Genomic DNA, 125,886 nt, shown 5'->3' with positions numbered 1-125,886 from the left:
GGGACCCGGCTGCTTACCGTGGCCTGATCAGGCTGAGCATCTTCATTTCCCCTTCGAATTTCCCCGTCACTCTCTGCAAAGTGCTGTAAAGGAGCACGGCCCAGGTGACCCAATCTTGCTGATGCCTTCATCTCTATTAGTTTGTGCAGAGATGTTTTCCCTGACAGGAAAAGGACCGAAGCTGCCTCTCCCTGCGTCACTTTATGTCACGGTGTCATTTATTCTCCAATTCAGTGAGGACAGATCCGTGCAGGAACCATCACCGGTGCCAAACTGAAGATACAGCCAACGCAGGAGGGACCTGAGGTTCACCAGGAAGTCAGCTGGGAGATCATGAGTCATGTTTACACGTTCCCCAGATGTCCTGGGTGCTGGCATTACGCAGGTCTGTGAAGTTCCGCGGGTGAGAGTAACAGCACAGAGGACATTCCCGTTCCCCTCAGCACCTGTGAGTTTACCTTCAGCTTCAGATGAACACAGTATCTTATACACAACAGGCTCCTCCCTCCAGTGGCTGGATCTCTGAAAAAAGACTAAAATCCATTCAAATGCAATAATAAAAAAAATGTAGTGTCATCATTCAAACAGAAAAGGACGCATATTAAAAATACAAGGCGGGGCCGGCACTGTGGTGCAGTGGGCTAAGCCGCAGCCTGCAGGGCCAGCATCCCATATGGGTGCCAGTTCTAGACCTAGCTGCTCCACTTCTGATCCAGCTCCCTACTGATGTGCCTGGGAAAACTCCAGAAGATGGCCCAAGTCCTTGGGCCCCGCACCCATGCAGGAGACGTGGAAGAAGATCCTGGCTCCTGGCTTCGGATCAGTTTAGCTCCAGTTGTTGTGGCCATTTGAGGAGTGAACCAGCGGATGGAAGATCTCTCTCTCTCTCTCTCTTTCTCTCTCTCTTTCTCTCTGCCTCTCTGTAACTCTTTCAAATAAGTAAATCTTTTTTTTTTTAAATATTCCTTCTTGCATGAAGAAGTCTATATTAAATCCTTCAACTGATTGGATATGGCCCACCCCAAATCATAAAGGCTAATGTGCTTTACTCAAAGACCATTGATTTCAACGTTAATCTTATCCGAAAAATGCCTTTGCAGAAGCAGCCAAAATATTATCTGGCCAATTACAAAATCAACATGAAGGGAGCAGGCAGCAAGCCCTCTCCCTGTAGTTTCCAGGTTAACGGAGTTCAGAGGGAGATGATCAGTCTACACGTGCACAGCCGCTGTACCTGGGAAAGCCTGCAGAACACAGTGGATGGACACGCGTGCAGAGCTGGGAATCAATTCCAAGGCCGAAGCCTGCTGCTACCATCAAGCAGAATCCTATTCCGTCCCCAAATGTTATTGAGCTGACAACAGGAGACAGTGTGATGTGGGCTTAATAAAAGCTGGGTTGGAAGGCAAAGTGAATCTTACATTTGCCTGAATTCGGCTTTACTGCTACATAAACAAAAAGAACTACGCCGTAAAAGCTCCAGGCAATTCAGAGAAATGTTACTGGAAAAGTAATCAAGAAGAGTAAAAATCCTGTAATGCATGGTAGGACAGAAAGATACATGTCTTTTAAATTTAGGTAATAGTTGTTTAATTAGCCTGATTGTATTTATTTTCTTTTTCAAAGAAAATCTTTTTTTTAATATTTTTCATTTATTCATTTGAGAGGTAGAGTTACAGAGAGAGGGAGAGACAGAGAAAGGGCTTCCATCTGCTGGTTCACTCCCCAGATGGCCGCAATGACTGGAGCTGAACTGATCCAAAGCCAGGAGCCAGGAGCTTCTTCCGGGTCTCCCACATGGGTGCAGGGGCCCAAGGAGTTGGGCCATCTTCTACTGCTTTCCCAGGCCATAGCAGAGAGCTGGATCAGAAGTGGAGCAGCCAGGATTCAAACAGGTGTCCATATGAGATGCCAGCGCCAGCCCCTCAAGAAAAATCTAAAGACTACACAACACTATAGCCTATAATTGTATTTTTATTTTTTAAAGATTTATTTATTTACTTGAAAGTCAGAATTATACAGAGAGCAAAGGAGAGGCAGAGAGAGAGAGAGAGAGAGAGAAAGGTCTTCCATCCGCTGGTTCACTCCCCAGTTGGCCACAATGGCCGGAGCCACGCTGATCTGAAGCCAGGAGCCAGGAGCTTCTTCCAGGTCTCCCACGTGGGTGCAGGGGCCCAAGGACTTGGGCCATCTTCCTCTGCTTTCCCTAGCAGTGAGCTGGATTGGAAGTGGAGCAGCCGGGACTAGAACCGGCGTCCATATGGGATGCCGGCACTTCAGGCTAGGGCGTTAACCCGCTACGCCACAGCGTCGGCCCCTAGCCTATAATTTTAATATCTAATAAAAATTAAATCGCTTTATCAGAGGGCGGCTACATTTCCCTCACATGTTTAGTCTATTATTAGCAATACCAGGTTACTTTACGCCTATTAATATTTTATTGAATAATATAAGTTATTTTGAATAGCTACCATATTTTCACGTTAACGTCAGGACACATTTTAGTACCTATTACAGGATTTTTCGTTATCTCCCAGCTCCGGGTTCCACGGCCAGCGCTACCGGCGCTCCTGCGCCTGCGCACTCCCAGTCCCCGGGGCGCCGGGTGGGCAGTCCTTGCGCGGCCGTTTTACGCCTCTGGACTACATTTCCCAAAGGCCACTGAGGCCAGGCCAATTTAGCTTGGACTACATTTCCCAGAGGCCACCGGGGACAACTAGGACCCCGGATCCCACTGCCGGTTTTTCGTTACTGTAGCCGGGCAGCGAACTTAGGCTAAGGCAGTGCTTGTTCTCTGGGGAAGGGCTTTGCGGACTCCGACCAACCCCACGGGGTAACCAGGACTGGAGTGAAGAAGACAACAATAATGGGAGGAACTGGGGGACCTCTGCGGACGTGGGCCGGCGCGGGACCCGGACCCCAACAGGCGGCGAGCGCGAGGGCAGGGAGGCTCCGTGGGCTCTGGCGGGGTCTCAGGCGCGGGGGTCGTTGCGTGCGCTCGTGCGCGTGCCCGCGAGGACTGGGTGCCCCTGCGTCCGTTAGCTGTGGAGGTGCCGCCGTGACCTAGGCCTCGGGCTCGGCTTCCAGCCGCCGCGCGGGTCCGCACCGGGCAGTGGGCCCGCGCCAGGGCGGTTACCAAGCCTTCCGGTGATGTTCTCCCGCAGGAGACGCAGAACTACGATTGCACGAGTTCTCTGTCGTGTGTGTGTGTGTTTATCCAGTCACTCCTGTATTTGAGAGAGCGAGGGAGACAGACAGGTCCCCCTTCCGCGGGCGCGCTCCCCAGATGCCCTCAACGGCCAGGTGTGGGCCAGGCCGGAGCCTGGAGCCCGCGCTGCCTCCCAGGGGTGCGCCAGCAGGGAGCCGGTCTGGGTGGCCTCGGGCTGCGGGATGCGGTGTCCCGGCACCGTGCTGACCGCAGCTGACCTTTCTGAGCCAGAGGGGTCTTCAAGGGACCTCCCCCGCGGAGACTGCGCCTCCTGCCAGGCTGGGAGCTTGGGGAAGCAGCGCCCGGCTCCCTTTCTCTCCCGTTGGTTCTGGATGTGAGGCTGTGCTGGGAATGGCCGTGCGCACGATCAGAGCTCAAGACCGTGCAGCTGGCTAGGTCAGGGACGCTCACGTGATGGACTGGTGGGCGGGGAATAGGGTTAGTCCTGAGAAGGGGTACCCGTGTGAGCCCGAGATGTGCACAGTTACGGGCAGTGGTAGTCAAGAAGTGTTTAAGTTCTTTAGGAATCCCATCTAAATATGAGATTTTCTAAGATATTTTGCAAGGTTCTTGTGGGCAATATTTTGGTTATTTAGTGAAGGAGAACAGGGGTTTGGCAAGTTTGTGAGCATCTTTTCTGTAGGCAAGATTCCGTCCACTTTGCATTCATTCTCTTAGTCTTATAACCACCACTTAGCCAGAGTTATGTCTTCCAGAGAAGACTCTTGTTAGTGAATGAGCCTAATTATATTGATAAAGTACAATTAATGGATGTGCATATGAAATTTCTGAAGGCAGAGTTCATACAGACTTGTGAAAAAAATGAGTAACCTGAAGATAGAATAGTTATTTAGGGATGCATTCTCTCCCTCTTTCTTGCTAGCTTGTGACTAGGGTTCTGTTTTGTGTCTAGAATAGATTCACACTAACCACTTATGTTAGGAAGCAAAAGACTCTTAATTCTTAGTTTAAAAAGGAGGCTGTGGACTTCATACCATGCGCATGTGTGCTCCAGGAAGAGAAGAGCACGCCCTGAGCCTCCTGTAGTCTGAAAAAGACCCTCGAGGCTGGCGTGGCTCAGCAGGCTAGGCCACCACTTGCGATGCTGACGTCCTGTGTTGGAGTACCTGCTGCACCTGCAAAAGTAGCAGAAGATGGTCCGAGTGCTTGGGCCCCTGCCATCTGTATGGGAGACCCGGATGGATGGAATTCCTGGTTCCTGGCTTTGGTCTGGCTCAGACCTGGCTGTTGCCACCATTTGAAGAGTGAACCAATAGGTGGAAGATCTCTTTCTCTCTCTGCTTCTCCCTCTCCCTCTCTCTCTCCTTCTGACATTCTGCCTTTCAAATAAATAAATCATTGAAAAATTTTATTATCTCTTAAGGATTATAGCAGTGTTATGTAAAAGCTGTTAGTGCAGGTAAAAGGACTTCTAAAGACCTGTTGTACAAATTACTTTCCCAGTGACAAACTTTGATATTTCCAGCCATCATATCAGAGTGGGGCCTCTTTAGTGTGGGAGAAATTCAAGTGTCAATTCAAGTGTCAGTCTTTTCTGCTTTTTTTTAAGAATGATTTTTTTAAAAATTATTTATTTGAAAGGCAGAGTTAGAGAGAGGCAGAGAGAGAGAAAAAAAAAGGTCTTCCATCCACTGGTTCACTCCCCAAATGGCTGCAATGGCTGGAGCGGAGCCGATCCAAAGCCAGGAGCTTCTTTGGGGTCTCTGTGGGTGCAGGGGCCCAAGCACAGGGCCATCTTCCACTGCTTTCCCAGGCCATCGCAGAGAGCTGGATCGGAAGTGGAGCAGCTGGACTCAAACTGGCACCTTATACAAGATGCTGGCACTGCAGGAGGCGACTTTACCCACTACACCACAGTGTCAGCCCTGTAGAACGATATTCTTAAGGCTGCTTTCTAAATTTTGTGCTTAAAATTATAATAAAGCATGCCAGAGAGATGTGTCCACAAAGAATAGAAGCAACGTTCTTCTTTTGTAAAAATGAAATAAAGGGCATGTAATGTTCTTCATATAATAACTTCAATAATAACAGCTAGCTCATGTTATACAATTCTTCTATTAAGTGTTTTCTGTGGGTTTTCTTACTCTTCAAGAGAACCATATGTAGTGACTGGTGTTCTTAACCCTGTATTAGTGATGAGAAAATTGAGCCTGAGCGAGTTCTTCTATTTTCTCCACTTGTCCTGTCTTGGCTGACCTCACCCTCTCCTGGCACCATGAAAAAAGTTCTGGCTTGGGTGATATGAACTGTTTTTCAACATCCAGAGTGTGAGGGTGGAACGAGGAGAATCTGTCAAGGAGAGCCATGGAGCCCAGTGTCAGACGTAGATCAGCCTCCTCCAGGGGGACCTGGCCGGAACCCTGCAGGCGTCAGCCTCCTCCAGAGGGGCCTGGCAGGAACACTGCAGGCGTCAGCCTCCTCCAGAGGGGCCTGGCCGGAACACTGCAGGCGTTTGCAATTCTGCCTCCAGGAAGAGGTCTGCCCTGCGTGCAGCTGTGAGCAGCTGGGTTCCGTGGGCTTCGACCCCCCCACTCTTCCCAGATTTTGTCTGCAGGTGGTCGTAGCCTGTAAGGAGGCTGACAGGGAGGGACAAGGAGGTTTATTGGCTTTCGTCATCTGTGGACATCGAAGCCTCCTTTTCTTCTCCCAGCTTGGGTTTCCCAGAGTCTGATAGAACTCCAACAGAGACGGATTGGTTCTCACGTTCCTAAAGGCATGGCTCACGTAAGTCGGTGTTTCTCCTTGAAATGCTGGGATTTGTAGGTTACATAAGTATTTTTCATGAATTAGCCTGAAGTGTTCTGCCTAAGACGGCACCATCTAATCACCTACCTCTTGAATTCCTCCTGTTTGGAGGAATGATGCCAAGTACCTGTTTCCTCCTTATGAGACTGTTTTTTTCTAACTGGCGTTCATGCATTCATTGAGTAAATTACAGAGCAGGTACGATGCGGGATGTCTTGCCGGGGGGCTACCATAGGGCAGTGAAGGAGTGAAATGTCCTAGAAAATTGTTTAAGCTCCCCGGGCAGTCTGTGGCTGGGGAGTTAAGAGCCATGGGCTTCATCTGATGGCTTCATTGGACCACACGTCAGACGATTTGGAATTCCCCAGGGACCTGATAAGATGACTGATCACCTTGTTAATAAGATGAGATCTCATGTCAAAGTGCCAGTTTGCGTTCCAGCTGTTCTGCTTCTGATCTAGCTCCCTGCTGATGTGCCTGGGAAAGCAGTGGATCATAGTCCAAGTTTTTGGGCCCTGCCCCCTACATGGGAGACCCTGGATGGAGTTCCAAGTTCCAGGCTTTGGCCATTGTAGCCATCTGGGGAGTGAATCAGGGAATGAATGCTTTCTCTCTTTCCTCTCTCTATTACTGTGCCTTTCAAATAAATAAATAATCTTAAAAAAAAAAAAAAGCAGGGGCACCAGTTTGAGTCCCCACTAATCCATGTCCGATCCAGCTCTCTGCTATGGCCTGGGAAAGCAGTAGAAGATGGCCCAAGTCCTTGGGCCCCTGCACCCATGTGAAAGACCTGGCTCCTGGCTTCGGATTGGCGCAGCTCCAGCTGTTTCAGCCAACTGGGGAGTGAACCAGCGGATGGAAGACCTCTCTCTCTCTGCCTCTCCTCTCTCTGTGTAACTCTGACTTTCATATAAATAAATAAATAAATCTTTTTTAAAAAAAGCAGGAAGAAGTGTTGAGAAAGGGATACCAAATAACAATGTGAAAGTATTTTCTTAGATTGACAGAATTAGACCAAGCTGAGACATTTGGTTCAGTGTATATTTACAAAGATGAAATAATTCGCCAACTCGTACTCCCATTCTTAAGATGACTTTTAGGCCAGTTATGGAACTCCATCAGATTCCCAGCTCGGTGGCAGAGACCCAATGACTTGGGCCATCACCTGCTGCCTCCCACAGTGTACGTTAGCAAGAAGCTAGAATTGGAAGTGGAGCTGGTACTAGAACTCAGGTGTTCTGATACAGGGTGTAGACATTGCAAAGTGGTGTCTTACCGCTTCGCCAAATATCCATCCCAATTTTTTTACCCACTTTGTTGAGCTATGACTGACATACAAAAAGCTGTACATATTTAATTAATATAATTTGAAGAGTTTAGGAACCCATGAATCTGATATTTTCCTTCCTTTTTGGCACAAGATATCTGAACTTTACCTGTACCTTCTCTGTCTCACTCTAGACATTGTTTCAAGGATTCCCTCATTCATATTAGTGGATTGACAATGATTGCCCTTTAGTATCCTGATTTAACTTATTTTTGTCCAATGATTTTGTTTGTTGCTTGTTATCAGCCAATTCCTTCTGTATATCAATGGGTTATAGTTTTGTGCTGATTGACATGGGTTGGGCCCACTCTTGAAGAATGTATTAATGTGTACTGCTTGTAACAAACTGTGCTTGTAATAAACTATCATAGACTTAGTAGCTTAAAACCACCCTCAATTGTAGTTCTATAGAGTAGAAGTCCAGTGCAGCATAGCCAAGTCAAGATATCAACTACAGCTGGCATTGTGGCGTACATGTTGAGCTGCTGCTTGTTATACAAGCATCCCATATTGGAGCTTAAAGTCCCAGCTGCTCACTTCTGATTCAATTCCATTAATGTGCATAGGAAGGCAGCAGAGAGTGGCCCAATTGCTTGGGACCCTGCTACCCATGTGGGAAACCCAGCTGGAGTCACTAGCTCCTGTCTTTGGCCTGGCCCAGACCTGGCTGTAGCAGCCATTTAGGGAGTGAACCAGTGGATAGAAGATCTGTGTTCCTCCCCTTCTGCCTGTCACTCTGCCTTTCAAATAAGTTAATTAAGTAAATATGTGGAGAAAAAACTGATATCAACCATAGCTGCTGTTCTTTGGGGCTCAGGGTCCTCTTCCGAGCTCACCGGTTACTGGCAGAATTTATCTCTGTCTGGCAGGAGCCATCCTTCTCATGCTGTGACTATCCTGACTTCCCTTCTGCTAAATCTCTCTGACTTCTTGCACCCCCAGCAAGGAAAAAGCTCTGCTTTGAGGGCCCATCTGGAGTGATCTAGTCCCTATCATAAATCAACTGATAAGTATTTCTTTGCCATGTGATACAACATATTCACTGGCTTAGCAAGTGGGCAAAGGGCATGAGAGCCAAAATAATGTCTAGTACAGGGAGTTTGGGAGAAATAAATGAAGAATATATTGCTATTTATATACTGAAAGCCAGTGGGAAAGCAAAGAAATGAAGTAATAGGAACAGAAAATAAATGAATGTTCTTAGACAAAGCCAGCAGCTTACAACATTCTTGGTGCAATGACATTTTACCTTAAACATGTATAGGGTGAGAAAGATCTGGTCTGCAAAGAACCCATGCCAAAGGCTTTCTGGGAAATGACACCACCTACACAAAAGATGAGAAAGCTTGTGATACATTCTAGGTGTTGAAAGGGGAAGTGATGTGAATAGGAACCAAGATAAATGTGGCTTGGCATGAGGCCTTATAGGTAAGCAAGGACCACATTATTTATGAAAAGTTAGATGGATTTTAATTTAAGTACAAAGAGAAATGTGGAGGAGGGGATGAAGGGATGAAATACAGGTTACACAAGTGAGAATTTCATCTGTGTCAGAAGCATTTGTTACAGATGTTAAAAATTTGATGCACAGGTAGACCTGTAGACTAATGGAACAGAATAGAAACCCCAGACATGAATCCACGTATCTGTATCTACAACAAACTCATCTTTGGCAAACTAGCTAAAATCATTCCCTGTATAAAGGATAGTCTCTTCAATAAGTGGTGTTGGGAAAACTGGATTTCCACACGCAGAAGTTTGAAACAAGATCCCTACCTTAAACCACATACAAAATTCAACTCAATGGATCCAGGATCTAAACTTAAGACCTGAAACCATTAAATTACTAGAGGAAGACGTAGGTGAACTGCTCTAAGACATTGGCCTAGGCAAAGACTTCTTGGATAAGACTCCAGAAACACAGGCTGTGAAAACAGAAATTGACAAATGGGATTGCATCAAGCTAAAAAGCTTCTGCACAGCAAAGGAAACAAATAACAAAGTGAAGAGGCAACTGACAGAATGGGAGAAAATATTTGCAAACTATGCATTCAATAAAGGATTAAAAACATACAGATGACATAAGGAGCTCAAGAAGCTCAACAACAAAACAACCTGCTAAGAAATGGGCAAAGGATATGAGCAGGCATTTTTCAAAGGATAAAATGCAGATAGCAACAGACAAGTGACAAAATGCTCAGGATCTCTAGCCATCTAGGAAATGCAAATCAAAACCACAATGAAGTTTCACCTCACCCCAGTTAGAATGTCTTACATAGAGAAATTAACAAACAATAAGTGATGGTGAGGATGTAGAGAAAAAGGTACCCTAATACATTGATGGGAATGCCAGTTGAACAGTATGGAGATTCCTCAGAAAATAAAAATAAATCTTCCATATGACCCAGCTATTTCATTCTTTGGAATATATCCAAAAGAAATGAAATCAGCATATGAAAGAATTGCCTGCACTCTTGTGTTAATAGCAGTTCAACTCACAATAGCTAACATTTGGAATCAACCTAGATGTCCATCAGCTGATGGGCAGACATATCCACCCATACACACACACACGCACACACACACACATATACCTATATACCAAATGTATATATCCATGATGAAATATTACTTAGTATTAAAAAAATGAAATATATCTACAACAGAATGAATACAACTGGAAATCAGTGTGCTCAGTGAAATAAGCCAAACCCAAAAGATAAATATCACAGATTTTTTTCTTGTTTGTGATAGTTAATATAATAGTATAAAAATTATGTGGATGTCATATAATTTGGCAATAAGTTATAAATATTGTTTCACTTAATCATACCATGTGAATGACAATATACTCTTCTTTCCCACATTAAAAGAAAGATAGGACTCTTAGGGGTGCTAGTAATGTTTTGTTCTTGGGTGTTGGCTAGGAGTGTGATCAGAGAACAAAGAACTCATCTGTAAACTTACATGCATTTCTTGGTATGTTTATTATATTTCAGTAAAATGCTTTTTTAAAAAAAATAGATGCACAGAAACATTCATTCGCTGTGTATTCTGGTTCAGGGGGTCTGGGGGGTGCTTGAATGTCAATGTTTTAATTAGCTCTTCAAATAAAGTGACACCTGTTTCACTAATAACCAGCCTTAGTTCATATAAACTCTCATTAATCTCTTCATTCCTCCTTTTTTGACTATCACAACTATATTTTAGTATTATGGTATTTTGTCTTTTTTCTTCCATAGGAATCTATTTTTTCTACATAGGAAATCAAAACAATTTTTAATTTGCTTTCAGATTTGCAATTGAAATGTGAGATAACCAATTATGATGAAATGTCCACTTATAAAAAATGTACATCTTTTGCTGTACATCAGAGTATTCTTAACAGAGAGAGACCATTTGGATACAGGGATGTGGGAAGACTTTTTGTCAAGGCTCAGCATTTGTTCAACATGGCAGAACACATACCCAGGAAAAACAGGAAGAATGTGGGAGGGACTTCAGTAGTGACCATCAATGTGTTATACATCAGAAGTTGTATCTGGGTGAGAAACCATGTAAATGGAAGGCATGTGGGAAGGGCTTTAGTGCTTCTTCATATCTTGTTCAACATCAGAGAACTCACACTGTTAAGAAAAGTATGAATGTAAAGAATGTGGGAAGGCCTCTAGTCAAGGCTCAGCCTGTGTTAAACATGGGAGAAGGCATGCTGGTGAGTAACCACATGAACATAAGGGATGTTGGAAGGCCTTTCTCAGCAGCCATCAACGTATTGTACATCAAGAGTACTCATACTGGTAAGAAGCCACCTGTGTGTAGAAAATGTGAAAAAGCTTTGTAGTAGCTCATACTTTGTTCAACACCAAAGGATCCATATTGGTGAGAAACCCTATGAAGGTAAGAAATGTGGGAAAGCTCTTATAGCCTATGGGAGACTTATTCAGCATCAGAATACTGTGAAAACAGTTTGGATGTAAGGAATGCTCAAAGGCCTTTAGTACCTTTTCATATGGTGTTCAACATGAGAGAATTGACTCTGGTGAGAAGCCCTGTGAGTGTGAGGGATGTGGAAAGGCCTTTTCTGTGTCTGGACAACTTACTTACCAAAGTATCCATACTGGTGAGAAGCCATGTGAAGAGAATGTGGAAAAGCTTTTTGTAGTAGCTCATACCCTGTTCAACACCAAAGGATCCATAATGGTGAGAAACCCTGTGAATGTGAGGAATGTGGGAAAGCCATTAGCTGCTCTCCATACCTTGTTCAATACAAAAGACTTCGTACTGGTGAGAAACCCTATGAGGGTACGGAATGTGGCAAGGCCTTCAGCACTGGTGCATAGCTTGTTCAGCATCTGAGAATTCACACTGGAGAGAAACCATATGCAGGTGAGGAATGTGGAAAGACTTTCAGTCGTGGGAATGTGGAGTCTTTCATGTGCGGCTCATTGTTCAGCATCTGAGAACTCATGCTGGCAAGAAAAACTCAAAATGCAAAGATTGTTGGTAGATTTCCAGAAGATATTTTCATTTTTCTGATACAGATGCCCCTTGACTTGCAGTGGGATTCTGTCAGTATAAACCCATCTTGTGTTGAAAATGTCAGACATTGAAAATGCACTTAATACAACACACATAACCTGCTGAATATCATAACTTAGCCTAGTCTGTCTGAAGCATATTCAGAATATTTATAGTAGGCTACACCTGGGAAAAGTTATCTAACACAAAGTCCATTTTATAATAAAATATTGAATATCTCATGTAATTTACCGAAAAGATTAAAGTTTACAGTGCGGTTTCTACTGAATGCATATCAGTTCACACAATCATAAAGCCAAAGAATCAACACTCAAACTATTGTAAGTCAGGGCCTGTCTGAATTAGAGAATTTATAATGTAATTCAGAAAAAAAGGCTTCATTTGTCATTCTTGTGTTTAAAGTATTAGAATAATCATACCAGTGAACTTTTTGGGAAAGATAATAAACATTATTTAATGTTCACAAGGTTGAAAGCATGAAATTTTATACTTAGATATCAACAGGGGACCAGCATAGTTAACAAACAGGAGAGCCAGTGTGCTTACCACTATGGGGTATTGTTTTCTTTCTTTTTTTTTTTGATAGGCAGAGTGGACAGTGAGAGAGAGAGAGACAGAGAGAAAGGTCTTCCTTTGCCGTTGGTTCACCCTCCAATGGCCGCCGGGGCCGGCGCACTGCGCTGATCCGATGGCAGGAGCCAGGTACTTATCCTGGTCTCCCATGGGGTGCAGGGCCCAAGCACTTGGGCCATCCTCCACTGCACTTCCTGGCCACAGCAGAGAGCTGGCCTGGAAGAGGGGCAACCGGGACAGAATCCAGCGCCCTGACCGGGACTAGAACCCAGTGTGCCGGCCCCGCAAGGCGGAGAATTAGCCTAGTGAGCTGCAGCGCCAGCCAGGATATTGTTTTCAAAATGATGATTAATAGAACTTGCATTCTTTGCTCAGTAATCTTAGTTTCATTATTTTTTCCTACCTGTTAGCGAAACTTTGATCGTAAAACCCTACAGACGTAGTTAGTCTAGCAATGCCTCCATTCGTCCAGTTTAGAATTGTAGGTGAATCTTTCTGATAAAATTTTGTAGAAGGAAAGGAACAGGAGAGGATATTCGTGTGGAAATTACCTCTTAAACTGAATCAAGTTTTTGAAAGATACTCACTTTTAAAGTGTGTGAAAATGTCAACAGCCTGTGATCTACACTGTCCGAAGTTAAAAAGAAATTGGAAGTCAGTAATACAGTAGCAAAGCCAACTACTCCTTTAAACATTCCTTTCTTGACTTTTTTGCTATAAACATTTCAACAGAGGAAAGTGGAAAGGAGAGCAAAATTGCCACCGTCTTTGATAACATTTTACCTGATTCATTTTTATCTGCGTAGCTTTATGAAGAGAGATGTCGCCCTCTGCTCTTGAAAGGACACCAGTCTCCTTGTGGGGATTCTACCCTCACGACTTCATCTAAACCTAATTATCCCCCAAATGTCTCTCCTTCAAATGGCATCACGTTGAGGATTGGGGCTTCAGCGTATGCATCTGGAGGAGACATACTCAGTCTGTAACGTTCTTCCTTCAATAGCATTCTTCCCAAAATTAGCCAAGACTTTCTGGAGAAATTACTACTTCCAGGAATGGACAGAGGTGATTACAGGTGATTGTGGAACAGCTTGGGACAGAGAGCAATGATTCTTTTAAAAAATTAGGATCTTTTCAAAGACACAAAATAGCCAGAGATTCCCATGGGCATGGGTTGTGATGGTCTGAGTATGAAATGCAGGGTCTTAGTCCACCCGTACAGGATGGACTGGGTCGGAGGAAAGGTAAGTGCGCCGCTCGCCTGTTCCCCAGCCTCCTGATCCCAGAGACAATCAGACCCAGCGGGGAGCCAAGTCAAGCAGGGATTCGTTTGTTTCATGCATAACAGAGCCTTTTATAGCACAAAACTGCAGCGTCATTGGGGCAGGGCTACGGACCAACCAATCACTTAAACGGTCATTTTATGGGGCGATTTCTATAGAACCAGCCATATGTCTATACACTTGTTACTAGTTTTGTTACCTCCCCTGATGTTGCATGGCCAATTAGCTTTAGTGGTAAACAACTTTGGATTTCATCCACCTTACTTCCTCTGGGCACCATCTTTGAATTGCTTCATGTAACTAATTTCCCCACATGAAAATTGTGAGTTTTAGTACAGGGCTCAGAAAACTACAATATAGATTTTAAAAAAAGACAAGAGCAGACCAGTCAAGAGAAAATCATAGCAATATTTTGTTTGGGATATTCAAGGAATTTTACTTGTTGTCTTTCCAAAGAACCAAAGATAACATGTGCTTGCAAGAGTGATGAGAAAGCCAAAACTTTAGCCAAAAAAAAAAAAAAAAAGGCGAATAGCTAAAAAAACACCTGGTGAAGTCTTACCTTCACCACAACTGTGCTTCTGCTCATCCCAAGAATGAATAGACATTAAAAATCAGTTTAATACACGGTCTCTTAGCTGACCTCAACAGGATAAAGCTAGAAAAAAAAAAAAAAAGAACAGGCCGGCGCTGCGGCTTACTAGGCTAATCCTCTGCTTGCAGCGCCAGCACCCTAGGCTCTAGTCCTGGTTGAGGTGCCAGGTTCTAGTCCCGGTTGCTCCTCTTCCAGTCCAGCTCTCTGCTGTGGCCCAGGAAGGCAGTGGAGGGTGGCCCAAGTTCTTGGACCCCTGCACCTGCATGGGAGACCAGGAGGAAGCACCTGGCTCCTGGTTTCGGATCAGCGCAGCACTGGCTGTAGCGGCCATTTGGGGAGTGAAGCAACAGAAGGAAGACCTTTCTCTCTGTCTCTCTCTAACTCTGCCTGTCAAAAAAAAAAAAAGAGCAAAGGGAAAACTCATAACTTTGTAAAAATTAAATAACATAATCAATATATCAAAGAAAAACATCACTAAAGAAGCCATAAAATAGAGGTAAAATGAAAATACAACCTACCAAAATGTATGGGATGTGGTCAAAGCAGTCCTAAAAGGCAATTTTACAGCTATCAAGCTTGTATTAAGCAAGAAGACCTCAGATCAGAAATCTCACTCTGGGGCTGTTTGACATGGCAGTTAGGATCATGCTTGGGGCACCCACATCCCATTTTTGTGCACCTGGGTTGGGTTCCAGCCCCTCTCCTGATTCAACAGTCTGCTAATGCATAGCCCAGGACTTGGGGACCTGCCCTCCACGTGGGAGGCCTGGAAGGAGCTCCCAGCTCCCAGCTCTGACCTGACTCAGCTCTGCTTGTTGCGGGTATTTGGGGAATAAATCAGCAGACGGGCACTCTTGCTCTTTTTCTCTTTTTCAAATAATTTTTTAAAAAGTTGTATCTAACTTTACAACTTAAAGAACTAGTAAAAGAAAAACAAACTGAAACCCAAAACTAGGGCAGGCATTTAGCTTGGCAGCTAAGATACCATTTGGGCTGCCTGCATCCCATACTGGAGTACCTGATCTGCGTCTCAGTTCCACTTCTGATCCGGCTTCCTGCTAATGCACACCCTGGGAGGCAGCCAGGGATAGTTCAAGTAGTTGAGTCCCTGATATTCACGAGAGAGACATGGATTGAGCTCCCAAATGTTGGTGTTAGCCTGACCCAGGCCTGGCTGTTGCAGTCATTTGAGGAGTGAACAAGTAGATTGAAAATCTCTATCTCTTTTTCAAATAAAATTTTAAAAAAGCCAAAGCTAGTAGGAGGAAGGGAGGAATAAAGACATTAGAGATACCTAGAGAACAGAAAAACAACATAGAGTCAGCAAAACCAAAGTCAGTGGTTCAAAAAGATGAACAACGCCTGTGCCGCGGCTCACTAGGCTAATCCTCCACCTTGCAGCGCCTGCACAGCGGGTTCTAGTCCCGGTCGGGGCGCCGGATTCTGTCCCGGTTGCCCCTCTGCCAGGCCAGCTCTCTGCTGTGGCCAGGGAGTGCAGTGGAGGATGGCCCAAGTGCTTGGGCCCTGCACCCCATGGGAGACCAGGAGAAGTACCTGGCTCCTGCCATCGGATCAGCGCGGTGCGCCAGCCGCAGCGTGCCGGCCCCGGCGGCCATTGGAGGGTGAACCAACGGCAAAAGGAAAACCTTTCTCTCTGTCTTTCTCTCTCACTGTCCACTCTGCCTTTCAAAAAAAAAAAAAAAAAAAGATGAACAACTATAACTAAACTTTAGCTATTTTTACCAAGGAAAAAGAGAGAAAAACAAATTACTAAAACAATTAGAAACAAGAGCAGGGACTATTACTGATTTTACAGAAATAAAAACCATTACAAGAGGGGCCAGCATTGTGTTGTAGCAGGTAAAGTCACTGCACCTAGGAAAAGCAGCAGAAGTCGGAGCAACGGCTGAAGGCCTTCCCACATTCACTGCCCCCAAAAGGGCTGTTCGGGGAGAGTTTCCCACAATCATTGCCCTGGGAAGGCCTTTCTCCAGCGTGAACTCTCCGGTGTTTAATCAGGCTGGGGTTGCCGGCAAAGGGTTTCCCAGGAGACTCACACTCACAGCATCCATCGGGTTTTACTCTGTTATGAACACTCTGGTGTTGAATGAGATGAGTGGCATGGCTAAAACTATTCCACATCTCTGCGCGCGCGTAAGATCTTTCGTCTGATTCTCTGATGCCCAGCAGGTGTGAATCTGCGCCCAGAATCACGGCGCTCGTTTTGCCCTGTGCAGTGTGCAAATCTCCCCCGGCTTCAGTGCTCTTGTCCACACCGGGCGTGAAAGTCTCCCGTGGCCCCCAAGGCCTTCCCACCCTCCCCACCCTCCCTAGGTGTGCAAAGCTTCTCTGATGTGTTCTCTCTGTAGGTTCCCACCGGCCAGGCCTCGTCTCCTCCCTTCCAAGGGCTTGCTCACCTGCTGCTGCACCTGCTGCTGTGGCAGTTTTACACTGAACTCAGATCTGCTCCCAGATGCTTCAACACACACACGGTTTGTGCCCGGGATATGAGGCCTGATGTGCAGCCAAGTGTGAAATGTCTTTCACACACACGTCACAGGGGTAGGTTTCCTGGGTGGACACAGCTGCGTTGGGATTCCTGTCCTGTGACACTCCTTCTACAGAGACACTTGGCTGAGAAGGTAACTCCTCACCCTCTGATCCACAGTGACGACCTGAAAGCAGAGAAATGCCGGCCAAGTTCACGTAAACTCTGATAACAGCAAACGGCCCCATCGCATGTGCCCACCTGACCCAGGGATGACTTCACGGGATTGTTGGAAACATACGAAACCTTGGGTAATGGTAAGGAATGGTCCACATGGCAGTGCTGGCCTGGCTGGATCACAAACTGGGAAAGCCCAAGAACACAAGGATGGGGTTCAGTGCTGGGTGGTGAGACAGGATCTCCAGCTCATGTCCCTACCGAGACCTTTAAGCGGGGACTTGCCTACAGCAGGAGTGTCCAGACCCATGAAAATCTTGTTGCAGCCGAGCTCTATACCAGAACTTCTAGGCAACGTGTGCGTCTGATGACACCTGCAGCGTAGGCCGCCGTGGGCAAGTGCCACAGCAGAAGCTGTGGAGTCGGCCTGAGGCCACGAGGGTGGAGCACGGGCAGAGATGACCATGGGCAAGGCGTCACGGTGAGAGGGGCACACTTGGCGTTCTCTGGGTGGTCCTGAGCAGGAAGCTGGCGGTAATGAATCACAAGACTCCCACCTTTGTCGGGACAGAAAATGCAGCGACTATCTCAGGTGACGACTACAACTTTCACACGGTCACACACCCTTGCACCATTGGGCTCTTTTGTTTTATTTTATTTCATCTTCTTCAAAAATCAATGCAATTTATTTTTAATTTCTAATTGACAACATCACGTGAAGGGATCATGTACAACATGGTTTTGCAATACGTGCGGGTTGTGGAATGGCTAAAGCGATCTAGTTCATATATGTCTTATCTCACATAGTTACGGTCTTTGTGGTCAGAACACCTACAATCTACTTTCTTGACATGCTCCAAGAACACAGTGTGCTGTTGTTATCTATGGAAAACAGAGTTCTTCAAGTCCTTCACCTGCCTAACTGAAATTCTGGAGCCTTTGATCAGCACTTCCTCTCTCCGCCCGCTTCCCACCGCGGCCCCTGCACCTGCCCGGCCACCGTTCTGCACCCTGCCCCTGCCCGGCCAGCGTTTGCAGATTCCACCTGTTGTGGACGACAGCCCTTTATCAAATGTATTTTGCAAATATTTCTTTACGCTCTGAGGCTTGACTTCTTATCCTGTTGACGGTGTCTTTGGCAAAGTGGAAGTTTTTCATTTTAATGGAGTCCAATTTAGTAATCGTTTCTTTCTTGGATCATGCCTTTGTGTTAACTGGTAAAAAGTCCTAGCCAAACCCAAGGCCATCTAGATTTTTTTCTGTGCTATCTTCTGGGAGTTTTATAGATTTGCATTTTACATTTAGGTTTATAATGCACTGAGATAGTATTTTTTAAAAGATTTACTTATTTATTTGAGAGGCAGAGTTACAGACAGAGAGAGGGAGAAAGAGAAAGAGTGCGCATGAGCGATCTTCCATCCACTGGTTCACTCCCCAAATGGCTGAAATAGCTGAAGATGGGCTGACCTGAAGCCAGGAGCCAGGCGCTTCTTCTGGCTCTCCCACGTGGGTGCAGGGGCCCAAGCACTCGGGCCATCCTGTGCTGCTTTCCCAAGTCATTAACAGGGAGCTGGATGGGAAGAGGAGCAGCCAGGACACAAACCCGTGCCTATACGGTATGCTGGTGCTGCAGGCGGGTGGAGGCTTAACCTACTAAGCCACAGCGCCAGGCCCTCAGCTAATTTTTGTGAAGAGTGTAAGGTCTGTGTCCAGAGTATTTTGGTATTTTTTGTCCAGTAACTCCATCATTTCTTGAAAAGATGCTGCTTTTTCCATCAACCTGCCTTTGCTCATTTGTCAAAAATTAGTTGACTGCGGACGCATCCATGAAGGATCAGAGTGTTCTTGTCACTGGGTACAGGGCCGTCTAAGGATGGCAGATTCTCACCATGCACAGCTTCACTCTCCCTGATTCTAGCCACTCTTAGAAAACACTCTGCTATGTTCTGTTTCAAGGCTAAGTCCTTGGCTTCCCCTCTCCCCCATGCAAGCAGCTGGGGCCGAGCAAGCCAGTCAGAGAGAGGCTCATCTCTGCACCTGCAGCCTCTCCCGAGGGCCCAGCTGCAACGCCGTGGCAAGCTCGGCGCCTGGCTGAGCAGTCTGGGACTGTATCAGAGCCACCCGCAGATGCGCTGTCCTGCCGCATCTTCCGGGAAACCAGCCCCCTTCTCTGCACCGCTAACCCAGACGTCCTCAGCAAGCAGGCGGTCGGTCCTGCTTCAGGCTGCTGATCTGCTGTGGTCCTCGTCTATTAACAGATTAAACTGCCTCGCTCCTTCACCCCCAGACCTTGCCCTCGTTATTTTTTTTTCAGATTTATTTATTTTTATTTGAAAATCAGTTACAGAGAGGCAGAGGGGGAGGGGTGATTTTCCATTCACTGGTTCACTCCCCAAATGGCCAGGTCACCACCATGCACTCTTGAGTTTGTCCTTGAGTTAGGGGAGGAAGAGGAGTGGCAGAGTTAAGGTTTTGAACCACAGTGGAAAATAATGTGAGGACGAGGAAGCAGAGGACTCCCAGGAGAGGCAAGGTGAGAGGACAAGAAGTAGCGTTTCTCCTAGGAGAGAGGTTTAGACAGCGCGGGGGACGACCTTGAACCCAGCCTGCCGCTGCCTCCACAGCTCTCCAGCAAGGAACTTCAGGGTCAGCCCCTGGAGTGGGACTGGGACGGCTGTGGGCACTCTGGCCCCGCTGCATTTCTGAGACCGGAAGTCTGAAGGTGTCTCCGCTCGTGAAGGGATGGGGCAGGAAAAGGAAGAGTTTGCGAGCCCCAGGATAAGGGTGGAGCCAAAGGCATCCCGGAAATGAATTCCACCGCAGGGGAAGTGAAGGAGTAACCTCTGCTGAGTCAGCCTGTCCGGTGCTTCCTGCTGCAGTTGAGAAACGACCCACCATCCTGCCTGTAGTGAGCCGCTCCGACGCCTTTGAGAAAGATGGGAAAATACTCCTCATCTCCAGGGACTGGGGATTGATGCAGCAATGGATCGGTACAAATAAACCTACTAAAGCAATGTGTGTGTGTCGGGGACAGGAGGCAGAAGCTGGCCAAGATGCCTGGAGCCCTTGGTGGAGTGCCTGGGCGCCACGCCCTCCTCTGACTCCTGTGGCTCCAGCTTCCCATCAACGCAGAACTGGAAGGCAGCAGTGACGACTCAAGTGGCGGTGTTCCTGCCACCCGTGTGAGAGGCCTGAATTGAATTCCTGGCTCCCAGCTTCAGCCCCAGACTAGCCGCAGCCATTGTCGGCATCTGAGAAGTGAATCAGCAGATGGGTGGTATCTGTCCATCTATCCATCATCTACCAATCTATCCATCTATCTACCTATCTATCCATCTACCTATCTATCCATCTATCTACCTATCATCTATCCAAGGCCCCTTTTGTCGGAGACCACACATTGCCTCCAGTTTTGAAGAGCGTTGTGCCGGTTGAGGGAGAAGCATCTTCGAAATCACTGCTTCCCAAATGCGTCCCGTGCCCATCTCCCTTGACCCCAAAGTGTGTCAGGAATGGGAACAAATCTGTCCCAAGCATGAGGACTTTCAGTGACCTGGGGGGCCGTGAGAGGCCAGGGAAGCTTGGGTGACTTCCCAGAGCCGTCAGAGAGAGCACGGATGGGTGGGTGAGGGAAGCGGCTGGGGCTTCACAGGTTAGTCCTTTGCCCGAGTGTTAATACCTAAACTGGAAATGAAATCCCCGCCCTGTAGACTGAAAGACAGGGAAGCATAACCAAGAAAAGCTATGTTGGGTATTGCGGGGTTTGAGACGCATGAAAAGGGTTTTGAAAGGATGAATTGTATGGTGAATTATCTAACCCCCCATGGTGATCGTTTGTGTACCCCGTAGAATATAGTGGGTAGCAGGAGGTGAATCCCGGAGTTGGGAAAGCAGGCACAGGAAGTCATTGGTGCTCCTGTAGTTATTGTTTTTAATTCCTTCCAAGCCAGACACATGAGACCAGACCTCATCCCACTCCCTGGGATGCCCACATGCCGTGTCATAATGCCTGGTTCAAGTGCTGGCTACTCCACTTCTGATTTAGCTCCCTACTGATGCACCTGGATGCAGCAGATCATGTGGGAGACCTGGCTGGAGTCCCAAGACCCTAGCTTCAGACTGGCCCAGACCCAGCTGTTGTGGGCCTTTAGGGAGTGAACCAGTGGATAGAAGATCTCTCTCTCCCTTTCAAATAAAATAAATCGTTTTTTTTAAAGTGGACATTCTTTGGGGATGATGCTGTGGAAGATGGCTCAAGTCCTTGGGCCCCTGCACCCAGGTGGGAGACCAGGAAGAAGCTCCTGGCTCCTGGCTTTGGACTGGCCCAGCCCCAGCCTTCACGGCCATTTGAGGATTGAACCAGTAGATGAAGACCTCTCTCTCTCTGTTTCTCTGTCTCTCTCTCTCTCCCTATTTCTATAACTCCGCCTTTCAAATAATTACGTAAATCTTAAACTAACTAAACAGATGTTGTCACCTTCAGAGCCGTCACTGTTAAAGCTGTCTGTTCCATTCTGGCTCATGCCTCAATTTTTGGTTTCAAGGTGAGGGGACACAGCTCAGTCCCAGTTGCCATCCATAGATCGGATTATTTTTGCACATCCATGGCACAGCTGGTCAGTCACTATCTAGCCGAAACCAGCTCAGGCCAGCTTGGTGGTGAAACCTCTGAAAACAACTTAAACAGTGGTTTACAGGTGGGCATTTTGCATAGCAATCAAGACACCCAGCTCCACTTCTGATTCCAGCCAATTCCAACTTCCCGCTAATGAACTCTGTGAGACAGCAGGGCCTGGTGAGCAGCTGGGTCTGCTCCACCCCCTTGAACGACCCAGGTCAGTTTCAGGCTCCTGGCTTGGCCCAGCCCTTGCATCTGGGGGGTAAGCCAGCCAACACATGGAAGATTTCGCTTTCTGTCTATCCCGGTCTCTCTGTCTTTCAAAATAAAATGAAAATAAATTAAAAAAAATTAATGTGAGATTTTATTTAAAAAGACAATTGCAGGGGCTGGCGCTGTGGCATAGCAGGTAAAGCCGCTGCCTGCAGTGCTGGCATCCCATACGGGTGCCAGTTCAAGTCCTGGCTGCTCCTCTTTCGATCTAGCTCTCTGCTGTGGCCTGAGAAAACGGTAGAAAATGACCCAAGTCCTTGGGCCCCTGCACCCACGTGGAGACCTGGAAGGAGCTCCTGGATCCTGGCTTTCAACCAGCCCAGCTCTGGCCGTTGTGGCTAGTTAGGGAGTGAACCAGTGGATGGAAGACTTCTCTCTTTCTGCCTCTGCCTCTCTGTAACTCTGCCTTTCAAATAAATAAATAAATAATTTTTAAAAGATTTTATTTATTTATTTGAGAGGTAGAGTTACAGACAGTGAGAGGGAGAGACAGAGAGAAAGGTCTTCCTTCTGTTGGTTCACTCCCCAAATGGCTGTTATGGCCAGCTGGGCTGGTTGAAAGCCAGGAGCCAGGAGCTTCTTCCAGGTCTCCACGTGGGTGCAGGGGCCCAAGCACTTGGGCCATCTTCTACTGCTTTCCCAGGCCACAGCAGAGAGCTGGATTGGAAGAGGAGCGGCCGAGACTAGAACTGGTGCCCATATGGGATGCCGGTGCCATAGGCAGAGGATTAACCCACTGTGCCACGGTGCCGGCCCCTAAATAAATCTTAAAAAAAAAAAAAGGCAATTTCAGTAGACAGGACATTCAAGTCATAAGATCTAGAAGCATCTGAAAAGGCTGGGGGTGGGGTGGAAGGCATTTCTCTTCCCGAGAGGAATAAATAAGGCCAGAAAGAACTGCTTTCGGGGTGGGGTGAGCAGGTGCGATCATCTGCACAGGAAGTGTTTCTCTTTGCAGTCCACTGCTCCTCAGAAGGGGACGTTGCCAAGGCTGTTCTGCATTCTGTATTGCTGAAGCTCAAGGATGCATTCAAGTTCAAGGGCCTGGAGGGAGGAGAGAAGCCTGAATAAACTTTGGTCAAATCATGTTAGCTCATTTTTTGGGGTTATATTCTTTTCTGTTAATTTGTAGATTCATATCATTATTTGTATTTCATTTATGGGTGGTTTATTTTGTGAGACCTTTGATATATGGGGAAAATATTCATAATACTACTAAGCATTAATTTCTTAATTAATTGTAATTTCCCACCAAATGTTGAAACTGTTGATTGTTTTCCCCTCATTGTTGGGGATGAAAGGTTTGACTGTAGGACTCCAAAAGCGGTGTCCTCTTGTGACGACCCCAGAAACACAGACTCCAGACCAGACGATGCAATAGAACAGGATGTAATTTTATTTCATTTGCGCAAATGGGCTCCCTACTGCTGCAAGCAGCAAGCAAGTGAGAGGAGCCCCGAGCAGCTATCTCACACAGCTTTTAAAGGGCAAAACCACAAAATTAACATATTATAGGCTGGCGTAAGTTCATTGGATAATTTTCAGTAGCGGGCCTTGCAGCTTTCTTTGTTAACCTTGAGCAAGCGTAGGGAAGGGGCTTATCTACAAGGCAGGTGTTCTGTGTATCTCTGGTTAGTAGCTGACTGCTTTCTCTGTGAACTGGTTTACTCCCCATTTCCCAAGGCCATCTCTGGAACAGTTTGTCTCAGGAGCCCCATTTTTTTTATGGTGGCTCTTGGCTCCTTTCATTCCCCCATTTTCTCTTTGAACTAATTTTAATCCTAAAATTGTGTGCCGTTAATGAGGGGTTTTAATACGGTCACTGGTGGCCAGGGCTTGATACTGTTGTGTGAGGACTAATGCCAATGATCAGCAAGCCAGGCCTTAGCATGTGGGCCCATGGCCAGCCATGGGTCTCCACATTTTTTTCTTTTTTTTTTATTAAATTGAGAATGGCCTCTGTCTTGGGTTGCCCTCAGTCATCTCTGTCCTTACCCGTCATTGGTAACTCTGGCAGCTTGGCCTAGAGCCCTGTCTTAGGTTGGTACAGGATGCTGAGCGTCTTACCCGTCTTTGAGTACCATTCCAGCCCAACATTAGGTGAGAGATGAAACATACAGCCAAATATTAATTATTTTGATTACAAAGGAGGCTTGGTACAAAGTTTTAAATGATGAATCTCAGTCCATTTATACTATAGGGAAGTCAGCATAAAATGCAGAACACACGGAAGACATCCCATACAAAGTGGGAAAAGCGGTAGCAGTCCAGCCAACATTAATAACCAATGAATTCATTGAAACCCTTCAAATGAATAGTGGGTTAGTAATAAACATATGTTGTATTTTACTCTTAAGTTTATCAATAACAGACTCTATATATGGCACATTGTTAGTAATGTTAAAGCAATATCCCCCAGGTACAGGTTTACAACTTATATGATTTTTTTAACAGCGAGTAATTGTTAGCTGCATGGCTTAAAAGCACTCCTGAGTGAACTTGATTTAATTCTTTGGCTATATTGGATAGCACAGTAGCAGTAAGATTGATTGCTTTGGTCACCAAACATGTAAGCCTTTATAGTCCATGATTATTTCCAAAAGCCAGTCCAGGAACACTTACTACTGATGCAGCCATGGCAAGGGCAGTGTCCTCTCCTATTAGGATGACGTTGTTATTGTAGTCTTTAAGTAAAGCACGCCACTGACGTGCTCTATCCGCTGCTGTAAATACAGATGTTAGCATCAGGGCCACACGGCCCAGGGAGCAATTGCAGAAAGGCATGTTGGTTACATGGAAAAACCCATCCCTTAGGAGCCCTTGTCCCATACCAGTACTGGATCAGGTCCATTCCATTGATTGGTGATAGGATCCCTTTATTTCACCACTGCTCTTTTTACAGCTGTTTTTAAGCAGTTAGAATTTAACAGAGACATCAAGAGAACATAATAGATTACTTTAACTCATTGCTTTAACAGAGGATCAGATTTTGATTTTATGTTAAAGAAAATAACCAAAGATTTTTTTTTGTAACATTTTGTGACTTTTTCACACCTTCTGTAACTTGCTCAAACTTTTCTCTTCTCCCCCCCCCTTTTTTATTCCAGTATAAACCAGCCATTAAGATAAACAATTTTTATAAATTATATTTTTTTTATTTAAAAGTATTTTTTTTAACTTTTTTTATTAAGAACACGCTTTTATGTTTGTGACCTTTTACATCAAAATGATGGTATCTGGGACTGTAGCAGTCAATGGGAGAGTAATTTTGTTTAATTTCCTGTAATCCACAGTCATTTTTCAGGTTTCATCTGATTTTTTAACATGTCAAATTAGATAATTCCTTTTAGTGATTATGGGAATTATCACTCCAGCACTAAGATAATTTTTTTATTGTTTTAAATTTTTTTTTTATGTCCACCTGGAATTTTGTATTGTTTACACTGAATAACCTTAGTTGGCCCTGGCAGCAGTACAGGAGCTTGATATAATTTTTTTACCACTACCTAGCAGTTTGACTCTAAAGGGCAGTATTTTTTTTTTAATTTATATTTATTCTGTACTTATTTTTTTTAATTGCTTACACATGTATCAGTATGCAGATAACAAAATCCATTTTCACCTCCCCAAAGCCTATAGTTCATCCCCCTTTTCCACCGGCACTGATAGCAAAACCTCAATAACTTGTGGAGGCTGTGCACTCCGTAACTTGCCATCCCAATTTTCACTCGATTCTGAGCAGAGAGCCCATTCCTTTACCAAAGAGGCGAACTGAAGGTCTTTTCAGCCAGGAACATCACAGGTTACGCATGCAACTTCAGTTTTTTTTTTAAAGAAAGGCATTGCTTTGCATACTTGCAGATCCTGCCAACTACGCCAATTTGTGACAGTAAATTACTTTTTAGCTGTCTGCTGTGCACAGACTTAGTTACTTTTAATCTGCAAGAAATACGCTGCAAGCCTTGTAGTGCACACTAAAATTATTTAGAGGAAAGATGGTAAAGGAGCATAGATGAACAGAATGTTGCAATAAACATGGCTCCATTGCTTTAATGGTACTATGGCAAGATGGTCCACTGATCCCTGTAGGGAGGGCCTGAGGCTGGCCCCGCTTCCAGTTTCCTGAACTCTGTTTTTTAATGAATTACCTTCTTTATCAGTTTTGGAGTGACATTTATTGGCCCAATGCCTTCCCCTTTAGCACTGGAAGCAAATCCCAGGAAGAGCCTTATTTTGATTTTTGACTTCTGGACAATTTTTGTACATGTCCCTGTTGCCCACATTTATAGCACCCTCATTTATCAGGCATAGCCCTCCTTGATGATTTTTGTAATGACATACCAAGCAGAGCGTCAGGTCCTGAATGTCCTGTTATTAATATATTTTGTTAATTTTTCATTAAAGGGACTGTCACAGAACACCTCAATCACAGTAGCCAATTGATCATGTAATCATTACGGGCACATTTAACATTCAGCTTGACTGCGTGTTCCCCCAGGATGAAACAGCAGCAACAGAGGCTTGCTCCGGCTCCCCCCTAAAGCCTCCAAGGACAAGGGTGGCTCATTGCCAAGATTTTAGGCAAGCAGTGCGTCCCATCTCGGGTCTTGGCCAGAGAGCCGAGACATGAAGCATGCCCACCTGTTTATCAGAAAACATTCCTTTATCCTCCTCCCCGGGAACTGGCCAGGCTCCCAAGGAGCAGGAGAAGGTCATTCAGCAGCAAAGTTTCTTGGTTACCAGAGCCAAATCTAGGTACAAGCCTCTCCATCCCAAAAATTTGTCCTTACATTTGGCCCTAGGGTTGCATTGAGAGGTAGACATAATTAACACATCATAAGAATACAATACACATTTTTTATACAAGTATACATCTATCAATCAAACACAACAATAAAAACAGATGGGGGAGACAGTAAGAGATAAAGGACAACAAAAACAGTGACACACAGAACACAAATCACAAGCCGCGCAGCAACAGACCGAGACAAAACCAAAACCAGAATTTCAGAAGGGAGCGGCCGTTTGGCCAGGCTCTCCCTTTGAAGAAGGGAAACGCTCTCTTTCCCTCCTTCCCAGACCACCACTGGAGCGTCCTCCAGGGTTGGACCAGGGGCCTCGCGACACGTCTGTCTCCCCTTTGGTCCAGTCAGCACTGAGCCTGTACAGGCACCCCAGGACGGATTCCACGTCGTCCTGGCAGACAAGGACAAACAGTACAAACCACAGTTACAATAATACACAAGTAAGCAAACTTACCTCCGTCTGGCCGATGGAGTGTGGGAGTCTGGGGTCCCCCAAATCCCGGACGAGCCCCCAACTGTAGGACCCCAAAAGCGGTGTCCTCTTGTGACGACCCCAGAAACACAGACTCCGGACCAGACGATGCAATAGAACAGGAGGTAATTTTATTTCATTTGTACAAATGGGCCCTCTACTGCTGCAAGCAGCAAGCAAGCGAGAGGAGCCCCGAGCAGCTATCTCACACAGCTTTTAAAGGGCAAAACCACAAAATTAACATATTATAGGCTGGTGTAAGTTCATTGGATAATTTTCAGTAGCGGGCCTTGTATGGCAGTCTAAAAGTGGTAATGTTGGTGGAAAAGTACTAGGTCAAAGGGATATATTAGGGGAGGGGGTTTCTAGGAGAGAGGAATAGGTTGCTACGTGCCTTGCAGCTTTCTTTCTTAACCTTGAGCAAGCATAGGGAAGGGGCTTATCTACAAGGCAGGTGTTCTGTGTATCTATGGTTAGTAGCTGACTGCTTTCTCTGTGAACCGGTTTACTCCCCATTTCCCAAGGCCGTCTCTGGAACGGTTTGTCTCAGGAGCCCCATTTTTTTATGGTGGCTCTTGGCTCCTTTCAGTACCTGTAACCTTCTCCCCCCTGCCCCAACTCTGATGCTAATGGGCAGATTTTTTGTTTGTTTTTTAAAAGACCTTGCACCATTGTTCTGGACATTTGGTGCAGCAGTTAAGACACAGCTTGGTATGCTGGTAGCCCATATCAGAGTGCCTGGATTTGAGTCCTGGCTCCACTTTGAATTCCAGCTTCCTGCTCACCTACACCATGGGAGGGAGTAAGTGATAGCCCAAATATTTGGATCCCTGTCACCCACACAGGAGACCCAAATTGAGTTTGGGGCTCCTGGCTTCAGCCTGGCCCAGCCCTGGCTGTTGCAGACATTTGGGGAATGGATCAATGGCCAGGAGATCTCTGTCTCTCTGCCTTTCAAATAAACAAATGTAAATAAAAATTTTAAACTTTACCACATAAAAAGGTAGAAAGAGAACAAGGTTGTGAGAAAAAGGAAGACAGAGTATGGTGCTGCCATATCATCCCCATTGGGTGTCTGGGCCACTTTGGAGCAGAGTAGCTGGGGTTCAGGCTCTGTGGTCTGTAGGAACCCCCAGAAGAGCCCAGGGAAGAGTTGGCCACGGTAAGTGGAAAAAGAAAGCAATGACTGATTACGATGACTTTGCATTTTGGGTCTGGACTTGCCACTCCTTTCCTGATGCGAAGACACCTAAAGCTTAAGAAACACACTGGGGGCAGGCCCTTGGTGCAGTGGTTAAGCCGCTGCAGCCACATCCTATATTAGAATACCTGAGTCCAGGTTCCAGCTCCTCCTCCAATCCCAGCTTCCTGCTGATGCCCACCTAGAAGACAGCAGATGATGGCTCGAGTGGCTGGGCCCTGGCCGCTACATGGGAAACCTGAATTGAGCTCCCCGCTCCTGGTCCAGCCCTAGCTATTGCAGACTTTAGAGTAGTCAACAAGCAGATGGAAGATCTCTATATGTCTGTCTCTGTCTCTCTGCCTTTCAAACAAAACATGAAATGTTTAAAAAATTTAATAAAAATCTAAAAAATGAGGATTCTTTCAGTCATCTACTCACTAGAAATGAAGAACAGTTCAAGAGGTATGATCTATTGATTGTGGATCAAACTCTTGAACTCATGTAGCATACTGGATATGTTTGTAAATAAACTCATGAGATAAATGCTTTAAAAATTTTTCTCAATTCATTTTTGTAAGATAGTTAAATTTCGGCTCTAAAATGTGACAAAGATAACACAAACATTGTAACTTCCCTTAATATTGCAGGTGGTGAAATTCCAAATAAAATGCTGCCAAGTAAAACCCAAGACAAATTAAAAAAAAAAAAAAAGAAGTTGAGCCATGGCCAATAAGGCAGTAAGGCTTCCTCAGGAATGCAGGAAGGTTTAATAGTGCCCAATCACAAATATTGCCAGTTAAACAGCTCTGCAAGCAACCAAAAGAAGTTACTGGAGCTGCCACGAACATGCTGGCTCTTCCAGGGATCATGGGATGAACAGAAGATATTGGAAAATTGTTTTAAAGATTGATTGATTGATTTGAAAGGCAGAAGGAGAGACAGAGAGAGAAAGAGAGAGAGAGATCTTCTATTCGCTTGTTCACTCCCCAAATGGTCTGGCTGGGCCAGGCAGAAGCCAGGAACCAAGAACTTCTTCCAGGTCTCCCACGTGAGTGCAGGGACCCAAGCATTTGGCCATCTTCCACTGCTTCCCCAGGCACATTAGCAGGGATCTGGCTCGGAAGTGGAGCAGCTGAGACTCAGGGCCGTATGGGAGAGATGCCAGCGTTGCAGGAGGCGGCTTTACCTGTTAGGCCACGATGCTGGCCCTGCTCATAGGAACTGAAAGGCTCTGCCGTGGTGGGAATGGTCTTTTGAATCTTCAGGGGGCCAGGGTGGAAAGAGTTCTGTTCTCTCCAGTGAGTTACTCCTTCAGTAAAGCCCATGATAATGAGACGGTTGACACCGGCAGTGATTACAGTTGAAGCTGGAACTCTGCACTGCCTAGTAAATTCAGCATACACTTAACTGTTTATAAAACACTGCCATTGACTTCTGTAAACAAGAGATCATAATAATTCACTCAAATTGGCCAGCTCCGCAGCTCACTAGGCTAATCCTCTGCCTGCGGCGCCGGCACACCGGGGCCGGCCTCTACCAGCTACTCTTGCACTGAAAAGCACTTGAACAGATATTTCTCTATTATCTCAGGTATTTACTCTGTCCTCTCATGTTTTTTCCTATTCTTTCTAGCACTACCCCTATATGTGAGAATATAGTCTGGAATAATTGAACAAAAACCACGTTATTTTTATCTTTAAAAGGTTGTTTTTAACAAAATAGGTTAAATTTTAATGTTTAACATTTGCAATGTCTTGTTTAAAAAAGATTTATTTATGGCTGGCGCCGCGGCTCACTAGGCTAATCCTCCGCCTTGCGGCGCCGGCACACCGGGTTCTAGTCCCGGTCGGGGTGCCGGATTCTTTCCCGGTTGCCCCTCTTCCAGGCCAGCTCTCTGCTGTGGCCAGGGAGTGCAGTGGAGGATGGCCCAGGTGCTTGGGCCCTGCACCCCATGGGAGACCAGGAAAAGCACCTGGTTCCTGGCTCCTGCCATCCAATCAGTGCGGTGCACTGGCCGCAGCGCGCCAGCCGTGGCGACCATTGGAGGGTGAACCAACGGCAAAGGAAGACCTTTCTCTCTGTCTCTCTCTCTCACTGTCCACTCTGCCTGTCAAAAAAAATAATAATAATTTAAAAAAGGATTTATTTATTTATTTGAAAGTCGGAGTTACACAGAGAAGAAGCAGAGGCAGGAAGAGAGAGAGGTCTTCCATCCGCTGGTTCACTCCCCAGTTGGCCGCAACAGCCAGAGCTGTGCCGATCTGAAGCCAGGAGCCAAGAGCTTCTTACTAGTCTCCCATGCGGGTGCAGGGGCCCAAGGGCTTGGACCATCTTCTGCTTTCCCAGGCCACAGCAGAGGTGCTGGTTCCAGTCCCGGCTGCTCCACTTCCAATCCAGCTCTCTGCATGTTTCCATGTGGGAAACCCGGAGGAAGCTCCTATCTCCTGGCTTTGGATTGGAATAGCTCCATCTGTTGCGGCCAGTTGGGGAGTAAACCAGCAGATGGAAGACTTCTCGCTCTTTCTCTCTCTCTCTCTCCTTATCTTTCTAGATAACTCTTTCAAATAAATAAATAAATCTTTAAAAGAGAGAGAGAGAGAGAGAGCGAGCTGGATTGGAACCAGTGCCCATATGGGAGGCCAGCACTGCAGGCAGCGGGTTTACTCAATATGCCACAGTGCCAGCCCCTACAGTGTCTTTATCTAGAGTAATTATCCAGGCCGGCACCGAGGCTCACTAGGCTAATCCTCTGCCTGCGGCGCCGGCACACCGGTTTCTAGTCCTGGTCAGGGCACCGGATTCTGTCCCAGTTGCTCCTCTTCCAGGCCAGCTCTCTGCTGTGGCCCGGGAGTGCAGTGGAGGATGGCCCAGGTGCTTGGGCCCTGCACCCCATGGGAGACCAGGAGAAGCACCTGGCTCCTGCCTTCAGATCAGCGCAGTGCACCAGCTGCAGCAGCCACTGGGGGGTGAACGAACAGCAAAGGAAGACGTTTCTCTCTCTCTCTCTCTCTGTCCACTCTGCCTGTCAAAGAAAAAAAAATAGAGTAATTACCCAGACTTACTTCCTATAATTAATTGACTTTGACACTTATCATCAGGACTTCTACCATGCACTGCTGATTCAAAATTCTTGAATCTGATTAATTTTTAGAAGTCTATAGTATTTCTTTACTGTTGGTTATTTTGTCTATAGTATTTTGAGCAGGACAATCTTCAGAGCCCATGATCAAGAAAATTCTTTCTGTGACTGTCACATATTTTTTTTTGTTTTGCTTTTTACATATTTATTTATTTATTTGAAAGGCGTAGTTACAGAGAGGCAGAGAGAGAAAGAGACAGAGAGAGAGAGAGAGAGGTCTCTTCCAACCACTGATTCACTCCCTAGATGGCTGCAACAGGCAGAGCTGAGCCAATCTGAAGCAAGGAACCAGGAGCTTCTTCTGTGCCTTCCACACGGGTGCAGGGGCCCAAGGACTTGGGCCATCTTCTACTGCTTTCCCAGGCCATAGCAGAGAGCTAGATCATAAGAGGAGCAGCTGGGTAGAACTGGTGCCCATATGGGACACCAGTGCCTCAGGCCAGGGTGTTAACCATGGGCCACTGCGCTGGCCCCAATAATTCCTTTTTAAACACAGGAAGCTGGGGCCGGTGCTGTGGCTGTGGTATAGTGAGATAAAGCCTCCACCTGCAGTGCTGGCATCCCATATGGGAGCCAGCTTGAGTCCCGGCTGCTCCACTTCCCATCCAGCTCTCTGCTATGGCCTGGGAAGGCAGTAGAAGATGGCCCAAGTCCTTGGAGCCAACACACTGTGCTCCTGCATCAGAGGCTGGGGGAGCTCTCTGGAGGGTCTAGGCAGAGCAGCACCGCCCCTGGCTGACCCCACACGCGGGCCTGTAGAGCTGCAGCCCTCGGGGGCCGGAAGGGCTCAGGACAGCTCAGTCTGGGGAGATGTCTCTCTCCCGCTTCCGCTTGCCGGTGCTGATGGAGGCACGGGGCATTTCAAACCACCCAGGGAGCCCTGAGAACTCTGACATAATGAGTTCATGAGGACTTCTCCCACTCAGCAGGCCCCATCTAAACACAGGTGAGGTTCAGTTCCTGATGCATACTTTCAATTTTGTTCCTTCAAGGCTCAAGTTCAGAAAAAACACTCCATTGCTGTGCTTATGTCAGTTTGCAGGTCATACTTCTGCTTGTTATGTGAGTTTCCCAAGGCAACGAAAAGGTCGATCATCTTATCTCCTGCAACATGGCTGCCATCAGACACCTAGAACAAGCCCCTATTCTACACCAAAAACTTCATATGGCAGAAAGCAACACAAAATCACTTTTCCCGGAGCTAACAATGAGCCAATGCAAACACCTAGTGCACTCTTGCAAGAATTGTGCCCCCTCGCCCCGTCAGGCCCACTGCTACAAGCAGGAGTCAACCCGCGAGGACTTGCTCCTTAGAAGCTCTGGCAAGTGGACGTCACCCACATTAACTCCTTTGGTCAACTTATGTTTGTCCATGTGGTGGGAGATACGTATTCAAAGGCTGTATTTGCAGCAGCCCAATCCGGAGAAAAGGCTAGAAATGTGATAAAGGCGGTTAAGTCAGCCCTGCTGGTCCTCGGTGTCCCCTGGACAATAAAGCCTGATAATGGGCCAGCATATACACCACAGGAATTTAATTCCTTCCTGAGGTCCTGGAACATACAGTCTGCCACAGGTATCCCATACAAGCCACAGGGGCAGGCAATCATTGAAAGAACTCATAGGACGATTAAAGATCTCTTACAAGGACAGAAAAACAACCGTATGTCCCCAGACCCACAGCTTGCTTTGACTGAGGTCCTTTTCACTATCAAGTTTCTTCCTTTTGATTCCAAGGGGTCAGCCCAGTTTATAAACACTGGGGATCCTTTCCATCCCAGACCCCGGCCCCTATGGTTAGGTGGAAATACCCCTGACAGGAGAATGGAAGGGGCCACACCCTCTCTAACCAAAGGTCGAGGATATGCTTGTGTCTTTCCAGAGAATGCAGCACAGCCCATTTGGGTACCAGCCAGAAACATCCAGCCTGCAACTGACAGCCAACCAGAACCAGCTGAACAAGACTGAGAGTCAGCCTTGTTAGCAGACGCACCTGCCCTATCATCCTACCCTGGGAAACTGCCCATAGCCACATCCAGTAATGCTTCATACCCCACTAGCTCTAGTCAGCCACTCAAATGGCCCACAGCCTGTGTGTGGTCACACAATTCCTGGTTATCATTCTTCCTCATTCCTACCCCATCTGAGCAAGCACACCAGTGGTCTCCTGTGTTGAGCACTGTTTAGTCAACGACAGGTAAGATCCCCTGGGGGACAACCTAAGACAGGCACAGCCGCGTACAGAGACCACATGGACACAGGGTCAACAATGGTATGGCCAAAAATCATGCCTCCCATTGCTCAAAAATAAATGAAAGGGGGAAATGTGGTGGAATGAGAAGGCCATGTCAAGATGGCCGCTGGCAAGCGAGCGTCAGTTATTCAGGAATGGCTTTGAATCCCACCTGGCAGTGGAGCCTGCCTGGCAACAGGCTGTGATTGGATGGCTTCCAATACTGCCTGACAACAGGCTGTGATTGGTTAGGGTATAAACCACCCCATGACCGGATTGGCTGTCTTGGCTATATAAGCTGTTGTACTAACTGAAATAAACGAGTCTGCGGGCTGCTTGCCTCAAGCCCACTTTCACCGACTCCCGGCGTCTGTGTGGTGACTCCATGCCTCTAGCCGCCACCAGGCTCCTCCTCTCAGAAACAACTCCACTGCAATATTGTTGAGAAATCAACGGCAACAGTGCACATGTGGAAGAAGCTGGACTCAGGGGCCGAGGCAGGGGATGGACCCCGGGTGGTCCAGGAGGGGATGCACGTGTCCCAGTGGTGTCTTCCCCACGTTGCCTGCCCTGGGGTTGTCATCAGGGACAGGGCCCAGTCCTCCTCCAGCCCCATCTCACTCGGGCTCCTGCTGGGGGATGCTGTCTGCCATGAGACCCTCACTAGAAGCTGATGCCGTGCCACGCTCTCGGGCTGGTCAAGCCACAGGCAAAGTGAACTTCTTTCATTTTCTAAGCAACGCGGCTTCAGGTATTTTGCTATTGCCACACAGAGTGGCCAGGACTCCCCTCCAACTTCAGCGAAATGCCCTCCAATGTCCCTGAAGGGTTTCTGAGAAAGCCTCTTCCCGAAGCATCAGGGGTTCCCCATTCCGGATTTTAGTTGAGGTCTCCCTAAACCAGCTCTGGCTTCCTGTGCCCCCTAAACCCCCAGGTTTGAGTCCTCTGTTAGGGGTGGCTGGGGGTACAGGCAGAGGCCAGCTCAGCAGCACTGCTCATGGCACCTGGGAGTCCGGCAGGACTTCGAGTCCCTCAGGTCAACCTTTAGAGACATCGCGGGGCCTCATCTGTGTCCTGGGAGACAGGAGCCGGGCAGGAGCTGGGAAATGCTGAGTCTGCGAATTCACCGCCAGTCCTTACAGGGCTCTGGAGCCGCCCCTGCGTTTCAGGTGAGCCGTGGCCCGCGTGCCTGGCTGAGAGCTGTGGCTACACGGCCACAGAGATCACCTCTGACAGTGGTGCTTGTGGGAGAGCAAGGTGACCTGCGTGCTAGGGCCCTTCCCGCCCACAGCACATGAGCTCAGCACACAGACCAGGCCCCTCCTGCGCGCTGCGGCAGCCCTTCCTGGAGAACCTCTCTGAGTCCCAGGGCCAAGGGCTCTGCTCCCGTGGTGTTCACACACAGGCACAGCCGAGAGCAAGTCCCTCTCACCTCCACCGAGAATCCATGCGATTCTATCAAATGTGCCTCCTGCCTACACTACCAACACCTGGTCAGTTGGGCAGTAGACGTACTCTGGCCACTGGTCGCCTCCCAGCCCACAGTGCACATCCTCTCCCACGTGGGAGAGCCATGTGGGGTCAAGCCAGGGATGCTGCAGCCACGGCCGCCCAGGTCTAGGGGAGAGCACAGAGGTGACACAGGCCCTCCAACCACAGCTGTTCCTATTGTGCTGATCTGTCCCAGAGGTCACGGGCACTCACGGCTGCTGCTCTCCCACCCTGGCCCAGTCCCCACAGGGCACAGCTGAATCTCAGGCATTGTCTGCAGGGTCCTGAGCGGGTCTCTGCCTGGGGCTGGGGGCTGTGGAACCACCCATCTCCCCAGGAACACGGGGAAGCTTGCTGTCGCTGGGCGCCGGGGTCACAAACTGGAGCAAACTCCTTTCCATGGAACAATTTAATACAGGCTCAGCACCACCTGAGGGTGGCGGTGGGGGAGGGGGCGGGGAGGAGAGTACAGTGGCTCCTGGCACGGCTGTTGTCTTCCAGTGTCAGGGTGTCCTGGCCCCAGGAAGAGCCTGGGCGGTGGGGGCTCAACCAAGTGCATAGGATGCCGTGAAGACACACGGAAGGCTGCTGCCCAGCCTGGGCAGGACAGATGCTGGACTCGGCCTCTCTTCTAGGAGGCACCCATCATCCAGGTGCCCCGTTGAATAAGAGGTAAGGAGGCCTCTGGCCAGGGAGGGCACGTGGGCCTGGTGTCCCAGCCCAGGGCTGGCTCTGGCTGGCTCCAGCCCGTGACTCTCCCCAGAGTGCGTGGGGCTGCCATGCCAGTAGTGGGGAGTCTTCAGCCGTGGCCCCCAGGCAGGGACAGCCTGCATGGGCCCTGGTTCCGGGGACTCTGAGGCCCGTGGAGGAGCCCACATCCACAGGCCCTCCCGGCTGCCAGCGTCGGAGGAGTCGTCCTCCCTGTGCTCTGGCCCGCTCAGGTTAGGGAGACTGGCGCACTGGCACAGGCCTCCCCACCTCGAGCACTTTGGAGACTCCGTGGGGCTGGCAGAACCTGGAGACTCTGCGGTCCCCACAGGGGAGCCCAGGCCGAGGGGCTCTGGGCTGCCTTCCCAGCTCTCCTCCTCCTCCATGCCTTCCCTCTCGGCGATGCGGAGGCCAAAGCTTTCTGGAGGACGGATCATCACTGCACGAGTAGCGGGACCCCTGGTCTGCTCCCACACTGCCACTGTGTCCTGAATGGTGATTTTGGCCTTCGGAGCAGTGGGGGCAGGAACGTGCATCTGGGGGACGCGTGCCTGCCCCAGGGGCCTGCTGCACTGTTCGATGGACTTGGCTGGAAGAAGAAGAGACGCGGTTTGCTTCTCCACAGCCCCCGTCTGGCCTGCAGGGTGCCTGCCCCGACCTCATCCTGGGGTCCCCATCACCACGTGTGACGCTGAGGACTCTTCCAGGCTGCTGGCCCCAGACGGGAGGGTGTGTGCAGCCTGGGCAAGGGGAGCCCTGGGACACCACCGGCTCCTCCTGCACAGCCATCACAGGGTGGATGGCCCTGAACTCCTTGCCTCACTCTCATCTCTGGGGACTAAAGCACCAACTCAGGACCCCGTCCCGTCCCCCACCTGACCTGCTGCGCCCTAACAGTGCATTGGCTGAATTTCCCGCATCTGAGTCCCTCCTACATGGCTGGAAAGGAACTGAGCCTAAGATGATGGGGTGAGAGCTGGGGCTGTGGGGCAGACATGGAGTCTGGTTCAGGCCCTTGGGGACAGGGAATGCAGTTTCTAAAGAGGTGGCAGGGGTGCCCTGTGTCCTCTGCCCCTGGGCCACTGTCTCTTTCCTGGTGAGACTGGGCTGTCACCGCTACTGTCCCATGAGCACCCAAGGAGGCAGCATCTGGAGGCACAGTGGGGCCTCCCCAGTGCCTGGACAGCCTGCACCTGGGCCCTCACTTAGAGCCTCTAGAGCTGGGACAAGCCCATCTCTGCTCTGCATGGGGACCCAGGCGCTCAGGTCCATGATGGCAGCAGCAGCAGGGGACGAGCACGGGGACCCCTCCCCACTAGAGCCCAGAAGCCAGCGATGCTCCGGGTCCCGCTGCCTTCTGTTGGCCCGAGGCTAGGGCTGCAGAGCCCACACTCTTGTGTTCTGCAGCAGGGGCCCCCAGCGCCTGCCTCTGTGCCCAGCCCTGCTCGCAGGAGTGCACTTGGCCCCCACAACTGGGCTCAGGGCACCTGGGCCTTCCAGGGGTTCTCAGATGGCTGAAGGGGATCCAGTGCCGGCAGGCTTTACATCACTGCACAGGGTCTCCCACAGCCCCACCTCCCTCTAGCCCTGCCCACATGCAGGTGGGAGCCCCGCCCACCCCTGTCTTGGAGGGTCCTGTGTGCAGACAGCTGTGGTCATCGGGCCAGGAGCCTGTGTGGGGTCAGGCAGGGCCACTTCTCATCTTGCTGGAGTGGGGGTCCAGCTGTGCTCCAGGCTCCTGGGGGCACTGAGCCAGGGCACCTGCTCCAGACCTGGGCAGGGTAGCTCAAGGCGGGTCCTCCAATCCACTCCAGAGTGGGGGTCAGCCAAGGAGCCAGAGCCACAAATGTCCTGAGGACAGCTCCACGGCCCGGCCCCAGAGTGGTGGGGGGAGAGCCGGCACCCACAGGAGGATTCTGGGAAGCTGCCCGAGGCCCCGCCAGGCCATGCTGACAGAGCTTCAGAAAGCAGAACTTCTGAGTCGGGAGGACAAGGAGGACCAGGAAGAGGTGAGGCCCTGGGCGGGGATGTCAGGGCCTGGCACTCCCACTACTGACTCCCCCAAGGGAGCATGGGACGGGGCCGTGTGCTGGACTCACCTTCGGGAGGCAGGAGGCACTGGAGCTTCCCCAGCTCACGCATGGAGGCCCGCAGCTGCCTGATGACCGCGTCCTCGCTCAGAGACCAGGCCTGCTTCAGGGTCACCTGCAGGAACTCCCGGAGGTGGTCCCGGGGCATCTTCAGCAGGCGCTCTAGACATGGGGGTGGGTGTCAGGCTGGGAGGGGCCCTAGGGATGGCGCAGCCACCATGGCTGCTCCAAGCCCTGTCCCAGCACCAGACATGGGCTGCAGACACCCTTGGACACCCTTGGGTGTCACGCCAACCACTAGAGGGACTGCTCAGGGGCCAATTTCCAGTGCGATGACCCTGGCCACTTCTCCTTGTGGTCTGTGGGGGCCTGGGATTGGGGATGCAACAGGGGGATTCTCAGTGCCCTCCTGAAGGGAACCCAGGCCTCCCAAACCCCCTCATCCCTCCCTCAAGCCCTGCTCCCGAGGGACAGGCAGGGGACCCCCAGATCCTCCATCCCCAGCACCCGGGCCTCTGTGGGCCCTGAGGACTCACTTTGATGGATCTTGAGGGCCGTGTATGCCATGGCCGGGAGCACGTGCTCGCCCTCCAGGATGTATATATCCCATATTCTCAGAGCCAGGGGGAACGGCACCTGCGGACAGAGGCATTGGAGGACCCGCCCGTCAGGGCCTCAGCAGGGCCCACAGGGGTGGGTGTGCAGTGTCACTCCCCTAGGACAGAGGGAGACTCCAGGAGGCTGATCACACAAGAAGGCCAGAGCTCCTCCTGGGAGGGGAGGGGAGGCCATGCCTCATGGCCACATCCCTGCCCACTCAGCGAACCAGACCCACAGAGGATGACCATGTCCTGTCCTGGACCCTGGGGGTCTGCACACTTTGGAAGCCACACTGGAGATGCCAGACACCCCAGGGACCTGGGGAGGGGTCAGCCCTTGGGCTGTGCTGCCACCAGCCTCTGCCTCGGGGGGTCTATGGATCTCCTGCCTCTCACTGTAGGGCTCTGGCCTTTGCCAGGCTCTCAGGATGGGTCCTGGTGGAACCTGTCCCCTCCTTGCTGGCTCTGAGGCTCAGCCTCAGCTTGGACCACCCTTAGCAGGGCTGGACAGGGCCTGCCTGGTCTGCACAGCAGGCTCCCTCCTGTGTCTGCTGGGGCTGGGGGAGCTCAGAGTCACAGGCCACCAGCACCAGAGAACCAGGCACTGGGGCAGGAGCTTCCCTGGGCAAGGGGTCCCCGGGGCACTTACCCCATCCAGGAAGCACTGGATGTACCAGTGGGTGGTGGAGTCCTCCAGGCACACACCCTCCTTCTCCTAAGAAGAGGCAGAGGCAGAGGGGGCTCAGGGCCCAGGGCCCAGGGCCCAGGCCTGACTCCCTCTAATCTGAGCCCTGGGGCAGAGCCCCTGGGTGCAGGAAGCCCAGCAGCAGGGGCATCCCCCCTCCCAGCCATGCAGGTTCCTGAAGGGACACAGGTCCCTCCTTCCACTCTGCTCTGGGGACAGCGTCTCCCTTCAATCTACGCCAACTCTGGGGGACCAAGTGCTGGACAACAAACCAACACCCAAGCTGCCGCGGACCCCAGTAACCAAGGAAAGTTTTTGTGAGGTCATGGCCTCCCCTGGCTCAGGAAGCAGTCCCATGAGCCCAGAGCCCCCAAGAGGAGAAAGGAGATGCTTAACTTACCAGGTGTTTCTCCAGGGAGGGGAGCACGCGATGCACAATGAGCCCCAGGTGTTGCTGGAATCGCTCCAGTTTGGGGGTGTTCGGTTTGTAGAAACCTGAGTAGAATCAGCCACACCCCCACGTGAGAGCCTCCTCCTAGGAAGGCTGGAGAGCCCCAGGCCTGGGGGGGGGGTGCTTCTGAGCACTGAGGGTCAGGGGAGGCTGGACCATGGGCAGGTGGGGATGAACGTGGCCAGGGCAGAGGATCTGCTTAGGAGGTGGGTGCAGGTGGGTGACTGTGTGCAGCCCAGGCCTGGCTGCCCCCTGGAGCCCGCTGGGGTGGGTGCAGTCAGACTGGGTGCCTCCTGACCATTCCAAGACTCAGGAGCGAGGAGGGGGTGACCCTACAGGGGATGCTGCCTTCCACAAGTTCCCTGGGTGTGGCTCTGTGCTTGAGAGTTGTGTACAGATGTGTGAGGCAGAAGAGCCAGAATCGACCTGAGTCACTGGACAAGGACAGGACCCCTTGTTCTGAAGGTTCCCACACCCAGGATGGCCATGGCCAAGCTGCAGGGACTTTGGGTGGTGGTAAAAGAAGGGGGCTGCCTCAGTCTGGGAGGCCTCTGCCAGCCCTGGCTTCTAGGGAGCCCCCCCACACACACACTGTGACACTGTCCCGCACATTCAGGAGCCAGTGAGGGCCGTGCACGGACTTGCATGCACTGGGCCCCACACGCCATCCACCTACCGTGCATCGCGTGCTTCCTGCTTTCCATGAGCTGCACCAGGGCCCAGAAAGAGTCCTCCTCGGGCATATACATGAGCAACAGCGCCACCACATGGCTCAGACCCTGGCTGTAGCCCACCTCCTGCAAGATCCCAGAATACCTTTAGGAGACCTCCCCTGGCAAGAATGATATCCTAGGATGGCCCACCTCTCAGGGAGATCAGGGTCACCCACTGAAGGGTCCAGGAAGATTTAGGCACAGGGAGCCCCTGTGCCTGAATCCTGCCACTTGGTGTCAGCTGCCCAAGAATTGGAGCCCAGAGAAGTTCTCCAAGTTCCTGGAGGGAATCCTGCAGGGCCTGAGCTTAGGCAACACAGGGGGAGAGCTCAAGTATGGACACCTGTTACCCCCAAGATGTCAGCATGGGCCAGGTTGCTGTGGGAATCCAGATCCATGCCCATGGAAGCTTCTGGACCCCTGAGCTCTGCAGGTGAGCCGGTGGCCCTTTCTCACATGAGGAAGAAGTAAGCCAGGAAGTGCTACCAGGACCGGAACAGGAGGAGTGCCTCTGGCATGGGTGCAGGCCTGGGCTTCCTGAGTGCCAGGCCCCCTGGGAACCAGGGCACCAGGCAGGGTTGGCCAGTGGCAGGTCAGGGGGGTGGGGATGTCCAGGCCTTGCTGGGTCACCCATGGAGCCCTGCGCCTGCTCCACTCATGGGAAATTCTGAGTGGGTGGTTGTGGCAGTGGCGCTGTACAGAGTGGGATTCAGGCCCATGGGTCCAACCACAGGGCTGGTGGGTGTAATGGCATCAGTGGGACCCAGAGCAAAGTCGTACACCTGATCTGCCCTGCCTTCGCCCCCCGCCCCACTGCGTGGAATGCTAGCCCTGGGAGGGGCTTCCCAACACGGCCAAGCTCCTGGGGTCTGGAGACCAGCCCAGGAGAAGGCTGCCTTTCTCCTCCCAGAACTTGAGGTTGGGTCCAAGAGGCTCAGAGCCTGGCCTCTACCGCTCTTCCTCAGATCTGTGGATGAGCGAGGCCCCCTCAACCCAGGCTGGGATCTCTGTGACCAGGGGTGCCCTGCAGGGACTGCCGGGATAGCACCTGCGCTATGATCCCAGAATACTCACGGGATTGTAGACGGAATAGGCCATCAGTATGTGGAATAAGGCCTGTTGGCTGGAAGAGAGAGGACAGAGGCCGTGTGTCTTGTGCTGCCGAGGCTCTCAGTGCAGCTCTGCCTAACAGAGCCTGACAGCCACACGCAGGGCCCGTGACACTCTGCTCATGCGCAGTGACGTCGTCAGGGCACCTGCGTGTTGTCCACCATGTGGGTGAGCGCCGCCTGCAGGGACACGCACACCTCCCAGGGCGCAGTCACGTGCACTTTCATTTCCCAGGTGGGTGTTCAGGGCACAGGTGAGCGTCCCACTGTGGGAGTGCAGTCCCGTGGGTCCAAGCTGTGCAGAGTCAGCCTCCCATGCACGTTCAGCCTTGTAGGGAGCAGCACCCGGCGTCCTCAGTGGTTTTAGTTCCCCCCTCCCACAGCTGTGCGCTGGTGCCCCTTTGTGGTGTAGGGAATAAGTGTGTGTTCATGCGCTGAGGAGGTGAATTGTGTGTGCTTTCATGAAGGGTCCCCCCGATCCTGTGTTCCCGGGGTACTAGGGGGCTGCCCACTGCTTCCTTGTGACTGAGTTGAAGGGCTCCTTGAATATTCTGGAAACAACACCTTTATTAGTTAGATTGCTACTATTGTCTCCCCTGGTGTTTCTTTTCATTTCAGTCTCTCCACAGTGTCTTGGGAAAGTTTGTGTACTATAGAAAAGGCAAGTTTGTTTTCTGTGCTCAATGAACTGTTTTAGGCTTGCACCCAATCTTCCCTAGGGACCCCATGTGCCCCAGGACCCTTGCTCCTCCCACCCGCGGGTCCTCCCCAGCCCAGAGGCCTCACTTCATTCCGTAACGTTCCCGGAACATGAGGTGGTTTCTGAAAGTCCATGCGATGGCGGAGTCGATGTGATGGAAGTGAGTGGCGCCCAGCCTGGCCAGCTCTTTCATCTCCTGCAGGGCAGGGACAAGGGGGAGGGGCAGCCTCAAGAACTGCACAAGCCCCATTGCCACACAAGGACCTCAAGTCCATGTCAGCTCTTCTGGCTGACATGGAGTTCCCTGCAAGCGCTCATTCCTTTCTGGGTCCCACCTTGAGGGAGGGTCATGGGCTCCCTACTTGCCTCAGTGCCCACGTAACCCTGACGGTCAGCAGCAGACAGGGGCTCTGAAAGGTCCCTGTGCACTCCCCCTGCCTGCCTCAGCTCTCAGCACAGACACGGTCTGCCCCCAGCCAGGCTTCTGAGCCTCCTAGCTGAAATCTCAGGCCCTGCCCTCCAGGAGTCAGCCACAGCCTAACCACTGCCCCATGCTGCCCCCTGCTGGAGGGGCCCATCTCCATCTTGACATTGCAAGCCACCCTTGGCTTGGAGCTGAGCCTGGGCAATGACTGTCTCCAGGCCCAGCTCCCAGGGCCAGCCCCAGACTGCAGACTTGGGGGAGGCAGGGTGGGAAACACAGCTGGGCCCTGCTCCCTGATGGCAGCCAGGGGCCATGAGAGCCAGCTGCAGTTGACTGCCCTCTGCTCACACCAGTCCTCACTCCCTCCTTTCCCAGAAGCATTGAGAGCTGTCTGACCATTGGAGCGGCCTCTCCAGGCAAGGGCAATGCCAGGGGCTGCAAGTCCATGTGAAGGCAGGGCCAGCTGTGGGCAGGCCTAGGTGAGGGCCGGCCAGCTGCGGGCAGGACATGTTAGCACAGAGCCTGTGGGGCTCCCTACCTCACACCATTGTGATCTCATCCTGGGAGACCCCCGCCCATCAGGGACCAGCAAGTCCTCTCTTCTGGCCGTATGCCAAGCTGCCCAGGTGAGCTCAGCAGAGAGCAGGTTAAAGCCTCTGGCACAAAACACACCTGTCCAGTCCCAGCTGGGTCTGAGGAGACGTGGAGGAGGCACTGACTAGGATCTAGGGAGAGGAAGGCAGGATGGGGAGGAGGCTCCCGAGGGCTCAGTGAGGGACGGTCCTCCACGGAGACTCAGGCTCCTGAGCAGGCCCGAGCAGGCCGGGCCCCCTTGGGCTGAGTGCAGAGCCGTACCGCGTATTTGCCCGCGTTCTGGGCCTTCCTCTTGTCCACCTCCAGCATCACGGCCCACACCTTCCCACGCACCTGGGCAGGGATGCCTTTGTAGATTCTGCGCTGAAACTACAGGAGAGAGGAGGCTCTGGTGAGTGGTGAACGTGGCCACTCGTGGAGGCAGCGCAGGGTGAGACAGCAGAGGGAGATGCCAGGGGCTCCCTGTGTATTGGCAGAGGGAGGATCTGCCCAGAGGGGGGCCTTATGACCCACAGTGACTGGAGGGCCAAGGGCTCAGGGGCACCGGCTCTGCCGTGTACGGACTGCCCCCTACAGGGCTCCTGGAACCACGCCTGCCCTGCATCCGGGATTGTCTTCAGCAGTGACTTCAGATTTTCTACCAGGACAGTGTCCTCTGTGTATGGGGAAGGTGTGCCCATGACCTGTGTCTCTAGGGACTGGACAGTTGCCCCTGGGCATCTGAGAGGCAGGCGGTGCCTGGCACAGGAATGGGCACTGCTCAAACCCCAATTCAGCTCTCAGTGTTCCCGAGGGGCCCTCATCGCCACGGTACCTTGTCACTGCCGCGGTATTTACTATGGTTCTTGATCATCTTTATCCACTTCTGGATCCTTCTTACCTCCTGTTTACGCTGGAAAACGAGACAGGATGGCGTGAGCCCAGCTTGGGGCTCTGAGAGGGGCCCTCGGATGCAGCTCAGGAGCTCTGTGGGTGCTCAAATGGAAGGAGCCAGAAAAGGCACAGACCGTGAGCCCCAGATCTTCTGTCTGGGGGAGCATCGGTGGCCTGGCCTCTGACCCGAGCTGCCCCGCCTTCAAGGAAGAGCCCCTGAGCTCCAGCCAGGTCACTCCCAACCATGCCAATGAGTCAGGGCGGCCGACAGCAGACGCCCCTGAGCTGCGGCTCACTTCTGGGACAGGTGAGTGTGGTAAGATGTCAGCAGGTGCCGTGTAAGTACCGCATCGCGGGACCTTATGGCGCTCCCACTCACCACTGCCGAGCCCCACGTGCCCCTCCGCCCAGCTCTGCTTCCAGATGACTGGCCCATGGCCAAGGACTTGTCCTTACCTTTGCCCCCGGGGTGCTGTCTTGGGGCAACTTCTGCTCACTGGAAAGCAAGGGAGGCGGAGAGGTGAGGACAGGACCACAACAAGCACCACGACCTCCCTAGTGGGCCAGGGAAGGACCAGCTTCATCCTCTCAGCCCAGGGGACTGAGATGGGGAGGGAGGGGCTGGTGACCATGAGCACAGGGAGCCTAGGGCCAGGCAGGGGCCCTTGCTGCCAGTGGGGGGCTCCAGGCCTGTCAGAGGTCCACCTTCGTGGGTGTGTGGCAGCCCCCCACAGCGGTTGTGGGGTGGCTGTCCTGAGCAGGGCCAGGCTGCCCAGGGCTGAGGCAGCTATATCCCCACATCAGCTCTGCCCAGGACGTCACCCTGGAACTGACCGAGTCTGGGTGACCTGCCTGAGAGATGCTCAGTGCTGTGAGTGTGCACCTGGGGCTCGAGGCACCTGGGACCCCCACACCCCTCAGGGTCCCCCACTGCCCACCCTCCCCCCGTGCCCTGGCCTCCTGAGGTCATGCGCCCCACCTCACGCCCTCCTCTGTCAGCCCAGACCCTGACCATCTCTCCACCACTCTGCTCCTACTTATTCTCCAGGTTCTGGCACAACATGGAGGCAGAAGCCCTTATCCCCGTGCTAAGGTGGGCTGCTGAGTCATGCCAGAGATGGCCCGAGATGGCTCCATCCCTCCAGGTTACCGGAGCCCACCCTCCAGCAACGGGGCCTCTCTCCCCGACATCTGTGGGAACAGCCTCCACGTCCGACTCCTGCCCCCAAATGCTGACCAGTGCCTGCCTGTGACCACAGCTGAGCTCAAGGTCGGGACCCGGGGACAGGTGTGCCGCCTCATGTTGGGGTTTCTGACCCCAGTCCCGCCCTGGGGTGAGCTGGGGTGCGGAGGACTCACTGCAGGAACCCAAGCCTGTCTGGGACGAGGCAGCCGCCCTCATCGTCCTCTTCTTCGGGCACCAACAGTGCCGCTCCTCGGCATCCCTGCAGCCGAGAGGGACCCGGATGAGAAGTCACTGGGGGAGCTGTCCACCTGCCCCCTCCCCCGTGTCCCCAGGGAGGCTGGGTCTGGCTCTCACAGGCACAGTCCTTGAGGCAGGGCCCCACCTCCTCCCCCAGCACCCTGGCCGGTACCTGCTCATATTGTCTGATGAGCGCTGCTCGCTCCTGGGCCCTCCGGGACCTCAGGGCATTCATATCCAATCTGTAAGACACACACGCACATGAGAGCCAGCACCGGGGAGCCCACAGGAATGCTGCCCTGAGGGCTGTCCCCCTGGTCAGAGGGGGGACAGCCACACAGCCAGGCAGGCGGGCACCTGGTGTCTGGGTCCCTGGAGGATGACTGTGCAGAGCACAGGGACTAGGGACGGTTGGGGAAGGACAGCCCCCACCTTGCCTCCCCTGCCCTTGGAAAGGAAGCTCCTCCCCCAGGCTGGCATCCATGTGTCCTCCAGGGAGCCCAAGTCTACGGGGCTCCCTGGCCTGCTACCAGCTCCCGCATCTCTGGGGCTCTCAGAGCCGGCCTCCCTGCCCACCTGATACCAGCTGACCCGACACCTAGTCTTGAACCCATGTCCAGACAGGGACTCACACCCAGGCCCATTCAACACTGGTGACCAGCAGAGCGGGAAGAATGAGAAAACTGTATACACGCTCTGCACACAGGGGCAGCACTCAGAGCTCCACCACATCACTCATGGAATCCAGTGTGGGAGACCAGGGCCACCCCCTGGCAGGACCTTCCCCACACCACAGCTCATGCAGAGAGCAAGTCCCACTCACCTCCATCGCGAATCCATGTGATTCTCTGAAATGCGCCTGCTGCCTACACTACCAACTGGTCAGTTGGGCAGTAGACGCACTACTGGCCTCTGGTCGCCTCCCAGCCCAGAGTGCGCATCTCAGTGACTATGACATCACAGAAGCCTGCCAGCCAATCCCTAGTGGCTCTGCTGTGGCAGGGCTCAGGGTCCTCAGGCCTGGCTTCATTAAAGGTCACCAGAAGTGGGGCCTGTGTTCTCCCCAGGGCCCAGGTGAAGAGGGCAGGGCTCTGGCAGAACTACCCCGGAACCAGGGGTGCCAGGGCCCTCTGCCACCTGCCGTAACGGTCTCAAGTCCCAGGCAACCGGCACCTCCCGCCAATCCTTTCTGCCTCTGCTATTGTATTACAGCCCAACTGTGAAGGCCTCTTTCTTTGAACACAAGGTCGCATAGGGAGCCCCACATAGACCTGTCCCCACACTCGGGGCTGCCCCTGCCATGACCTGAACTGAGACTCCCAGGGTGCAGCCTCCTGTCCTACCACAGGCCCCACCCCAGCACTGCCACCCTCTGCTGCCCCTCCTGCTCTGTTCCAGCCCTTCTTCCCTGGAGTTGTAGGAGGTGGACACAGGGGTCCTCTGGGATGGAGGCAGGGGAGCGTCCCGCTGAGCACCTCAAGCCAGCGTGGCCCAGCCTGTCCAGAGCGGGAACCAGGGCCCTGTCCTGGACACGGGCCAGGGCTTCAGGCACAGAGCACTGAGAACTCCTGGGCACCAGCACCTGAGCCGCATGCTGGTAACACCGGGCTGCTGCTGACCATAAGGACAGGGACAGCACCCTTCAGGCTGCAGGCAGGAGTAGCCACAGGCCCGCGGCTCCCCGGGGTGCTGATCGCAAGGTTGCTCCCCCTGGGAAAGTGGCTCAGCCCTCCCCCAGCACCTCCTTGGTCCTGGGCCCCACACTGCCCCTAAGCTGCCACCTTATGGCCACAGTCGGTTCTTTTCCCTTCAAGGGCACACTGCTCTGCCTCTCTGCCCACTTCCCTTGCCCTGGCATGGAGACCACAGGGTGCAGGGCCCTGGTCACCCACACACCTGCTGGCCTCCTCTGCGGAGTGTGAATGAGTGCACCGCTGTGTCGTGTCCAGCGATGCTGTCCAGCAACACTTGGGTTTTAACTGATTCTTATATTCCCCCCCCCAACTCAGCTTCTCAGCTTTAAATTGCATTGTAAACTCTTTGGAAGACTCACAAAGTGCTGTAAAATAACACAGCGAGTGCTGAATGGGGACCACTCAGCTTCAGCAGTCAGATGTTCCTAATTGGGTGGAAGACGCCCATTCGTTTTCCTTTCTCTGCCTGAGTTCAAACTCCAGATGCCTAGGCTTAGTGTTCTCCACATTGCATTTTCCTTCACTGGGGGGGAGGTTTTTTCCCCAGAGTCCATGTGCAGGGAGCATGGGTGCATGGGCCCCAAACCAGCTCCTGCATGGATGGGCGCTGGCCTCCTGGGGTGGCTTAGGGTGCACAGGGGTGAGTTCCTATTGTTGTTGCTACAAATGTTTCCTTATCATCAAGGTGTTGTTACATATGTTTAATTCGTGGATCTTGGGGTGTGGTTGCTTCCATCCACTGTTCCCCTCAGCATAGGCCTGCAGTGGCCAGTGGCTGAGGCCTTAAAATAAATAAATCTTTAAACAATAAAAATTAAAGTTCAAAATAAAAGCAAGTTCCTCTACTTCTCTCCCTCTTTCTCTCTACATCTTTGACTCTACCCGCCGCTCCCTGCACCCCCATGGGATGTTGGCCACCATGTTGGATGCAGCACGAAGGCCCTCCAGAGCCGTGAGCCAATCAGCTCGTGTGGCTTGGACATCGCCCCAGTCTGTGGGATTCTGTCACAGCAGCAGAGAGCGGACCGAGACACCTGGTGTCGCCTGTGTCCTCACTGCACATAGATTTGCATCTGTCAGACGGAGTGTGGTGGGACACAGCCCCAGGGTCCCACAAGTGGGGTAATGAGGGGGTCTCTGCTCCCCAAGCCCTCCCATCCCCTGGGCTCCCTTTCACTCCTGCAGAGGCAGGGGTCCCCCATTGCTCCTCTGTGGAGGGAGCTCAGTGAGCACAAAGAGCAGGTCTCCCCTGGGGTAAGTGCTTTAGACAGAGTTTGTGGCACCAAGAGGGCTGTGGGACCTTTAAGAGGTGGGCAGAGTAGGAGGTTGCTAGGTGAGATGGGGTGGGGCCCTGGGAAGGCATGAGTGCTGGGCTCCCAGAATCAGGGCTGGGCCAGCCAAAGGCAGGAAATGCATCTGGGTCTCCCTCCCTCCTGGGTGATGGAACCCCAGTACTTGGACCACCACCTGCAGGTGCCACCTGAACCCCCGAGTGTGCATTAGCGGGGAGCTGGAATGGCAGCCAAGGAGCTGGGAGTAGAACCAGGCCCTCTGACTGGGGATGTGGGCGCCCCAATCCGGGACTTCACCGCTGCCTGGAGCGCCCACCCCGACCTCTTCTCTCTGTGAAGCCAGCCCAGGTACAAGTGTGGGAGAAACAGGAAAAGAATCAGCCCACCCTGCCCCCCTCCAGCAAGCCACCGGTGACAGGAGCGGCTGCTATCTGGGCCTCCCAGCAGCTCCTTGGTCACCAGGATGACACAGATGTTCCTCCCGAGACAGCCCTGTGCCGAGTGCCCTCAGTGAGTTGTGACAGATCAGGGGGCAGGTAGCAGATCCAGGCCCAGAGGGCACAGACAGGAATGTGGGGGGCCTGAGACAGGCGGCAGCATCATGACCACAGGGCTGAGCCACCGCAGACACCCAGACCCTGGGCCCACTGTGCGGGAGACCCCATGCGGGGTGTGTTTGCGGGGTCACAGCTGCGTCCACAGTTGGGGGTTGGCACTGGGACCAGCTGAGGCACGAGAGAGGATTTCTGGATCATGGCCAGGGGCGTTCATGCCCCCTGACCTTTAGGTCCTTCTGTCTGGTCAGGGACCCCTTCCCACCCCTTATGTCCCTTGGGCCTGGAGGTGGGAGGTCTCATATCCATCTATAGGTGGGCACCACTGCTACCGTGCATGGCCTCACACTGAGCAGCCGAGCAGGTCTCCCTGCAGAGGGCGGGGCAGCAGAGTGGCTGCGGCTGTGCAGTTGGGCACGCGCCCCGGCTCTGAGCCGCAGTGTGCTCACGGTGACGCTGGGACTCTCCCTGCCGCTCTGAAGGAGGCTAGCTGGCTATGCCTGGTCAGTGACGCGTGTGTCCTGCGGATCTCGGCCATGGCGACGGAGACCACACACCCCCCCGCCCCGCCCCACACTGCACCCCTGCAGGAACAACACGGACAGCCCTGGATCCAGCCACCACTGGCAGTCACGGCAGCCGGCCCCGCTGCACCGCCCGCCTCCCACACCCTTGCCCGGTGTCTGGTCCAGCACTGAGCAGACTCTGTGCAATGTGGGCTTTTATTGTTGCCTCCTCCTTTGAGAGGCCGCCAGTGCGCGGGGCTGCACCTGCTGAGAACGTAGGCCCAGGGTGGCCCTGGGTCTTCTGGCTGGGAGGGCTCCCTTAACAAAGAGGATCTGAGAAGATTTTACTCTGCAAAGAGAAGTTGGGACACCTGGTGAGGCCGGGGACCATAGACACCTGCAGGGCGCAGGCACAGGGCACTTCCTGGGGAGGAGCTGCAGCCTGGCACTGGATCTGGGCAGCTGAAGTCAGATCCTCTCCTACACCCTGGGTGCCTGAGAAGCTCTCCTAAAAATCCTTCCATTGATGAGGAATGAGGGGGAGGTTCTCTGTGGGGGGTGCAGGCGAGGCTGGGACAGGCAGGGGCTACACAGAAGGCCTGGCAAGGTGGCAGTGGCACCGGGGGCCTCCAGGAATGCACAGACCCCAGTCCGCTGGCCCCTTCTGTCTCTGGCACACTTGCAGCCTAGCAGTGCCCATCCCTGCCTGTGCTCCACCTGCAGTCAGGGTTTGGTCTGCTTTTTCCCCAGCTGTCGCCAGGCCCGGGAGGACAGGAAGGGCTGTTGGAGGTCTAATTCCAGGCTCCGGAGCCCCAGATGGCCGTTTGGGGTCCAGGGAGAAGGAAACATGAGGTCTGGGGGTGGAGGAGGGCACCTGAGGGGTCAGGGTGAGTTAGTGAGATTTGAAGGCAGACAGCACCCAGTGGTCACCGCTTGGAGAAGATTCGGGCTCGGGCGCTGGAGAGGCTGTGGCCAGGGAGGCCAGAGCTGAGATTTTACAGAGGCAGGGCTGCCGTGGGGACAGCGGTCCTGGAGGGTCTTGGGCCTGCCTGGGGGAGCTGAACAGCCATGGAGCCCAGGGCTCCGGGTCCACACAGTCTCCCTCCCTGTACTTGCCCGCACCGTGGGGGGGGGGCGGCCCCCAACTCTGCGTCCTCATCTGGAGGTTCTTCCCACAGAGTCCCAGGCTGGGCTGTGGTGGGCACGAGCAGTGCCCCCTCCCCAGGGCCCCGGAAGGAGCCGGTGTTGGGCCAGGCCCAGCTGGACTCACCACGGCACTGATCGCGTGCCCCTTCTCCTCTGCTGTCAGTTGCCCATCTCGCACTGCTTCAGCGCAAGGGCTGCACTAGCGGGTCACTTTGGTAATTTTGCACATAGGAAATATACGCATCGGAGGGTCCTGACAGAAATTCATAAACAGCTGTCTGCACAGCCGGCAGATGTCACAATCTGAAGAGAAATGGAAGGCATGGGTCACGGCAGGTGCGTCCCTTCACCCGCCCTGGGAGCCAGCACTGCCCTGGAAAGCTGGCCCCTGCCCCCAGAGCACCCCCAGCCCAGGCGTCCGTGGCTGGCACCCACTGGCAAGAGAGAACAGGAGCCAGGCAGCGCTGAGCAGCACCAGGCAAGCAGCAGGCTTCATGGTGCAGGGACAGCCGCTGCCATCGCGGGGCCCTTTATACCTGCTCCGTGTCCCCAGTGGGGCAGGAGGGGCCTGTCCTCCCGGGAGTGGGGGGCTCCACGCCCAACCCAGGCCACAGCTTGCATGACCTGCAGTTGCAGAGGGCGCACGTGTGTGTGTGTTGATAGTGACCAAGTCCAGCCCTGGATTAACACAGGGCTTAGCTCCTTCTCCCTCTCTCTTCCCGGGGACCTGACCATGGGCCCATGCCTGGGTGCAGGGAAGGCGCAGAACCAGTGGAAACCCTGCCTGGGCAAGGGGAGAAAGCACCACACAGGGCCTCTGGAGCCCTGGGCCAGCTCAGCCTCTCGCACCTTGGCTGGGACCCTGATGACTGGCTGCTGTGACTATGGGATCTGCAGGACACCCAGTGCCAGTGTGGCGGGCAGGCTGGAGCACAGCTCCTCTGCTTCTCTCTTGCACTCACGGCCCTGAAGGCTAGGGGACACGGGGTAGACCAGTTGTCTCTAAACACCTACTTGGCATTTGACCACATTCTGCTCTTTGGGGCTCGAGGGCCCTGGCTGGGCTGGGAGAGACACCCAGGTCCTTGTCTTCCCATGGGGAGAACAGAACCAGGACACACAGAGAAGTGCAGCCTTGTCAAAAGGCAGGGGTCGTGCACGACTTCTCCATCTCTTCCCGCACCTGCGCTCCCCGAAAGACGCCCCAGGGGAGCCCAGCTCCCTTCTGTCCCTGGCTTCCCCGCACACACCCTCTCCCACCCTGCTGCCTCTGCCACCTCCTGCCCAGTCTCCCTCCCTCCATGGCCTCCTTCCATTTTTTTTTTTTTTAGATTTATTTGAAAGCCACAGTTACAGAGAAGCATTGACAGAGTCAGAGAGCAAGAGGTCTTCCACCCGCTGGTTCACTCCCCAGATGGCCACAACAGCCGGAGCTGCGTCGATCCGAAGCCAGGAGCTTCTTCAGGGTCTCCCATGTGGGTGCAGGGGCCCAAGGACCTGGGCCATCTTCTACTGCTCTCCCAGGCCATAGCAGAGAGCTAGATCAGAAGAGGAATGCCTGGGACTGGAACCACCACCCATATGGTGAGGGAAGTCTTGCAGCTGCAAGTTCACCTCCCCCACACAGGGGAGCACAGCTGGGGCTGGCCGGAAGCTGGCCAGGAAGCAGCAGTGGGACAGGACTCTAGGCGTTCTGACCTGTGATGCCCACATCCTAAGCAGCAGTGGAACCCGCTGTGCCCCAGCACCTGCCCTGCACGTGAGTTCTTGCTGTGGCAGGACTGGGCTGGTAGAGGGAAGCTTGTGCTAAGGCGAGTTCTGCTTCCTTGGCTTGCTCTGCTCTCGTCCACCTGCACACGCTTGCCTTCTGCTGTCCACTGTGGCCAGGAGCAGCAAGAGGGCCTGGTGGGGAGCGCTGATGTGCTTGGGGCTCCCCAGGGTGCAGCCCAGCAGGAGCTGGGAGCCCAGTAGGAGCGACAGCCAGGCTCAGCCCCAGTGCACACTCACCCCTGCGCGCTCGGGCTCGCCCTCCCGTCTTCAGTTCTCCATGCTTTCCCTCCCTTGTGGAGGGACGGGAGCTCCAGGAACATGAGGGCTGTCAGAGGAGCTGAGGGCGTGGCCTGCTTCTCCGAAGTCTCTAAACAAGGACACGTTCACATGGGTAGGAGAGGACTTCAGTAAGTTCATGGATATTAGCATTTAAAGTGCACGGGCCAGGGTGGTGCTAACTTGCAATGATGGCATCCCATAGTGGAGAGCTGGTTTGAGTCCCAGCTGCTCAGCTTCGGATCCAGCTCTCTGCCAACAGGCCTGGGAAAGCAGTGGAAGACGGCCCCAATATGTGGGCCGCTGCTCCCGCATGGGAGTCACAGTTGGAATTCTGGTTCCTGACCTTCGCTTGGCATAGAACTGGACCTCAAGGACTTCTGGGGAATCAACCAGTAGATGAAGGATTTGTCTCTCTTTCACTGTCACTCTACATTTTGAATACATAAATAATTCCATTTTTTAAAGATTTATTTATTTATTTGAAAGTCAGAGTTACACAGAGAGAGGAGAGGCAGAGACAGAGAGAGAGGTCTTCCATCTGCTCGTTCACTCCCCAGATGGCCACAACCGCCAGAGCTGTGCCGATCCAAAGCCAGGAGCCAGGAGTTTCTTCTGTGCCTGCAGGGTCCTGAGCGGGTCTCTGCCTGAGGATGGGGGCTGTGGAACCACCCATCTCCCCAGGAACACGGGGAAGCTTGCTGCCGCTGGGCACCGGGGTCACAAACTGGAGCAAACTCCTTTCCATGGAACAATTTAATACAGGCTCAGCACCACCTGAGGGTGGCGGTGGGGGAGGGGGGCGGGGAGGAGAGTACAGTGGCTCCTGGCACGGCTGTTGTCTTCCAGTGTCAGGGTGTCCTGGCCCCAGGAAGAGCCTGGGCGGTGGGGGCTCAACCAAGTGCATAGGATGCCGTGAAGACACACGGAAGGCTGCTGCCCAGCCTGGGCAGGACAGATGCTGGACTCGGCCTCTCTTCTAGGAGGCACCCATCATCCAGGTGTCCTGTGGAATAGGAGGTAAGGAGGCCTCTGGCCAGGGAGGGCACGCGGGTCTGGTCTCCCAGCCCAGGGCTGGCTCTGGCCGGCTCCAGCCCGTGACTGTCCCCAGAGTGCGTGGGGCTGCCATGCCAGTAGGGGGAAGTCTTCAGCCGTGGCCCCCAGGCGGGGACAGCCTGCATGGGCCCTGGTTCCGGGGGCTCCGAGGCCCGTGGAGGAGCCCACATCCACAGGCCCTCCTGGCTGCCAGCGTCGGAGAAGTCGTCCTCCCTGTGCTCTGGCCCGCTCAGGTTAGGGAGACTGGCGCACTGGCACAGGCCTCCCCACCTCGAGTACTCTGGAGACTCCGTGGGGCTGGCAGAACCTGGAGACTGTGGTCCCCACAGGGAAGCCCAGGCCGAGGGGCTCTGGGCTGCCTTCCCAGCTCTCCTCCTCCTCCAGGCCTTCCCTCTCGGCGATGCAGAGGCCAAAGCTTTCTGGAGGACGATCATCACTGCACGGGTAGCGGGACCCCTGGTCTGCTCCCACACTGCCACTGTGTCCTGAATGGTGATTTTGGCCTTCGGAGCAGTGGGGGCAGGAACGTGCATCTGGGGGACGCGTGCCTGCCCCAGGGGCCTGCTGCACCATTTTATAGCCTTGGCTGCAAGAAGAGACACGGTTTGTTTACCACAGCCCCCGTCTGGCCTGCTCGGTGCTTGCCCCGACCTCATCCTGGGGTCCCCATCACCACGTGTGACGCTGAGGACTCTTCCAGGCTGCTGGCCCCAGACGGGAGGGTGTGTGCAGCCCGGGCAAGGGGAGCCCTGGGACACCACCGGCTCCTCCTGCACAGCCCCACAGGGTGGATGGCCCTGAACTCCCCACCTCACTCTCATCTCTGGGGACCCAGGCACCAACTCAGGACCCCGTCACCTCCCCCACCTGACCTCCTGCGCCCTAACAGTGCATTCGCTGAGTTACCCACATCTGAGTCCCTCCTACATGGCTGGAAAGGAACTGAGCCTAAGATGATGGGGGTGAGAGCTGGGGCTGTGGGGCAGACATGGAGATCGGTTTAGGCCCTTGGGAACAGGGAATGCAGTTTCTAAAGAGGTGGCAGGGGTGCCCTGTGTCCTCTGCCCCTGGGCCACTGTCTCTTTCCTGGTGAGACTGGGCTGTCACTGCTACTGTCCTACGAGCACCCAGGGGAGGCAGCACCTGGAGGCACAGTGGGGCCTCCCCAGTGCCTGGACAGCCTGCAACTGGGCCCCCACTTAGAGCCTCAGAGCTGGGACAAACCCATCTCTGCTCTGCATGGGGACCCAGGCGCTCAGGTCCTTGATGGCAGCTGCAGCAGGGGACGAGCACAGGGACCCCTCCCCACCGGAGCCCAGAGGCCAGCGATGCTCCGGGTCCCGCTGACTTCTGTTGGCCCGAGGCTAGAGCTGCGGAGCCCACACTCAGTTGCCCTTGAGTTCTGCCACAGGGGCCCCCAGCGCCTGCCTCTGTGCCCAACCCTGCTCACAGGAGTGCACTCGGCCCCCACAACTGGGCTCAGGGCACCTGGGCCTTCCGGGGGTTCTCAGATGGCTAAAGGGGATCCAGTGCTGGCTGGTTTCCCCTTCACTGCACAGGGTCTCCCACAGCCCCACCTCCCTCTAGCCCTGCCCACATCCAGGTGGGAACCCACCCACCTGTCCTAGGAGGGTCCTGTGTGCAGACAGCTGTGGTCATCGGGCCAGGATGTCTTGGGTGTCACGCCAAGCACTGGAGGGACTGCTCAGGGGCCAATTTCCAGTGCGATGACCCTGGCCACTTCTCCTTGTGGTCTGTGGGGGCCTGGGATTGGGGATGCAACAGGGGGATTCTCAGTGCCCTCCTGAAGGGAACCCAGGCATCCCAAACCCCCTCATGCCTCCCTCAAGTCCTGCTCACGAGGGACAGGCAGGGGGACCCCCAGCTCCGCCGTCCCAGCACCCGGGCCTCTGTGGGCCCTGAGGACTCACTGTGATGGATCTTGAGGGCCGTGTATGCCATGGCCGGGAGCACGTGCTCGCCCTCCAGGATGTAGATGTCCCGCATCCTCAGAGCCAGGGGGAACGGCACCTGGGGACAGAGGCATTGGAGGACCCGCCGTCAGGGCCTCAGCAGGGCCCACAGGGGTGGGTGTGCAGTGTCACTACAGGGGACAGGGGGAGACTGCAGGAGCAGTGACCCAGGATATTGAGGATCTCTGTCTCTCTGCCTTTCAAAGAAATAGAAAGATCAATAGGGGCCTGTGCTCTGTACAGTAGGCTAAGCCTCCACCTGCCACACCGGCATCCTGTATGGGGCCAGTTTGCATCCCAGCTGCTCCTCTTCCAAGCCAGCTCTCTGCTTATGGCCTTGGGAAGCAGTGGGAGATAGCCCAGGTGCTTGGGCCCCTGCACCCCTGTGAGAGAGCTGGAAGAAGCTCCTGGCTTCTGACTTCTGATCAGCTCAGCTCCTGCCACTGCAACCATTTGGGGAGTGAACCAGCAGAGGAAGACCTTTCTCTACGTCTTTCTCTGTCTATAACTCTACCTCTCAAATAAATAAAATATTTTTATTGAAGGACGGGGTGGAGCCAAGATGGTGGAATAGTGAGGGCACGCACCGATAGTCCAGGAAAATTTAGTTTAATAAAAGTGGAGTTATGGTAGCCTCAGAAAAAGGATCAGGAAAAAACTGCAGAGGAAACTCTTCCGGATCTAGTGGCTGTGACTCGGAGGACCTACTGGGAGAACAAGGTCGCCCACCGCGCGGAAGCCGAGCTGCGGGAGCTGCATGGTCTGCGCGCCAGTGCAGGAAGGGGAGTGGATGTCACACAGACACCAGCAGGGAGAGCAGGGACGCCCAGGGCTCCGAGTCCACACATCGGTGCTGGAAGGGGAGGTGAGCTCAGTAACCTGAGACATTGGCGGGGAAATGGCGGTCAGAATCTAGAGGGGAGCGGGAAAGTTCACCAGACTGACTACAGGAAAGAAGGAAAAAAGGTGGGGGGGTACTGGTACAGAGGAGTTTCTCTCTCTGCCAACCTTGCAAAGGCAAGCAAGAGACAAAGAGCAGGCCTTCACTCTGGATTTAGATAACAACTAGGGAGAGCTAAGGAACTGAGTCACTACAATTCAGTAGCCTAGGCAACCCAGTGGGAGTCCAGAGGAGAAACAGAGCCTGCACAGACTCTTTGGGTAGAAGCCAGAGATCGGAAGCTAAATACCATCAATTCTGCACAGCAGTGCGGTGCGGTATTACTTACCTCCTAAATAAATAAATAAATAAAAAGGAGAGATTTACCACGCATAACCTGAGGGTGTCACCTTTGCACACCCGTAACCCAGAAGAACCAAGCAGAGCTATCAGGCCACACCCATCTCAAGCCTCCAAGGCTCCTCCAACAGCAGGCAGTCCACTTAACACAGACATAGTATTAAAAAACACACACACACACACACAGTGACGAAACAAGAATTAACTATGCCAAGCAACAAACACAGAAATCGAGGGAACAAGATCAACGATGACACTATGATGCCTCCAAATAAACAAAACACCCCAAGCCAAGATTATGAAGATGATGAGATAGAAGAAATGCAAGATATGGATTTCAAAAAATTTATGATAAGAACATTTAGAAGTTTTCACAACACAACATATCAAAACTTATGGGATACAGCAAAAGCAGTATTGAGAGGCAAGTTAATAGCAATAGGTGCCTATATCAAGAAATTGGAAAGGTACCAAATAAATGAGCTTTCAGCACATCTCAAGGACCTAGAAAAACTGCAGCAAACCAAACCCAAATCTAGTAGGAGAATGAAATAATTAAAATCAGAGAAGAAATTAACAGGATTGAATCCAAAAAAACATTACAAAAAATCAGCCAAGCGAGAAGCTGGTTTTTTGAAAAAATAAACATAATGGACACCCCATTGGCCCAACTAACTAAAAAAAGAAGAGAAAAGACCCAAATCAATAAAATCAGAGATGAAAAAGGAAACGTAACAACAGACACCACAGAAATAAAAAGAATCATCAGAAATTACTACAAGGACCTGTATGCCAGCAAACAGGAAAATCTATCAGAAATGGATAGATTCCTGGACACATGCAATCTACCAAAATTGAACCATGAAGACATAGAAAACCTAAATAGACCGATAACTGAAACAGAAATCGAAACAGTAATAAAGGCCCTCCCAACAAAGAAAAGCCCAGGACCAGATGGATTCACTGCTGAATTCTACCAGACATTTAAAGAAGAACTAATCCCATTTCTTCTCAAACTATTCAGAACAATTGAAAAAGATGGAATCCTCCCAAATTCTTTCTATGAAGCCAGCATCACCTTAATCCCTAAGCCAGAGAAAGATGCAGCACTAAAAGAAAATTATAGACCAATATCCCTGATGAACATAGACGCAAAAATCCTCAATAAATTTCACACCAATAGAATACAACAACACATCAGAAAAATCATCCACCCAGACCAAGTGGGATTTATCCCTGGTATGCAGGGATGGTTCAACATTCGCAAATCAACCAATGTGATTCACCACATTAACAGACTGCAAAAGAAAAACCATATGATTATCTCAATTGATGCAGAGAAAGCATTCGATAAAATTCAACACCCTTTCATGATGAAAACTCTAAGCAAATTGGGTATAGAAGGAACATTCCTCAATATAATCAAAGCAATTCATGAAAAACCCATGGCCAGCATCCTATTGAATGGGGGAAAAGTTGGAAGCATTTCCACTGAGATCTGGCACCAGGCAGGGATGACCACTCTCACCACTGCTATTTAACATAGTTCTGGGAGTTTTAGCCAGAGCCATCAGACAAGAAAAAGAAATTAAAGGAATACAAATTGAGAAGGAAGAAGTCAAACTATCCCTCTTTGCAGACAATATGATTCTTTACTTAGGGGATCCAAAGAACTCTACTAAGAGACTATTGGAACTCATAGAGGAGTTTGGCAAAGTGGCAGGATATAAAATCAATGCACAAAAATCAACAGCCTTTGTATACACAAGCAATGCCATGGCTGAGAAAGAACTGCTAAGATCAATCCCATTCACAATAGCTACAAAAACAATCAAATACCTTGGAATAAACTTAACCAAGGACGTTAAAGATCTCTACGATGAGAATTACAAAGTCTTAAAGAAAGAAATAGAAGAGGATACCAAAAAATGGAACAATCTTCCATGCTCATGGATTGCGAGAATCAACATCATCAAAATGTCCATTCTCCCAAAAGCAATTTATAGATTCAATGCAATTCCAATCAGGATACCAAAGACATTCTTCTCAGATCTAGAAAAAATGATGCTGAAATTCATATGGAGGCAAAAGAGACCTCGAATAGCTAAAGCAATCTTGTACAACAAAAACAAAGCTGGAGGCATCACAATACCAGATTTCAGGACACACTACAGGGCAGTTGTAATCAAAACAGCATGGTACTGGTACAGAAATAGATGGATAGACCAATGGAACAGAATAGAAACACCAGAAATCAACCCAAACATCTACAGCCAACTTATATTTGATCAAGGATCTAAAACCAATTCCTGGAGCAAGGACAGTCTATTCACTAAATGGTGCTGGGAAAACTGGATTTCCACGTGCAGAAGCATGAAGCAAGACCCCTACCTTACACCTTACACAAAAATCCACTCAACATGGATTAAAGACCTAAATCTACGACCTGACACCATCAAGTTATTAGAGAACATTGGAGAAACCCTTCAAGATATTGGCACAAGCAAAGAGTTTCTGGAAAAGACCCGGGAGGCACAGACAGTCAAAGCCAAAATCAACTACTGGGATTGCATCAAATTGAGAAGTTTCTGTACTGCAAAAGAAACAGGAGAGTGAAGAGACAACCGACAGAATGGGATAAAATATTTGCAAACTATGCAACAGATAAAGGTTAATAACCAGAATCTACAAAGAGATCAAGAAACTCCACAACAACAAAACCAACAACCCACTTAAGAGATGGGCCAAGGACCTCAATAGACATTTTTCAAAAGAGGAAATCCAAATGGCCAACAGGCACATGAAAAAATGTTCAAGATCACTAGCAATCAGGGAAATGCAAATCAAAACCACAATGAGGTTTCACCTCACCCCGGTTAGAATGGCTCACATACAGAAATCTACCAACAACAGATGCTGGCGAGGATGTGGGGAAAAAGGGACACTAACCCACTATTGGTGGGAATCCAAACTGGTCAAGCCACTATGGAAGTCAGTCTGGAGATTCCTCAGAAACCTGAAGATAACCCTACTGTTCGACCCAGCCATCCCACTCCTTGGAATTTACCCAAAGGAATTTAAATTGGCAAACACAAAAGCAGTCTGCACCCTAATGTTTATTGCAGCACAATTCACAATAGCCAAGACCTGGAACCAACCTAAATGCCCATCAACGGTAGACTGGATAAAGAAATTATGGGATATGTACTCTTTAGAATACTATACCGCAGTAAGAAACAATGAAATCCAGTCATTTGCAACAAAATGGAGGAATCTGGAACACATCATGCTGAGTGAAATAAGCCAGTCCCAAAGGGACAAATATCATATGTTCTCCCTGATCAGTGACAACTGACTGAACACCAAAAAGGAAACCTGTTGAAGTGAAATGAACACTATGAGAAATGGTGACTTGATCAGCATAGCCCCGACTGTTAATGAACAACTTAATACATTATCCCTCTTAGTATTTTTTTTGTCTGTTCTACTTAATATGACTGGTTTAATTCTGTAATTAATACACAGTTATTCTTAAGTGTTGAAATTTAACTGAAATGTGATCCCTGTTAAACATAAGAGTGGGAATAAGAGAGGGAAGAGATGTACAATTTGGGACATGCTCAAGCTGACTTGCCCCTAATGGTAGAATTAGAAACATACCAGGGGATTCCAATTCAATCCCATCAAGGTGGCATATACCAATGCCATCTCACTAGTCCAAGTGATCAATTTCAGTTCACAATTGATCATAATGAAAGGACTAAGAGTCAAAGGGATCACATAACAAGTCTAGTACCTGCTAATACTAACCAATAGAATAAATAAAGGGGAGAGTGATCCAACATGGGAAGCGAGATACTCAGCAGACTCATAGAATGGCAGATGTCCTAAACAGCACTCTGGCCTCAGAATCAGCCCTAAAGGCATTCGGATCTGGCTGAAAAGCCCACGAGAGTATTTCAGGCATGGAAAGCCAAGACACTCTGGCAAAAAAAAACAAAAACAAAAACCCTAAATGAAAGATCTCTATGAGTGAGATCCCAGTGGAAAGAACAGGTCTTCAAAGAAGGAGGTACCTTTCTCTGAAGGGAGGAGAGAACCTCCACTTTGACTATGACCTTGTCTAAACAAGATAGGAGTTGGAGAACTCAAAAGGCTTCCATAGCCTTGGAAACTCATGACTGCAGCATAGGGAGATTACTGATGCCATAAACAGGAGTGTCAATTTGTAAAGTCAACAACAGGAGTCACTGTGCACTTACTCCTCATGTAGGATATCTCTGTCCTTAATGTGCTGTACAGTGAGATTTAATGCTATAACGAGTACTCACACAGTATATTTCACTTTGTGTTTCTATGGGGGTGCAAACTGTTGAAAGCTTTACTTAATGTATACTAAACTGATCTTCTGTAAAAAAAAGAAAAAAAGAAATTATCAATTCCCAACTTGACTCTCACTGGGATGAAACATGACAATAGGTCTGATCTGATTTCATCATCATTTAAAAAATCATCTATTATTTTTTACTTTATGTTTCTGTGTGAGAGCAAACTGTTGAAATCTTTACTTAATGTATGCTAAACTGATCTTCTGTACATAAAGAGGATCAAAAATGAATCTTGATGTGAATGGAAGGGGAGAGGGAGTGGGAAAGGGGAGGGCTGTGGGTGGGAGGGACATTATGGGGGGAAGCCATTGTAATCCATAAGCTGTACTTTGGAAATTTATATTCATTAAATAAAAGTTAAAAATAAATAAAATATTTTTATTTTATTTTTTTTGACAAGCAGAGTAGGAGAGAGAGAGAGAGAGAGAGAGAGAGAGAGAGAGAGAGAGAGAAAGGTCTTCCTTTTTCCGTTGGTTCACCCCCCAAGGGGCTGCCAGGGCCAGCACGTTGCAGCCGGCGCACTGTTCCAATCCGAAGCCAGGAGCCAGGTGCCTCCTCCTGTTCTGCCATGCAGGTGCAGGGGCCAAGCACCTGGGCCATCCTGCACTGCACTCCCAGGCCACAGCAGAGAGCTGGTCTGGAAGAGGAGCAACTGGGACAGAATCCGGCGCCCTGACTGGGACTAGAACCCAGGGTGCCGCCGCTGCAGGCAGAGGATTAGCCTAGTGAGCCACAGGGCTGGCCAATAAAACCTTTTTAAAAAAAGATAAATAAAGGACTAGTGCTGTGGTTCAACGGGTTAGGGCCTAGGCCTGTGGTGCCAGCATCCCGCATCCCATGTGGGTGCTAGTTCGGATCTTGGCTGCTCCACTTCCAATCCAGCTCTATGCAATGACCTGGGAAGGCACTGGAGAATGGCCCGGGTCCTTGGGCCCCTGTGCCCATGTGGGAGGCCCAGGGAAGGTTCCTGGCTCCTGGCTTCAGGTCAACTCAGCTCTGGCCATTTCAGCTGGTTGGGCAGTGGACCAGTAGATGAAAGACTTCTCTCTCTCTCTGTCTCTCCTTCTCTCTCTGACTTTCAAATAGATAAATAAATCTTTTTAAAAAAAGATAATTAAAGTTTTAAAACTGTATAAGGAATGATGGAAAAAGTGAACCTCACCGTAGCAAATTCAGAATGTCTTGATAGGGCCTGGCGCTGTGGTGTTGCAGGTAAAGCTGCTGCCTGCAGTGCTGGCATGGCATACAGGTGCCAGTTCTAGTCCCAGCTGCCCCACTTCCGATCCAGCTCTCTGCTATGGCCTGGGAAAGCAGAAAATGGCCCAAGTCCCTGGGCTCCTGCACCTGTGTGTGAAACCCAGAGGAAGCTCCTGGCTCCTGGCTTTGGATCGGCGTAGCTCCAGCCGTCGCAGCCAGTTGGGGAGTGAACCAGTGGATGGCAGACCTCTCTCTCTCTGCCAACACGCACAGCCTCAGTCTGATCATGAGAACATCAGGCCAAGTCAAACTGAACGTTCCTCTGCAGCATAACTGACCAGGACTCTTCAGAAGCGTCCAGGCCATGAAGGAAGACTGAAGAACTGTCCCAGACTCTGGGAGACTAACCAGACAGGACACTGGAGGCAAGCTGGAGGCCTGGCTCACACCCTGGACCAGAAAAAGGAAACCAGTGGGAACATTGCAACACTCCAGTGAGGGCCAAGGACACTTTAGTTAGTACACTATCTTGCTTTGTAAACCACACACAGGGCTCTTTCTGCATGACCAATCAAGCACACGATGCACACAACAGAGAGCATAGCTCTGGCCCTGCTCCGGGTGGGGATAAAGACCCCAGCTACTTCCTGTGACACACCTCTCTCCACACTGCTGCCTGCACCAACACAAACTCACATCCCAGGGCCCCAGTGAGGTGACCTGTGCTCACCACCTGGCACTGCCTGCTGCAACATCAGTTACCTGTGACAAATCAAAACACAAGCTCCCTGGGGCAGCGATTCTGAGATCACTGCGTCTCCACAGGCTGGCACAGAGAGGGATCAGTACATGTCGGCTAAGCCAACAGTGTAGGGGCAGCTGTGGGGAAGCGGCTGCTATGGTCCTCACTCTGCCCACTAGAGCACCCATTCGCCACCTCCCATTTGATCTCTATCAACTTAACCTTTCTACATCTCGCCTATGCTTTGGAAAGAAAATCATAGGACAAGGTATAGGCAGTAGAAAATCAGGAGAAACCAAAATTTAGAAGGAATAAAAATAAAATAAAAAGTCAAGATCAGAATAAAATATTTTACATTTCTCTTGTTTGGATCTATCACATATGCTACCACCATACTTCAAGAGTTATTTTAGTTTTTTAAATGTTTATTCATTTTTATTTATTTGAAAGGCAGAGCATCAGAGAGGGCAAGAGAGAGAGAGAAATCTTCTATCTACTGGTTCACTCTCCAAATGTCTTCAACAACTGGGCCTGGACCATGCCGAAACCAGGAGCCCGGAACTCCACTCAGGTCACCCTCACAGGTGGCAGGTACTCAGGATTCGATCTACCATTTGCTGTCTCCTAGGGCACTAGCAGGAAGCTGTCCTGGAAGTGGGCAGCCAGGACTTACATCAGGTACTCCAGTATGGAACCAAAGGTGCCCCAAGCAGTGGCTTAATCGGCTGTATCACAAGATCCATTCCTTCCGAGAGTTGTTTTAAAGATCAAATGGGGGGTGGCGTGCTGTTGTGCAGTGGGTTAAAGCCCAGCCTGCAGTGCTGGCATCCCATATGGGTACTGGTTCGTGTCCTGGCTGCTCCTCTTCTGATCCAGTTCTATGCTATGGCCTGGGAAAGCAGTAGAGGATGGCCCAAGTCCTTGGGTCCCTGCACCTGCGTGGAAGACCTGGAAGAAACTCTTGTCTCCTGGCTTTGGATCAGCTCAGCTCTGGCCACTGCGGATTTTTGGCGAGTGAACTAATGGAAGGAATGGAGTTGCTCTCTCGCTGACTATCTACTTCTAACTCTTACAAAAAAAAAAAACAAACAAACAAACAAAAAAAGATCAAATGAGGAAGTATATAGAGAATATTTACCCCACAGCCTAGACATAATCAATGTTCAAAAGTAGTAGTTATTTTTATTTTTACTAAGAAAGGTAGTATCTACACTACATCTAGATAATTACAGGGGGCAGGTGTTACGGGGTACCAGGTGGAGCCACCGTCTGTCTGTGAAGCCTCCATCCCATTATGGGCACCGGTTCATTTCCAGGCCGCTCTACTTCCAATCCAGCTCCCTGCTGATGGCCTAGGAAAAGCAGCAGAATGTAGCCCAAGTGCTTGGGCCACTGCTACCACCATGGGAGACCCAGATGGAGCTCCCAGATTCCACCTGGTCCAGAACCAGCCATTGTGGCCATCTGGGAAGTAAGCCAGCAGATAGAAGATATTTCTCTCTCTCTCGCTAACTCTGACTTTCAAATAAAAAAATTACAAGGATAAAGTACAATATAGCAGTTCTAAAACTATTCACATAAAAAATACTTAATGAGCTTTTCTTTTTTAAAAAATATTAGATTTCTAATAAGATAAAGTCAAATAACTGAAGAGAAATATCAATCTAAAATAACAGGTAAATCAGTCTCTCTCCACACACACACAATAAACACTAAAGAGATACCCAACTTTGCAAGTGAAAAAATGCAAGTTAAAACAAGAGATCATGTTCACCCAGCAAACAAGCAGAAATTAAAAAGCCTAGTAACAGGGCCGGTGCTGTGGTGCAGCAGGTAAAGCCACTGCCTGCAGTGCTGGCATCACATATGTGTGTCAGTTCAAGTCCCGGCTGCTCCTCTTCTGATCCAGCTCTCTGCTATGGTCTGGGAAAGCAGTAGAAGATGGCCCAAGTCCTTGGGCCCCTGCACCCATGTGGGAAGACCTGGGGAAGTTCCTGGCTCCTGGCTTCGGATCGGCACAGCTCTGGCCATTGCAGCCAACTGGGGAGTGAACCAGCGGATGGAAGACCTCTTTCTCTCTGCCTCTCCTCTGTGTAACTCCTTCAAGTAGATAAATAAAATCTTTTTTTTTAAAAAAAAAGCCTATTAATGAGGTTGTATAGGAAAAGAAACCCCAATAATGATAGTATAAATTGCTATAATCTTTCTGGAGGGAAATCTGACAAATCTGTCAAAAACTGTAATACACATTAAGAAAACTATTCTTAATAACATGTGAGTGCAAAGGCATCACCTGCCAAAGATGACGATGAAAACCCAGTAAGAAAAGTTCCTCTTGGGGCCGGCACCATGGCGTGGCTGGTTAAGCTGCTGCCTGCAACGCCAGCATCCCAAATGGGTGCCCGTTTAAGTCCTGGCTGCTCCACTTCCAATCCAGTTAATGCTCCTGGGAAAGCAGTGGAAGATGGACCAAATCCTTGGGCCCTGCCACCCGTTTGGGAAACTAGATGGAGGTCCAGGCTCCGGGCTTCAGCCTGGCTCAGTCTCAACCATCACAGCCATCTAAGGAGGAAACCAGCAAATGGAAGATCTCTCCCCCTTTCTTTTCAACTCTTCAAGAAAAATCCTTGGAAATTAAAAAAAAAAAACGAACTTACTCTTAAGTCCTCCACCTACCCCAGGGGTATCCTGAGGGTGGAAAAGACCCCAGTAGTCCTGGAAAGGGGGTCAGTAGGAAGGGGGTGAGAAGGACAGGAAACGGGTTGCCCAAGGGGTAGCTGGGGAGCACAAGCTGCTGCCCAAACCACACCTGGATGGCCTGCAGCTGGCTGCTCTGCGAGAGGAACAGCACAGGGGCTGCTCAGCGGGTCTCCTCACTGCAGAGCAGAAGTGCACAAGCACAGAGCAGGATGCCAGAGAGAAGCCGAGCAGGACACACGGACCCAAGCAGAGACAAGCTGGCTTACTGGAGCATACTACTCTGAGGCTGGTCCCAAGAGTGATGCACTCACCTCCCAAGGGAACTGTGGTGATGGGCATGGTGGGGCGTGGAGCACGAGGTCTCCAAAGGGGCCACAGAGCAGAGGTAACTTCCGAGTTCAGGGCGCACAGTGCACCAGTACCAGCTTATGCAAATAGAGACAGGACTGGGCTGCTCCCTATACAGCCTTTCTTCTGTTAACACCACAGTCTGGGAAGTGAGAGACAGAGGAGCTCCAGGTGAGAGTGGCTGCCCCACAGACTACAGAAACAGAAATCCAGCCCTCAGTAGTGCTCCTTAAAGAGCAGAGATCACAGGCACACCGTGCAGAATACAGCCTGGTGCAGGGGCCCACTCTAGGGAAACATCACACAGTAACCACACACCAGGAGGAAGGAGCCGTGACAGGGATGTAAGTTACGTGGATATACCCACATTCTTATGGGAACACACAGCACAAAATGGCTTGAAAATCTAGCTGGCTGTCAAGAAGAAACTGGTTAAATCCAATAACCATATCGGTCATAGTCACCCATGAAAAAGACTCAAAGTGGTTAGGAGAGGGATATGGATTGGCAAAGAACCTCCACAGCTACTCCTAAGTTAATTCTGCAAACAAGACAGCCTGTTCTCTTCCTAAGAAAGTCCATGCCCACAGAGGTGTCTAACCTCACGGACAGAGGGTAGGTGCCAGGCTCACAGGGGTGTGTAAGTGCACTAACAGAGGGCAGGATCCACGATCACATGGGTATGTAAGTGCACCAACGGAGGGTGAGAAGGTCACAGCCTGCACAGCCCACAGAGGCCTCCAGGAGGAAAGACGTAGGACAGAGGCAGGCATGTGGTCAACTTTTTTTTAATGCTCCAGCAGTTTTATTTCATGAAAGCTTTTCTTTAGAATTACTCTACTACTTTTTTTTTTTTTTGACAGGCAGAGTGGACAGTGAGAGAGAGAGAGAGAGAGAAAGGTCTTCCTTTGCCATTGGTTCACCCTCCAATGGCCACTGCGGCCGGCGCACTGCGCTGATTCGAAGGCAGGAGCCAGGTGCTTTTCCTGGTCTCCCATGGGGTGCAGGGCCCAAGCACTTGGGCCATCCTCCACTGCACTCCCTGGCCACAGCAGAGAGCTGGCCTGGAAGAGGGGCAACCGGGACAGAATCCAGGGCACAAACCGGGACTAGAACCCGGTGTCCCAGCGACACAAGGCGGATGATTAGCCTATTGAGCCACGGCGCCGGCCTCTACTACTTTTTATAAGTTGTTTTTTTAAGTCAAAAGACACAGAGCTCAGGCCCTGGGGTGGGTGCTTGAGAATTCTACTCACAGCTAGTTTGACCAGCACCAACTCAGAGGCTGCCTCCTGCAGAACTCAGACCTTCAAAACCTGTTCGCGGGTAACTGATGGCACATAAATGCAGACATGAACTGAAGGCGTTTACTCATGATTCCTGTGACTTCAGAACCTGTACTTACACAATCTCGGCGCTGTCTTCACAGAAGTCAATGTGCAATGTAACAGGCTTCATGCAGTACAACCGGAACTTTTTTGCTCTGTAGGGAAGCTGCATAAATGATTCCACTGCAACTCGGATGCTGACAAATGAAGCAGAGAGAGTTCCATTATAAAACACACAACACAGAACAGACTCCTTTATAGTTCACCTAGGTCAGTAACATGCTTGCCGTAAAACAAAGTAAAGGACATCCCTTTCTGATTCTAACACAGCCTCCAACAGATGCTTGGAGACATCTGGCCAAGGGGACAAAACTGCTTCTTGGAGGGTGGAAAAAAATCTTTCTGTAAAAGCAGAGAGATCCTACATAGTGATTCAGTGTATCTGTGGCATCAAAATTTCATGGCACAGGGGCAGGAATTCAGGGAGAGTGTATCTGGTGAGGCTCCTCAGGTTAAGACACACTGTGCAGCTGGCACTGTGGTGCAGGTGAAGGCGCCACCCACGGCGCCAGTGTCCTTGCGAGTGCCAGCTTGGGCCCAGATCCACTGCCGATCCAGCTCCTTGCTAATGCGCCTGGGACATCAGTGAAGACAATTCAAGTACTTGGGTCCCTGTGCCCACATGGGAAACTCAGATAGAGTTCTGGGTTCCTGGTTTCAGCTTGGCTGTTGTGGGAATTTGCAGAAGTAAACCAAAGGATGAAAGATACACTTCTCTTTCTTTCTCTCCTTTTCTGTCACTCTGCCTTTCATACCACAAATCAGAAGGAAGGAGGGAAGGAGGGAGGAAGAGAGGAAGGGAGGGAAAGAAGGAACAGAAATACTGCACAGGGGCAGGCATGCGGCCTACCTGCTGGGATGCTGCTTGGGATGCCCTGACCTCGTGTCAGAACACCCGGGCTCCAGTTCTTGTTCCACACCCAATCAGCCTCCTGCTGGTGCAGGCCCTGGGAGGCAGCAGGTGGCTGGGTCTCTGCCACCCACAGGAGAGACCACATTGAGTTTCCAGTTCCTGGCTCCAGCATGGCCTACCCAGGGCTGTTGTAGGTATTTTAGAAGTGAAACAAGAAGGCACGCGCTCTCTCTCCCGCTCTCGTCTCTGTCTCTGTCTCTCTCTCTGTCTCTCTGCCTTTCAAATACATAAAAAGTGAAAAATAAAAGGAAACACTGAATAACAATGAATAAGCCTGTGAAATAAATTCCATTTACTACGTGACCAGAATTACCCCAACATTGCTGTCTATGAACAGATGTTTTAAAAATTAGTATTTGCCAACTTTGCACAAAACAGCTGATGGACGGCAAGGTGACAAGGCAAGCAACAGACATGCCAACATATTTCCTCACCATCAAGCAGCTCTCTTCCCTGAAGCCCTACCCTTTGTCTTAGATAGGTTAGAGCTCTACTTAATCATTTGATTTTCTTGCCAAAAATAAACTCAAAACACCAAACACAAAAGGAAAAGCTCCCATGATGGCTAAACACAGTAAGTACTTAAAAACAAAATATTTATTTATTTGAAAGAGTTACACAGAGGGAGAGGGGGATGGAGAGGGGGAGGGGGAGGGGGAGAGGGGGAGAGAGAGAGAGAGAGGGAGGGAGGGAGGGGTCTTCCATCCACAGGTTCACTCTCCAATTGGTCACACTGGCTGGAGCTGTGCGGATCTACAGCCAGGAGCCAGGAACTTCTTCCAGGTCCTCCTGCACACGGGTGCAGGGCCCAAGGACTCAGCTTTCCCAGGCCATAGCAGAGAGCTGGGTCAGAAGTGAAGCAGCCTGGGCTTTTTAACCGGCACCTATATGGGATGCCGGCACTGCAGTTGGTGACTGTACCGCTATGCCACAGCGCTGACCCCAAGTACTTTTATAACAATTATGGTCACAGAGGTGCAAAATCCCAAGCTGGGGAGGCACCTACTTTTCCCTTAAGTATCTGCAAATCCTCCATGTCTGGTGAGCCCTTCTGCCACGAAACTCCTCTACGTGAGAGACACCTCTTACTGCACCGAAGGCTAGCTGGCTCTGCTCTTTTTGCACTGGAATAAGAGCCCTTGTGTTTGCCTATTAAATGGACATCCTCTGACTCTGGGACAAACGATGGGACAATTATCACTAAACACCAACAGTGACTTGTGCTAGCTTTTCCTTAACATTTATTTATTTGAGAGGTAAAGCTATAGACAGAGAGAGGGAAAGACAGAGAGCTTGGTCTTCCATTCTCTGGCTCACTCCCCAAATAGCTACAATGGCCAGAGCTGGGCCAATCCAAAGCCAGGAGCTACTTTGGGTCTCCCACATGGGTGCAAGGGCCCAAGCACTTGGGTCATCTTCTGCTGTTCTCCAAGGCCATGAGTAGGGAGCTGGATTCAAAGTGAACGGGTGCCCATAAAGGATGCTGGCACGGCAGGCAGCGACTTAACCTACTATACCACAGCACCAGCCTCGTGTGCTGGCATGTTCCCCCCACCCCCAGAAACCATTTATTAAAACTTCATGCATTTTATCAATACAACTTTAGGAACACAGTGATGTGCTAATGTTTTCTAGTGAGCTGTGACATGCAGTCCCACAGTCAATGAAGGTTACAGTCAGGACGAGCCTGAACCGTCTCCACACCCTACGTGATAGCCACACCTTTACTCTGTGACGCAGAACAACCAGGAATACGCACTTGAGTATATAATCTGCTCTCTGCAACCTGAGGGTGGCCATCAATTTCCTCCTCTGTGGAGACACGGAGAGTTTCTCTCTACCTCCTGGTGGTGAGGCAAACCGCACTGAAGGACCCACCCCATCCCACGTGCAAACTAAGAGGACAGGCCAGAGAGCAGCTGGCACAGGGCACCCAGGAGACGAGAAGGGAACAGCCTGAACCTGCCCTGCCCCACCCTAGGCAGGCAAGTGGAGAAAGGCCACAGTCACTCTCTCTGTCCTCATTAGGACCATTTGCTCCTCTAGTCATGCACGCAGAATGGAAACCTGCAGTCTTCCTTCATTATTTATCTGAAAGTCACAGACAGAGAGACAAACACAGATGCCTGTCCACTGGTTGATTCATTTCTCAAATGCGGCAACAGCCAGGCTGACACCAGGAGTCCAGAACTCAGTCTCCCGTGTGGGTGGCAGGGGTCAACTTGAGCCCTCATCTGCTGCCTCCCGGGGGTGCACTGGCAGAAAACCAGAGTGGAGAGTGGAGCTGAGATTCAAGTGCAGGCACTCTGATGTGACGCACAGGCATCCAAGTCGTGACTTCATCACCGCGCCAAATGCCTGGCCCAAGTTTTCATTTCTTAAGGCACAAAAACTCTCAATGTCTTCTTTTTGCAAAAGGTAATCCCCTTACTTTAAAAACTGACATTCTCCTTTAAAATTCATCATTATCTCCTTAAACAGAGTAAGGCAAACAGACATAAAACCACACATACGTCTAAACAAATTCAGAGTTGGTGAACTCAAGGGGCTTCCATAGCCTAGACAGCTCATAGCAAGAGGCTCGGGTGATTGCTGACAGCATAAATAAGTGTGCCAATTGTTAAATCAACAACGGGAGTCACTGGGTTCATGCTCCCCATGTAGGATCTCTGTCCTTAATGTGTTTTACTATGAAACTTAAAAACAACACTACTAGTCGAACAATACCCTATACCTGGTTCGGTTGTGTGAGTGCAGCCTGTGGAAATCCCTGCTTAGTATATACTAAGTTGATCTTCAGTATATGAAGGTAATTGAAAATGAAACGTGATGAAGGGCGGGATGGGAGAGGGAGTGGGGGAGGGGAGGGCCACGGGAGGGAGGGAGGTCAGGGTTGAGGGGAAGCCACAACAATACAAAAGATGCATTTTATATTCTACTTAAAACTATTGGTTGAACTCTGTAATTAATACACAATTACTCTTAGGTGTATAATTAATGCTGTAAGTAGTACTCAAATAGTATTTTACACTTTGTGTTTCTGTGTGGGAGCAAAATGTGGAAATCTTAACATATGCTAAATTGATCTTCTATATATAAAGATAATTGAAAATTAATCGTGATGTGAAGGGGAAGGGGAGAGGGAGTGGGAGAGGGGAGCGTTGTGGGTGGGAGGGAAGTTACGGGGGGGAGAAGCTCTTGTAATCCATAAGCTGTACTTTGGAAATTTATGTTCATTAAATAAAAAAAAAAAAACACACACATACGTACTTTTTAGATTTTACTGGAATGTACCTGGCGAAGTCTACAAGGAAACACTCTGCCAGGTAATGGTCTGCTGAAGACATGATTGACTTAATGACAGCCCTGCACCAGCACCGTAGCTCCAGACAATACACCACGCAGACCTGCAAAACAGAAGGCAGGCTTTATTACGTTCAGCAGTCAAACCTCTAGTCACGTGATGACAGCCCTAAAGGCTCCTCTCCACATCGTCTCAGCCTGTACCCCACTTACAGGAGATGACACAGGTGTAGGAGGCTGACCAAACTGAGCACTGTCTCCCAGGAAAAGGCCCCCCAGGAAACAGGGATCAGCTGAAAGGAAAGTGCTAAACAGGAAGAATTCCAGCTCACCAATACAGAAGGAGTGGGAGAAATCACCATATTGAAACAAATGAGGGGCCCGTGCTGTGGCATATCCTGTAAAGCCACTACCTGCAGTGCTGGCATCCTATATTGGCGCTGGTTCGAGCCCCGGCTGCTCCACTTCCAATCCAGCTCTCTGCTATGGATGGGAAAGCAGTAGAAGATCGGCCACGTCCCTGGACCCCTGCACCAGGAGCTTACTCCTGGTCCCTGGCATTGGATCGGCACAGCTCTGGTTGTCGCGGCCAACTGGGCAGTGTACCAGGGAGTAGAAGATCTCCTCTCTCTCTCTGCCTCTCCTCTCTGCGTAACTCTGACTTTCAAATAAATAAATCACTCTTTAAAAAAAAAGAAAACAAATGAAAGTGGATTCGGGCAGTGACAGCCACTGAATGGAGAGAGCATGAAGTGAAACACTCACAGCAGTGCCATGAAGGAGGGGTCACCCTAGCATGGCTTGCAAGTGGCGCTCTCTCCCATGTTAAACCCACGTGAAGGTAACAGCACGCCTGTTCTTCAAAACAAGTGACCCCGAATCTATTCACAGTGTCCTGTTTAACCACCTCTCCACAAAAGGACAGGGAGAAAGCGCTCACCTCCTGGGTAAATGCTCACTGTGAGGAGGCCATCATGCTTTCCCAAACAAGACTGCACTTAAAGGACCACTGACCCCGTTCCATCCCTCCAGTAAGTCACTGCTATGGAAAAATAACAAATTGGTCACTAAGGACATTTGTGGGCACGAGGGAAGGAAATCAGATGAGGTCTTGTCTCCCTCCTAACGAGTGTTCATGTCCTTCCCCTCCATGCTATTACCGAAGTTCACACTTGGAACGTGGCTGACCCAAGAGAAATCAGACCACAGCAATGGTGGCTGAGGCTGCACGAAAGCAAAGAAGCCCTGATGTGGAGCACAGAGCAGAAACAATCCCAAGTCGGTCAAAGCCATGAGCAACCAAAGAGGGAGGCACTGGCCCAGAACCGAAAACCCCAGGTCCTCTTTGCCAAGGTCCGTATACCTGCCCTGGCTCCCACCGCCAGGAAGACGGCCCTAACACCTGGATCTGGATGGCATCTATCCCAAGGCCCCACTTGGACCTACACAAGCACCACCCCCTGCCACCATCAGCCTGAGTCTCATGCAACCCAAAAACCTAACACAAGGCAACAGCCATGAACGTTAAAATACTCTAATCACATTCATCATTCTAAGCTCCTGAAATATTTTTAACAATTATCTGGTAGACAGAGCACTCCCACCCAATGATTCACTCCCCAAGGACCACAACAGCCGTGGGGGAGAGGGTGAAGGCTATGAGCTAGGAACTCAATCCAGGTCTCTCAGGTGGGTAACAGGGATCTAATTACTTGAGCTATCATCTGGTGCTTCCCAGGGTCTGTGTATTAGCAGGAAGCTAGAATCAGGAACCGAATGCAAACACTCTAACATGGTGGTGTTTCAACTACCTGGCCAAACACCCACCCCTACATCCTGATTAGTGTTTCAAGATAGGATAATTAAAGGCTGGTGCTGGTTCCAGTTCCGGCTGCTCCACTTCCAGTCTGGTTCCCTGCTAATGAGCCTGCGAAAGCAAAGGAAGATGGTCTGAGTCCTTGGGTCCCTGCACCCACGTGGGAGATCCTGATGGAACTCCTGACTCCTGGCTTCGGCCTGGCCCAGTCCTGGTCATTAAGGCCATTTGGGGATTGAACTAGAGGATGGAAGATCTATCTGTCCCTCTAACTTTGCCTTTCAACTAAATAAATCTTTAAATAATAATAAAGATACAATAAATAAAGTGCATTCAGATACATACCTGTCCTTCTTCCAACATTAATGGTTTTATTTCTATATCTTTACACATGCTGTTATAGAAGTCATTCATGGCGCTATTTAGTTTTTGATAGTCGACTTCATGATCCAAAAAGGGACTACATCCTTTTATAATAACCCAGAAGCAATCTGGATCTTCAACCTGCAGAATTTTTAAAAGATTATAAAATCATGCATGATTTCTTTTAAAACCAAATAAACCTTAGAACCATGTAACTTTCTAATTTAAGTGATCTATCATTTTTGACAACTACCTTTCTCTTAAATGGTCATACCAAAGAGCCAAAGATAAAATTTAAAACATGTGATCAATAATATGCAATTCTCAATTATGTAGTACAACTCAAAAAGCAATCAGTTCTATTTGGTCTCCTGTAGCTTAAAAATATAAATATTAAAAATATTCTTATTATTAAAATACCTATTAAAACATCCATATATATAAAAAGTTCAGAACATTTTTAGTATTCTTTTTGTGTAAGAAAAATAAGTATGAATATATATACAGCCTGCTCATATTTTTTTAAATGACAGCAGATGAACCAAAACAAATACAGATTACCTCCTACAGGAGAAAAGAATGGAGTAGAAAGAATAAGGATGAAACTTAGACTGACTTCTCTGAATGGGTCTTATCTACTATTGTTATTATTACCTACTATTGTTATCTACTATTGTTATTTTTATTGTTAGGGGAAAGAATTATAAAATGGAAAATTAAATTTTTTAAAGGATTTTATTTATTTGAGAGGTAGAGTTAGAGAGAGAGGGAGAGACAGAGAAAAAGGTCTTTCATCCGCTAGTTCACTCCCCAAATGCCCACAATGGCCAGAGCTGGGCAGATCCGAGACCAGGAGCCAGGAGCTCCTTCTGGGTCTCCCATGCAGGTGCAGGGGCCCAAATACTTGGGCCATCTTTTACTACTTTTCCAGCCCATACAATAGAGCTGGATAGAAGAGGAGTAGCTAAGACATGAACTGGTGCCCATAAGGGATGCCCGCACCACAGGCAAAGGCTTAGCCTATTATTCCACAGCACCAGCCCCCCAAAATTAAGTTTGATTGACAACATCACTAAAAACTCATGATTTGGGGCAGACGCTGTGGTGCAGAGGGTTAAAGCCCTGGCCTGAAGTGCCAGCATTCCATAGGGGTGCCGGTTCGGGTCCCGGCTGCTCCACTTCCAATCCAGCTCTCTGCTGTGGCCTGGGAAAGCAGCAGAAGATGGCCCAAGAACTTGGGTCCCTGCACCCATATGGGAGACCTGGAGGAAGCTCCTGGCTTCCGACTGGCACAGCTCCAGCTGTTGCAGCCATCTGGGGAGTGAACCAGCAGATGGAAGACCTCTCTTTCTGTCTCTACCTCTCTGTGTAACTCTTTCAAATAAATAAAATTAAATTTTAAAAAAGAACTCATGATTTGTTTTTTGACAGGGAGAGTTAAACAGTGAGAGAGAGAGAGAGAGAAAGGTCTTCCTTCTGCTGGCTCACCCCCCAAATGGCCGCTACAGCCAGCATGCTGCGCTGATCCGAAGCCAGGAGCCAGATGCTTCCTCCTGGTCTCCCATGGGGTGCAGGGCCCAAGCACTTGGGCCATCCTCCACTGCACTCCCTGGCCACAGCAGGGAGCTGGCCTGGAAGAGGGGCAACCGGGACAGAATCCGGCGCCGCGACCGGGACTAGAACCTGGTGTGCCGGCACCACAAGGCGGAGGATTACCCTAGTGAGCCGCGGCACTGGCCAATAAAATTAAATTTTAAAAAAGAACTCATGATTTTTTTCTTTTGACAGGCAGAGTTAGTGATAGAGAGAGAAAGGTCTTCCTTCTGTTGGCTCACCCCCCACATGGCCGCTACAGCCAGCGTGCTGCACTGATCTGAAGCCAGGAGCCAGGTGCTTCCTCCTGGTCTCCCATGGGGTGCAGGGCCCAAGGACATGGGCCATCCTCCACTGCCTTCCCGGGCCACAGCAGAGAGCTAGACTGGAAGAGGAGCAACTGGGACAGAATCCAGCGCCCCAACTGGGACTAGAACCTGGGGTGCCAGTGCCACAGGCGGAGGATTAGCTAAGTGAACCACAGAGCCAGCCAGAACGCACAATTTTTCAGAGGTTTTCCCTAACTCTGTCTACTGAAAAGGTATGGAAGCAGAAACACCCAGAGATACGGAGTCTAAGTTACCAGTGGCAGGAATAGAAGAGTTCATCTTAGTAATCGTATTATTTTTCTGAATGTTTGACTATTCTCATAATAAATAACTGGAAAATGAACAGCAGTCATTCTGGCAAGGACAAAATAGTGTATAAGTTACACACACAGCACAATTATGAACCTGAAAAAACACAAAATAAATGAAGAGCTAGCAAAAGCAACAGACACTGGAGAGCTGACCCTCCAAAGAAGGAACTTCACTGGGCACTATCCCAGAACACCTCCCAGTTGTACAGAGTGGCAACAACGCAACACAAAGTCATACTGTGGCTCGAGGAATCAGAGCTGTCAGTGCCAGTGAGGATTAGGGGGAGAAATTCTGAAACAGCCATAGAGGGAGCCCTGATGTCTGCACATCAACACCCCCACCATCCTTGCCAAGTCCTGAACGGCAATGGGCGAGACAGCAAGGAGTACGGAGTACGTGAACAGTGCAGGGCTCAGAGGAGCACGCAGTTACAGCTGCTGCCCCTAGAAACAGCACTCCGGGCATGTGGCTCCATTCAGTCCTTCGCACTCAGAGACAACCAGATTCCGGCTTCCAGCAGCACAAGGCCACAACCCTGGGATGACTGCAATTATTCATTAAAGTGCTCACTTGAGTGGTGAGCATGTGGCCTAACAGTCATGACACTCACTGAATCCCCCCGCCAGAGTGCTAAAGATTCAATATTCAGTTCCAGCTCCTGACTCCAGCTTCCTGCTAATGCAGAGCCTGGGAGGCAGCAGTGATGGCCCAACTGGGTTCCTGCTACCCATGCAGGAGACCTGGAATGGGTTCCCTACTGCCAGCTTTGGCTTCAGTCCAGTCCTGGCCATGGTAGGCATTTGGGAAGTGTATCAGTAGATAAGAGCTATTTCTCTCCCCCGACCCCTGTCACTCTTAAATAAAATTGATAAATAAGCAAGCCTGCCTGCCTGCCTGCCTGAATAAGCTCCACAATGCCAGAAGAACTGACTGTTCAGGCTATCATCTGAGGCAGGCCCCAACCTTCCGTTCTTAGAGACTTCACTCAAAAAAGCTTACAAATCTGGAAGTGTGTCCCTGCTCAGTAGCCACTCCTATGAGGCCAGGGCCGCCATGCCAGTTTCTGCAAGAAGACAGCGTGCTAACTTCCATAACTTCCAGCTAGCACACACAGCTGGGATCACCGCATTTACCCTGAATGACCTCTTCTCACTCTTCCCTTGAGCTGTGCCAACCCCAGCCCTCCCTTTAAAACACCCAGGCACCTCTGCACCACTGGTAATGGAGCTCAGCTCTCCTCAGGAGGTACTGAATAAAATCTGTTTTCACTGCTTTAACTAGTCTCTGGCCTCCAAACAAAAAACAAACAAACAAACAAACAAAAAAGCCTGGACACTCACCCCAAGGAAAGAGTGGAGCCCGCCAAGCAGAGGGCGGGAAGCAGCTCAGGGTTCAGTGCCGGAGCAGAGCCCTCCCTGCAGAACAAGAGCCTGTGCTCTCACGGCAACAGCCAAGCAGGGTGCAGGAACTGAGCCTCCCCAAGTGTGGCAGAGGCCTTTGTCTTTTACTTAAACTTGTTTCTAGCTGACACCACTGAGGTTGTGCTAGAGGCTTTCCCAAGGTCTAAAGAAGAAAGAGAAATCTGTCCTGGGAATGAAATGTGGCTGTCATCGGCTTACCTATGAAGGCTTCAACTGTAATCCCTATTGGCTTCTATGCAACCATTACAGGTTCTGCAATGATGCTAACCCTTGCCAGACAGCAGGTGACTAAATGAAAAATGGCCATTTAACAGATCTCAGGTTGATAAAACTGATTTCCAGTTTTATAAAAAATAAAATTCCATATAAATGTAATTCTGACATTAATTCAGACAAAGTATGATACAATGCCAGTATCTTCAGTCATCTGTAAAGGGCTCATCGCCCCTTCCCCATTCCTTCTGCCCTCAGCCCACCCCCTCCCCATTTCCTCCCTTCCTTCTGACAACCAGTGCAACCTCCTCTGGTTGGGGAACCAGGTGCAACCTCCCCCAGACTCCTTGCAAAACAACTAATTAAATAGATGAGCTGCACAGGGCAGCTTTCTAATTAGATTTGAGGAAAGTTCCCAAGGCTTCCCAGAGCCCCCTAGTTCCACTTTCCACCAGCTGCAAAGTCTTCTCCCTCCCCCACGGCGACAGTGGCAAACTCCCTCCTTAACCACATAAAACCCCAGCCCCAAGTGCACTCCAGACCAGACTTTTCTAGAACAGGATGCTTCTCCCTCTTTGCCTTAATGAAGTGACCTGTCTCCGTTGATGTCAGTTCTCTCATCCCAGGGCGGCAGGGGAGGGGGGTACAAAAGGCCAGAACCCCAGCTACTCCAACCCTAACAATCTGTGTAGTTGCTAAATGTAAATTGGGTAAAGGTAAATGAGATACATGTGTCCACAAGTAAACTTAGGTACTCTTAACACCTTACAGTCTATGAAAAACTCTGGATTTGTTGACAAATAGGTTTTCATAAGCTATCTATAAATAAAAATAATTCAAGACTGCTCAGAAGTAACTAAGGTTGAAATTCGGGATATTCTTTTAAATTGTGATTTTCAATGTAAATCAAGAAAATCAACAGATGGAAAAAAGGTTGCCAAGTCAAAGCTGTGCTTCTTAGTGAAATAATAAAGAAAGGACATGGATTGTAAGATTGGAATGGAAAAGATAAAACGGTTTAGGTAGTTGCAAAAGGTGTGTGGAAGTCTTAAATGGTTATACAATTTTTTTGTTAGCTACAAAAGTTATCAATCTGTTTTTTTTTTTTTTTTTGACGTAAGATTAAAATCTGATCCTCTGTAAAAGCAATGAGGTTGATGAAATACTTAAGTGTTAATAGATATTTGGGAAAATAGTCTTTTTGTATCCTACTGAGATAATCGTTGTCTCATTAAGTTCTACTTGTTTAAAAACAGCTGAGTTCTAAAAGTTTCAAAGTTTTAAAAGTCTGTTTAAATATGGACTTGTTTTACATGTCAAGCATAGAAAGCCAAGACACTGTGGCAAAAAATGTTCTACATGAAGGATCTCCGTGAGGCCCCAGTGGAAAGCAGCAGCCATCAAAAGAGGATGTACTTTTCTCTAAAGGGAGGAGAGAACTTCCACTTTGCTTCTGGCCTTGTCCAAATACTGAGAGTTGTGGACTCAAAAGGCTTCCTTAGTCTAGGCAGCTCATGTCAACAGCCTCGGGTGGTCACTGACATCATAGATTAAAAAAAAATTAACACTCTTAAGATTTCTTTATTTGAAAGTCAGAGTTAGAGAGGTCTTCCATCTGCTGGTTCACTCTCCAATTGGCCGCAATGGCCGGAGCTGTGCCAATCTGAAGCCAGGAGCCGGCGCCCACGTGAGATGTCGGCGCTTCAGGCCAGGGCGTTAACCTGTTGCACCAGAGCCAGCCCCATTAATTTTTTTTTTTTGTCTTTTCTTTTCTTTTTTTTTCTTCCAACAGGCAGAGTGGACAGTGAGAGAGAGAGAGAGAGAAAGGTCTTCCTTTTTGCCGTTGGTTCACCCTCCAATGGCCGCTGCAGCCGGCGCACCGGGCTGATCCGATGGCAGGAGCCAGATACTTATGTGCAGATTGTGTGTCTATATAAAAATTATTAAAAACTGCTAAATTAACACAAATTACCTTTCTGGTGCACCTGACTTAAATAAATATGATAAATAGGCTGTTCTCAATTTGTTGGTACAGAAAAACTAAAAAAAAATTTTTTTTAAGTTATTGACATGTTTGCATTTGGGTCTGCTGGTCAAACAAGTTGCACTTGTGTTAGGTATTTGCAACCATAAAGGTGTACTATTTATCTAAAAACAATATAGTTAGAGGTATAATACAGTGCTCATTGCTCCCTCTAAAGTCCAAGTTAAAGTTGTTCTTGGCAAATTAATAACAAAATTTATAGACAAATTAGTGAAACCATCTTCATGTTTTGATCTTACTTAAAGAACATAGCTCTCCTCATGGGCACTGCATTGTTTCAAAAAAAAAAAAAAACTGTCAAAACATGCCTGTGACTACAGACTTCTAGCTCAGCCACCAAAGATTAAGGACAGAACTCAACAACCCCTTAACTGACATCCTAGAGGATGCCTCTGTGGTCTGCTTTAGCAGGAGGAATGTAAAGATAGCTGTCAAGCCAACTAATAGCTACTTTACACAGTGTTCTGCCATCAACGAGACCCAGTGAGGCCAGTCCATCCCAAATGGCATCAGGCTTCAATTTGGAAAGCCAGGAGATGGGGCAAACAGCCATCCTGAAAAAAGCCAGCCTCTACCAAATTCTGTCAAGAGCTGGGTGAATGGAATTGCCTTGGGGCTGAAGGGATCCCAGGTTAGAACCACAGATCCTACTGGCTCCAAGCTCAAAGAGCCCTTTACTCTGCCCGGCTTCCAAGATAACTACTGCCATTGAGGGCAAGGCCTCGGGTCAGGACAGGCAGGACTGCAATCTTCCTTTCAGAAGTGCCGCCTCTTCTGTACTAACCTCCTGTTCAAGCCAGCTCTTCTCCCAGGCCGCCTAGGTAATGGAGTCAACAGGGGGTCTTCCCTCAAGAGGTTCACACCTTTCTTATGATGTCTCTTCCACTATCCCATGTAAAGACAGAGGTCGGGCCTCATACGTACCTGGCCAGGCCTACATGCCTCTCTCTGTGAGAAAACCTGCTCCTGGTTTAGAGAACACATTTCCTAGGTACTCTAATAACGATTCAATCTTTTTGTTTTAGATCCTGTTGTATCTAATTTGCTTGTTAGACCTGCAAATTCCAGACTTAGAAAGCCACAAAGTGGGGAAAAGTCCTCTATTGTAAAAAAGCCTTCTCGGGGCTGGCGCTATGGTGCAGCGGGTTAACACCCTGGCCTGAAGTGCTGGCATCCCAGATGGGCGCTGGTTCGAGTCCCAGCTGCTCCACTTCCGATCCAGCTCTCTGCTATGGCCTGGGAAAGCAATAGAAGATGGCCCAAGCCCTTGGGCCCCTGCACCTGCGTGGGAGACCAGGAAGAAGCTCATGGCTCCTGGCTTCAGATCGGCGTAGCTCTGGCCATTGTGGCAAATTGGGGAGTGAAACAACGGAAGGAATACCTTTATCTCTGTCTTTCCCTCTCACTGCCTAACTGTACCTCTCAAATAAATAAAATCTTTAAATCAAATAAAAAAGCCTTCAAACAGATAAAACAAACTCTTAGAAATAAACAGACCCTTGTTCCATCCACCCCTACTACAGTCAAAGTCCTCAAGATAGCTCCCTGGACCCACCACAACACAGACAGGCAGGTGGGCTGACACTGGAGTGCAGCTCAAATCCAGCAATACCGTACAAGCTGAGCCTCTGACACAGGAGGGTCAGCCCTAAAGAGACCAGCAGGGCCGGTGGCTGCAGAGAAACTCTGGAAGTGGACTGACTTACGCAGGGCCGAAGCTTGAGGGAACAGCTGCCCAGTTAAATAAATGCAGCGATCCTTTAGTTTTTGTCTCTTTAGATTGGTTTTAAAATTTTAAGCAACTTTTGTATACAAATAGGTGATGAGGACAAGATCATAAAAAAATTACTGATCAAACGAAAAAGGTCACCCTTGGGGCAGGGGTTGTCCATCCACCTCAGCGGAGGGCCCGACTGGACCCTCAGCACCATGGACTATGCGCCTTGAGGGGTGGCTGACAGTAATGGAGGCCGTTCATGCGATGCTGCGCAATGCTGGGGGTGGGATGCCCCCTAGCACCTGTGGGGGCCATAATTAAGAAACGGCTGTTTTCCCCTGAAGTGATCTAGAAATACAACACAATTCCAGCAGGTTTAATGATGGATTTTTGCAGGGAAGGGGTGGTTACAAATCAGCATGCTAATAATGAGATCCTCCTTGGAAAGACAAAGGAATGAGGGGCTGGTGCTGTGGTGCAGCGGGTTAAAGCCACAGCCTGCAGCGGCGGCAAAAAATATAGGCGTCGGTTGGAGTCCTGGCTGCTCCACTTCCGATCCAGCTCTCTGCTATGGCCTGGGAAAGCAGCAGAAGATGGCCCAAGTCCTTGGGGCCCGGCACCTGCGTGGGAGACCTGGAAGAAGCTCCTGGCTTCAGATCAGATAAGCTCTAGGTGTTGCAGTCATTTGGGGAGTGAACCAGCAGAGGGAAGACCTCTCTCTCTGGCTCTACCTCTCTCTGTAACTCTCACTTTCAAATAAATAAAAATAAATCTTTTATTTAAAAAAAAGACAAAGGAATTAGAACAGCCTAAATAATCATGAGAAAGAAGAACACAACTGGAGGACTCACTATCCGACCTCAAGTCCAAGTCTCAGCTGTGAGTCTACAGCCATCAGGTGAGGCTGGCGCTGGAGAAAGGGCGTGGGTTCCAGTCACAGCTGCTCTACTTCCAATCCACCTCCCTGTAATGTAATGTGCCTGGGACAGCAGTGGAGGATGGCCCAAGCGCTTGAGCCCCTGCACCCATAAAGGAGACCCAGATGGAGTCGGGGCTCCTGGCTTTGGCCTGGCCCAGCTCCCATCTTTGTGGCCAATTCAAGAGTGAACCAGCAGATGGAAGATCTCTAACTCTGTCAAAATCATCAATCTTTAAAAAACAAACAAACAAAAAACCTTACAATACTAACTGTATACAGGGATGAAGAGCAAATAGAACTCATACTTTTTTTTTATTATTAGATAGAGTTAGTGAGAGCAACAGAGAGAAAGGTCTTCCTTTCGTTGGTTCACAACCCAGATGGCTGCTATGGCCGGCGCATTGCGCCGATCCGAAGCCAGGAGCCAGGTGCTTCTCCTGGTCTCCCATGCGGGTGCAGGGCCCAAGCACTTGGGCCATCCTCCACTGCCTTCCCGGGCCACAGCAGAGAGCTGGACTGCAAGAGGAGCAACTGGGAGTAGAACCCAGAGCCCACATGGGATGCCGGCACTGCAGGTGCAGGATTAACCAAGTGAGCCACGGCGCTGCGCCCCCCCCCCCCTTTTATTAGACAGGCAAAGTCAGACAGTGAGAGAGAGAAAAAGGGAACTCAGACATTTTTGACAGAAATGCAAAAAGGCAGTTATGCTGGAACACAGTCCATCAGTTTCTCATAAAGTTAAAACACAAGCAATTCCATCCTAGTTATTCTCCCAAATGAAATGAACTCGAGTCCATACAACTACCTGTAGGCAAAGATTATAGCAGTGTTGTTCATCATCTCCCTAAACTGAAACAACTCAAGTGGCCTGTGAGTATAAACTGCTGTGTGTGCACACAATGGAATACTACTCTGCCACTGACCCTATGCAGCAACACAAAGCAGTATCCAATGTGTCGTCTTTGAAGAAGCCACAGTGAAAGGCCACTACTGCTCTGGGATTCTGCAGGCACCCATTTCTGTGACATTCTAGAAAAGAAAAACTAATAGCAGCAGAAAACAATCTTCTTTATAAAGCATTACAGGTAGAGAAAGATACAGCTACAAAGGAGCTTCATCATGGGAATATGGGGAAGTGAGGAAATGCTTCTGCATTTTGACTGTTGGGGTGATTTCACGATGCTATGCATTTTTCAAAATACAGAAGTCTACACAAAAAGGAATGAATTTTTCTGTAAATAAATTATACATCAATTAAAAAATAGGGGTGGGCTTTTGTCATAGCAGTGAATCCTCAGGCCGGGTCTGCGTTCCACATGGGAGTGCTTAGGTTTCCGTGCACGTTCTGATGCCGATTCCAGCTTGCTGCTAATCAGTGCACACTCTAGGAGGCCTCTTGACCATGGCTTGAGTGACTGGGTCCCTGTCCTCAGTGTGGGGGACTCAGGGTGAGTTCCCAGCTCCAAGCTTTGGCCTGGCCCCGCCTTGGCTACTGTGGGCATCTGGGGTGCGAACAAAGGGATGGGAGAGCTCTGTCTCTCCTTGTGTCTCTACCTTTCAAATAAATAAGAGTTTGGTGGGTGTCCCAATATTGATACTATTTTCCACACTTTTCTGCATCTCCAATGTATTTTCTAATAAAAAGTTAAAATTTTTAAATTAATCTGAATTTTTAAAAAAGATTTACTTATTTATTTCAAACGCAGAGTTAGAGAGGGAGGGAGGCAGAGAGGGGGGCAGAGAGAGATCTTCCACCCACCAATTCACTCACTCCCCAAATGGTTGCAATGACCAGGGCTGGACCAGGCTGAAGCCAAGAGCTTCATCTGGGTCTCCCACATGGGTGGCAGAGGCCCAAGCACTTGTGTCATCTTCTGTTGCTTTCCCAGGCACATTAGCAGGGAGCTAGATCTTAAGTGGAGCAGACGAGATTTGAACAGGTGCCCATATGGGGTCCTGACATCACAGGTGGTAGCTTACCTTGCTATACCACAATGCTGGCCCCAGCATCAATTTTTTTTTTTTAAAACATCTTGTCCTCTGACGTGGCATAACTTATGTAGCATTTTTACTAAAAGTGTCTAACCTAAATATATTAATATAGTTATAATTATTGAGGAATACTTTGCAAAGTGACTGCCCTTAGTCTTCAGAAATTTCAGTATCATCAAAGATAGACCAATGTACTGCCTGAATGAACTCTACAAGGCCATGACAATTAAATGCAGTGTGTAGTTCTGGGTTCTTTATCAGAAAAAACAAGCTACAGTAGACCTTATCAGGACAAAGGGAGTACAGACTGTGTATCAGGTAACAGACTTGCACCAACATTAAATTTCTCAAGTGTGATGATTACATTATAGTTCTATAAGAGGAAGGCTTTGTTCCTAGAAAAATCACTTAAGTGCTCTGAGTTCTAGACTCATTCTCAAATGGCTCAACCAAAAAAGAAAAAGTAATTTTTACATACACATATTTCTGAAGTGCAAACGCAGCAAAGCGTTACCAACCAGTTAGTGTGGGTGTAGTACACACAGGCATTCATGATGCTGTTTTTGTGTTTGGAAATTTTCCAAAGAGTAATTTAGGAAAGACGTTTACAAAGCATTCTTAGGGGTGGGCGTTTGGGGCAGCAGTCAGGTCACGGCTTGGGATACTCAGAGTACCTGGTTCACATCAAGGCCACACAACCACCAATCCAGCTTCCTGCCAACGTGCCTACTGGTCAGGCAGCAGATGATGGCTCGAGCACTGTGCCGCTATCACCCATGTGGGAGACCAGGACTGAGCTCTAGGCTCCCAGCTTTGGCCTGGCCCAGCTCTGGCTGCTGTGGGCATTCTGGAGTAAACCAGCAGATGGAAGAACTCTGCTGACCTGTTTTCCCAATGAAAATACATAAATAAATTTTTTAATGTTAAATGTTGAGGCTGCTAGAATGTTTCATTTAATAAAAAAATCTGCTTCTAAAACCTGTAAAATGCAAGCCGGGCCCGGTTTTTCCAGACAGCAACACACACAGTTCTAGTTGCCAGTTCCTCCAGGAGCTTCCCAGGGAAGGCCGAGGACTACTGCTTTCTGCCACTGCTCCAAGGCCACGTGCCCAGCCATCAGGGTGCTACGGCCTCCCAGATATCAAACACAGAAGTGTGTGGCCCGGGCTGCTTTCCTCATATATGCTGTGTGTACTTATGTATTTGAAAAGCAGAGTGACAGAGAGAGATGGACAGCAAGAGCAAGGTGGGGGATGGGAGAGAGCTCTTCCATCTGCTGGTTCACTCCCCAAATGCCCACAACAGCCAAGTCTGGGAGGAGGGAAGGAACTCCACTCTGACCTCCTACACAGGGGCAGGGGTCAAAGTACTTGGGCCATCATACGCTGCCTTCCCATGTGAGCACACGGGAAGCTGGACCAGAAGCTGAGTGGTCAGATCTGAACAGGCACCCTGATGTGCGATGCAGACATCACACGCGGCACCTAACCAGCTGGGGCGTGCGAGCCCTCCTCCCATTCCTGGCAGCCAACAGCTCTTCTCTGCCCTCCTTAGCCAGGAGAGGTCTCGGCCCCGCCAGATGTGGCAGAGTCTCCTGCAGGCCGGACTCTTCAGGAACAGCACAGCTGCCCTGCTACAGGGCTCCTGGTGATGCGGCTCTCCAGGTACAGCTCTCGCTTCTGTCTGCGTCACTCAGGGAGGCCGCTGTCTTCTGGGTCGCTGCTTCTCTTCTCTGCCGGGTTCCTGTCTCATGACCACCAAGAACCAGTTCGAGTCCCGCCTGTTCCACTTCTGATCCAGCTCCCTGGGAATGTGCCTCGGGGTCCCAGTGCTTGGTCCCCTGCCACCCACATGATAGGCCCGGATGGAGTTCCTGGTTCCTGGCTTCAGACTCTGCCAGATCTGGCTGTTGTGGCCATTTGAGGAATGAACCAGTGGATGGAAGACCTCCCTCTCTGTTGGTCTCTGTCATTCTGTTCTTCAAATAAGTAAATCTTTTGAAAAAGTCGTGGCAAACTCCAGATAAAATTCATCCTTTTGGGCAATTTTAAGTGTACAGTTCAGTAGCATTACGTAGACTGGCACTGTTGTGCAACCACGAGCACCAGCCATCTCCAGAATTCCTCACCTTGCAAAACTGAATCTCTGCCCTGTACACACAAACCCAACCTCTGGCAGCTGCCATTCAACTCGCCCACAGAATCATACAGCACGTGGGCCTTTCTGCTTGGCTCACCTCACTTCATATGACATCCTCATGTGTAAGAGGACACCTCCAAACTAACTAATGTGAAAGCTAAATAATTTCCCATCCTACATGCACACCACCCTGAGGGTACCCCATCACCTGTTGATGGGCACAGGGTGGGAGGGGGCACCGTATCCATGGAAATGCCACATCAATCTGCATCAGGACAGCCGGAACCTGGACCTCACTGGGGCACATACTCCTATAAGGGGCAGAAGATTTGCTCCAAGGGTGAGCCAGGTCGCAGTCATAAGTGGAGGCCGGGCAGAGCTGAGGGCAGACATAAGCAGGTTCCAGGGCCCAACACACAGACGGGCTCCCAAGCAGGAGGGCACGAGCCCAGCACTTCTTGCCCAAGTCCTGCACCCACGGGCGTGCACGTGGCACGATGGGTGAGAGCCCTTTCACAGGAAGGAGTTGGGACTAACATATTTAGGACTGATGGAGAACATCTGACTAGTGCAGAGGAGCCTCCCAGGGAGACCTGAAATCCCTTCAAAGTCTGAGAGCCGGGGCCGACGCCATGGCTCACTTGGTTCATCCTCTGCCTGGGGCGCCAGCGAACCATATGGGCGCCGGGTTCTAGTCCCAGTTGCTCCTCTTCTAGTTCAGCTCTCTGCTGTGGCCCGGGAGGGCAGTGGAGGATGGCCCAAGTGCTTGGGCCCTGCACCCGCAGGGGAGACCAGGAGGAAGCACCTGGGTCCTGGTTTCAGATCCGTGCAGCACGCCGGCCATGGCGGCCATTTGTGGGGTGAACAAAAGGAAGGAAGACCTTTCTGTCTGTCTGTCTGTGTCTCTCACTGTCTCTAACTCTGTCAAGTAAATAAAACAAATTGAAAAGTCTGAGAGCCAGGCCTCCTTGCAAGGAGTCAGCGGCTTCGGGGGTGTGTGACGCTCTGGTCGGGCGAATCCACAGAACACAAACACCACCCATCCCCCTCCTTCGCGGCGCCCCTCCCCATCCCACACCCTGGCTCCGGTTTGTAAACTCCCTCCTCCAGCGGTTCCCTCTGGCTTCCTCGGGAGCCCTCCCTGCACCTCAAGTCTCCAAGGTGGAGGCCCATGCCCGCCCCGGGGACCAGGACACCCGCGTGAGGAGAGGGCGTGGGGGGGGGGGTCCCAGAAGCCGAGCCCCGAGGGCGGCGGGGGAAGGGCGGGAGCCAGGTCCAGGGTTCCCCGCGAGGGCCCTAACCTAGGGCGGACGTGGGCTGGGGTGTGCGGGGCACCGACACACCTGCCAACGTGCCCGAGTCAGGAACGCACACCTAGTACGGGACAGCTCGCAGCAAATGCCCTCCGGGGTCGTCGGGAACAGCGCACTCGCCCCCTTCTGAAGCGACCCCCACCCGCACTCCAGCCTCCCCGCCTGCACCGACCCGGGCCCGACCGTCCGTGCGCGGGCCGCTCGCTCACCTGCAGCACCAGGACCTGGAGCATCTTCGCCGCGCCTCTGGCCCGCTCGCCCTGGACGACGCGCCCGGCGGCGGGCGTGGCGGGCGTGGCGAGCCGCGCGGCCCCTGCCATCGCGCCGGACGCCTCAGGCCTCTGCGGGGGCCGCGCCCACCAGCTCGACGGGGACTCCAGCTTCCTGCCCTGGACGCGCCCCCGCCTGCAGGCCGGCCGCCACGCCCCCCAGTGCCACGACTCGTCTTCCCACCCGACGCCGCGGCCGCGGGCGCGCTCTGGGCTCCTCGTCGGCTCCACACCGCGCCCCCGGCCTCTCGTAATGGCGCCCGCCCCCGCGCCGGCCTCCAGGCGTCCAGAAGCCACGTGGGCGCCCAACGGCCCGGACAACGGCCGGCCTTGCGCAGCGCCGCCGTGCGGCGGGGAGGGGCGTGGGGTCCCGCGGTCCTGGCGCGCGGCTCGCTTCCTGGGCCGCGGGGCGCCCGGGGGCTTGGGGACCTGGGCTGGCCTCCCCGCCGGGAGCGCGCGGGGCCTGCTGGGCTGTCCACCCCCAGCGTCCAGCGGGCCGCGCTCCCCAGGTCTCTGTGCTGGGCTTGCTTGTCTTAGCGGAAGTGTGCACGACCCCGTCCTCTGAGTGGGCCGGGGTCTGCAGCTCCTGTGGCTGAAGCAGCCACCAGAGTTCTCACTTGGAAGGCTCTGTCCCCGCACCCAGAAGAAGCTCCTGGCTTCTGATTGGCCCAGCTCTGGCCACCTGGGGAGTGAACCAGCTGATGGAAGACCTTTCTCTCTGTCTTTCCCACTCTCTCTAACTAGCACTCAAATAAATAAATAATATTTTTTTAAAAAATGAAAGAAACCTCGACACCCCCCCCCAAATCCTGGGCCAGGAAGCTTTTACAGCTGAATTCCTTAATATTTCAATGGGGGGTGGGGGTGGGCACAAGGTTTCTTAAGCTCTATGTGGAAATGTGTTAATTGATTGGGGCAACCAACAAAATAGTAGAAGACCAGATTAGAGAGAGCATGGGAATTGTTAGGTTCTGTACTTGGGGGAGCAAGATGTTCAGGTAAGCCTCTAGTTTTAAAAAATAAGCTCGACTCTCTCGGTAACTGACTTTCAAGTAAACCTTTAAAAAAAATAAAAATTCAAGGGAAAAAAAAAAAGCTTGATTCTACAGGCCCCACAGGTGTGTGCTTGACGTCCCCCAGGAGGACCTTGGGAAAGGACAGGTGTGTGCCTGCGAGTCAGGCAGGAAGCTGCTGGTGGGGAGCGTGGTGTTCACCTGGTGCTGGAGGGGGTGGCGAGGAAGCAGGCTACATACCTGGCAGGCCAACACGCCTGTCGACAGGTGAGAAGTGGAAGGTCCCAGGCCTGAAAGGAGGTGGAGAACACGGGCAGGCGATGTGCCAGCGCGGTGGCTGGAGCCCCTGCGTGGGGTGTCCGTCTGCATTTGCGTTCAGTTTCCTGCGATGTGCAGGAGAAGCAGCAGGGGAAGGCCCAGGTGCTGGGTTCCTGCCACCCACGTGGGAGATGCAGCTGTAGTTCCTGCTTTCAGCCCAACTCGGCCCTGCTACTGTGGGCAGTTGGGGAATGAACCAGTGGATGAAAGATCTCTCTCTCTCTCTCCCTGCCTCCCTCCCTCCCTTCCTCCCTCCTGCTCTCTCTCTCTCTCTCATTTTGCATTTCAAATATATAAAATTTTTTTAATGAAGAGTGCAAGGGACAACCTTTGTCTTTTTTTCTTTGATTAACTCATGCTGCAAAAGGTGATCCTGAAACATTGTCACAAACCTGCTTCCAGAAAGTGGAACTATTTGTACATCACAGTGGCCTTACCAAGCCCAGGGTCTTTGGCTCACTTGCAGATAGAAATTGACAAGGGGCCAGTATGCAACCCAGACAGGGTTTATGGGGCGCTCATGCTCCAACACACGGACAGCACTGCAGGGTGAGCTTCCATCAACTTGCTGTCCTATGGGAGCCGAACAGGTGCTTTCATGGGGGTGGGAAGGTGTGCCCGTTCCCCCAGTGCACACGGCACTTCAATCTGGCTCAAACCCCTGGGCACAGGACAGCATTTGGCACCCAGCTAGGTGATCTGCACAGGCACCGCTGATTTGGCTTTCACTTTTTTTGCACACGACACACCACAGCAATGGTGCTTGATACCATCACCCCGGAAAGTTCACATGAGGCCATTTTGGGCATGCTTGAACGTTCAGGAGTCCCTACCAGGGCAGCAGGGGTCACTGCCGGTGAGGATCTGACACTCCTCGCTCCTGATTGGTTTGGAGCTAGAAATGGACACGTGTCCAGTTGTGAGGAGCTTGATATTTTTATAAATGAGTCCTGTTTCTCTCCTGTTGCACTGGGATGGATACTCAAAATGAGGCTGCAGCCACCCAGTCTCTTAAGACTGCAGAGTTTCAGAATCTGTACCTGTAACCTGCTCTCCCCTCCCCCAACTCTGATGCTAATGGGGAGATTTTTTGTTTGTTTTTTAAAAGACCTTGCACCATTGTTTTGGACATTTGGTGCAGCAGTGAAGACACAGCTTGGTATGCTGGTAGCCCCTATCAGAGTGCCTGGATTTGAGTCCTGGCTCCACTTTGAATTCCAGCTTCCTGCTCGCCTACACCCTGGGAGGAAGTAAGTGATAGCCCAAATATTTGGATCCCTGTCACCCACACACGAGACCCAAATTGAGTTTGGGGCTCCTGGCTTCAGCCTGGCCCAGCCCTGGCTGTTGCAGACATTTGGGGAATGGATCAGTGGCCAGGAGATCTCTGTCTCTCTGCCTTTCAAATAAACAAATGTAAATAAAAATTCTAAAACTTTACAACATAAACAGGTACAAAGAGAACAAGGTTGTGGAAAAAAGGAAGACTTAGTATGGTGCTGCCATATCGTCCCCATTGGGTGTCTGGGCCACTTTGGAGCAGAGCAGCTGGGGTTCAGGCTCTGTGGTCTGTAGGAACCCCAGAAGAGCCCAGGGAAGAGTTGGCCACGTTAAGTGGAAAAAGAAAGCAATGACTGATTATGATGACTTTGCATTTTGGGTCTGGATTTGCCACTCCTTTCCTGATGCGAAGACACCTAAAGCTTAAGAAAAACATTGGGGGCAGGCTCTTGGTGCAGTGGTAAAGCCGCTGCAGCCAGGTCCTATATAAGAATACCTGAGTTCAGGCCGGCATCCTGGCTCACTAGGCTATTCCTCCGCCTTGCAGTGCCGGCACACCGGGTTCTAGTCCCTGTCGGGGCACCGGATTCTGTCCCGGTTGCCCCTCTTCCAGGCCAGCTCTCTGCTGTGGCCAGGGAGTGCAGTGGAGGATGGCCCAAGTGCTTGGGCCCTGCACCCCATGGGAGACCAGGACAATTACCTGGCTCCTGCCATCTGATCAGCGTGGTACGCCAGCTGCAGCAGTCACTGGAGGGTGAAGCAACGGCAAAGGAAGACCTTTCTCTCTCTCTCTCTCTCTCTCTCTCTCTCTCCACTCTGCCTGTCAAAAAAAAAAATTTACTCTGAGATTCTTATAATAAATTTAACCCATTTTTTGTGGTTGTGGTTGGTGTGTTCTAATTTCAGTCACTTTCCTCTAAGGTTTTGGCTTACGTTTCATGGCTACTTTCAGTGCTCTCCCATTTGCATGAGGAGTTACACTCTTGTTTCTGACTGATTTGTAACATCACACGCTGTCTTTAATTCTACCAGCTACTCTTGCACTGAAAAGCACTTGAACAGATATTTCTCTATTATCTCAGGTATTTACTCTGTCCTCTCATGTTTTTTCCTATTCTTTCTAGCACTACCCCATATGTGAGAATATAGTCTGGAATAATTGAACAAAAACCACGTTATTTTTATCTTTAAAAGGTTGTTTTTAACAAAACAGGTTAAATTTTAATTTTTAACATTTGCAATGTCTTTTTTAAAAAAGATTTATTTATTTATTTATTTGAGAGTCGGAGTTACACAGAGAAGAAGCAGAGGCAGGGAGAGAGAGGTCTTCCATCTGCTGGTTCGCTCCCCAGTTGGCCGCAACAGCCAGAGCTGTGCCAATCTGAAGCCAGGAGCCAAGAGCTTCTTACCAGTCTCCTGTCGCTGCCCCTCTTTGTGGAGGAACGACACAGGACCCTGCGCTGTTCTTTTGTCTGCTCGGCCCTCCCCGGGTTTGCTGCTGGTTCTTCCTGGGTTGGCTACCGTCCCTTCCACCTCCGTGGAAGGGCAGTTCCCCTGCCACCTTCCCCACTTCCGCAGGGGAGTGGCACACCGCCGGCCGGCTCTCTCGGGGGCTGCACAGGTGTTCCTTCAGATAGATGTTCCTGGTGCATGTTGTCTCTCTCCTCCTTCATAGTCCTTTTCCGCCAATCCCAACTCTGCTACCCACACGCCGAGTACGCTGCTCTCCTCCAATCAGGAGCAGGTCCTACAGTTTATTGGTTGAACTGGAGGCAGCTGCGTAGAAGCTGTTTCTCCCTTCTCAGCGCCATATTGTGGGAGAGCAGATGCATAGAATAAGTCTTAATTCCAGTAACAGTCTAGTCCGAGTTGCTCCCCACAGTCTCCCATGCGGTGCAGTTTCTCAAGGGCTTGGGCCATCTTCTGCTTTCCCAGGCCACAGCAGAGGTGCTGGTTCCAGTCCCGGCTGCTCCACTTCCAATCCAGCTCTCTGCATGTTTCCATGTGGGAAACCCAGAGGAAGCTCCTATCTCCTGGCTTCGGATTGGAATAGCTCACTCTGTTGTGGCCAGTTGGGGAGTAAACCAGCAGATGGAAGACCTCTCTCTCTTTCTCTCTCTCTCTCTCCTTATCTTTCTATATAACTCTTTCAAATAAATAAATAAATCTTAAAAAAAAAAAAAAAGAGAGGAGCTGGATTGGAACCAGTGCCCGTATGGGAGGCCGGCACTGCAGGCAGCGGGTTTACTCAATACGCCACAGTGCCAGCCCCTACAGTGTCTTTATCTAGAGCAATTATCCAGGCTGGCACCGCGGCTCACCAGGCTAATCCTCCACCTAGCGGCGCCGGCACACCAGGTTCTAGTCCCGGTCGGGGCACTGGATTCTGTCCCAGTTGCCCCTCTTCCAGGCCAGCTCTCTGCTGTGGCCCGGGAGGGCAGTGGAGGATGGCCCAAGTGCTTGGGCCCTGCACCCCATGGGAGACCAGGAGAAGCACCTGGCTCCTGCCTTCGGATCAGCGTGGTGCGCCAGCCACAGTGGCCATTGGAGGGTGAACGAACAGCAAAGGAAGACCTCTCTCTCTCTCTCTCTCTCTCTTTCTCTCTCACTCTCACTGTCCTGTCAAAGAAAAAAAAAATAGAGTAATTTTCCAGACTCTGTCTCTCTTTCTCTTTCTATCTCTGCCTCTCTGTAACTCTGCCTTTCAAATAAATAAATAAATATTTAAAAAGCAAAACAAAAAAACCAATATGTGATAGTCGCAGAAAGAATTCTCTGGATCATGGGCTCTGAAGATTCTCCTGCTCAAAATACTATAGATGAAAAAACAAATAAAAAAGAAATACTATAGGCTTCTAAAAATTAATCAGAATCAAATATTTTGAATTTGCAGTGCATGGTAGAAGTCCTGATGATAAGTGTCAAAGTCAATTAATTATAGGAAGTAAGTCTGGATAATTACTCTATTTTTTTTCTTTGACAGGCAGAGTGGACAGTGAGAGAGAGGTCTTCCATCCACTGATTCACTCCCCAGATGGCCACAACAGGCAGAGCTGAGCCGATCTGAAGCAAGGAACCAGGAGCTTCTTCTGTGCCTTCCACACGGGTGCAGGGGCCCAAGGACTTGGGCCATCTTCTACTGCTTTCCCAGGCCATAGCAGAGAGCTAGATCATAAGAGGAGCAGCTGGGACTAGAACCGCTGCCCATATGGGACACCGGTCCCTAAGGCCAGGGCATTAACCCACTGGGCCACTGTGCTGGCCCCAATAATTCCTTTTTAAACACAGTAAGCTGGGGCCGGTGCTGTGGCTGTGGCGTAGTGAGTTAAAGCCTCCTCCTGCAGTGCTGGCATCCCATATGGGAGCCAGCTTGAGTCCCGGCTGCTCCACTTCCCATCCAGCTCTCTGCTATGGCCTGGGAAAGCAGTGGAAGATGACCCAAGTGCTTGGGCCCCTGCACCCTAATGGGAGACCCAGAGGAGGCCCAGCTGCCATTGTAGCCATTTGGGGAGTGAACCTACGGACTGAAATTCTTCTCTCTCTCTCTCTCTCTCTTGCTCTCTCGCTCTCTTTCTCTCTGCCTCTCTGTGACTCTGCCTTCCAAATGAATTCAAGATTAAGCACTTTTGTTTTCTTTTGGCTGGAGGCACTCTATCACCAACAATGACAGAATACGGTTTGCTGGGCATCAGAGCAGAAAAGACACACAATTATTTTGAGCCCAGGGAGAACCCTGTGCCAAATAGGATTCACATCCGGCAACTGCTTTAGGCAAAGAAGCACCCAGAGCTGAGTGCCAGCTGCCCGTTGTCCACCTGTCCTCGGGCTGGGAGCTTTCTCAGCCTGTCCTGGGTTTTCTGACCTTGCCACTCTAGGGGAGGCCTGGCCAGGGATGACCCAATGTCCCCTACACAGAGCCTGTCAGGGGCTCTTCTTGTAGTTTGGATTGGGGTTGGAGAGTTTGGAAAGAAAACCAAAGAAATCAGGTCCCTTCTTGTCACCTGGCATCCAGGTGCATGACAGCTGTGACTGACCACGTGTTATCACCAGAGGACTGTCCACATCTGTCAGGGAGGGGCAGTAGCTCCGCCTGCTGGAGCGGAGTCAGCCATTGACCACTTGGGTTCTCTCTCAGGAGTATTTGTCTCTTCTCCATCTGTCCGCTTACCCGGTTATCTGTTTGTATGAGGATGCACTCACATGTGGGGTTTTATTCATGGTTAAAACTCGATATTAAGTTACTCATCTTGCTGCTCACCGGGTTCCAGATAAGCGCACAAGCAGCTGTCTCGGGCTCGCTTCTGCTAGCGTTTCCATGGACACCCTCGTCTTGTTGGAGCCAACACACTGTGCTCCTGCATCGGAGGCTGGGGGAGCTCTCTGGAGGGTCTAGGCAGAGCAGCACCGCCCCTTGGTGACCCGGCGTGTGGGCCTGCAGAGCTGCAGCCCTCGGGGGCTGGAAGGGCTCAGGACAACTCAGTCTGGGGAGATGCCTCTCTCCCGATACCACCTGCTGGTGCTGATGGAGGCACAGGGCCCTTTAAACCGCCCAGGGGATTCAAGGCTCAAGTTCAGAAAAAAAACTCCATTGCTGTGCTTAAGTTGGTTTGCAGGTCATACTTGCTGCTTGTTATGTAAGATTTCCAAGGCAATGAAAATGTTGATCGTCTTATCTCCTGCAACATGGCTTCCATCAGACACCTAGAACAAGCCCCTATTCTACACCAAAAACTTCATATGGCAGAAAGCAACACAAAATCACTTTTCCCGGAGCTAACAATGAGCCAATGCAAACACCTAGTGCACTCTTGCAAGAATTGTGCCCCCTCGCCCCGTCAGGCCCACTGCTACAAGCAGGAGTGAACCCGCGAGGCCTTGCTCCTTAGAAGCTCTGGCAAGTGGACGTCACCCACATGAACTCCTTTGGTCAACTTAAGTTTGTCCAAGTGGTGGGAGATACTTATTCAAAGGCTGTATTTGCAGCAGCCCAATCCGGAGAAAAGGCTAGAAATGTGATAAAGGCGGTTAAGTCAGCCCTGCTGGTCCTCGGTGTCCCCTGGACAATAAAGCCTGATAACGGGACAGTGTATACACCACAGGAATTTAATTCCTTCCTGAGGTCCTGGAACATACAGTCTGCCACAGGTATCCCATACAAGCCACAGGGGCAGGCAATCATTGAAAGAACTCATAGGATGATTAAGGATCTCTTACAAGGACAGAAAAACAACCGTATGCCCCCAGACCCACAGCTTGCTTTGACTGAGGTCCTTTTCACTATCAAGTTTCTTCCTTTTGATTCCAAGGGGTCAGCCTAGCTTATAAACACTGGGGATCCTTTCCATCCCAGACCCCGACTGGAGGATGTGGAGTTGAACGGACCTGGTGGTAGATTGGAGCTACTTTGGAGGAGGGGGCTTAACATACAACTGGAAGCCTCATCTGCCTTATATATGACATCTTTGAATTTCCTATCAGCCCCATGATGACATTTGGTAGACCAGAGACCCATGAATGTGAGTCACATAGATGGTAAAGTTGTCCTGAGCAACCACATTTTTTAAAAGTCCAGAAGAAACAGGTGAAGTTAATTTTGATAGTATGTTTTCATTAACTCAATATATTCCAATATTATCATATCAACCTGCAGTTCCTATAAAATTATTGAGGAGGTATTTTACTTTTATCCAAAAGAATTTAGTGTGTGGTTTTTTTTTTTTTTTTTTTTACTTATAGCACACCTCAATTCAAACTAACCACATTTCAAATACTCAGTAGCCACACGTGGCTAGTGGCTGCCCTATTGGTAGCACAGTTAGAGATGAGAGAGAGGCTCAGAAAGTGTAAGTTACTTCCATGAGGTTAGAGAATCGAAACTTGAACCCTCGCTTGGCCTTGGCTTGGGGCACTGTGTCTACGCTCTGCGGCTAAGGCCTTCTTTATGTAAGCAAGTCTTACCAGATGTTTCATAGATTTTGCCCATACCATATATGTACAGAAACCATGTACAGGAACTAGCATTTTCATATATTTCCATTTTTGTTTCCAAAGGAGACCAACCCCAACTTCCTTCCTTACCCCGATGTTTGCTCTTTGTGGCAAACAGCAATCACTTCACTAGACAGATGTGAGCATTCTCTCTGCTGCTCCTTCCAGGCTTCCTGGTTGACTGTCCCATTCCAAGCCCCTGGGCACTTGGTCATCCCCTCTCCTTCTGTGGGTTCTAAGTAGCTCTTTGGTTCAGGGGGGTCATTCATTAATTCAGCAAGTGTTGATGGTTGAAGGGATATGAAGGAGAAGGATTAGGTGCAGGGTCTTTGGGATTGGACAACCCTGGATTTGAATCTGAGGGTCAGTGGATGAATGACCATGGGGACAAAGTTATTTGAGAGTTTCCTCATCAGCACACTGAAGGTCATCACGATGCTGACCTTTCTGGATTTACTGTGAGATGACACGTGTGAAGTGTCACACGGGGAATCAGTATAGCAACAACAATAATGCATGTTGTTCATCGGAGCCCAGTGATATTAACCCTCCCTCCCTTTACTCTCATTATTTCTTTCTTTTTTTTTCTTTTTTTTGACAGGCAGAGTGGACAGTGATTGAGAGAGACAGAGAGAAAGGTCTTCCTTTGCCGTTGGTTCACCCTCCAATGGCCGCTGCGGCCGGTGCGCTGTGCTGATCCGAAGCCAGGAGCCAGGTGCTTCTCCTGGTCTCCCATGCAGGTGCAGGGCCGAAGCACTTGGGCCATCCTCCACTGCCCTCCCAGGCCACAGCAGAGAGCTGGCCTGGAAGAGGGGCAACCGGGACAGAATCCGGCGCCCCGACCGGGACTAGAACCTGATGTGCCGGCGCCGCAAGGCGGAGGATTAGCCTATTGAGCCATGGCGCCGGCTACTCTCATTATTTCTTTTGGAGTCAAATTAACTAACCATTATGCCTTTTAGAAAATAAGATTTATTTATTTGAAAGTCAGAGTGAGAGAGAGAAAGAGAGAGAGAGAGAGAGAGAGGTCTTCCATGCACTGGTTTACTCCCCCAAGTGGCTGCAATGGCCAGGGCTGAGCTGGACTGAAGCCAGGAGCCAGGAGCTTCATCCGGGTCTCCCATGTGTGTGGCAGGGGCCCAAACACTTGGACCATCTTCTGCTGCTTTTCTCAGGTCATTAGCAGAGAGCTGGGTTGGAAATGGAGCAGCCGGGACATGAACCAATGCCCAGTTGAGACGCCAGTGTCGTAGGCAGTGGTTTTACCTGCTATGCCAAGTACCAGTCCTGTGCTTGTGTTTATTTTTGTTTACTAACCCAGTCAGTTCTGTGTTTTTTGTGGAGCCAGGAGATCTTGAGGCTTTTTGCCACTTTCCACAGCTGCTGCTTTTAACTCTCCCTTCTCTGTGTCCCTTCTGGTTTGCTCTCAGTTCTTATTTCTGTGTTACCCTTTCCTTCCCCACAGTGTGAATGTGTAACTGCAGTGGATTTTTTAAAAAATGTTTATTTATCTGAGGAGGCAGAGAGAGACAGAGTGAAAGCAAGAGCAAGAGAGAGAGAGAGAGAGAGAGAGCGAGAGAGTGAGAGCGAGAGAGAGAGAGAGAGAGATGATCTACTGACTTACTCCCCGTATGCTTGCAGCAGCCAGGAGCCAGCAGCCAAGAACTCAGCCTTGGACTTCTATGTGGGTGGCAGAGACTCAACCATTTGAGCCATCACTTGCTGCCTCCCCAGGTGCACGTTAGTAGGAAGCTACTGGTAGGATCAAGGATGAAGCTGGGACTTGAACCTGGACACTTTGATAAGGGATACTTGCATCCCAAGTGGCCTCTTGGGGTGAGGCCAAATTCCTGCCCCTGATTTTTTTCCTTTTAAATGAGAAATGAGAGCCAATGTATTCTGGGAAATATGTGAGTATATTTAAGACACTAAGAAGCTAGTGAGGGAAATCTTTCTAGGATCCTTAAAATCCGATGAGCCACCACCAGATCGACTTGTAGTAAGGTGATCTGGTCTCTGCATTTATTTTGATTCCATCCTGGGCACCAGCGAGTCTGGGGAACCTGATACTGATAGCACTGACGGTAGCTGGCTCTCCATGTTCGATCACCATGTGCTGGAACTGTGCTACTATTGCATTTATTTTCTCTTTTCACCCTCAAGCCAACCTTTGAGGCAAGCATGTTATTGTTATCGTATTACAGTGGTGGAAGCTGAAGAGGTTGGCAGGTTTGTTTCAGGTCACAGAGGTGGGATTTGAATCCAGATTTTGTTCCTGGAGGGGTCCTCCAGCCACCGTCTTTGCTGTTGGTTGACATCAGCCAGGCTTTGCTGGGGGTTCACTTTGACTCGCCCATGGATCAGTGCCTGCTTTTGAGAAAGACTTTTCCTGCCCAGATTTCTCCCTTGCTTCTGTGACTCTAGGGAACTCAGCTGTGCGGTGGAACAGGTTCCAGGCCCAGCCTGTGTGATGTTGCACAAAGCCTTCTGCTTCCCCTCCTAGCATCACTGTGAGGGGTGGCGTGCAGGATGCGAGGAGGGGAACAGAGACTGTGGTCCCAGTAGGCGGTCAGTAAATGGTTATCATGATTGCTGCTGGCACCTGTCTCCCTTTGAGCCGCGTGTTCCGTGTGGTCCCTTCCTCTCTGACCGCAGCTCCCTGCAGATTGTTTCTCTCTGCATGCCTGTGCTGCCCGCAGGCCTCTCTGTAGCCTGACTCCATTCTCCACTGACCAACTTGGATGTTAGGAAAAGGAAGTCCTGTTTTCACCCTGGGGTCCCTGGGGCCGTGCACATCTTCCTACTCCATTCCCTTTCCAAGAGTAGCTCTGGGTCTCCAAACCCCCAGGCCCTGAGCATCTAGCAGGCAGTGCTTTGGGTGATCTCCCAGCTGGGAGTGCAGGACCTGAAGGCTAAGCACCTGTGTGTCCCTGATCTTTTTCTCTCCAGTGGGCTCCCAGCATACATTCCCATCTGGTCCTTACCTGGATCCTCCAGTTACTGCAAGAATCTGACTTGCTTTACTCTCATGTCTCCCTTTCTCTTTAAAGCATCAGGCCTTTCTTCTCCTTATTCCCAGCCTGGTTATGGCAAAGCCTAACTAGAGGACATGGACAGGCAGGTCCTTTCTGCTAAGTGGGCTACTGTGTCCTTGGCCAAGAACCAATGTTCTCTCTAGATTCGTCGGCCTCCCGGGGTGGGTGCAGAGCCTGGGGGACTTTTGAGGTTAGGTGTGATTGGCTCAGGTGAGGGGAGCTCAGGAAATCTCTTTTGAGGGGATCTGGTGGCTCCTGAGTTGTCAGAAGGGCCAGGCCAGGGGAGCAAACAGCCCTGTGCTAGAACATTCAGCACTGTCTTCCTTGCTGCCCCTCTGTGTTCTCCTTATGTAGTATGCTAACAGAGTGCTGTCAGCTAGCAAAACAGTGCTCAAGCGTGTGCTGGTGCCTGGGAAGAGGAAGTCCTCAGAACCCACAGCTTCTGACTCAGGCATCACTGGGTTTGCTGGAGCCGCTAGTCTGTCCTCCGTGCCTCCACCACCCTCGCTGTGTCTGCCGTCTCTACCACGGCCTGTCTGGGCCACCCTTGGTTGGCCTGGGCGTGGCTGTCTTTGTAAGGAGTCACTCCTTCCCCACCTGCCGAGAAGGTGCTTCTGTGTGGGATCTGGCAGTCCGTTTGAGATTACTGATGAGTGGAAGGGTCTCTCTGGTGCGTACCTCATGTCTGGTGCTGGTCTGTGGCCTTGTGCTGAAAGCCCTGGGACAGCTGTTCCACACTGGAGCTGTTGAGTGGTGGGTGACGCAGTTGGGGGGCTAAGGCTGCTGGGATGCATGCGAGACCTGCGAGTGTGTCAGTCCTTTCATACTGGCCGAGCAAGTCTAGCTCTCTTGTTTTTCTGATCAGTGCCATCATGACTGCTCATCCATCCATCCATCCATCTGTCCATCTGTCCATCCATGCACCCATGCATCCATCCATCTGTCCATCCGTCCACCCATGCACCCATGCATCCATCCATCCATCCATCCATCTGTCCATCCGTCCATCCATGCACCCATGCATCCATCCATCCATCCATGCACCCATGCATTCATGCATCCATCCATCCATCTGTCCATCCATCCACATTCCAGGGTTGATGGTTAAGAGAACAGATGTTGGAATGTTCACGGCTAGGCTTGAATTCCAGCTCTGCCACTCACTGAGTATGTGAGGTTGGTTACATTTTTAAACCTCTCCTTGCCTGAGACATGAACTGAGATTGAAGTAAAAAATAACAAAGCCTATCTCATAGTGTTTATAAAGGGCTCTGTGTCTTCCAACTTTTTCCCCTATTGAGTGTGTGTTAATAAATATTATTTCTGGAAGAAAGGAGATACTTATATGAGGGTCAGTGGCTCTCTTGGGCATTTCCCAAAATATTTTGCCCAATTTCCTACATCGATGATGCCTGCAAGAAGTGTAGGAATTTGTTAGGAGTTATTATTTTTCCACAATTGCCAGTTCAACAATGACACTTGAGTTTTATTTATTTATTATTTCAGCTTTATTTATTTGAGAGGGAGGGAGGGAGATGGAAGAGAAAGGAAGAGAGAGAGAGAAAGAGAGAGAGAGAGAGAGAGATAGAGATACATCTCCCATCTGCTGGTTTGCTCCCTAAACACCTGCAAGCAGCCTAGGAAGAGCCAGGCCAAAGCTAGGAGCCGAAAACTCAATCTGGGTCTCCCTGTGGGTGGCAGGTGCCCCAGCCCTTGAGCAATCACTTGCTGCCTGCGTTCCAGGGTATGAATTAGCAGGAAACTGGAATCCGGAGTGGAGCTGGGACTTGAGCCCAGGCGCTCCAGCATGGGATGTGGGCATCCCCAAATGGGTGGCTTCAGCATAGCACCAAATGCCCGCCCCAAGGCATGACTTTCTAACAGAAAGAACTGGCCTTTGGTGATTTCAGCTCTAGATGCCAAGGCCAGTTTTCAAGGAGCTCTGAGAGATTGGCTAGGTGATGAGCATCTTCATGAAGCCATTTGTCAAAGAGGACACTTGAGTCTGCCTATCCCATTGACCCAGGAAAGGAGATTTTATCCGAGCCAGCCCAGACAATTTGCAGGCTCAGACCAGAAAGGGATTTGTCAGTGTTTAACTTGACTAACATCCCACAGCCTACCTTCGTGTGCTGTTAGAATCCTTTCCAGTGTAATGTGTGAAGAAACTAGGCCCCCTGCCTACGCTGTCCCAGAGCTGCAGCACCAACAGCCTCCAAGTGTGTGCAAATTGGGAGACAGCTGGATCCCACATCTCCCCATGACATTTGCTGAAGCAAATGCCTGTTAATAGGTGCGTGGTTCCCCTGGTCTCAGTGATAAAGATGTACCTGTTCCTGGGAGCCCTTGGGAGCAGATCTTTGGGGAGGGCCTTCGCACTCATTTTAATTGGTGGTAGACAGATGTGTTGGAAAAGCTTACAGTGTCCCCGACACCATGTATCTCAGAAGAGCATTGCGAAGTAACAGTCCCTTTGCCCTACTGTGCCTTATGTCCTGGACTTTAAAGACTGGCAACATGGTTTGTTATCAAAGCTCTGTCGCTTTGGGATGCAGTGTCCGCTGATTCGGTGGATGAAATGGTTTTAAGGTCATGAGCTTCACTTCAGTAATTCTCAAACCTTGCTTTGCAAAGCCTCAGAGCTTTTATCTCAAGGGATGAGGGTGTTATTTCCAAGACAACATTATTTCTACTTCATATTAATACAAATTGCAATGTACATTGTCGTTGTAAAGTGACTTATACATTCAATGCACTCCCGTTCCCATTTATCTGGTCTTCATAGGAAACTCTGGGTGAGTGAGTAGGCAGGTTGTTTTGTTCATTAGTTTGTTCAACATGCGTTTGCTGAATGATTCAGAGAGGTAGGGTAAACTCTGACGTTTGACATCAACTTAGAGTTGGAGATAGACCATTGCCTGAGTCTTCTGATCTCAGCCAGGCATCTGTGTCAGGTCTTATCTGCTCAATACCCTGTGGATGGAGCCAGATTATTAACCTTAGAATGTGTCAGTGAGGGGCCGGCGCCGCGGCTCACTAGCCTAATCCTCCGCCTTGTGGCGCCAGCACACCGGGTTCTAGTCTCGGTCGGGGAGCTGGATTCTGTCCCGGTTGCCCCTCTTCCAGGCCAGCTCTCTGCAGTGGCCAGGGAGTGCAGTGGAGGATGGCCCAAGTACTTGGGCCCTGCACCCCATGGGAGACCAGGAGAAGTACCTGGCTCCTGCCATCAGATCAGTGCGGTGTGCTGGCCGCAGTGCGCTGGCCGCGGCGGCCATTGGAGGGTGAACCAACAGCAAAGGAAGACCTTTCTCTCTGTCTCTCTCACTGTCCACTCGACCTGTCAAATAAATAAATAAATAAATAATTAAAAAAAAAAAAAGAATGTGTCAGTGAGCATCCTTTTAGCAGGATGGGAAATCCGCATCGTGTGGTCACTTAGTCTGCGGGGTGAAGAGGGGATGGGCTTGGTGCTTGTTCTCGGAGAGCAGGACTGGGCTGCTGGAGTCTCATGGAGACCTTGGATGCTCTTCATCTTTGGACGCTCCCCAGATGGTCCCCTTCCTGGATCCTTTCTCTTCTCTAAATGATTCTGGGAATACCCACGTGGAGAGCCAGTAACAGGAAAAGAAGGAAGGGTACGTGAGAAGGAGAGGCTGGAGGCGCAGCCTGAGGCTGGAGCGGAAGGCAGAAGCCAGGAGCCCCTCCTGGACTTGGAGCCCATGAATTGGCCGTGGCGTGAAGGCCTTTGCCAGCAATATGGCGGCATGTTCCAGTTCCTCTTCCTTCGGCTTTTCCCAGCTGCTCTGACGAACACCAAGCTTAGACTGGTTTAACAGTGATTATGTTAGGAGGATTTTCTAACATCCACGCCTGGATTACTCCTTCTCTGATTTCTTAGCAGTGGTCTTCTGTGGACTCCGAGGGTTCCAGGCTCAGCTTCCTGACCAGTTCAGTGACTGTTTATAAGCTCTGACTTTCAATCAATGCAGAAAATACAAAAAGCACAGGAAAGAAAGAGAAAGTAATCATCTGGCACTGAGAACACTTTTGTCATTCCAGTATTTTCCTGTGCATATAAATATGTGTGTTTCTCTTTGTTTTTGTTTTACAAAAATAGTCTCACACTGTAATATTGTTTTATAGCCTTCTCTTTTTGCACTGATACACTGTAAACATTTTATCATATCACATCTTTTTCTACAAGAGAATTTTTAATAGCAGCATAAATTTTCATTGAATATGCCAAAAACAACCCAAGCCAGCTTCTATTATTTAAACAGTGGTTATTGAATCATTGTTATAAATAACATATTTATATATTTATTTTAAAAGCTTTCAATTTATTTATTTGAAAGGGAGAGAAAGAGAAATAGATATTTTATCCTCTGGTTTACTCCTCAAATGCCCATAACAACTGGTACTTGGCCAGGCTGAAGCCCGGAGCTTGGAACTGAATCTGGGTCTCACACATGGGTGGCAGGGAACCAAGTATTTGAGACATCACCTGCTGCCCCCTAAGGTGCGCATTAGTAAGAAGCTGAAATTGGAAGGGGAGCCAGAACTCAAATCCAGGTATTTTGATATGGGATGTGGGCATTCCAAGTGGCGTCTTGCCTCTGTGTCAAATGCTATTCCTTTTTATCTTTATGGATGGCTCTTGATAAATACTTCCTTTTTAATTAAGGGTTTATTATTTTTACTTATTTGAAAGGCAGTGTGTTGAGAGAGAGGGAGAACAAGAGTGAGAGTGAGAGCAAGAGAGAAAGAGAGAGAGAGTGAGAGAGAGAGAGAGAGATCTTCCATCTGTTGGTTCACTCCCTAAATGGCTGCAACAGCCAGGGTTGGGCAAGGCTGAAGTCAGGAACTTGGAACTCTATCCAGCTCTTCCATGTAAGTGACAGGTACCCAAGTACTTGAATCATCATCCACTGTTTTCCCAGGTGCATTAGCAGGGAGCTGGGTTGGAAGTAGAGCAGCCAGAACTTGAACTGGTGCTCATATGGGATGCTGGCATTGTAGGTGGAAGTTTAATCTTGTACCAAAACGCCAGCCCCAATAAATATTTTCTATAGTTAACTTCATTTGTTAGTTAGCTTTTGCTGTGTAACAAAATATCCTACAGCTTAGTGGTGTCAGACACCAACTATTTATTTAGCTCTGCAGGTCTTCATGGTCTTCATGGTCTTCATTTTGGGCTCAGCAGTTCCTTTGGTCTGGGTTGAGATTAGTGGCTTTAGGTTTGGCTGGCTCATGCATTTGCAGCTGACTGGTGAATTGCTTGGGGAAATGTGTTATCTCATCTCCTAGCAGGCTTGGTTTGTTTCCACAGCAGCCATGGAGTTGCAAAAGCAGCAAAAAGCTAAGTCCTGATGTACAAATTTTTCCAAGTTTTTGCTTTCATCAAGTTTGCTTCTGTCCCTCCGGCCAGAGCATGTGACATGGTCAAGCCTGGAACAAGTTGGAGAGAGAATTGCTGAGGGGCATGGCTACAGAAGGCACGAAAATATAGAGCCCGTTTTTTTTTGAAGATTTATTTATTTATTTGAAAGTAAGAGTTACACAGTGGGAGGAGAGGCAGGGAGAGGCAGAGAGAGGGAGAAAGAGAGAAAGAGAGGGAGAGAGAGAGAGGTCTTTCCATCCCCTGGTTCACTCCCCAGTTGGCTGCAACGGCCAGAACTGTGCCGATCCGAAGCCAGGAGCCAGGAGCCTCCTCCAGGTCTTCTCAGGCGAGTGCAGGGGCCCAAGGACTTAGGCCATCTTCTACTGCTTTCCCAGGCTATGGCAGAGAGCTGGATCGGAAGTGGAGCAGCTGGGACTTGAACCAGTGTAGAGACCAGTATTGTAGTCGACACATGAAGATTTCTAAAATTGGAATTTCTGGGTGTGGCCATTGTTAAAATTTACAAATTCAGCTGGAGTACATGTATTTTCATATCATCTTGGTCACTGGATCTAATCATTATTTCAATGATTAGATCTAATCTAATCATTATTTTAATCTACCCCACCCCCTGAAAATGACATTGTTGCTTTTGACAGATGCGTGCATTAGGAGGGAAGCCATCACGTATGTTCTAGATTTCAGGTGAAAGCCCCTGCAGGTGTGCCCCAGCTGATACCATGTAGAACCGAAGAACTGCCTGGCTGAGCTTAGCTAATTCATAGAATAGTTTTTGTTTTCCACTTACAAAGTAAAAGAACAGGGCTGGCTTTGTGGCACAGTAGGTTAAGCCATCACCTGCAAGGATGGCATCCCATATGGTGCCTGTTCATGTCCTGGCTGCTCCATTTCCTGTCCAGCTCCCTACTAATGGCCTAGGAAAAGCAGCAGATGATGGTCCAATTCCTGGGGCCCCTGCCACCCGCATGTGAGACCCAGATGAAGCTCCTGGCTTCTGGCTTTGGCCTGGCTGTTGTGGTCATTTGGCAAGTGAACCAGTGGATAGAAGATCTCTCTCTCTCTCTCTCTCCTCTGTCTCTGTAACTCTGCCTTTCAAATAAATAAATAAATAAATCAATCCTTAAAAAGTACAAGAACAGTACCTGCTCAATGTAAAAAACCAGAAACAATGCATGTGCCTAATCATTAATGTTTTCCCAATAGTTAATTTATTCGGGCACTTTTCTTGTTGTTGGGTTATCTGTGTATTTATAATATATGTAGAACCTGCGACTCTGCATTCATTAGTGAAATTTGTCCATAGTTAACTTTTTTGGTCTGCTATCTTTGACGAGTTTTTACTATTTTCATAGAAACATCTGTGAAATTCTCATATTTTGTTGTTTTCCAATGCTTAGAAAGAATCCAATTGGTAAATGACTTAAACAATGTTTTTTAAAAGTTTGAGCAGATTTGCCATACCTCCCAAATAAAACAACATTTTGTACCTAGTACTTTTCCTTGGATTAGTTACTTGATGATTTTTTTTTCATTGTATTTCATAAATCGTCATGATATACTTTCAAGTATGTTTTCCTAAGAATAATCATTTAATTGAATTTCTAATTTATCATCCAAGGACTTTATACACATTTGTTACTTTGTAGTGATTTGAAAAATTGCTTTGCCATCTGTGCATCTCTTTTCTCATTCTTCGTGAGAAGATCCTATTTTTAATTCTTGAAGTTTTTCTTGATGAACTCTGCCAGAGCGTTACTGTTTCATTTTTCCCCACAAATATCCACCTCTGGGGCGAGCGTTTGGCCTGGCAGTTAAGATGCCTGAATCTCACCGCACAGTACCTGGGTTCAAGCCCTGGCTCCAGTTCCCACAGGTGCAGAACCTAAGTGGCAATGGCTTGGGTAATCGGGTGCCTGCTTCTGCCCAGATGGGAGACCTGGATTGAGTTCCTGGCTCCCAGTTTTGGCCCTGGCCTAGATCCAGCTGTGACGAGGTTTTAAGGACTGAACCAGTAGATGAGAATTCCATCTCTGCCTCTTAACAACAAACAAAAAACCCAAACAAGCAACAAATAAACAGCAACAACCAAAAGAAGCGTAAATCACCTCTTACATTTACCCTTCAATTCTGTTCATTTTGTTCTGTTTCCTGGTACATAAATTTCTACTTTATTCTTCATTTTTTCTGAGTTTAATTGATCCTTCCTAGTTTCTTGAGCTACATCCCTCTCTATATTTTTAATTTTATTTACTGGTTTGTCAAAGATTGGAAAATATGCTGGTCTACCTCTATGATGGTGATTTTTTCACCACCATTGTATGTTAAACAAATTGTGCTTTAGATTTTTTTTTTTTTTTTTTGACAGGCAGAGTTAGACAGTGAGAGAAAGAGACAGAGAGAAAGGTCTTTCTTCCATTGGTTCACCCCCTAAATGGCCGCTACGGCCGGCGTGCTGTGCTGATCCGAAGCCAGGAGCCAGGCGCTTCCTCCTGGTCTCCCATGTGGGTGCAGGGCCCAAGCACTTGGGCCATCCTCCACTGCCTTCCCGGGCCACAGCAGAGAGCTGGCCTGGAAGAGGGCAACCGGGACAGAATCCTGCGCCCCAACCGGGACTCGAACCCTGGGTGCAGGCGCCACAGGTGGAGGATTAGTCTAGTGAGCCGCGGCGCCGGCCTCTGCTTTAGATTTTTAAATGTGTTTTTATGTTATAGGAATAAGTTTCATGATTCTCTTGTCTTCATTGTGAAGGCAGACAGATCTGAACTCTGCTGCTTAACTAAACAATTAAACAGTCTTAAATTCTCTTAAAAGCTTAGTGATCATAGTAATGTCAGTGTTACGTTTTTGGTATTTAATAGAAATGAGATAATCAATGCAAAGTGCTCAGCGTAATGCCAGGTGTATGGAATGGCCTTCATGATTGATTTCATTATTATTGATGTACATTTTATGAATATGGAAGGCCCATCTTTGTCCTGTGTAGTGTTTTTTTGACTTAAATTTTATCCAATATTGACATTTCCACTCGTGACAGTTCCCATTTCTTAATTTTCATTTTATGCCATTTATTTCAGCAAGTCTCTTGCAAATCACATATGTTTGAATCCTGATTTTTTTTCTTCCAAATTGTGAATCTTCATCTTTTAATGAGATAACAGTCCATTCCCATTTTTGCCAAAAAAGGCATTTGGCAAGTTTTTTTCCCTTCTTCCTTCGGCCAGCCCACTCTCCTGCCTGGGAGGATTTTAGAGCTAGAATTTATGAAAAAATGTAAATATATTTGATTTCCTATGAACTGTTATTGATGTATACATTATTTCACATGATTCCAGACTTTTTGAGATGTGACTACCAAAGTTCACTTGTTTCATTTTTCACCTCTTACTTTATGGACCCATTTTCCTCTTGTCAAATTAATTGATTAATTCATTATTCCAATCATTAAATATTAATTTTTTAATCAAATATTTATTAAACACATACTTTTGGTTAGAGTTAGAGTTCAATGCAGGCATCAGCATGTGCTGGGGGCAGAGTACGTGACAAAGAACCTGGTCTGTGTCTTCACTGGATCTACATTTAGAGGACGAGAGAGGCGAAGAAGGAAGCAAATGCACAAACAGGGTGCCCGGTAGAACAAATACAAAGTCCATACGTAGGGGTCCCAAGGGGAGAGTGGTGCATGTGTGTGGCACCTGGCTAGAACACTGAATGTGAGAGCTTCCTGTGAAGGTCATGTCTGTGCTGGCGCCGTCAGGAAGAGGTGGCATTGGCTGTGCGACCAGAGGAAGAAGGGCATGCGGGGGAAAAAGACCAGCGTGTGCAGAGACACCGAGAGCAAGTAGTTTTATTCCAAAGTTGCTTTCATATAAATTCATTTTTATGATCCACAGTTAAAAGGATTAATTTAAAAAAATAACTGCCAAGGCAGGCTAATCCAATTGGAGCGTTTGAGAATGGGTCTGAAGACCAATTGGAAGGCCCTCCATTCATTCCCTGCCCCCTCCCTCCCTCCATCCGTCCAACCGTCTGTCTGCCTTTCTGTCTGTCCGTCTATGCGTCCATCCACCCAATAAGCATCTACTGAGTGCCTATTGTGTGTCAGGCCCTGGGCTGGTTGTTGACCGTGTAATAACACAAGCACATGCCCGAGTGTAGAGGCTGGCTGTGCGAACAGCCTGCCGGGGCCATGTGGGTAAAATTTAGCACTTCTCATGGAGTGGGCTGGACCATGGGGCTGGGGGGAGCCACGTGTAATGTAATGTACTCTGCAGAGCCCAGAGCAAGGAGGAGGCTGGCGGGAAAGAGCTGAGAGCAACTCCTGCCAGATGGCTTCTCTCTTCCCCCAAGGAAGTGCAGACTTCATGCTGTGATATGATACACAGAACAGTGCTTCCTGTGGGGTGGCAAGGGCATTTTGAATCTAAAGACTACAGCTTGTTGATGTGTGAAAGAATTCTTTTTTACTTCTTCAGACTTTGTGAAGGGATAATCAGACCCAATTTTATAAGCCAGGGAGGAGATACTTGGGGTGAATTTAAATGCACCCATCCTAGTGGCTGGACCCCTAATGAAATGAGCTGTCACCTGTTGGGGGCTTCTCGGATGCACCCACTTGGTATCCTCTAGCTGTCACAAAGTAGCTCAGGTCCTCTTCTAAGTGGCCAATTATCTGCAGTTGATCAGATTCTGATACTGAGTCTTGTTTTATTCGACCCTCACTTCCAGAAACCTTACAGTTTCCTTAAAAAAAAATTTATTTATTGATTTGGAAGGCAGAGTTACAGAGATAGAGAGGGAGAGACAGAGAGAGAGAGAGAGAGAGAGAGAGAGAGAGAGAGAGATCTTCCACCTGCTGGTTCCCCAAACGGCTGCAAAGGCTAGGGCTGGGCCAGGCCAGAGCCAGGAGCCAGGAGCCAGGAGCCAGGAGCTAGGAGCTGCTTCCAGGTTTCCCACATGGGTGCAGGGACCCAAGCACTTGGGCCGTCTTGAGCTGCTTTCCTAGGTGCATTTGCAGGAAGCTGGATTGGAAGTGGAGCAGTGCTGGCGTTGCAGGTGGCGTCTTAACTCATTGTGCCGCAGTGCTGGTCCTAAACCTTATTGTTTTCAACAGTGAACTAGGGAGAGATTTAGACTACTTGATCTGTGTACACCTCTCAAGTTCAATCATTTGCTTATTTATTTATGCCCCTCTCTAGCCTTTTTCCCTCCCACCTTGCTTCCTTGCTGGCTCCCTTCCATCCATCCATCCTCCCGTCCACCTAGTATTTAATTGAGTACCCGCCGTGTGCCAGGCACTGTACGAGCTGCTCAATCAATGACAGCAGAAGAGACAGACTCTACACTTGGAGCTTATCATCTATGAGGGGAGACAGAACAGCAAACGATGACACAGATAATGTCATTGTCAGTATAAGTGCCGTAAGTGAGAAGATATATGGTGGGTGAGACTGTGTATCAAAACAGCCTCTCTTACTTCGAGACTCAGAGAAGTCTTTCTGGACAAACACTTGGTGAAGATGGTCAGGAAACCATTCCCAGCAGAGGGCACAGCAAGTGCAGTGGCTCTGAGATAGGACAGGGCGTGGTGACATTAAAGAAGCTCATGAATTCGCCGTCAACTCACAATACCAGTAGGAATAGCAGCTACTGCTTCCTAAGAGCCGCTGTTTTCTGGGCGCTGTGCAGTCCTCAGCTGTGTGTTCTTAACTGAATTGCTTCCATCTGTGTCTCTGTAGGACAGGATGACAATGGTCGTACCTAATGTCACTGGGTTGTTGTGTGGATCCAGGGTGATGTCCAAGTCCTTAGCACTGTGTCTGGGCCACGGTATGTGCCTAGGAGAAATACCATGCAATTGCTGGAGTGTTTATGAATGGTGTTGGGTGGGAAGGCGTTCTTGTTGGGGCCCAGGGCTTGTCTGGCTCTTTGTTGGGGTCACTCTCAGAGCTTCTGCAGACCTGGAAGTCGGCCACTCAGCACAGCCAAGCAGGTGAAGCACCTGCTTCTCCATCTGCTCACACAGAACGAGGGGAGGGAGAGGCCAGCGCAGCGTGGCCTTCGGGCAGCAGGCACATTGGAGGTTGGCGGCTGGTGTTTGCAACATTGGTTGGCGCTGTGGAGGACACAGAGGGTCAAGGGCAATCATTATCACAGGACGGCTTAGTGGAAACCGTGCGTTCCGTTCCTTATCTGTTTTTGAGGCCAGTGCCTTCCTTGTTCTTGAACTGTGGGGAAAACATCTCCTACAAGTCCCTCTCCTGAGAGCCAGAGCCATTTCCCTGCTACAAACAACAAATAGCAACATAGCCAGTGTGAACAGCGCCTTCTCAGCCAGGGGAAACCCTCATTTGTGATTATTTATCCATAAGAACTCTTTGCATATTACTAGGCTTGGAGAGAGAAGGAAGCCAAGAATGCCCAGGTACTCCTGTCCAGGACCCGTATCTTTCACTTGAGTGAGTGGCCCCCTTGGGTGACTGGGATATTTGGCAATATCTGGAAACATTGTGTTTGTGACAGTCTGGGAAAACAAGGTTGCTGCTGGAATCCGGTGAGTAGAGACAAGGGATGGTGTTGAAGGAAGACTCCCAGGACAGCTGTCAAAAATGCCCCTGATGCTATGGGTGAGACACCCTCATCTACTACTGCCTGTCAAGTATTGTTTTTGTAAAGCCAGTTGTGGGGAGGGTCCTGATTCTTGTGCAAAATTGTGTGTGTGTGTGCATGCGTGTTTGTGTTCATCTAAACTGATGCGCTCTCTTGGATCATTTTCCCTAAGAAGTTTTAGTTATCTGCCATCAATTAAAATACTTTGTTTTTGAATATACAATGTGAAGTTTGAAATCCTATGGTTGTGATAAGGTACCCCGCGAGCAGTCACTCTCCCCACCTCCACTCCTGTCCTCAGGCCTTCAGTTCCCGCGTCTGGGGGAAAACCATGCTCTGGTTATTTAGGTATTCATAGAGAGAGATTCCACATCTGCTTCTTGCATCCTTCCTAGTACCTTATGCACAGTTTTTCCTTGCTGCTTGCGTTTCACTTGATGACCTGTCTTAGCGATGTGTCCATATTGTCCCATCCTGAATGGCTTCATTCATTCTGAGAGCTGCACAGTGTTCCTTTAAGGACAGGGATAGGAGATGTGTGGCCCACGGGCGGATAAGACCTGCAAGTCATTTGATCTGGTGCTTCCAAGGCAACCGCCAGGCTGGACTTGAAAGTCGATGAATCTTAGGCTCATTTTTAAAAAAGATTTATTTATTTGAGAGGCAGAGTTACAGAGAGAGAGAGAGAGGGAGTGAGAGAGATCTTCCATCTGCTGGTTCACTCCCCAAAAGGCCACAACAGTCAGGGCTGGGCCAGGCTGAAGCCAGGAGTGAAGAGCTTCATCCGGGTCTTCCATGTGGGCAGCAGGGGTCCAAGCACTTGGACCATTTTCTGCTGCTTTCCCAGATGCATTAACAGGGAACTGGATTGGAAGTAGAGCAGCCGGGACTTGAAACGATGGTCTGATATGGGATGCTGGAATCACAGGTGGCAGTTTAAGCCGCTGCATCACAGCGCCAGCTCTAGCAGGCTACTTTTTTTTTTTTATCTTTTATTTAATGAATATAAATTTCCAAAGTACGACTCATGGGTTACAATGGCTTCCCCCCCCATACCGTCCCTCCCACCCACAACCCTCCCCTTTCCCACTCCCTCTCCCCTTCCATTCACATCAAGATTCATTTTCGATTATCTTAATATACAGAAGATCAGCTTAGTATACCTTAAGTAAGGATTTCAACAGTTTGCTCCCACACAGAAACATAAAGTGAAAAATAATAGATGATTTTTTTTTAAATGATGATGAAATCAGATCAGACCTATTGTCATGTTTAATCCCAGTGAGAGTCAAGTTGGGAATTGATAATTTCTTTTTTTTTTTTTTTTACAGAAGATCAGTTTAGTGTACATTAAGTAAAGATTTCAATCGTTTGCACCCCCATAGAAACACAAAGTGAAATATACTGTTTGAGTACTCGTTATAGCATTAAGCCTCAGTGTACAGCACATTAAGGACAGAGATCCTACATGAGGAGTAAGTGCACAGTGACTCCTGTTGTTGACTTTACAAATTGACACTCCTGTTTATGGCATCAGTAATCTCCCTATGCACCAGTCATGAGTTTCCAAGGCTATGGAAGCCCCTTGAGTTTTCCGACTCTTACCTTGTTTAGACACGGTCATAGTCAAAGTGGAGGTTCTCTCCTCCCTTCAGAGAAAGGCACCTCCCTCTATGAAGACCTGTTCTTTCCACTGGGATCTCACTCACAGAGATCTTTTTGCCAGAGTGTCTTGGCTTTCCATGCCTGAAATGCTCTCATGGGCTTTTCAGCCAGATCCGAGTGTAGCAGGCTACTTTTTAAGTTGATAATCTTGCATGGCCTGTGAATTATGCTATAAATATGCAAATCGTCTTTGCCAGGGAAAAAAAATGGGTTCCCCAGCCCAGCAGCATGGCCATACAGTCTCCTGCAGATCAGCACTAGGTCATTTCAAGTCTTTAGCTGTCCCAGACTGTGCTGCAGTGGACCTGCTGGGTCCTAACTGTGGACACACATGTGTGAGCACATCTCTAATGCAAGGTCTTGTGAGTGGAACTTCTGGGTTCAGCACACGTGCATGTTAAATGTGGGTAACGATTCTTGGCAGCAGTGGTTTGCTCCTGTGTGCTGTGCATGCTTTGTGTGCCCCACTTGATTGATTATACCCACTTTGGGTTATAGTCTTTGCAACTCACTCATGGTCCATACGGCACAGCAAGAGCCTCTGTCTGCAGCCAGTTCTTCAAGACCAGCTGCACCTGCCCCCCTTCCCCCATGGGCTTTCTCCTAAGGGAAAGTAGGAGGCATGGGTTCTCTTGCTTAAAGAAATTTGTTAACTCCCCAGGGGTGCCTGCTGCTGGATTGGGAGTGAGGTGGCATTTAGAGCCTGCTGGCTGTGGTCTCCCTGTGCAGACTGGAAGTTGTGGGGTGTCTTTATCTGCAGGAAGCAGCTCTGAGAGCGGAAGAGGAGTGAAAGTAGATGGAGAGCTGGGGGAATTAGAAGGGGAGGAAGTCGTGGGAGAAATGCCTTTTTTTTTTTTTAAGGACAGACACGGCAGATTTCTCCTGCCCATCTCGTTGGAATGCCAAGCAGGAATTAAATGGGAAGTCGGGCTGCTTCTGCCAGACCGGCTCAGCAGCCAGCCCTACCAGGCTCCTGGAGTTGCAGGCTGTTGTCTGAGCTGGCGAGGGTCCCCTCCCTGGAGTCTCTTGCAGGAACTGGCTGGAAGCAGCATCTTCTTTGAAGGAAGATGTAAGAAGCCACAAAGACACCATGCACTGGCTGAAGCCATGCAAGCAACTCTGGCCTGGCAAATCCATCCCCTAAGTTTGTACCAGGGCTGGTGCAAAAAGCTAAGGTACCTGGATATGTGTGTCTCACGTGCTGAGGTCTCCCAGCTCCTGGAGCAGTACCTGGTACACAGAAGGCACTCAAAGAACATTCACTGAAAATAAGGAACAATGCTTGGCAGATGTAGCTCTGTGTCTGCTAGGCTTCTTCGCCCTGGGGACAGACTTGATGTTTAACTCATAGTCAGTTGACAAACACCTTCACCAAGCAGAGCAAATGCTGGCTGAGAAAACTGGGATGTGTATGGGGTGGGGCGGGGCTCTTTTATCTGGTGTGCATGATGTTAGATCTCTGAAACTTGGATTTCTCTGCAGATCAGGGAGAAGACCCAAAGAGGCAGGGAGGAAGGATTTGCCCCTGCATTTACCAAAAGTAACCTTTTTATTTTGGAATTATCCTGGACCTTCAGAAAAGTTGTGAAGTGTGTCCAGACAGTTCCCCCTGAATACCTCTCTCCTGGTTTCCCCCAATATTAACATCTTAGGTAACCACAGTACATTTGCTCCTGCTCTTCTGGCAAACGGCGGTGAGCCTGTGCTGGAGAGAGAGCGAGCAGTCACATCTCAAACAGGAGCAAAGAAAAGAAAGGGTGGCTTGGGACCAAGCTTATTCCTTTTTCAACAGCCCTCATGCACAAACTACCAAAGAGGTGCAGAAGAACTATCACCCAGGGGTTAGCAGCCCATGAAGCTCTCACAAAGCCCCAGCTCTCAGCACTACCCTGAGGTTGAAGCCTTTAATCATGGGTCTTTGGGGGACACCAAACCATGTCTAAGCTGTACCATAGGGTCATCAGAAATCCTGAGAATCCATGATGGTGATAACAGAATGGAAATACCAGCTGTGGTAATGATAGGAGTAAGTGATTAAGGTGGTGCTTATTCTGTGCTAAGTCCTTCTCCTGGAGTAACTTATTTGATGCTTTCAGTGTCCTGTGCAGTGCAGGTACAGTTGGAACAATTCCCATTTTACAGATGAGTAAGCTGAGGCAGAGCAGTTGAGGCGGAGAGGTCACACTGCTAGCCTCTAGCTCTTACTCGAGGTCCGAGTTGTCTGGCTCCAGTCTCCCACTCTTCACGACTTTCTGCACAGTGATGGTAATAGCTGTCATCCCTTGATGATAATGTGTTTTGGACATGAAGTTTTACATAGAATATTTCTAAACCTTCCCCCTGACTCAGAGAGCTGTGAAGAGCCCTGATTTTGTTGTCCTGCTTCAGGACAAAAATGCATGACCTCAAGATTTGTGAGCAAGAGCGGGAGGGGAGCGTGCATGTGTGTGTGTGTGTGTGTGTGTGTGTGTGTTGCTGGAGGGAGCACTTCCACTGCCTTCTGTCCTAGTTCTTTTCCCGATATATCTAGCCAGGTCTGCTCTGTGCACCTGGGCATGGTACTGCTAGGTCTTTTCTCTCCCAGCAGTGGCGAAGATTCGCGAAGCTTGGTCAGAACAAGAACAATCAGGAGTGCCTTGATTCTGAGAGCCAAACAAGATAATACTTCAGTTAATCAGCAAGCACAAGCCTTGGGCTCCAAGAGGCTAAGTGGTTTCTGCCTAGATCTTGCAGATAGCTGGCAGGCAGGGTCCATATAAAAGCAAGGTTTGAGCGGCATGTTTTGGGTTGGGAAGAGGAGGAGCATGGCAGGGCCAACACAGCCATGGAAGGGTTCTTGGAGGTGGGGAAAGCACCTCATTTTCTTTAAAAATTTGGGGCTATTTTTAATTGTTTGAAAGGGGGAGGAGGAGGGAGGGAGAGAAAGAGAAAGAGAAAGAGAGAGAGAGAGAGAGAGAGAGAGAGAGAATATTCCATCTGCTGGTTTACTCTCCAAATATCGACAGCATCAGGGCTGGGCTGCACTGATGCTGGGAGCCAGGAACTCGATCCGGTCTCCACCGTGGGTGGCAGGGACCCAGAAGCTTGAGCCATCATCTGCTGCCTCCCAGAGTGAGCATTAGCAGGAAGCTGGAGTCAAGAGTGGAGCCAGGACTTGAACCCGAGCACTCTGATAGGGGCTGCTGGCGTCCCAAGTGGTGTCTTAACCACGGCACCAAACACCTGCGTCTTGAACTCATTTTCCACCCAGGGTCTCTTTCTGTGTCCTATGAGTCCTGTTGCCTGGGATGCGTCCCCCTCTCCCTTCCAATGGTGGGCTCTGGGTCTTCGGTTTAAAGGTCCCCTTGCTGACAAGGTCTACCTTGCTGGCGGCCTGCCTGAAGCCCCTCTGGAAATTTCCCAGGCTTGTGAGCTTCATGAAGTCCAGGACCTCTGCTTTGTTCACTGCTGTGTCCTCTGGGGCCTGGAACAGTGTTAGGAACACATCGTCTCTCATGAACTGTTTTGCCGAGTAATTGAATGAGCGGTTCATGTCATGTCCTGATGTGTGTCTGTCCTAGAACATAGCATTTTTGTCGTTAGCTTGACTGCTTCCTGGTGTGTGGTCAGATTCCCTTACGAGCCATCAGCTTGGGGAGGATGGAGAGTACCTCTGTCTCATTCACCTTCCAGCAGCCAAGGGCAGGCCTGGCGTGTGGTTAAAAGGAAGTGAGTTTTGGGGCCCGATGACCAGGATTCAAATCCCAGGTCTCCTGCTCACCTGCTAAGCCTCTCTATGCCTCAGTTTCCACATATGCACAAAGGGACAATAATAGCCTCTAAGTGTTAATATTGGTTAAAATGTTTAGGAGAGGGCCCGGGTGAGAATGTACCTTGTAAATGTCAGTGTTGTTAGTGCTGGGAAAATGTTTGGGATTTCAAGCTTGGGGGAATCTGTACGTAGAATGCAGATTTTCTCTCTGAGTGGCAAAATCCTTGCTAAGGACAGGTGGAGATGATCGGAGAGGCCCAGGAGATCTTAGAACCAGGCTGCTGAAGAAACCCGACCCCTCCTTCCCCTCTCTGTTCTCTTGGAAAAGGCCAGTTGCTAGCATGCCTAGCATTTCTGCTCTTCACAGCTTTCCACCTTTCTTTCTCTGCATTGGCCCTATTTTTTTTTTCCCCACAGCACGGCTTGGAATCTCGCGGGCTAACTTGCAGCTGGGGTGTGGGAGCCAGCGCTTCCATTTAGAGAAGCAGCCGGTCCTGGAATGCCGTGGCGGGGCTGCCAGGCTCGCTCCTGGGCCGAGCCAGCCAGGAATGCACTTTGCAGCTTACACAAGGCCAGGCCTTGGGTCCATGGAATTTCTCCTTTCTGCTGGCTCATTCGTGTCTGTTAAAAAAAAAAATATTGCAAGCAGTGCATGCTCCTGGTGATAATCCCAAACAGTACAAGGGGTCTTCCCAAAGTTCATGGGAAATGTATATTATGGATGCGCTGTGCACAGATTTAAAAGAAAATTTGCACCAAAAGAAACATAAATATTTCTAAAACCGTAGGTCCCCTTCTACGATGCTTTGTCACACACGGTAGCTTGAAGAGGGAGTCTCTTCCGAGCGTAGAGGCTTCATTCCCCAGTCCTGTCTTCCCATCCCCCATTATTGGTGCCAAGTTAAGCCTGAAGTTTGGTTAAATAAGACACAAATTTTTAGTGGATGTATGTCCCAAATATTGCAGGGTACAAACTTGTACTAAAAATTGTTTGTTTAAATGATATTCAGATTTATCTGGGTGTTCTGTAGTTGTTTTTTTTTTTCTTTAAAGATTTGTTTGAAAGGCAGACAACAGAGGGAGGGGGAGACAAAGAGAGATCTTCCATGCGCTGGTTCAATCCCCAAATGGCTACAACAGCCAGGGCTGGGCCAGGCCAAAGCCAGGAGCTAGGGGCTCCATCTCCCAGGTGGGTGCAGGGGCCCAAGTACCTGGCCATCTTCTGCTGCTTTCCCAGGCACATTGGCAGGAAGTTGGCTTGGAAGTGGAGTGGCTGAGATGCTGGTGTTGCAGGTGGTGGCTTAATTGGTCTGTGCCACAATGCTGGACCCGTCCTGTAGTTTGATTTGCTAAGTTTGATAGCCGAGAGCCTCTCCTATAGTCAGTTTTCTCTGTTTTTCTCCAGTAATTGTCCAAGCATGTGCAACACGTGGGTACCTTGACAGCTTTACTCCTGGTGGAATTCCCAGCACCTAGAACAGTGCAGGTGCCTGATCAATATTGACTGAATGAGTGATCAAATCTGCACCCACCCCTTTTCCTTCACACAGTTGGAAATACACTCGACTTCCATTCATACTTAGCATTTTCTTTTACTAATGTCTCCTGGAGATTGATGCACAGAGCTGCCTCATTCACGAGTTTGGGAACTTATACAGATTCATGGGGGAGTAGAATTAAAAGACAAGTTAGTAATTGATGCAAAAAATTTTGAGATTGTCTTTGAAAAGTTAATGGAAAATGTATGATATGATATGCATGGATTTTAAATTTCCTTTGCACCAAAATAAACCTATTTTTTAATTTCATTTTCCCACCCTTGTATTTCTAATGGTTTCATAATATTCTCCTTTTTTTTAAAAAAAGCTTATTTATTTATTTGAAAGGTAGACACACACACAGAGAGAGAGAGAGAGAGAGAGAGAGATATTGTACATTCACTAGTTCACTCCCTAAATGGCTGTAACATCCAGGGTGTGACCAGGCCAAAGCCAGGAGCTAGGAACTCCATCTGAGTCTCTTGTATGGGTGGCAGGGACTCAAATACTTGGGCATTTTCTGTTGCTTTCCCAGGTGCACCGGCAGGAAGCTGAGTGGGAAGTAGAGCAGCCAGAACTTGAACCAGCTCTCTGATGTGGGATGCTGATGTTGCAGGTCGTGGCTTAGCCCGCTGTGCCACAATACCTACACATCCTTGTAGTATTCCATTTTCTGAGTACATGATAATGTATTTAGCCAGTCCTCTGACAGTGGGCCTTGGTGCTGTTGAGAGTCTTTTGCTATTACAAGCAATACGGTACTCGGCCTTCTTGTGGGTTTGGCTCTGTGTGAAGGACAGAGGTAGCAGGAATCCCTTGGGCAGAGGGTACCTGCTTTGCACTGTGGATTCCTGTGCCTGAGTTATTTTTCCAGGGGATCTGTTCACACTTCCCTTGGACAACTTGCTCCAAAGATGATCTGACTTTTCCTTTTTGCCCACTCCATTGAAAAAAAGTGGCTTGTGAGAACCTCTTTCTGTTTGAAAGTTCTCCCTCTCTCTCTGAACTGCCTCTACTTCTCTTTTGCCTATGTTTCTACTTTCTAATCGATTTTAAGAAGTTTGTATTTATTAAAGAGCATGCCTCGGGGCTGGGGCTGGGGCCTAGCAGGTAAAGCTGTTGCCTGCAATGCAGGCTCTCATATAAGCAACAGTTCAAGTCCCGGCTGCTCCACTTAAGATCCAGCTCCCCGCTAATATGCCTGGGAAAGCAGTGAAAGATGGCCCAAGGGCTCGGGCCCCTGCCTCCCACATGGGAGACTTGGAAGCAGCTCCTGGCTCCTGGTCTGGCCTCGCCCAGCCCTGGCCATTGCAGCCATTTGGGGAACGAACCAGCAGATGGAAGATCTCTCTCTGTCTCTTCCTCTGTAACTATGCCTTTCAAATAAATAAAATAAATCTCTTTAAAAAAAGAACATGCCTTTTAGCCTGGCCTTTATTTTATATCTCAGCTGTTAGTATAGAAAACTGGTTTTGCACTTTGAAAAAATTGGTTGAGTATGAATTTTTCACTCTGCAGATATTTAAAACTTCTAAGTCAAATTTCAGCATCTACTTTTTGTGTCTTGTTCAGAAAGTCCTCCTCCTCCATGAGATTAGGAGAAATTCTTCCACATTTTACTACATTAACTCTTTTTTTTTTTTGCGTTTAAATCTTTAATCCATCTGGAATTTATTTTGATTTTAGGAGAGAGGTGAGGATCCAGCTTTATTTTTTACCAGATGGCCAGCCCGTTGTCCCAATACCCTTTATTGAGTAATCCATTGCTTCCCACACAATTGAAATGCTGCCATTACCATAGATTAGATAGAGGAGGGGGATTTTGTGGTCATTTCCTGAGGGGATCCAGGGCCAGCTAGTCAGAAGGATTTTAGGGGAAACACACCAGAAGTGCTGTGTGTGGCAGCCGTGGGTTTCCTGGCTTTGGGGTGGAGTGAGTGAGTGTCTGGTGCTCAGAGGAATTTTAAGTTTCTCTTATTTATTTGAAAGGTAGAGAGAGGGGGGAAGGGAAGGAAGGAGGGAGGGGGAGAGGGAAATAGAGAGAGATCATTCCGGTGGTTTGCTTTCCAAATGCCCATAGCAGTCCTGGGCCAGGCCAAAGCCAAGAGCCAGAAACCCAATCTGATCTCCCACATGAGTGGTAGGGACCCAAGTACTTGAGCCATCACCTGCTGTCCCCCAGGGTGCACGTTAGCAGGAAGTTGGATCAGAAGTAGAGGTGAGACTTGAACCCAGGCACGCGGGTATGGGATGTGGGTGTGCTAAGCGATGACCAAACCTGCTGCATCTAGCCCCTGCCGCTGGAAGGAGATTAGAGCACCATGGTTTCTCAGCCTCAGCACTACGACATTTTGGGTTCCACCTGTCTTCGCTGGGGGCTGTCCTGTGTATTTTAGAATGTTTAGCAGCGTCCTTGGCCTCTGCCTAGTAGATGCCCAGGTCAGCTCTTGCCCTGAATTGTGACAGTGAGTCCAGGGGTGACCAAAATGTCCCCTGGGTGGGTGGGCAAAATTATCTCTGGCTGAGAACCAAGACTTTATGGGGCCTGGGTTGAACAGACCCTCGATTAGACGCTCATGAGGCCTTTTGTTGGTCTGCGATTCTGTCTTCAGTATTATCAGCGGCTCCAGCTGTCTGGGAGCCAGAGAGGAAGGTGCCTATCTATCTTGGAGCCCAGAGCCAGAGATTTGGTGGTGTGAGAGCGGAGTTTTGAGGGAGGAAGGGTGGGGAGCATGTGAGTTGATAGTTGACTCCAAGAGGTTCCCTCCCACATTGGCAGGAGAGAATCTTCCAGAACCCCATGGATTCCCGAGCCATTCTCCCTGCCAACAGCACCCCACCTCCCCCAACAAAGGGGCCCCGCCTGATCATGGAGGCAGAGCCATGACTGTGCGAGTCCAAAGCAGTAGAAGTTTCGTGACTGAGTGGTGTGACAGTTTATCTTCCACTTAGGACTGAAAGGGTCCAGGGGCTTATCTTTGGGGACAGCAGGAAGCACATGTGTTTGGGAGGTTGGGGTGTGGTGGCGAGTGGGGAGGGAAATTCCATATAGAATACAGAGTTGTGGGAGAGAATCAGAGGAGGAGAAAGAAGTGGGTGAGATGCCAGGGGTCTGGAGGGAAACCTGCTGAGGGCTGAGCACCTGGCCCAGAGATTACCCAGCGACAGCTGGAGGCAGCTTCTCCCTGACACCGCTGCAGGGGGAGAGGATTGGTGCTGAGTGTGCTGGAGGTGCGTAGCAGTGATCTGAGGGAGGTAATCCCACTGGGAAGCTGTCTTAATGGGCAAACTGGGGTCTGATTGGTCAGGCAGGGACTCGGGGCGGGAGGGGGGCTTTAGCAAAGGCGTCCATGTGAAGCACTTAGTCCTCACTAGGTGTGGCTCTGATGTAGAGTGTGGATGATGGTGACAGACACACCAGTGCCTTGGAGACCTGCTAAGGGGTTTGGGCTTTCTTTTTAACCCAGAACAGCCCTCACCTGTGCAATTTAGATGAACCATAGAGTAGAGGTTAGCAAAAGGAAGGTAGGGAACATCAGCGTAGAGTCACTCCCCAGCCCATGGCCCCGCCCAGTGACAACCTTCTACTCCCCCTGCTGCACATCCTCAGGACATACCGCCCCCCAAGGTCAGGAGTTTGCTCTACTGGTATACAGTTGGTGCTAAATAACTGCTCATGGAATGGGCAAATCCACACTGCAGCCCTGATGGCACTTGCTTTTTTCATACCATACGTCACAACCCACTTTCCTCAAAGCTCTATCCTGACAAAGACGGTGCAGGTCTCAGGCTTAGGACATTAGGCAATGACTTAAAGTCAAAAGGGGCTAACATGACTTTGTTCTTGATGTTTATTCTTAGGATGAACTTGTAGTTAGATTCATAGATGCTGCTTTTTCATTCTCTTTCTTAAAAATAATTTTTATCGAGACAAAAATTCACATCACACAGAATTCACCATTTATATTTGAGAGGCAGAGAGACAGGGACACACACACACACACACACTCACACACACAGCGAGAGGAAGAAACAGCAACTCAAACTGGGTCTCCCGCATGGGTTACTACTTGAGCTGCTATCTCTTGCTGTTCCAGAGTGCACATTAGCAGGAAGCTGGAATTAGAAACTGAGTTGAGAATAGAATTTAGGTACTCTGATATGCGATGTGAGTGTGCTGTCTTTTTTTTTTTAAGATTTTATTTATTTATTTGAGAGGTAGAGTTAGAGACAGGGAGAGACGGAGAGAAAGGTCTTCCATCCGTTGATTCACTTCCCAGATGGCTTCTTCCCTGTCTCCCTTGTGGTGCAGGGGCCCAAGGACTTGGGCCATCTTTTACTGCTTTCCCAAGTCGTAAGTAGAGAGCTGGATTGGAAGAGGAGCATCTGGAACACAAATCGGCGATCTTCCATTCTGCTGGTTCACTTCCCAGATGGCTGCAACCACCAGGGCTGGGCCAGGCAGAAGTCAGGAGCCAGGAGCTTCATCCTGGTCTCCAATGTGGGTGACAGGGATCCAAACACTTGGGCCACTCTCTGGTTACTTTTCCCAGGCCATTAGCAGGGAGCTGAATCAGAAGTGGAGCAGTGGGGACTTGAACCAGCACCTGTATGGGATGCCAGTGTTGCAGGTAGCAGCTTTACCCACCATGCCACAATGCCAGGTCCAGGCTATTTACTTTTTAAAAACACTTTAAATTCAATGTAAGTCAATTGAAGGAGAACGATCAGTAGTTGCAGATGATGTGTGGACATGGCAGATAGCATGAAGGTTGCACAAGTAGGGACCCTGCCTGGTAGTGCACAGTGGACTCTTTCCTAGCCATCTCCTCAGCCTCTGTCCCTCCATTCCGGAAGCCTCAGTGTAGCTGATCTGGCCTCCTCACCAGCCTCCAGGAGCTGTCCAGCCTCAAAGATATTGCAAAGATAGTGCACTGGCAGGAGGGGCGAGATCATCAGTACCAGTGCTATGGGCGACAGAGGCAGCCACGGTGGAGGTCCCCAGGAGCCGAGCCATCAGGGTGTTCGTTCTTTGGTGAAGTGGTAGATCTGGAGCTGTGGACTTCAGCTTCCCCTCCCGAAGGCTGTGCAAGAGTGGGAGCTGAGCCAGTCATCTGTGAGTGTGGGAAAAGAGAGTGATGTGACAAAAACAGTTACCATCAGACTTGCTAACCTCGAAAGCTTGAAATAGTGATATCGTTGGAGAGGGAGATGTAAGCATGACACGGCTGATCTGCTCCCCATCTGGGCAAGGAAGCTCTTCTAACTTCTCTGGCTCGGTGCCGGGAGGTTTGCAGCATCTTCTGGTTCTTTTCCCTTTGTCTTTGAGATCAGCATTCCTGCTCCGGTGATGTGTGGCTTTGGGCTCTGCCAAAGGAAAGAAGCACTTTGCTTCCTGTTTCTGGGGACTGTTGTCACTCTTCCAGGTTGTCTTAGCTTTGCTCCTTTGCTGGGAGGGCAGAGGATGGTTCTAGTCTCTGTTCCCATGGAAGGGGTGAGTATGCACCTCTCTCTGTGTGTAGAAACGTCTCCAAGCTCTCAAGCCTCAGGTACTGTACAGTGGGCTGAATGTAACTCCCCGCCCCCATTGGCATCCGTGGATGTGACGGAGGTGGGTCCTGCTCCCATGAGTTACCCTGAAGATCCACGGCATGGGGTTGTCTGTCACAGGCTCTCTAGATGGATTCAGATGCTCGGCAAGATTTGGGAGGGGCACACGGCCTTGCGAGCAAGACTGTGGTCCATCTATGGAGGGGGACTTGAGTCCCAGGCTGGACACCCCCACCTGGTTGGGTGGCCGTGGGGAAATCATCGAGTGGCTCAGTGCTTCACTTTCATTCCCCTTGCATGGGGGGGTGGGTGCCAGTGTACTCGCCTCCCAGGGTTGTGGGGAGGTTTCCAGGGGTGGAGATGTGTGCAGCCCACCAGTCTCCTACCCCACTGATGTACTCCTGTAGGTGGTGCCTGGCCTCTCTCTCAGGGAATAGAAAGGGGCAGGCTGGAGTGTCTTGTTTGTGGTCCAGCCCAGCTGTGCACAGAGACCATGCTGGTGATGCCCACCAGGCTCAACTTCTGAACGTGCATTTTCCTGGAGGACCATTTAGCAGGGCAGGTTGGGCCCATGCCAGTCCATGCCAGATGTTGGGGTGCTGGGTGCTTCTCTTTTCTCAATCCCTGTTTACCTTTAACAAGACGGACGGGAGCTGGGAAGGCCCTCCAGGTGGCCCCTCTCTGGCTGTGACATGCACCAGAAACCCGCTTTCAGCCTGTTTGCCTTGTGTTAGAAAACAGCAGGTGTGGTTGGCAGGCTCTGTCCCACCACCCCTCCCGCCAGCCCTGGTCCCTGGGGACTCCTTAGACTAATGCAGTTTTAATGACTACACATCACTGTTTGCATGGCTGAAATGAGAGCCCGGCTGCTGCTTTTATGTTGAGGCTTATGGCTCTGCCTTTTAGAACCCTGTCTCGCTCACTCTGCTCCGGCTATGGGATGTCTCCTGGCGGCTCAGGCTCTGCCCCTCCAAATAAGGTGCTCACTGAGAAACCCTGCTCTCATGGCAGAGCCGCTGCCCTGCCCAGGCAGGAGTGCACTGTGTAGAACAAATGCATAAAGACAGATCCCTTGTTGTTTTAGTTTAAAGAGATTTTTAAAAATTCTAAATTGAGTGCCTGCTATAGAACAATTAGAACATGCAGATAGACTAAGAGAAGAAAAGAAAGTCACCCCTAATCCCAGTACTCAGAAAAAATACCCAATAGTCAACATTTTTGTTTTATGTCCTTGGAGATTTTAATCAACAACATATATTTTAAGCTAAAATTAGA

General features: G+C 49.9%; 2 protein-coding genes across 3 annotated transcripts; both read right to left on the bottom strand.

Moving 5' to 3' along the window:
• Positions 1-25,074: 25,074 nt before the first annotated feature.
• LOC138846526 (USP6 N-terminal-like protein) lies at positions 25,075-45,176 on the bottom strand. The gene is made up of 12 exons (XM_070062539.1): positions 45,151-45,176; positions 44,570-44,609; positions 44,055-44,132; positions 43,502-43,609; positions 42,309-42,418; positions 41,488-41,536; positions 40,377-40,497; positions 39,650-39,744; positions 39,214-39,279; positions 38,502-38,601; positions 37,975-38,127; positions 25,075-36,464 (listed from the first exon to the last, which is right to left on the bottom strand). Exons 1-12 carry the CDS (start codon positions 45,174-45,176, stop codon positions 35,713-35,715), a joined length of 1,698 nt encoding a protein of 565 aa, XP_069918640.1. The 3' UTR covers positions 25,075-35,712.
• LOC138846508 (putative ATP-dependent RNA helicase TDRD12) lies at positions 42,070-88,776 on the bottom strand. Of its 2 annotated transcripts, XM_070062526.1 has the most exons (7): positions 88,403-88,769; positions 74,184-74,342; positions 71,990-72,126; positions 67,824-67,943; positions 45,709-45,778; positions 43,502-45,558; positions 42,070-42,418 (listed from the first exon to the last, which is right to left on the bottom strand). In XM_070062526.1, the coding sequence occupies exons 1-6, from the start codon at positions 88,511-88,513 to the stop codon at positions 45,469-45,471; spliced, it is 687 nt and encodes a 228-aa protein (XP_069918627.1). In that variant the 5' UTR covers positions 88,514-88,769; the 3' UTR covers positions 42,070-42,418; positions 43,502-45,468. The 2 variants fall into 2 exon arrangements, with proteins under 2 accessions (XP_069918627.1, XP_069918626.1); XM_070062525.1 differs by having other exon boundaries at positions 43,502-45,778; positions 88,403-88,776.
• Positions 88,777-125,886: the final 37,110 nt, after the last annotated feature.

This window comes from Oryctolagus cuniculus, chromosome 18, assembly GCF_964237555.1.
Source record: "Oryctolagus cuniculus chromosome 18, mOryCun1.1, whole genome shotgun sequence".
NCBI classification, from domain to species: Eukaryota; Metazoa; Chordata; class Mammalia; order Lagomorpha; family Leporidae; genus Oryctolagus; species Oryctolagus cuniculus.
Note: the sequence above shows the minus strand (reverse complement) of the source record. Positions and strands in the feature narration are given on the sequence as shown.

What these genes read in the sequence shown, in the direction of transcription:
- LOC138846526 (XM_070062539.1), bottom strand. Translation starts at nt 45,176, where the DNA reads ATGTTGTGCCAGAACCTGGAGAATAA. An exon ending in TGCCAGAACCTGGAGAATAA is followed by an intron (nt 44,610 to 45,150) that starts GTAGGAGCAGAG and finishes CTTGCTTTCCAG; the next exon opens with TGAGCAGAAGTTGCCCCAAG. An exon ending in GTGCCTCCTGCCTCCCGAAG is followed by an intron (nt 36,465 to 37,974) that starts GTGAGTCCAGCA and finishes TTCTTCTTCCAG; the next exon opens with CCAAGTCCATCGAACAGTGC.
- LOC138846508 (XM_070062525.1), bottom strand. Translation starts at nt 88,513, where the DNA reads ATGGCAGGGGCCGCGCGGCTCGCCACGCCCGCCACGCCCGCCGCCGGG. An exon ending in TAATGTTGGAAGAAGGACAG is followed by an intron (nt 72,127 to 74,183) that starts GTATGTATCTGA and finishes TCTGTTTTGCAG; the next exon opens with GTCTGCGTGGTGTATTGTCT. An exon ending in ATTCCAGTAAAATCTAAAAA is followed by an intron (nt 67,944 to 71,989) that starts GTACGTATGTGT and finishes TTCATTTGTCAG; the next exon opens with CATCCGAGTTGCAGTGGAAT.